A 121,596-nucleotide genomic window follows, 5' to 3' on the forward strand; every position below is an offset into this window, starting at 1 on the left:
CAATAAGTCTACTAGAGTCAAGACCAATAAGTCTAAAGTCAAGACCAACAAGTCCAGATTCAAGACCAACAAGTCCAGAGTCAAGACCAACAAGTCTACTAGAGTCAAGACCAACAAGTCCAGAGTCAAGACCAACAAGTCTAGAATCAAGACCAACAAGTCTAGAGTCAAGACCAACAAGTCCAGAGTCAAGACCAACAAGTCCAGAGTCAAGACCAACAAGTCTACTAGAGTCAAGACCAACAAGTCCAGAGTCAAGACCAACAAGTCCAGAGTCAAGGCAAGGCAAGTTTATTTGTATAGCACATTTCAACAACAAGGTAATTCAAAGTGCTTCACATCAAACCAGTAAAAACATAAGGCAAAAGAAAAGGAGATTTAAAAACAAGAACATTCATTGAAACAATAAAAACAGTGTAAGAAATAAAATACAGTAGTAAAATGCAGAAATGCAGGAAATTGATTAATATATTAATTGAATGTGGTTCAATTAAAGGCAGCAGCAAACAGAAAAGTCTTCAATCTTGATTTAAAGGAGCTGAGGGTCTCAGCAGACCTGCAGCTTTCTGGGACTTTGTTCCAGATATGTGGAGCAGAAAAACTGAACGCTGCTTCTCCATGTTTAGTTCTGACTCTGGGAACAGAAAGTAGACCGGTCCCAGACGACCTAAGGGGTCGGGATGGTTCATGAGGTAGCAGTAGATCAGAGATGTATTTTGGCCCTAAACCATTCAGTGCTTTATAAACCAACAGCAGGATTTTAAAGTCAAGTCTTTGTTTGACAGGAAGCCAGTGCAAAGACCTCAGAACTGGAGTGATGTGATCCACCCTCCTGGTCTTAGTGAGGACTCGAGCTGCAGCGTTCTGAATCAGCTGCAGCTTTCTGACAGACTTTTTACAGAGACCTGGAAACACACCGTTACAGTAGTCCAGTCTGCTGAAGATAAATGCATGGACAAGTTTTTCCAAATCCTGTTGAGACATAAATCCTCTAATCCTTGATATATTCTTCAGGTGATAGGAGGCTGATTTTGTAATTGTCTTGATATGGCTGTTCAGGTTGAGGTCTGAATCCATAACTACACCTAGATTTCTGGCTTGGTTTGTGGGTTTTAACATCAGTGATTGAAGCTGAGCGGTGATTTTCAATCGTTCGTCCTTGGTACCAAAACCAATTACTTCTGTTTTAAATTTGTTTAATTGAAGAAAATTCTGGCACATCCAGTTGTTGATTCAATGCAGTTACCCAGCCCTTGTATGGGATTATAGTCCCCTGGTGACATAGTTATGTAGATTTGTGTGTCGTCTGCATAGTTATGATAACACACTTTGTTGTTTTCCATAATCTGAGCTAGTGGAAGCATGTAGATGTTGAACAGAAGAGGCCCCAGTATTGAACCTTGGGGAACACCACATATCATTTTAGTCAGCTCTGATGTGTAATTAGCTACAGACACAAAGTATTCTCGGTCCTTCAAGTAGGATTCAAACCAGTTAAGTGCTGTGCCAGAAAGTCCCACCCAGATTTTTAGTCTTTCTAGGAGTATGGCATGGTCGACCGTGTCGAATGCAGCACTGAGATCCAGTAATACTAAGACTGAACTTCTGCCATTGTCTGTGTTTAAGTGGATGTCGTTGAAAACCTTAACAAGAGCAGTTTCAGTGCTGTGGTGCTGTCGAAAGCCTGACTGGAAAACATCAAAGCAGTTATTTACGGCCAAGAAGTTGATGTCAAGACCAACAAGTCTACTAGAGTCAAGACCAACAAGTCCAGAGTCAAGACCAACAAGTCTAGAGTCAAGACCAACAAGTCTAGAGTCAAGACCAAGAAGTCCAGAGTCAAGACCAACAAGTCAAATGAAGATAAAACAGAAACCCTCGTCTAACCTGTGCAGCGTGTGAGGAATTTAAGTATTAGAAGCATTCTTAGTATGATTATTGGCGCCCCTAGTGGTGAATATAAAGGTCACAATGTATTAAAGGTCAAAATATGTTAGACGTCACAGTTTATTTACTTATGGAATGTATTATATGTTTATAGTATGTTTACTTATGGAATGTATTATATGTTTACAGTATGTTTACTTATGGAATGTATTATATGTTTACAGTATATTTACCTACAGAGGATATTATATGTCTGCAATAGGATTACTTGTAGAGGTCTTAAAACATAATCATTGAATGTATTAAACTAAAAGTATAGTTACTAAATGTTCTGAGCCATGAGGCAGAGACAGGGAGAGAGAGGAATTCTTGAGAACAGGCCCTACAGGAATGGCCACGACCATATATGGTGATAAGATGAGTAAGCAGAGAGGCAGCAACCAGAGGAAACAGGAGGTGGTCCGCTGGACAGATGACCAAGCGGGTCAGGAGGGCGTAGGAGGAGTCCAGAGGATTCCAGCCACACACTGAGCGAATACTGTCCGAAGCGCGGAGGGGAAGTACGATTACAGCCAATCGCTGAGCTGATGCTGGACTTTGAATCTTTTGGACACATAAAGGACATTGTTTTTGAGTGTAAACCGGATCCAGCTGCTTTTTGGTACGACTCTGCTGTCGAAAGATAGCTGGTAGCGGGAGATATGCGGCCTTCCACAGTTCTGCGAGAGGTTTTGAACTCAACAAGCGCCGACAGTCTCTGTGTCCCCGTTCACCCAGTTTACTCCTGGTTCATGTCTCCCAGTACGTCACCTGTCCATCAAGGACCGGTGTTATGGAACCATAAGGGATCTCATTGATCTCATGCGGCTCCTCTGGGTTTGTCAGATTTAAATATGGACTTTAGTGCAGCATGTTAGCTTCCTGACTTCTTAACCAACAGGTCTCACAGGGTCCGGATTAATGGAACCCTCAGGACTCCTTAAACTCACCTCTTTTATTCATAGGACCAAATACTGTAAAGTGGCCAAGACCGCGTGGGATTACGGCTGATCCAGTATCTGGATTTACATTTAAAAACATAAATCAACAGTTGTTTTTAAGGAAGCTGCAAAGTGTTGTTTTTACTCTTCTTTCAGTGAGTCTCTTTTCTTCTTCTATGATTTGTGATTTGGTAGTCATAGTCGGTAAGATTACTGGAGCTCCCTTCAGACCTCCAGAGACTTATTTATAATATAATACTATAATATAAGATGATGTAATAATATGATAATATATATAATGTGTATTCTGTGTTTTACACAACAACAACCAGAGGGAGAGGAGGAAGGATGTGAAGAAACAACTGTTTCAACTTCCTCTTGTTTGTCACACAAACTCTTCAAGGCTTCAGACACGCTTTGATGTTTGTCATGAAACAAAACACTTACATTCACTTCAGTCTGAGACACAGAGACGCTCAGGTTTATATACAGGAACATGATGTACACCATCTGTTAGCAGTGCTGTTCTTCACATTATACGACCAGCGAACTGAGAGATGAATCACTTTGATGTCACATATGTTCTGACTCACTTTTACTTCCTGTTCAAACAGGATGATGCAACATCTGAGAGGTCACATGACCAATATGTCTCCAACAACAGTAGCAAAACTCACATTCACATTCAATATACAGGCAAGTGGAAAAAAGTCCTGGAAGTCTGATGATGACACACTGAAGGACTTAAATGTTCTTGATCAGCTGTTTGGACTGCTGACAAACTTCACTGACACAAAAAATAACCTTTTATTTCCCTGAAAACACACCAACATCTTAAGATGAAACGGTGTGTTTGTAGCCAGTAAAATGTAACAATGTTACAATGTAACCCTTATTGAACACACAGGGCCAGTGTGTAGCGTCTGGTGACATCTAGTGGTGAGTGTAGGAGGTCTAGTTTGTCCGTTCTGGGCTCCTGTAGAAACATAACGTGGAGATAAACGACTCATAACGGAAACACAGTGGTTCTTATTTTCAGGTGATTATACTATTAAGAAAACTTTCTTTGTGATATTTTATTCCATTTCTGCCAATAGATCCCCCAGAATGCTACACACTGTTCCTTTAAGGGCTTCATGAATGTCATCTGTCCAGAAACAGGAAGTCGTCAGCGTCTCTACAGCGACAGCGCCTGTGAGGTGTCGCTGTCGGACATCACGGAGGCTCTGGTCAAGCCCAGCGGACTCCTGCAGGACTTACTGATCGGACTCTTGTTGGACGGCCGGCGGCGGCAGCAGCCCACCTGGAGCAGCTGCAGCAGGTCACGGCGGAAACGCACGCCCACGAAGGCGTAGAGGAACGGGTTGAGGCAGGCGTGCATGTAGGCCAGACTCTTCAACATCTGCTCTGCCTTGTTGAAGCGCTTCAGTTCCTCGCAGTCCGTCATGGTCATTTTGGAGGCCTGCACGGCCTCCGTCACCAGCACGCCAGTGTACGGCAGCTGGGACCCGACGAACGCCGCCACTACGGCCAGGATGACCCGCATGGCCTTGTGCTTCTGGAAGTTGCGGGTCTTCAGCAGCTTGGCGATGATGACGCTGTAGCAGAAGGCCATGACGACGAAGGGCAGGCAGAAGCCCATGCTCACCTGCAGTGACAGCACGAGGATCTTGGTGCGGTTCCCCAGGTGAGCCGGGTACACCATCCCGCAGTACTCCTGCTGGTCCGGCTCGGATGTAGTGGCGAACACGAGCTCGGGCGTGGCGAGCAGCAGGGCCAGCAGCCACACCCCCAGGCACACCAGCCGGGTGCAGCGACGGCGCTCCGCCTGCGAGTTCTGTGCCTTGGTGGTCTGAACGATGACCACGTAGCGGTCGACGCTGATGCAGGTGAGCAGCAGCATACTGCTGAACAGATTCACCTTGTAGAGGGCGGAGTTTAACTTGCAGAGGACGGAGCCAAAGCTCCAGTAGCCGTGCGATGCCTCGGCCGCCCACAGAGGCAGAGTAACGAGGAACAGCAGGTCGGCCACCGCCAGGTTCAGCAGGTACACGTCACTCATGGTCTTCAGACGCCGCCGGAAGTTCAGGTAGATCCACACCACGGCCAGGTTCCCGGCTCCACCCACCACGGCAATCATCCAGAAGAACGGTGGCTCGAAGCGACTCCTGAACTCTCGCACTGACGAGCGGTCGCAGAACAGGTCGGGGTAGTCATTGTAGTCGTAGTCACCGTCAGTGGTTGGTGAGAGGCTGATGTAGGACGGGTCCTGACAAGCACAGATGACAAACCTGACACACCTGACAAACCTGACACACCTCAACACAACTGAAAACACTTGACAAACCTGAACACACCTGACAAACCTGAACACACCTAAATACAGCTGAAAACACTAGACACGCCTGAACAAACCTGAACACACCTGAACACAACTGACACGCTTGAACACACCTGAACAAACATGAACACACCTGACACACCTGAACACAACTGACACGCCTGAACACACCTGACACACCTGAACACAACTGACACGCTTGAACACACCTGAACAAACATGAACACACCTGACACACCTGAACACAACTGACACGCTTGAACACACCTGAACAAACATGAACACACCTGACACACCTGAACACACCTGACACACCTGAACACAACTGACACACCTGAACACACCTGACACACCTGAACACACCCGACACACCTGAACATACCTGACACCTGACATCTGAACTCACCTGAACCCACCTGAACGTACCTGATTGTTCTATCTTGTGTTTCTATTCTGACTTCATGGACAGCAACAAATCTTGTATCTAATTAACGGTTCCTATTAATCAGTCAAATCATTACTTATAAAATGAGCAGATAGATCAATAACTGATGATTATTATCTGTGTGGGGGAGGGGTTTGTTACCTCGGTGGTGGACACCATCATGATGTCATCCATGGAAGTCATGTGATCAGTCTTTGTTTATGGTGATGAGGTCATTCAGTGAGCTTTTCAAGAAACAGAAAGACAAACCAGTTCAGATAAACAGCAGCTGTGACATCACACTGTGAAGAAGGTTACATCTTAGTTGTTAATTAGTCCTGACATGAACTTTTTCTTTTAACGTTTTTACCTCCTTGTTACCAAAGTAAAGGTATAGAAGTATTATCAGGTAGATGTACTGAAGTATTAAAGTAAAAGTACTCATCGGGTAGAATGTTAAAATCAAATTTGTATACTATTATTAGACTATTATTAAGATTTTACTATTACTCATCTGTCTGCGTTGATACAAGGACTCGTGTACTGTACTGAAATAACATTTTGAGGTACTTGTACTTTATGTGAGTATTTCCCTTTTCTGCTAATTTATACTTATAATCTACTACATCTCGGTGTCATAGTGTACTTTTTACTGCAATGCATTTATTTTAAAGTTTCAGTTACTCTACAGATTCAGATTATTGATCAACTAATAAAAGAAGATGTATTATTATAGATTAAACTACCAGCAGTATTTAAAGTCAATAAAATGACCTGCACCTTTAAGTGAACACATTAAATGTACTTTAGAAAATAAGTACATATGTACATAAAACATATACTAATAAATTCAAATGTACATAAAACAAACACTAACAAGTACATATGTACGTACATATTTCCTCCGCTTCTAATAAGTACATATGTACATAAAATAAACAGTAGCAAGTACATATGTACATAAAACTAACATTAATAAGTACATATGTGCATAAAGCAAACAGTAATAAGTACATATGTGCATAAAACAAACAGTAATAAGTACATATGTACATAATACAAACAGTAATAAGTACATATGTACATAAAACACTAATATGTACATATGTACATAATACAAACACTAATAAGTACATTTATACATAAAACAAACACTAATAAGTACATTTATACATAAAACAATCACTAATAAGTACGTGTGTACATAATACAAACAGTAATAAGTACATATGCACATAATACAAACAGTAATAAGTACATATGTACATAAAACAAACACTAAGAAGTACATATGTACTTATACAAACAGTAATAAGTACATATGTGCATAAAACAAACAGTAATAAGTGCATATGTGCATAAAACAAACAGTAATAAGTACATATGTACACAAAACAAACACTAATAAGTACATATGTACATAAAACAAACAGTAATAAGTACATATGTACACAAAACAAACACTAATAAGTACGTATATGCATAAAGCAAACAGTAATAAGTACATATGTGCATAATACAAACACTAATAAGTACATATGTACATAATACAAATACAAAGAAGTACATATGTACATAAAACAAACAGTAATAAGTACATATGTACACAAAACAAACACTAATAAGTACGTATGTGCATAAAGCAAACAGTAATAAGTACATATGTGCATAATACAAACACTAATAAGAACATATGTACATAATACAAACACTAAGAAGTACATATGTACATTATACAAACATTAATAAGTACATATGTGCATAAAACAAACAGTAATAAGTGCATATGTGCATAAAACAAACAGTAATAAGTACATATGTACACAAAACAAACAGTAATAAGTACGTATGTACATAATACAAACAGTAATAAGTACAGATTTGCATAAAACAAACACTAATAAGTACATATGTACATAAAACAAACAGTAATAAGTACATATGTACATAATACAAAACAGTAATAAGTACATATGTACATAAAACACTAATAAGTACATATGTACATAATACAAACACTAATAAGTACATATGTGCATAAAACAAACAGTAATAAGTACATATGTACATAAAACAAACACTAATAAGTACGTATGTACATAATACAAACAGTAATAAGTACATATGTGCATAATACAAACACTAATAAGTACATATGTACATAATACAAACAGTAATAAGTACATATGTACATAAAACAAACACTAATAAGTACGTATGTACATAATACAAACAGTAATAAGTACATATGTACATAATACAAACAGTAATAAGTACGTATGTACATAATACAAACAGTAATAAGTACATATGTACACAAAACAAACACTAATAAGTACGTATGTACATAATACAAACAGTAATAAGTACATATGTATATAATACAAACAGTAATAAGTACGTATGTACATAATACAAACAGTAATAAGTACATATGTACACAAAACAAACACTAATAAGTACGTATGTACATAATACAAACAGTAATAAGTACATAAAAGAGACGTGTGGACTCACAGCTGATGTGTCTTCGTCTGACAGTGAAGTGTTTTGACTTTCTGTCCGTTAAACCACAAAGTGACGTTCAGAGAGACGAGTCAAAGCAGAAGTTCCTCCAGAGGGAGGAGCTAACTGATGCATTTACCCTTAATTTACTCTTAATTTACCCTTAACTAACCCTTAATTCATCCTTCATTTACCCTTTATTCATCCTTGATTAAACCTTAATTTACCCTTTATTCATCCTTAATTAAACCTTAATTTGTCTTTTAATTTGAAAGACTAAAAAGGGAGCATTTCAATGACCTCTATAAGGCTCTCAACATGTTGACGGTGGCTAGCAGCTAATGTTGTTTACCTGAGCTGTAGAGCAGACCAGTGGGGCACGCTCACGTGCACTAACGTGGACTAACAGGCACTAACATGCACTAACGTGACTAAAAGACAACGAGGAGAAGCTTTAATATTCATTCTCTCATCAGGTTGATATAACTACTTTATATATTTATGTAGATGATAGTTATTGATCAGATATTATTTTTTTATGATTATTGTTATTGATCTGGATGTTAAATACAGATTATTTAAGGTTCAGCTGCAAATTAATGAGATTTGATAAAGTTCTTCAGATATTTAGCAGGTTGGGACATATTAATGTGAACATTCATGGACAGATTATAATCATTTTAATACTGCAGGATATGAAGAAACAATAAATTAAATGTATAAACTAGTAGTACTATCAGTAGTAGTGTAGTTATTAGATGTCTGTTGTCAAACACACTGAACATGTTCTCTGTTCTGTTTTTGTTTGCTTCCTGTTAGTGAGACAGAAAAACACACACACCTACACATATACACTCTCACTTACATACACACACACACACATACACAGCTGTCTGACACCTACTGAACTTAAAGAGAAGTTTCACATTTAAACTAGCTGTAAACTATAAAACTACTTAAATTTGAATCTATTATATATAGATCTATGTTGTTTTACCATCACACACCTTCACTGTGTGTGAGAGTGAGAGTGTGTGTGTGTGTGTGTGTGTGACGACATCGAAACAGGAATCAGCCACATAGCGTGACAGCAGCTTCACACTGCACAGTGTTGCATGACAAGCTTTAACCACACACACACACACACACACACACACACACAGCTTCCTGTCTTGTCAACAATAAAAAAATTGCTTTAACAGTTTGATGTCCAGATTAATGGAGGACGTCTCAGCAGAGGGTTAGGGTTCTAAACAATGCTAAACAAAGAGCTAATGCTAACGTAGTTTATTAAAGAACAAAGTAAGAACGTTATTAAATATCATAAACAGGCGGTTAGTTATCGATAAAGATCCTCACATGTAGAATACTACGAAGTCGTTCTGCAGTGTGACATGAAACACAGTTTTTGTTCTTCAAAAGGTTCCTCACTGAGTGACCTGAAGTCTCCAAGGTTCCTCACTGAGTGACCTAAAGTCTCTAAGGTTCCTCACTGAGTGACCTGAAGTATTTAAGGTTCCTCACTGAGTGACCTGAAGTCTCTAAGGTTCCTCACTGAGTGACCTGAAGTCTCTAAGGTTCCTCACTGAGTGACCTGAAGTCTCTAAGGTTCCTCACTGAGTGACCTAAAGTCTCTAAGGTTCCTCACTGAGTGACCTGAAGTCTCTAAGGTTCCTCACTAAGTGACCTAAAGTCTCTAAGGTTCCTCATTGAGTGACCTGAAGTCTCTAAGGTTCCTCACTGAGTGTTTTATTATTATTATTATATTATTATTATTGTTATATTATTATTATTATTATATTATTATTCTTTTTATTTTTATTATTGTTATCCATCCATTTTCCTCGTCTTCGGGTCGGGTCGCGGTGGCAGCAGGCCAAGCAGGCTGACCCAGACCTTCCTCTCCCCGGCAACATGTTCCAGCTCATTCTGGGGGATCCCGAGGCGTTCCCAGGCCAGCTGGGAGATGTAATCCCTCCAGCGTGTTCTGGGTCTTCCCCGGGGTGTCTTCCCAGTTGGACGTGCCTGGAAAACCTCCAGTGGGAGGCGTCCAGGAGGCATCCTAATTAGATGCCCGAACCACCTCAGCTGACTCCTTTCGACGCGAAGGAGTAGCGGCTCGACTCCAAGCTCCCTCCTGATGACCGAGCTCCTTACCCTATCTCTAAGGCTGAGCCCGGCCACCCTACGGAGGAAACTCATTTCGGCCGCTTGTAGCTGCGACCTTGTCCTTTCGGTCACGACCCAGAGTTCGTGGCCATAGGTGAGGGTAGGAACGTAGACCGAGTGGTAAATTGAGAGCTTTGCCTTCCGGCTCAGCTCCCTCTTCACCAAGACGGTCCGGTGCAGCGCCTGCTTTACTGCTGCAGCCGCACCGATCCGCCTGTCGATCTCCCGCTCCATCTTACCCTCACTCGTGAACAAGACCCCGAGATACTTGAACTCCTTCGCTTGCGGTCAGCACTCCGTCCCCACCTGGAGGGAGCACCATGGCCTCAGATTTGGAGGTGCTAACTCTCATCCCCGCCGCTTCACACTCGGCTGCAAACCGCCCCAGTGAATGCTGGAGGTCACGATCCGAGGAGGCTAACAGGACCACATCATCTGCAAATAGCAGAGAGGCGAAACTGACGTTCTCCGCCCCCAGGCTGCGCCTAGATATCCTGTCCATGAAAGTCACGAACAGGACCGGTGACAAAGGGCAGCCCTGGCGGAGGCCAACACCCACCGGGAACGTGTCTGACTTATTGCAGAGAATACGGACACAGCTCCTACTGCAGTCGTACAGAGACCGGATCGCCTGTTGTAACGGGTCCGGCACCCCGTACTCCCGCAGCACCCCCCACAAGAACCTCCAAGGGACCCGGTCGAAAGCCTTCTCCAAGTCCACTAAGCACATGTAGACTGGTTGGGCAAACTCCCAGAACCCCTCCAGTAGTTTTGCGAGGGTAAAGAGCTGGTCCACTGTTCCACGGTCGGGACGGAATCCGCACTGCTCCTCTTGAATCCGAGGTTCGATAAACGGTCGGAGCCTCCTTTCCAGCACCCAGGCATAAGCCTTCCCCGGGAGGCTGAGTAGTGTGGTACCCCGGTAATTGGTAATTATTGTTATATTATTATTATTTTTAGGATTATTGTGATTATTAAACTCAAGAGTTCTGGGAAATGTTTCAAAATGTGTTTTCAAAGATTTATTATTATTTTATGAACATGTTATATTTGGATTCTTTACCAAAAGGACGTATTTCATAAATCTATTGAAATATAAATCTATCAATAAAGTTTACAAACCAAAGATCTATTTTAGAGTTTAAACAGTTTAAAGTCTGTGATACATGTTCGTATTTAGATATTCTCTTTTTATTCATATTATTTATTTACGTTTCTCTATTTTTATTCATATTTGTTTATATTTCCCTGTTTTGTTAGTTTGAATGTATTTCTGTTGTTTCTTATTGACTGGACTTGGGAAGTACCCGGATACCCGGTTTCCAGAGACTGAAGTGACCGGATGTGACGTTGAGTCCGGCTCGGAGGAAAAGCGGAAGTAAACATCACGGTGTGTTTAAAGCAGCACGAGCAGCAGGTGAGAGTTACAGTTCACCTGTAATCACCTGAACCTTACGCGGCCTCGCGCGGTGACAACATGACGCAGAGATGAAGCTGAAGACCCGGATGGTTAGCTTCTGCTAACACTGTTAGCTTCGGGTGAAAAGCTCCGGTTAGTTCGCTGCTAGCACCGTGTTAGCATTGAATTAGCATAATGTTAGCATTGAATTAGCATCATCTCAGCATCATCTTAGCCTCGTTAGCTTTCTGTGATGCTACCTTCATGACGTGTTGTTGTTTTTCTGGGTTTATTGGGTTTGTTTTGTTTATTTGTTTTTGAGTTTGCACATTGATTAAATCAATTTAAAGAAAGGAAATATTGTTCTATAAGATTCAATTAATAAACCATCTATCTATCTAACACTTTAAAATCTTTAAAATCTAATTTAAATTTTAATTTGGTACTCAGTTACTCTGTTACTCAGCTACTCAGGTACTTTGGTACTCAGTTACTCTGTTACTCAGCTACTCAGGTACTTTGGTACTCAGTTACTCTGTTACTCAGTTAATCAGCTACTTTGGTACTCAGTTACTCTGTTACTCAGCTACTTTGGTACTCTGTTACTTAGTTAATCAGCTACTTTGGTTCTCAGTTACTCTGTTACTCAGGTACTTTGGTACTCTGTTACTCAATTACTCTGTTACTCAGATACTCAGTTACTCAGCTACTCAGTTACTCAGTTACTTTGGTACTCAGTTACTGTTACTCAGCCACTCAGCTACTTTGGTACTCAGCTACTCTGTTACTCAGTTACTCAGCTACTCAGTTACTTTGGTACTCAGTTACTGTTACTCAGCCACTCAGCTACTTTGGTACTCAGCTACTCAGTTACTCAGCTACTCAGTTACTCAGCTACTTTGGTACTCTGTTACTCGGGTACTCAGGTACTCAGGTTACTCAGGTACTCGGGTTACTCAGTTACTCAGGTATTCAGGGTACTCAGGTTACTCAGGTACTCGGGTTACTCAGGTACTCGGGTTACTCAGGTACTAAGTTACTCAGGTACTCGGGTTACTCAGGTACTCAGGTTACTCAGCTACTCAGTTACTCAAGTTACTCAAGTTACTCAGCTACTTTGGTACTCAGGTTACTCAGGTACTCAGGTTACTCAGCTACTTTGGTACTCAGTTACTCAGCTACTTTGGTACTCAGCTACTCAGTTACTCAGCTACTTTGGTACTCAGTTACTCAGTTACTCAGCTACTCAGTTACTCAGTTACTTTGGTACTCAGTTACTGTTACTCAGCCACTCAGCTACTTTGGTACTCAGCTACTCAGCTACTCAGTTACTCAGCTACTTTGGTACTCAGTTACTCTGTTACTCGGGTACTCAGGTACTCAGGTTACTCAGGTTACTCAGGTACTCAGGTTACTCAGTTACTCAGGGTACTCAGGTTACTCAGGTACTTGGGTTACTCAGGTACTCGGGTTACTCAGGTACTAAGTTACTCAGGTACTCGGGTTACTCAGGTACTCGGGTTACTCAGGTACTCGGGTTACTCAGGTACTCGGGTTACTCAGGTACTCAGGTTACTCAGCTACTCAGTTACTCAAGTTACTCAGCTTCTTTGGTACTCAGGTTACTCAGGTTACTCAGCTACTTTGGTACTCAGTTACTCAGCTACTTTGGTACTCAGTTACTCTGATACTCAGGTACTCAAGTTACTCAGTTACTCAGTTACTCAGGTACTCAGTTATTCAGGTACTCAAGTTACTCAGTTACTCAGCTACTTTGGTACTCTGTTACTCAGGTACTCAGGTACTCGAGTTACTCAGGTACTCTGTTACTCAGGTACTCTGTTACTCAGGTTACTCAGGTACTCAGTTACTCAGTTACTCAGTTACTCAGTTACTCAGCTACTCAGTTACTCAGCTACTCAGTTACTCTGTTACTCAGCTACTTTGGTACTCAGTTACTCTGTTACTCAGTTACTCAGGTACTCTGTTACTCAGGTTACTCAGGTACTCTGTTACTCAGGTTACTCAGGTACTCAGGTTACTCAGGTACTCAGGTACTGAGTATTGCAGTGAGGAAAAACAACAGGAAAGTGAGAGCTATGAAGAGACGAACACCACATTAAGTTGAGAAAGTATCAAAAAGAACAAAGATCAAAAAGAGTGTTTGCGTTAAACACGGTCCGTGTCTTATTAAAGCTGTGCCTCTAACGTTCTGTTTAAAGTGAGAGATTTGAAATGTTCATGTGTCAGATATAGAGCCACAGGTCGTTGTGAAAAGGGAGGTTGGATTTGGGTCGAGGGACTTAGAGGACTTCCAGAGAGTTCCGTGTCAATCAGGTCAAACATTCAAACTCGTTTACAAGGTGTGGTTAAAGTTCAAGTTTTTAAGTTTAAGGTTAAAAGTGCAGCTTATTCTGATCACACTGGTTACAATCAAACTTTATATAAACTGGTATCTGTCACGATGTCTTCTGCTTTCAGTGATGTCGTGGTGATGTCGTCTGTGAAGCAGCGGTACCGGGACATCAGTCCTGTGACTCTGCAACTGGCGGGCGGGGCTGTGTGCTCCAGTCTGTACTGTGGGGAGGTGGAGGGTCTGTCGGGGGGGCTGGTGGAGTCCTTTATGGTGGAGCTTTATCGCTGTAAACTCTGTCAGTTCACCTGCGGCCTGAAGGCCTCCATCGGCAGCCACCTGCAGGTCAGGCACCGTTCCCCCACGCTCACGTACCTGGGGGAGGGCAACGGAGGGGGCGGGGCTGTGGACAGAGAGGAGGCGGGGCTCCGGCAGGGGGCGTCGCCCTATCAGTTTGTTTTGAATGGAGAGTCGAAGCAGTGCGACGAGGACGAAGACTTCCTGCTCTACAACATGCTGGACAACATGAGCCCGCCCACCTGTGACATCAGCAGCGAGGGGGGGCTTCAGGTTGCACACACCTGTGAGGTGACACACCTGAAATGCACACACACGTGAACACAAGGACTTAGTACAGACTCATTTAGACAAGAGAACATGTTATATGTTAACATTTAGACATGAGAACGTGTTATATGTTAACATTTAGACATGAGAACATGTTATATGTTAACATTGAGACATGAGAACGTGTTAACATTTAGACATGAGAACGTGTTATATGTTAACATTTAGACAAGAGAACAAGTTATATGTTAACATTTAGACATGAGAACGTGTTATATGTTAACATTTAGACATGAGAACGTGTTATATGTTAACATTTAGACATGAGAACGTGTTATATGTTAACATTGAGACATGAGAACGTGTTAACATTTAGACATGAGAACGTGTTATATGTTAACATTTAGACATGAGAACAAGTTATATGTTAACATTTAGACATGAGAACGTGTTATATGTTAACATTTAGACATGAGCACGTGTTATATGTTAACATTTAGACATGATAACGTGTTATATGTTAACATTTAGACATGAGAACGTGTTATATGTTAACATTTAGACATGAGAACGTGTTATATGTTAACATTTAGACATGAGAACGTGTTATATGTTAACATTTAGACATGACAACGTGTTATATGTTAACAAGGCCGCCTAGCAGCCATCAAACCAAAGTGACGAGTTATATCCATTAATAATTAGCTAATTTACTCTGTATATATATATAAAGTTATACATCTTTCTGTCTGCAGGTCAGCACTCTTTTCGAGGAGTCCTCCATGTTCCCTCTAAAGGGGGCTTCAGTGGATCTGTCTCCTCCAGTCGACCCCCCCGCCACCCAGGAGGAGATGGCACAGTCCGCTCACCTCATGACTTTGGGGCTGTGTCGCATCTCAGCTGCCAAACCTCCTCCTCCTAATCTTCCTCCTCCTCCTCTTCCTCTTCCTCCTCCTCCTCCCACCTCCTCCAGACCCCCCCTGGAGCCTCACTGGAGGAGGAGGAGGAGGAGGAGGGAGGAACAGAAACAGGAGAAGAAGAAGAAGAAGGCATCAGCGTCTCTTCAGTTCATCTGTCCGGTCTGTCTGAGGAGGTTCAGGAGCTCAGCCTCACGAAGAGCTCACCAACAAACAGACGGAGGCCACTCAGGTCTGAATGCCTTCAACTTGACCGACTGGTTAATGACTGGTTACTGACTGGTTACTGATAATCAAAGCAGTGATCAATAACGATTGATTTGTTTTCCTCCAGACGGATGGAGGAGCCGCCTGATTGGACGAACAGGAGGGACGGAGGCAGATCGTCCAGACAGGTAGACGACTGAAACTATCTTCATCTGACAGTCAGAAGGTCACATGACCTCCAGCCAATGACAAACCAGTATGTGTGTGTGTTGGTTCCCAGTCAGACCAGCAGACACCTCACGGATTCACCGCTGAGTGTCACAGAGAAGAAGAAGAAGAAGAAAAGCAGAAGTAAGAAAGGAGAAGAGAAGCAGAGCAACCCGACGGGCTTCTGTTGCTCTCTGTGCCACAGGTAACTACATTACCCACAATCCACCACTCATAAACTGACCAATCATAGAAGAGGACTGGTAACCCACTGACACTTCAACATCAGTTGAACCAGGTGCATTACATGTTGCAGGGTGATGATTGGGTGCTTTAGCTGTGATGTTTTTTATCAACAGGAAGTTCTCCACCAAGTTGACTCTGAGGCGTCACCTGGGAACTCATGGAGACGACAAACCCTTCACCTGTCCTACCTGTTCCTACAGCAGCAGACTGAAGGCCTCACTGCTGCAACACCTGAGGACGCACACAGGTAACACACAAGCACACACACACACACAGGTAACACACACACCTGAGGACGCACACAGGTAACACACAAACACACACACAGGTAACACACACACCTGAGGACTCACACAGGTAACACACACACCTCAGGACACACACAGGTAACACACACACACACACCTGAGGACTCACACAGGTAACACACAAACACACACACACAGGTAGCACACACACCTGAGGACTCACACAGGTAACACACACACCTGAGGACTCACACAGGTAACACACACACCTGAGGACTCACACAGGTAACACACACCTCAGGACACACACAGGTAACACACACACACACACACCTGAGGACTCACACAGGTAACACACACACACACAGGTAGCACACACACCTGAGGACTCACACAGGTAACACACACACCTGAGGACACACACAGGTAACACACAAACACACACACCTGAGGACTCACACAGGTAACACACACACCTGAGGACTCACACAGGTAACACACACACCTGAGGACTCACACAGGTAACACACAAACACACACAACACACAAACACACACACACAGGTAGCACACACACCTGAGGACTCACACAGGTAACACACACACCTGAGGACTCACACAGGTAACACACACACCTGAGGACACACACAGGTAACACACAAACACACACACACACAAGTAACACACACACCTGAGGACACACACAGGTAACACACACACCTCAGGACACACACAGGTAACACACACACACACACCTGAGGACTCACACAGGTAACACACAAACACACACACACAGGTAGCACACACACCTGAGGACTCACACAGGTAACACACACACCTGAGGACACACACAGGTAACACACAAACACACACACACAAGTAACACACACACCTGAGGACTCACACAGGTAACACACACACCTGAGGACTCACACAGGTAACACACACACCTGAGGACTCACACAGGTAACACACACACCTGAGGACACACAGAGGTAACACACACACCTGACGACTCACACAGGTAACACACACACACACAAGTAACACACACACCTGAGGGGACACACAGGTAACACACACCTTTAGCGAGCTGTCAGCTGACTGTAGTGTGTGTGTTTCTTTCTTTCTCCAGGTGAGAAGCCGTACAGGTGTACAGAGTGTCCGTATGCTTCGATAGATCGCAGCTCTCTGCTCAGACACAGTAGAACTCACAGTCGGGAGAAACCGTACAGGTGTCAACACTGTGACTACAGCAGGTAACCCCACCTGTGATTGGTTCATCATGTGTCTCTGCTGTCATTGGTTCATAATATCCGTACTCTGCTGTGATTGGTTCACAATATCCGTACTCTGCTGTGATTGGTTCATAATATCCGTACTCTGCTCTGATTGGTCCCAGTATCCAGAAGAAGAGTTTGGATCTTCACGCTCGGCGTCATCACACCGGCGAGGCGTTTCCATGCCAACAGTGTGAATACTCGAGTCCGGACCGTCAGCTGCTGCTGAGACATGTCAGGAGACTCCACGCCTGTGACCTTACAGCTGATGGGACACTTTGATTTGATGTTTTTTATCTGCTGGATTTTTACATTAAAGTAAAACATCTAACGGAACATAAAAACTAAACTCTGTTGTTTATAAAATCAAAATGTTTCCACTCTGACACATCTGAACGTTAATTAACCCTTAATTAACCCATAACTATCCCTTAATTCAGTCTTAATTACCCCATAACTATCCCTTAATTAACCCATAACTATCCCCTAATTAAGCCTTAATTACCCCATAACTATCCCATAATTAACCCATAACTATCCCCTAATTAAGCCTTAATTAACCCTTCATTATCCCTTAATTGTCCCTTGATTAATCGTTAACGAACATGTAGTTATCGCTTGTTGATCCCTTTCTGATTGGCTGTGATTATAACTGGACTCTGGTTGAGGTTTCTTTCACACCTTCACCTTCATCATGACCAACGTTAACGCTTTCATGTCCAGATTTATAGAGGACATCTCAATAGAGACAATACTGGCTAATGCTAACATAGTTTATTAAAGAACAAAGTATGAAGGTCCAGATTTATAATGTAAAATCAGTTTATTAGTGAATCCTCTTGACAATGAGAGAAACCTTATGGAGAGAACTGATGATCTAAATCTGTGTTTTTTTAGCCAGAAATGCTTCATTGGTCCTTTCATTTGAAAACTTAACCCCTTGAATTCACTTTCATGCAGCTGTTGACCTTTTGTTACACTAGCTGATTCCTGGAGTGAACTTTTTAAATCTGCATCATATTTAGAAAGCTGCAGTTCGTCTGATGATGATGATTAATAATAATAATAATAATAATAATAATTGAATTCACCATAAACAGACTCTGATCCAGATATCAGAGACATGGATGAATCCTGTTTTTGGGTGGATGGTCATCACGGTGACATTTGTCACCTTTCTGCTGATCAATTGTTTGTTGACAGAAGGTTCTTCAGGCTGATAGACTCCTGGTGCATGGGGGCTGGTATGCAAATTGCAGAGGGTCCATTGAGGATTCCTCCTGCGGTCCTGCCTCTCCAGCACCTTCATCACATGAGATGTGAGGGCAACTGGTCGGTAGTCATTGAGGCCAGATGGTGTCGTCTTCTTAGGTACAGGAACCAGGCACGACGTCTTCCACAGCACCGGGACTTCCTCCTGCTTCAGGCTCAGGTTGAAGAGGTGTTGCAGGACATCAGACAGCTGGATGGCGCAGGTCTGATGTCTGATGTCAGGTCTGATGTATATTTCTATATATAGATCTATGGATATATATATCAGTGTTTGTTCTCTCTTTGTACCGTCTGTTCACCTCCTCTCCTACCTCCTTGTTTCCTTTCTCACTTCCTCTTTCCTTCCTTTCATCCTTCATTTCCTTTTTATATTTAATTTCCTTCCTCGCGTCATTTCCTGTTTTACCTTCCTTTCCTCCCCTTTTCGTTCCTTACCTCCTCGTTTCCTTCTTCATACCTGTCAGTCTTCTTGGATCAGAAACATTAGAATATAACAATATAAACTATTGTGCAGACTTCCTGTTGTCACGGGGCGTGAGTGTGGACCCAAATGTAGGCACAGGCCAGGGATTATAGGTGAAAGGTTTATTGACAGGAAACCAAGGGGGGGGGGAATGACCAGAGCACCGCGGGAAAATCCAGGGAGGGTGAGGGTGGAATCCAGGCAGGAGGAGGTAGGGCAGGGCAGGCAGACTGGGGAACCTGGAGGATGAAAAAACTGCAGGAACAGAGAGACAGGGTTAAAGCACTGAAAAACCACTTGGGAGAAAACTCTGAATTATCTTCAAACAGAGCGGCCAAGAACTACTAGCTACCACGTGAGCTGTAAACAACGATCTGGCGAAGAGTAGATGATGAACCGGGGTAGATATACTGTTGGGTTGATGAGTTGATGGAGTGCAGCTGGTTTGACTGGCCAGGTGAGGTGAGTTGTAATTAGGAAGCCGGGAGGAGCCCAGGTCGGAGCCCTGCCCATATGATACACACACACACAGGACAAGCAGGAGGCACGGCCTGGCCGTGACAGTTGTCTCTCTAACATCCTCAGTTGACTGTGTGTTGTTGCTGATGTCAATAAAGCTTCAGTGGATTGAATGTAACCTGTTAATCCCTCAGATTAGTGCTCTGTCAGCAGTTAGCAGATTAGCTGTGTGCTGTTAATCTCTTTGTGCTGCAGTTTCTCCATCAGTCGACATGTGGAACAGAAGGAACACGGTCCTGCTCTCAGGTACGTCCTCCACCAAACTACACTCATATTTACACTGAATCTAAAAACCCTCACAGGCTCCTCCCACAAGCTCAGAGGAACCAGGAAGTGCAGGTTAACGAGGTTTAAGGAGATTTAAAGTCTCAGACTGAAGGATGATTTAATCTCAGAGCTGCAGAGAAATGAATCAGATGTGTTTAAACCTGAAGACCTCCAGTGAGTTCATCTCACAGAACCACCAGATTCATTATGGGACTTCTGAATGGATTACTTTCAGGTTATGTTGATGCTGTTGCTTTAACAGGTCCTTTATTCTGAAAGTCCAGTGAGCAGCTTCCTGTGGCTTTAACAGGTCCTTTATTCTGAAAGTCCAGTGAGCAGCTTCCTGTTGCTTCAACATGTCCTTTAACAGGTCCTTTATTCTGAAAGTCCAGTGAGCAGCTTCCTGTTGCTTCAACATGTCCTTTATTCTGAAAGTCCAGTGAGCAGCCTCCTGCTGCATTAACAGCGTCCTTTATTCTGAAAGTTCAGTGAGCAGCTTCCTGCTGCATTAACCGGTCCTTTATTCTGAAAGTCCAGTGAGCAGCCTCCTGCTCCATTAACAGGTCCTTTTATTCTGACAGTCCAGTGAGCAGCTTCCTGTCTCTCATCACATTTAATCAGATATGAACAGAACAGTTAGCTGAGATCAATCAACCAATCACAGCTCTATTTGGTGTCAACAGAAAGAGATGACTCTAAATGTGTTGTTTACTGTTTGTTTGTTTGTTTGTTTGTTTGCAGTGCTGCTGGCTCTGTCAGCGTCGGCCTTCGTGGAGGAGCTCGATGATTCGTGAGTACAAAGTTTTATTCCATTACTAAGAAGAGAAGAAACCAGAACTCATTGGTCAAAGGAACAGGAAGCTGAGATTTAGCTTCCTGTTTCAGTGTCAGAGTTTCACAATAAAAGCATCCTAGAACAAGCTTGAGTTAACTTTATCAAAGAAACAGAAGGTTTGTTTAGAGTTAGAACTAATCACAGTTTAATCCTCTTCTGTCAATATTTATAGAATATATAATCTTTATTTCACCAGGAAATTTAAATAAAACTTATTTTACAAGTGAAGCAGAAAATATATATATATATATATCTATCTATCTATCTATCTATCTATCTATCTATATATATATATATATATATATATATATATATATATATATATATATATATATATATATATCTATCTCATATCCTCCGGTGTTTTAACGAGGCAACAATATTTAGTTTGAACATGTGGAGTTTATAACAGTTATTACTGAACAGCTGTTTGTTAATAACATGTGAACATTAACATAATTTTAACAGATTCATGGAGAGGAGAGGAGCCGACGACATCTGGCTCATTAAGGTACGTAAAACAAACTCACCTGACGCCAACACTATTTATTTATTATATATATATATATGTATGTAATATATATGTGATATTTATTATATATATATTTCTTTTAATTAGTGCTGGGCAAGTTAACGCGTTATTATCGCGTTAATGCATTAATTAATTAACGGCAACAATTCTATTATCGCGCGTTAACGCAGTTTTTCTTATTATTAGGCGGACAGACTCCAGGTTCCATGTGTTTGCAAACCAAATGTTATTGACCTTTTGTTCATATAGCAGTACTTTTAAAATAAAAGTGCGCAATACACTACTTTTGAATTCATTGTTGAACTTTGTGCATAACAATGCGATTAATCGCAATTAAAAAATTTAAACGTTGCCCAGCACTAATTTTTATATATACATATGTGTCGTGTTCGTCTCTGTGCAGTTCTACGCCCCCTGGTGTTTGTTCTGTAAACAGCTGGATCCGGTTTGGCATCAGATCGGATCAGAACTCAGGAGTCTCGGCTCTCCGGTCAACGTCGGGAAATCAGACGCCACGGCCAGCACCGGTCAGTAACACTACCAAAATAAAAGCATCAAAATAAAACCATCATCACAATGCTGTTTGTATATAACACGTTGAACATGATGATCAGAATGAAAGACTTGAAACTAGAGATTGAGACCATAAACTCATGTTTAAATCAAGAGAGAAGTAGTCATTTTCTCATAGACTTCTATACAACCAGAGGAGTCACCCCCTGGTGGACACTAGAGAGAATGCAACTTTAACACTTTACAGAACTGGAGGTTGACTCCTGGTAGAAACTGATTCTCACTCTTCACTCCCACCATGTGATCAGGTTGTGTTTCTCTCTGCAGGTTTGGCAAAAGAGTTTAAGGTCCGAGGTTATCCAGCCATCCTCATGTAAGTCCTCAGAACAACTATTAATACATTAATACTAGTGCTGGGCAATGATTACAATTTTTAATCATGATTAATCGCATGATTTTCTGCGATTAATCTCATTGTTATGGCAAAATTCAATAATGAATTCAAAAGTAGTGTATTGTGCACTAGAATTTTTTTATTGTGTAGCTAGAAATAGTTGGACTCACCTCCACACACAGCGTTGGCTCTGGAACCAAGCTCCTGGAGAGGGGTTGGACTTTGTCCTTTTCCGGAGTTGCCCAGGGTGAGAGGCGCCGGGCGGGAGTGGGGATACTCACGAGCCCCCAGCTGAGCGCCGCTGTGTTGGAGTTCTCCCCGGAGAGCGAGAGGGTCGCCTCCATGTGCCTACGGGTTGCGGGGAGCAAGGCTCTGACTGGGGTTTGTGCTTATGCACCAAACAGCAGTTCGGAGTATCCGGCCTTCTTGGAGTCGGTGGGAGGGGTCCTGGAAAGGGCGCCGCCTACCAACTCCATAGTTCTCCTGGGGGACTTCAACGCTCACGTGGGCAATGACGGAGAAACCTGGCGGGGGGTGATTGGGAGGAACGGCTTGCCCGATCTGAACCCGAATGGTGTTTCGTTATTGGACTTCTGTGCTTGCCACGGTTTGGCCATAACGAACACTATGTTCGAACATAAGGTGGCTCATAAGTGTACCTGGTACCAGAACACCTTAGGCCGGAGATCAATGATCGACTTTGTAATCGTATCATTTGATTTGCGGCCGTATGTCTTGGACACTCGGGTGAAGAGAGGAGCAGAGCTGTCAACTGATCACCACCTGGTGGTGAGTTGGATCAGATGGCAGGGGAACCGGTTGGAAAGACCCGGCAAACCCAAACGTGTAGTGAGGGTAAACTGGGAACGTCTGGCGGAGGACCCTGTCCGGGAGGTCTTTAACTCCCACCTCCGGAAGAACTTCTCACACATCCCGAGGGAGGTTGGGGACACGGAATCCGAGTGGACCATGTTCAAAGCCTCTATTGTGGACGCGGCCGCTAGGAGCTGTGGCCGGAAGGTCATCGGTGCCTGTCGTGGCGGCAACCCGAGAACCTGGTGGTGGACACCGGAGGTGAGGGAAGCCGTCAAGCTGAAGAAGGAGACCTTCAAGGCCTGGTTGGCCCAGGGGTCTCCTGAAGCAGCTGACAGGTATCGGCAGGCCAGAAGGGCTGCAGCTGCGGTGGTCGCGAATGCTAAAACTCGGGCATGGGAGGAGTTCGGGGAGGCCATGGAGAAGGACTTTCGGTTGGCCTCAAGGAGGTTCTGGCAAACCATCCGACGGCTCAGGAAGGGAAAGCAGGGCTTACCCCAGGCTGTTCTCAGCAGGGGGGGGGAACTGCTAACCCGGACGGAGGACATCGTCGGGCGGTGGAAAGAGCACTTTGAGGAACTCCTAAACCCGACCAACATGTCCTCTGCAGAGGAGGCAGCTCCTGAGGACCTAGGGGGAGGCTCACCCATATCCCTGGCAGAGGTCACTGAGGTAGTTAAAAAGCTCCTTGGTGGCAAGGCGCCGGGGGTGGATGAGATCCGCCCTGAGATGCTGAAGGCGCTGGACATAGTTGGGCTGTCCTGGCTGACACGCCTCTTCAATGTTGCATGGGGGTCGGGATCAGTGCCCATGGAATGGCAGACCGGGGTGGTGGTTCCCATCTTCAAAAAGGGGGACCGGAGAGTGTTCTCGAATTACCGGGGTATTACACTACTCAGCCTCCCGGGGAAGGCTTATGCCAGGGTGCTGGAAAGGAGGCTCCGACCGCTTGTCGAACCTCAGATTCAAGAGGAGCAGTGCGGATTCCGTCCCGGCCGTGGAACAGTGGACCAGCTCTTTACCCTTGCAAGACTACTGGAGGGGCTCTGGGAGTTTGCCCAACCAGTCTACATGTGCTTTGTGGACTTGGAGAAGGCTTTCGACCGGGTCCCTCGGGGGGTCTTGTGGGGGGTGCTGCGGGAGTATGGGGTGCCGGTCCCGTTACAACGGGCGATCCGGTCTCTGTACGACTGCAGTAGGAGCTGTGTCCGCATTCTCGGCAATAAGTCAGACACGTTCCCGGTGGGTGTTGGCCTCCGCCAGGGCTGCCCTTTGTCACCGGTCCTGTTCGTGATTTTCATGGACAGGATATCTAGGCGCAGCCTGGGGGCGGAGAACGTCAGTTTCGGGGGTCTCGGGATCGCCTCTCTGCTATTTGCAGATGATGTGGTCCTGTTGGCCTCCTCGGATCGTGACCTCCAGCATTCACTGGGGCGGTTTGCAGCCGAGTGTGAAGCGGCGGGGATGAGAGTTAGCACCTCCAAATCTGAGGCCATGGTTCTCTGCCGGAAACCGGTGGATTGCTCCCTCCAGGTGGGGACGGAGTGCCTACCTCAAGCGAAGGAGTTCAAGTATCTCGGGGTCTTGTTCACGAGTGAGGGTAAGATGGAGCGGGAGAGCGACAGACAGATCGGTGCAGCTGCAGCAGTAAAGCAGGCACTGCACCGGACCGTCTTGGTGAAGAGGGAGCTGAGCCGGAAGGCAAAGCTCTCAATTTACCACTCGATCTACGTTCCTACCCTCACCTATGGTCACGAACTCTGGGTCGTGACCGAAAGGACAAGGTCGCGGCTACAAGCGGCCAAAATGAGTTTCCTCCGTAGGGTGGCCGGGCTCAGCCTTAGAGATAGGGTAAGGAGCTCGGTCATCAGGAGGGAACTTGGAGTCGAGCCGCTACTCCTTCGCGTCGAAAGGAGTCAGCTGAGGTGGTTCGGGCATCTAATTAGGATGCCTCCTGGACGCCTCCCACTGGAGGTTTTCCAGGCACGTCCAACTGGGAAGAGACCCCGGGGAAGACCCAGAACACGCTGGAGAGATTACATCTCCCAGCTGGCCTGGGAACGCCTCGGGATCCCCCAGAATGAGCTGGAACATGTTGCCGGTGAGAGGGAGGTCTGGGTCGGCCTGCTTGACCTGCTGCCACCGCGACCCGACCCCGGATAAGTGGTGGAAAATGGATGGATGGATGGATGTATTGTGCACTTTTATTTTGAAAGTACTGCTATATGAACAAAAGGTCAATAACATTTGGTTTGTAAACACTTTAAACACATCAGGTTGTTGTTAGCAGCAGTATTCCCTTTACATAGTAGCAGTTATAACACAGTTAGAATGATTTTGATCATAGATATTCAGCCGGTGTTCACAACTTTATCTTCATGTGTGTAAGAGATGATATTTAAATATACTTCTTGAAAACTGCAAACCTATCTACGTCATGTTTCTATGTTTGTTAAATTCTCAGTAGTGATCACTAAATGATGCTTATTATACATATTACAAACAAAACACTTTAAAAACTCTAAAATAATAACTTAAATGAATCCTTTCTTTTTGTTGGTATTTAGGTCAGACACATATGTAACGCTGATTACCGTAATATGTGTGGTATTTGTTATAAATGTATGTTGGTACATAGAGGGTGATAAGAAGCTGTACATGGAGGGCCTTAGGACCCAGGGGAATGTAGGTGAAGGAAACTGGAAGAGGAGGAAGAGACGCCACACAAACAGCTGTTCACCGCTCGCTGTTGGTTCTTGTGTTAAAAATGTCCGCTGAATAATAATTTTTAAAAACTGCGTTAATGTGCGATAAAATAATTGTCGCCGTTAATTAATTAATGCGTTAACATGATAATAACGCGTTGCCCAGCCCTAAATATATAGCCACAAATATATATGTATATATTATAATATATAAAGCGTAAATAAACGTCTGTTCTCTATTTTCAGGTTGAAGAAAGATGTGAAATATAATTATTCAGGACCAAGAACCAAAGATGGAATCCTGGACTTTGCTAATCGAGTTGGAGGGTAAGAACCTGTAACCAGTGTGGAACTAGCATGCAAACATTAGCTAGCTAGCATGCTAACGTTACACTGGTTACAGTAAATGACCGAGTCAAGTCAATTAATGCAGATTGTTGTCATGACCTTTAGTATAGATCTGATATTAAACATCACAGCAGTCAGTGTGACGTCACAGCAGTCAGTGTGACATCACAGGTCTGACCGTCTATGTTGTGTCGTTCAGGCCGCTGGTTCGATCTCTCAGCAGTCTGCAGCTCTTCCAACACGCCATGAACCGCCATGATGTCATGTTTGTTTATGTTGGAGCCACATCACAGCTGAAGGTACACACACACACACACACACACACACACACGCACGCACATCTATACATTACATTACAGTCTGTAAGCCACTGGGGGGGCGAATGGGAGAACTTGTTCGGACGCGTGTTCCACAAACATTTCACTGTCCAGTCTTTCTTTCGATCCGTCGATCCATTTATTCCGTTTGACACCATCACAGAATACCACAGGATAATATAAGACCTTGAAACTCCACGCTGACACGCCACATTGACACGGTCAAAAACTGTTAGCTTCCCGTCCACACACACACACACACACCTGATTCTCATCACCAGGCACTTACCTATAATATGCACTTTCTGCCAATGTGTCACTCTGTGTTCAATGTCCGAACTGCATATATAAATTCACCTCGTGTTACCCTCAAAAGAAAACAACAAAACCACGTTATGGCTCCAACACAGTCATTCAGCAGACTCTTTTATCCAAAGCGACTTACAATAAGTGTATTCAACATCAGTATTCAAGAGAACTACTAGTCACCAGAAGTCATGAGTGCATCTCCTTTAAACAAGCATCTAAGGGCATAAACCAGAGCAGAAGTACAGAAACAAACTAATATGAATACAGTAAGTGGTGAGTGGAAGGCTCAGGGTAGTACTTCTTGAAGAGGTGAGTCTTCAGCCTGATGAAAGATGGGCAGCGACTCTGCTGTCCTGACGTCAGTGGGGAGTTCATTCCACCACTGTGGGGCCAGGACAGAAAACAGTCGCGACCGGGTTGATCGGCCGCAGGGACCTCTGAGCAACGGGGCAGAGCGAAGTGGTCGGGCGGGGGTGTAGGGCTTGATCATGGCCTGGAGATAGGAAGGAGCTGTTCCTTTCACTGCCCTGTAGGCTAGCACCAGAGTCTTACACTGAATGAGAGCTCTTACAGGGAGCCAGTGTAGAGAACGGAGAAGGGAAGTTGTGTGAGAGAACTTGGGGCGATTGAACACCAGACGAGCTGCAGCTTTCTGGACAAGCTCCAGAGGTCTGATGGCCGGGGCTCTGGCAAGTAGAGAGTTGCAGTAGTCCAGGCGGGAGATGACAAGAGCCTGGATGAGCACCTGCGCCGTCTCATCAGTGAGGAAGGGGCGAATCCTCCTGATGTTGTAGAGCAGGAATCTGCAGGAGCGTGTAACCGATGCAATGTTTGCTGAGAACGACAGTTGGTCGTCCAGGGTCACACCCAGGTTCCTCGCAGTCTGAGTTGGCATCACCACGGTATCATCAATGGTGATGACAGGTCTCGGTGCAGGCAACCCTTCCCCGGGAGGAACAGTAGCTCAGTTTTGTCCAGGTTAAGCTTGAGGTAGTGTGTCGTCATCCACTTCGAGATGTCAGCCAAGCACGCAGCGATGCGTGCCTCCATTTGAGTGTCATCGGGGGGAAATGACAAGACCAGCTGGGTGTCATCGGCATAACAATGGTAAGAGAAGTCAAGCGAGCGAATAACAGAACCCAGAGATGTTGTGTAGAGCGAGAAGAGTAGGGGGCCCAGAACTGAACCTTGTGGAACCCCCGTAGTCAGCATGCGTGGTTCCGACACGGCCCCCCTCCATGTCACCTGGTAGGCATCCTACCTGACAGGATCGACCTGTCAGGTAGGATGCAAACAGGGAGAGTGCAGAGCCTGAGATGCCCATCCCCTCGAGGGTGGAGAGGAGGATCTGGTGGTTCACGGTGTCAAATGCCGCAGACAGTTCCAGGATAATCAGGACAGAGAAGAGAGAGTTCGCTCTCGCTGCGTGAAGCGACTCCGTCACCGCAAGGAGGGCTGTCTCTGTTGAGTGACCCACCTTGAACCGGGACTGGTGGGGGTTCAAGAGGCTGTTCCGGTGGATATAGGAAGACAGTTGGTTGGAGACAGCACGTTCAAGTGTTTTGGATAGAAAGGGTAGAAGAGAAACCGGTCTGAAGTTCTTGACATCAGAGGGGTCAAGTGATGGTTTCTTCAGAAGGGGGGTGACTCTGGAAGTCTTGAAAGCAGTGGGAAAGCATCCTGAAACAAGAGATGTGTTGATGAGGTGGGTGAGGAAAGGAAGGAGTTCAGTCACAATAGACTGAAGAAGAGGGGAGGGGATCGGGTCAAGGGAGCACATGGTGGGGCGGTTAGATATAACAAGGTTGAGGACCTCGTTAGGGGAGAGGGGAGCAAGATAGGGTAAGATGGGGCATGAAGAGGGGAGGGAGAGCTGAGGGGGAAGAGCTGGAGAGGGAGAGGGTAGAGAGGGAGAGGGTGGACAGTGTGTGTATGTATACACACACACACACACACACACACAGCACTAGTTTCTAAACACTAAAAACACACAGCTGACCTCTGGTGTGTTTTTAGGGAAACTACACGTCAGCAGCAGAAGAACTGATCGTTCACACGTTCTTCTTCTCTTCATCCAGAGACGTCCTGCCAAAGGTTTGACTGAGGGGACGGGAGAGGACGATAGAGGACAATAGAGGACAATAGAGGACGGTAGAGAAGCGGACAAGAGAGGACGGTAGAGAGGACGGTAGAGAGGACGGTAGAGGACGGTAGAGAAGTGGATAAGAGAGGATGGTAGAGAGGACGGTAGAGGACAAGAGAGGACGGTAGAGGACATTACAGGACAGTACCTACATACAGAAGATGTAAAATGTCTCTCGACCTGAATTGGTTTGTCAGTGTTTCTGGTTAAACCTGGTCCATGTGTCCAGGTGGTGTCCCTCTCAACTCTGCCGGCTGTGGTTGTTTTTAAAGATGGAACCTACTTCACCTTTGACGGTAAGACACTGACCTCTGAGTGGCCTCCTGTTACACAACTGATTACTGATGTTCATTATGTTCTATCTCAGATACAAAGTAGGTTTGTCTGTGGCTCAGTGGACAGAGAAGGTTTAACCTCGAGACACTGTGGTTGTCCTTTAACCAAGAGACACCGTGGTTGTTCTTTATCCTCGAGACACCGTGGTTGTCCTTTATCCTCGAGACACCGTGTGTTACGTTCCCTGTTCTGGCATCTAAGGGATGCGGGGAGTAACGGTGTTATTTTCCTGGGGAAAAAGAGGCTGAGCAACGATGACGGTTAACAAAAAGGGTATTTATTATAAAAGGGCTAGCTGCTTGCACGTCAGCAAAAGAAAACTACTAAAAAGAAAGCGACACTGGACATACAACAGCCCACACAGCTGGAATAAAGGTGCAACAATGGTCCACAGCAACACACACACGCAGCTCCACCACTACGCGTTGCCCAAGGGTTGTCAGCTCACGCACACAGCCTCACTACTGTGGTCTGCCCAAGAGAGATCGTCCTTCAGGAGATCCTCTCCTTTTAGCCACCAGCCACAGCTAATCGCGATTGGACGCGGCTGCGTTCAATCAGCCGCTGCAGCTGGCATCCGGGACAGAGGGTGGCACTCAAGAAGACTGAGGGAAAACAGAGGGAGAGCACAAACACAACACGGCACGTAACACCGTGGTTTTCCTTTAACCAAGAGACATCGTGGTTTTCCTTTAACCTCGAGACACCGTGGTTGGTGGTAAACTCTGAGAACTTCTTTTGTGCTTCAGAGGAACTTGACGGTGATCTGAAGTCGTGGATCAACAGAGAACGTTTCCCAAACTACCTGAGGATCGACAGCTACACTCTGTACGCTATGGGAGAGTCAGGTAATGTTTCACCCACAGGGAAACACGCATTCACTGGACTTTTATTGTGAAAACCTCATGATCTTCCTGTTGTCTGGCCTCTCCTCACACAAACTTATGTCCATAAAAGCATCAATATCTTAAATATATAGAGCGAAATGATGCTTATGACATCAACCTGGTCAGGTGCTCAGTAGCGCCCACATGTGACCACTTATAAAACACAGCCATATTTCTTCAATCACTAAATATTAATATTAATAGCCGCACATAAAGCATTTCACCTATAAGTGGTGCCACTGTACAAAGACAACTTTAAATGACAGAATTTATAATATTGAGTGACTGTGGCGGTTGAAATCATCTCCAGTTGGTTCGTGTTTCTCCAACAAATGCACAGTCTAGTTGAATTTTAAGATTTTACACTAACATATTAAATAAATATATTTGAAATGTTTAATCCTGCTATTGGAAAATTTAAGATTTCACAGATTGTAAATGTACATTTTGAATGGTCGCCCCTCATCAGGTTAATTATTTTTAATTGTAAACGGATATTTATTGGATAAAACTGAATATTGTGTTGTAATTTTGGGCCGGACATTAATGGGTCAATTTTACAAACACAAAGCAAACTTTTCTAGTTTTGTTTTTTAATAGAAGCACAAACAAAAGGAGTTTGTGTAGAGCAGTAACTATCTTCTAACTATCTTCTATTAAACAGTTGTAAATGGTTTATTAATATTTCTTTAATTTTAGCATTATTTATGTTTTATTCTGATATGTAACGTAAATGTCTGTGTTTGTTACTATATGGTATTTATATTATTTGTAGAAGTTTCTCATTCACGTGACTACAGTCAGATCACAGCAGCATCTAGTGGACATCAGAGGAACTGCAGCTCCGAGGCTGCTGATTGGTTCATGTGAAGTGACTCCGCCTCTGTCCGACAGGTAAACTGGTGGTGTTGGCGCTGGTGGAGGAGAAGACACCGTGTGAGGAGAGCGTGAGGTAAGACCACAAGACTTAACCATGACATCATCCGTCCTCCGACCTCACTGTGATGTGTTTCCTGTTTCTTGTTCAGGTACAAAGGTCTTGTGGAGAAAGTGTCTGCAGACTACAGAGAGTTCTACAGCAGGTCAGAGTCTCATTGGACACTAAGACACAAAGACATAAGAGGACAAGGTACTGAGACACAAACCTGAATCTGTCTTTCTCTCTGTCCAGAAACTTCTACTTTGGTTTCATGGAAGGAAGTGACTACATCAATGGACTCGTGATGGGGTAAGGTAGTGTTTAAGTCTTTAACGTCTCTAGTCCTTAACGTCTCCAGTCCTTAAGGTCTTTAGTCCTTAACGTCTCCAGCCAAATGACATTTGACAAATGACATTTGTCAGTGGACACTGGGACTTGGGCAACTAAGAGTTGTTGCTGTGTATTAAAGTCTAGTCTCACATGTCCATGTAGAGACATAAAGGACTAGAGATGTTTCAGTAAACTCAAGTATACTTCCATTCCCTTGATGTTTGTCGTTGTCAGTGAGGTGGTGGTGCCCTCCTTCATCGTGGTGAATCTGTCCAGCGACGGCTACTTCCTGCCTCCGGTCGCTGTAAAGACGGAGCGCCACCTACTGGACTTCCTGAACGGGGTTCTGGACGGCAGCATCCAGGTCAGGACTCCAGACTCACCTGGAGGACGATAAAGAAGATCTAACAGCCGGGTTTGATTATTTCTGAAATCTGATTCTTTGTCTGACTTCTCAGTTTCAGGGAGGAAACGGCGTCTATCAGCGCGCCAGACGTTTCGTCTATGACATCAAAGTCACACTGACTGTAAGTCCTGTTCCTCATCAGTTCTGTTCTCTGGTTTCATGGACCTCTTAACTCTCCGTCCTCTGTTCTCTGGTCTCAGAGACCTCTTACCTCTCCAGTCTCATGGACCTCTTACCTCTCTAGCCTCTCTTCTCCGGTCTCATGGACCTCTTACCTCTCTGTTCTCTGTTCTCCGGTCTCATGGACCTCTTACCTCTTCGTCCTCTGTTCTCTGTTCTCATGTCTCATAGACCTCTTACCTCTCCGTCCTCTGTTCTCATGTCTCATGGACCTCTTACCTTTCTGTCCTCTGTTCTCCAGTCTCATGGACCTCTGACCTCTCCGTCCTCTGTTCTCTGGTCTCAGAGACCTCTGACCTTTCTGTCCTCTGTTCTCTCATGGACCTCTTACCTCTCCGTCCTCTGTTCTCTGGTCTCAGAGACCTCTGACCTTTCTGTCCTCTGTTCTCTCATGGACCTCTTACCTCTCCGTCCTCTGTTCTCATGTCTCAGAGACCTCTTACCTCTCTGTCCTCTGTTCTCTGGTCTCAGAGACCTCTTACCTCTCTGTCCTCTGTTCTCTGGTCTCAGAGACCTCTTACCCCTCTGTTCTCCGGTCTCATGGACCTCTTACCTCTCCGTCCTCTGTTCTCATGTCTCATGGACCTCTTACCTCTCCGTCCTCTGTTCTCATGTCTCATAGACCTCTTACCTCTCCGTCCTCTGTTCTCATGTCTCATGGACCTCTTACCTTTCCGTCCTCTGTTCTCATGTCTCATGGACCTCTAACCTCTCCGTCCTCTGTTCTCATGTCTCATGGACCTCTGACCTCTCTGTTCTCATGTCTCATAGACCTCTTACCTTTCTGTCCTCTGTTCTCCAGTCTCATGGACCTCTGACCTCTCCGTCCTCTGTTCTCTGGTCTCAGAGACCTCTGACCTTTCTGTCCTCTGTTCTCTCATGGACCTCTTACCTCTCTGTCCTCTGTTCTCCTGTCTCATGGACCTCTGACCTCTCTGTTCTCATGTCTCATAGACCTCTTACCTCTCCGTCCTCTGTCTGGTCTCAGAGACCTCTTACCTCTCCGTCCTCTGTTCTCTGGTCACAGAGACCTCTTACCTTTCTGTCCTCTGTTCTCTCATGGACCTCTTACCTCTCCGTCCTCTGTCCTCTGTTCTCTCATGGACCTCTTACCTCTCCGTCCTCTGTTCTCATGTCTCATAGACCTCTTACCTCTCCGTCCTCTGTTCTCCGGTCTCACGGACCTCTTACCTCTCCGTCCTCTGTTGTCTGGTCTCAGAGACCTCTTACCTCTCCGTCCTCTGTTCTCTGGTCACAGAGACCTCTCCGTCCTCTGTTCTCATGTCTCAGAGACCTCTTACCTCTGTCCTCTGTTCTCTGGTGTCAGAGACCTCTTACCCCTCTGTTCTCTGGTCTCAGAGACCTCTTACCTCTCCGTCCTCTGTTCTCCTGTCTCATGGACCTCTGACCTCTCCGTCCTCTGTTCTCCTGTCTCATGGACCTCTTACCTCTTCGTCCTCTGTTCTCCGGTCTCATGGACCTCTTACCTCTCCGTCCTCTGTTCTCATGTCTCATGGACCTCTTACCCCTCTGTTCTCATGTCTCATGGACCTCTGACCTCTCCGTCCTCTGTTCTCATGTCTCATGGACCTCTTACCTCTCCGTCCTCTGTTCTCCTGTCTCATGGACCTCTTACCTCTCCGTCCTCTGTTCTCATGTCTCATGGACCTCTTACCCCTCTGTTCTCATGTCTCATGGACCTCTGACCTCTCCGTCCTCTGTTGTCTGGTCTCAGAGACCTCTTACCTCTCCGTCCTCTGTTCTCTGGTCACAGAGACCTCTCCGTCCTCTGTTCTCATGTCTCAGAGACCTCTTACCTCTGTCCTCTGTTCTCTGGTGTCAGAGACCTCTTACCCCTCTGTTCTCTGGTCTCAGAGACCTCTTACCTCTCTGTCCTCTGTTCTCCTGTCTCATGGACCTCTGACCTCTCCGTCCTCTGTTCTCCTGTCTCATGGACCTCTTACCTCTTCGTCCTCTGTTCTCCGGTCTCATGGACCTCTTACCTCTCCGTCCTCTGTTCTCATGTCTCATGGACCTCTTACCCCTCTGTTCTCATGTCTCATGGACCTCTGACCTCTCCGTCCTCTGTTCTCATGTCTCATGGACCTCTTACCTCTCCGTCCTCTGTTCTCCTGTCTCATGGACCTCTTACCTCTCCGTCCTCTGTTCTCATGTCTCATGGACCTCTTACCCCTCTGTTCTCATGTCTCATGGACCTCTGACCTCTCCGTCCTCTGTTGTCTGGTCTCAGAGACCTCTTACCTCTCCGTCCTCTGTTCTCTGGTCACAGAGACCTCTCCGTCCTCTGTTCTCATGTCTCAGAGACCTCTTACCTCTGTCCTCTGTTCTCTGGTGTCAGAGACCTCTTACCCCTCTGTTCTCTGGTCTCAGAGACCTCTTACCTCTCTGTCCTCTGTTCTCCTGTCTCATGGACCTCTGACCTCTCCGTCCTCTGTTCTCCTGTCTCATGGACCTCTTACCTCTTCGTCCTCTGTTCTCCGGTCTCATGGACCTCTTACCTCTCCGTCCTCTGTTCTCATGTCTCATGGACCTCTTACCCCTCTGTTCTCATGTCTCATGGACCTCTGACCTCTCCGTCCTCTGTTCTCATGTCTCATGGACCTCTTACCTCTCCGTCCTCTGTTCTCCGGTCTCATGGACCTCTTACCTCTCCGTCCTCTGTCCTCATGTCTCATGGACCTCCCCCCCAAATAATTTGGCATTATTGGATTTTTTTTTTTGGTGATGTCATTAAATTAAACTATTGTTTCTCACATGGGCAAGTTATTTGTAACTCTAACATTCTACATACTGTATGTGCGTGCGTTCTGGTTTGTATGTTTTCTCCCCCTTCAAATTACAATCCAATAGCCTATCATCATACTGAACGATATAAAGTTGACATTGTCAGGTCCATTCTCCATCCATTGTGTGCGGTCCCTTTAAGAATTAGGATTTGGGAGTGACGCGGATATGAAAGCTAGTTTATCCGTCTTTCCTTTACAAGCAGGAAAATTATTTCTCTCTTTATTTGAGAAAAGTTCATATTTGTGTTGTCAAATTTCACTATGACCCTGAAATTCTGTCTCTTGTGTTATCATATACTGAATGCAAGCAAAACTACAGAGCAAAATCACACTCTTTCTGATTGAACCAATCTATGAACTGTCTGAAACAATGGATATCCACGACCCCAAACGGGCCCCAAAAAAAACACGCCACTCCCCTTGGGGCTAAGCCCCCCTTTCTTTGAATCCTAGAAACGCCCCTGCCTCTTACCTCTCCGTCCTCTGTTCTCATGTCTCAGAGACCTCTTACCTCTCCGTCCTCTGTTCTCTGGTCTCGGTGACCTCTTACCTCTCCGTACTCTGTGTTTCTGTCCTTCCAGCCCGTGTTCAGCCAGACTCCGCTGCTCGGCTGCTTCCTGGTTGGCTTCCCGATCGCCATCGTTGCCGTCTTCTTCTACTTCTGCTGTAGGAACCGACCCACCGTGTCTGACGACGACGGCGATGACCACACGAAACGGTCCAACAAAAAGTCAGACTGATGAGGCGGATCAGGAGGAGGACCGTCGACTAAAAGGGATGCAGACTTTAGACCCAGAATAGTTTACCATCATCTCTTTTGTCTTTGACGTGAGATCAAATAAAACACTTCAACCCAGTCTGTCTGCAAGTAAAACCGTTTTTTCAATGTCAACTTAATGTTTTACGTTGAATGTTCAGAATTACCTGGATGCACCTGGAGGGCTTATGACATCACAACTAGTGTGGAGCCAATCAGGACTTTACAGCAAAGGAGCCATCTTGTTGTCATTGTAAGAATTTTAAATTAGGTAAATAAAGTTGCGATCTTGAAGGTCTCTGCTTCGTTTATCTTTGGCTGCTCTCGTGGCAATAAGCCATAAAGACGTTCACTTAACCAGAGATCCAAGCAGTCTCCCAGTCCGATCCTGGGGGGGGAGGGTTAGGGGTTAGGGTTAGGCTAACCCTAACCCTAAAAATATTCACGCCTTCATTGTCATATTGATCCTGGTTTACTCTCCAGTGAAGAAGTACTTTGATTAGGACCATGATGGTTGTAAATGGCTGCAACAAGTTATAGTTGACTGCTGTACTTGCTGACCAGCCCTCACTTCTCTTTCTTTCTTCCATTTTTTTTTACAAATAACATCCAGTAATCTGCCTTTTATTTTGTACATAGTGTTTATTATTTTATCTAGGTTGTTTTTAGTCATTTTTCCATTGTTTGTCATACTGTATTGTATCTGTGTTGTTTGTGTAACTTGCATGGACTGTGCTACTGCCTCTTGGCCAGGTCATCATTGAAAATGAGAATTGGTTCTCAATTGATTTTACCTAGTTAAATAAAGGTTAAATAAAAATAAATAAATATATTTGAGTTTATTAATGGTTCATGTCAGAGCGCTGAGATATCTGGGACAAATTAATGGAAACATTAATGGACTAGTTTAGATGTTTTAATGGGTTTACTGTATAAACAAAGGACTGTTGTGAACAATGATTACGGTTTAAATTACGGGATGGTTGATCCTAATGTGGTTTTCAAGACATCGTCATTACGTCATCGTTAATGGGTTTTTACGTTGAAAGAAATAATGAAATATTCAGCTTTTATTTTGAAGGTCAGCGAGTCAGACCGGATGTCGCGTCACGCTGCCGTGCTAACCCTGGCATCTAGTTAACGGAGCTAAACAGTCTTCAGCCTCCTCTCACGTGAAGAAGAAGCTTCTGGAAGCTGCTCGTGCACGCGCACAGTCTCCATGGCTACGGAAGAGTTCTACGAGGTGACGCGAGCTAATGCTAAAATGCTAACAATAGCTAGGTCGGAGTTGAGAGTTAAACTTTGTGAACTTTTCGAGCTGAGGAGCAGCTGAACCTCAGAACTGGTTAGTTAACCGGCTAGTTAACTGATTAGTTAACAGCTTTACGACTCAGTGAGTCAGAGTCTGAGTCTGGTACTAACTAGCTTCTGTAACTAGCCTGTAGAGTTAGCTCAGAGTTAGCTCAGTGCTAACTCAGTGTTAGCTCAGTGCTAGCTCGATGCTAACAGATGTCTGTCACACAATTTATAAAAGTGAACGTGTTCAGACTGTTGTGATTAATGAATGAACTCTGAGGTTATTAATACTATATAACTATCATCAGTTAACCAATGAATGTATCGACAAAGAAAATCAATCAGCAAGTTTCAGTTGTAATATAAGAATAAACTAGTTAGTTACTCTATAAGTTAAAGGGTTAATGTGAGAATAAACTAGTGCTAGTTTAGTTACTCTATAAGTTAAAGGGTTACGTGAGAATAAACTAGTGCTAGTTTAGTTACTCTATAAGTTAAAGCGTTAACGTGAGAATAAACTAGTGCTAGTTTAGTTAAAGGGTTAATACTAGTTTAGTTAAAGGGTTAGTACTAGTAAAGTTAAAGGGTTTGTACTAGATAAGTTAAAGGGTTTGTACTAGATAAGTTAAAGGGTTTGTACTAGATAAGTTAAAGGGTTTGTACTGGATAAGTTAAAGGGTTTGTACTGGATAAGTTAAAGGGTTTGTACTAGATAAGTTAAAGGGTTAGTACTAGTTAAGTTAAAGGGTTAGTACTAGTTAAGTTAAAGGGTTTGTACTAGTTTAAAGGGTTTGTACTAGTTTAGTTAAAGGGTTTGTACTAGATAAGTTAAAGGGTTTGTACTAGTTTAAAGGGTTTGTACTAGTTTAAAGGGTTTGTACTAGTTTAGTTAAAGGGTTTGTACTAGTCAAGTTAAAGGGTTAACATGTTAATAAACTAGTACTAGTTAAGTTACTAGTTAAGTTAAAATGTTAACTCGTCTCCACCAGGTGGAGAGGATCGTGGACAGGAGGAAGAGTAAGAAGGGTAAAGTGGAGTACCTGGTCCGGTGGAGAGGTTACGGTTCAGAAGGAGACACCTGGGAGCCAGAGACTCACCTGTCCACCTGTATGATCTACGTCCACGACTTCAACCGTCGGTACGCCGAGTGGCAGAGAGACGGCACGTTGCTGCGCTCCACCCGCAGCTTCCCCAGCCGCCGCTTTAGCCCCGCCCACAGACCGCCCTGCAGGCCGCCGCCCACGGCTCACGGTGACATCGCCGGAGGTGACATCATCGGAGGTGACATCGTCGGAGGTCTACCTGGAGGATGTGATCAGGTGAAACTCGCCCTCGGACCGATCCGCCCAGCCTCCGTCAGCTCGCAGCAGCACTTGCCGGTCGGCCGGTTCGGCAGCCTTCTGATGTCGGCGTCTCCGGCTGGCTCGGCCCGCCGCAGCGTGGACCTGTCCAAAACCGGCATCAAGATCCTGGTCCCCAAGAGTCCGATGAACAGCCGTCTGGACGAGGCGGCTCACGGTCTGGAGGCCGGAGCTCAGGAGGCTCACCTGGTCCCACCTGAGGTCGCTCTGCTGGAGAAACCTGCAGGGGTCCAGCTGGGGCCCGGAGAGGAGAGGGCCCGCATGGGGACCAGACCACGAGTACCTGTCACACCTGGCGCCATGTGCTCCCTCAGCAGCATAGGTAAGCTCAAACAGAGGGCCTTTCTCAACTTATATTAAAGATGGCGGCATGAAGACCTGATGTAACATATAAACTGATGTAAACTCCTCCAGGTAACTCATTGATGGAGGTTGTAGCTGCCAATGGGACGTCTGGTGTGCAGAGTGCTGTTACCGGAGCGACGAGTGCGACGGGGAAGCGTCGTCTGGAGGAACGCTCGGCGTTCGACAAACGTTTGAGGTTCAGTGTTCGACAGACAGAGAGCGCCTACCGGTACCGGGACATCGTGGTGAAGAAACAAGATGGCTTCACTCACATCCTGCTGTCAACCAAGAGCTCCGAGAACAACACGCTCAATCCGGAGGTGAGACCACGCCCCCATCGTATAGACCACACCCCCACCATATAGACCACACCCTAACATACACTATAAAACCTGAAGTGAAGCCACGCCCCCACGGTATAGACCACACCCTAAGGTGAAGCCACGCCCCCACGGTATAGACCACACTAACTTCCCTATAAATTGTTCCCTGCTCCTCGTCTTCAGGTGATGAAGGAGATCCAGAGTGCCATGGCTACAGCAGCATCTGATGACAGTAAGCTGGTGCTACTCGGCGCCGTTGGAAGCGTATTCTGCTGCGGTTTGGACTTCCTGTACTTCATCAGACGGCTGACGGAGGACAGGAAGAAGGAGAGCATCAAGATGGCCGAGACAATCAGGTAACGCCTGCTGGAAGAAGCCCCGTGTGATGTCATCAGTGAGCGTTCACCTCTGACATCTGACCTCCTCTTCCTCAGGACCTTCGTCAACACCTTCATCCAGTTCAGGAAGCCGATCGTGGCGGCGGTCAACGGGCCGGCTCACGGCCTTGGGGCCGCCATCCTTCCTCTGTGTGACGTGGTGTGGGCCAATGAGAAGGCCTGGTTCCAGACGCCCTATGCCTCCTACGGACAGACGCCTGACGCATGCTCCTCCTTCACCTTCCCCCGCGTCATGGGCCTGGCCTCGGTCAGTCCACCTTTACCTTACCTTACTCATTAACATCAGCCTCATTAGCATAAGCACCATCAGCCTCATTAACAGCAGCCTCATTCGCCTAACCACCATCAGCCTCCTTAACATAACCACCATCAGCGCCATTAGCATAACCACCATCAGCTCCATTAGCATAACCAGCATCAGCCTCATTAACATAACCACCATCAGCCTCATTAACATAACCACCATCAGCTCCATTAGCATAACCACCATCAGCCTCATTAGCATAACCACTGGTGTTCTAAGGTAACGGGTTCTGTTTCAGGCTAACGAGCTGCTGCTGAGCGGCAGGAAGCTGACGGCTCAGGAGGCGTGTTCTAAAGGATTAGTGTCTCAGGTTCTGTGGCCGGGAACCTTCACACAGGAAGTGATGCTGCGAGTCAAAGAACTGGTCACGGTCGACTCACAGGTCAGTCAACACACTACAGTATATGAATATATATTAGGGGTGTAACGGTTCACAAAATTCTCGGTTCGGTTCAATACGATACAGTGGTGCCACGGTTCGGTACGTTTCGGTACGTTTTCAATGCAGCAAAAAAGCAGAAATGCCAAATCCTCTGAGACTCAATGGGGCGTGTCTGAGTTGATTCTCTGTTTGGGCTTTTGTTTTCTTTTACAAAGCAGGAATTATGGTCTGGAGAAATGGGCTGGTGAAGGAGTAGTGTCACGGGGCTCAATAGCATTCAGCATGTTGGTGCAGCCTGGTTTATCACTAGAGGAGGGATGAACCTTTAGCCTGTTTGAGTCAGGAGGGAACAGATACCGAGACGCTGCGGGGAGAGTTTGTAACGAATATTACGTGACTATTCACGTACACTGGGCGTGATGGTGCCGGTGTAAACAGGAAGTAGATTGGTTGCTTAGTTTAAAATAATACGACAGAGTAATAAAGTCTTTAATAATGAAAGGTTGTGTTTGATACTTAAGATCTTCTCTAAAATCTTCCTCTATGAACTCAAACAGATACATTTCGTGGAAAGTTTTATTTTTCAGACTTCGTTACAGCGCTGGGGGTCTTGCTCGATATCTCTCACCTCATATTTACATTAAAATCAACACTTACACACAAAGGTTTACTAGATTATGGTCCATAAATGTGGTCAACACAAGTCTCTCACTCGTTTCCTCGTTGTTGTCTGTTCTCACTCGTAGCTCTGCTGAAGGCTTAGCCATCTGTCCTACTGGAGAGCATTTACTGCTAACCGTGGCTTCAGACGTCCGCTCCATAGGGCTGGTCACGCCGCTGGTCACGTCGCTCACTAATCGCTCCATTAACAGCTGCTTCCTCCACAGAAATGCAGACTTTAACTGAACAACAGCTGCTAGTAAAGACAACACGGTCAACAACGCCTGTAATCAGTTGTTGAATTAACCTGGTAGTCGATCGGTAATCAAGACTGTTGTTTGTGAACATCCGGGAACGGTCACGTGATAGGAGCGTGGCGAATCAGGGAAGGACAGCACGTTACGTCGGGTGTGTTGCCATGTTTGAGCGCAGCGGCTCCACCAATTTTAGCTATATTTTATGTTTCAAAAGCAATTTAATATTATTCAAACGTATTGTTCGGTTCATAATGCGTACCGAACCGTGAGCCCCGTACCGAACGGTTCAATATGAATACGTGTACCGTTACACCCCTAATGTATATACAGTGGGTACGGAAAGTATTCAGACCCCTTTAAATTTTTCACTTTGTTTCATTGCAGCCATTTGCTAAAATCAAAAAAGTTAATTTTATTTCTCAATGTACACTCAGCACCCCATCTTGACAGAAAAAAACAGAAATGTAGAAATTTTTGCAAATTTATTAAAAAAGAAACTGAAATATCACATGGTCATAAGTATTCAGTATTGAGTAGAAGCACCCTTTTGAGTTAGTACAGCCATGAGTCTTCTTGGGAATGATGCAACAAATTTTTCACACCTGGATTTGGGGATCCTCTGCCATTCTTCCTTGCAGATCCTCTCCAGTTCCGTCAGGTTGGATGGTGAACGTTGGTGGACAGCCATTTTCAGGTCTCTCCAGAGATGCTAAATTGGGTTTAGGTCAGGGCTCTGGCTGGGCCAGTCAAGAATGGTCACAGAGTTGTTCCGAAGCCACTCCTTTGTTATTTTAGCTGTGTGCTTAGGGTCATTGTCTTGTTGGAAGGTGAACCTTCGGCCCAGTCTGAGGTCCAGAGCACTCTGGAAGAGGTTTTCTTCCAGGATATCTCTGTACTTGGCCGCATTCATCTTTCCTTCAATTGCAACCAGTTGTCCTGTCCCTGCAGCTGAAAAACACCCCCATAGCATGATGCTGCCACCACCATGTTTCACTGTTGGGATTGTATTGGGCAGGTGATGAGCAGTGCCTGGTTTTCTCCACACATACCGCTTAGAATTAACACCAAATAGTTCAATCTTGGTCTCATCAGACCAGAGAATCTTATTTCTCATAGTCTGGGAGTCCTTCATGTGTTTTTTGACAAACTCTATGCGGGCTTTCATATGTCTTGCACTGAGGAGAGGCTTCCGTCGGGCCACTCTGCCATAAAGCCCCGACTGGTGGAGGGCTGCAGTGATAGTTGACTTTGTGGAACTTTCTCCCATCTCCCTACTGCATCTCTGGAGCTCAGCCACAGTGATCTTTGGGTTCTTCTTTACCTCTCTCACCAAGGCTCTTTTTCCACGATTGCTCAGTTTGGCTGGACGGCCAGGTCTAGGAAGAGTTCTGGTCGTCTCAAACTTCTTCCATTTAAGGATTATGGAGGCCGCTGTGCTCTTAGGAACCTTGAGTGCTGCAGAAATTATTTTGTAACCTTGGCCAGATCTGTGCCTTGCCACAATTCTGTCTCTGAGCTTCTTGGGCAGTTCCTTCGACCTCATGATTCTCATTTGCTCTGACATGCACTGTGAGCTGTAAGGTCTTATATAGACAGGTGTGTGCCTTTCCTAATCAAGTCCAATCAGTTTAATTAAACACAGCTGGACTCCAATGAAGGAGTAGAACCATCTCAAGGAGGATCAGAAGAAATGGACAGCATGTGAGTTAAATATGAGTGTCACAGCAAAGGGTCTGAATACTTATGACCATGTGATGTTTCAGTTTTTCTTTTTTAATAAATTTGCACAAATTTCTACATTTGTTTTTTTCTGTCAAGATGGGGTGCTGAGTGTACATTAATGAGAAATAAAATGAACTTTTTTGATTTTAGCAAATGGCTGCAATGAAACAAAGAGTGAAAAATTTAAAGGGGTCTGAATACTTTCCGTACCCACTGTATATATTAAGTATCGTTGTTCCTCATCTCTTCTTCTTCATCATCTGTATATATGTGATTAGAGTAGATGATAGAACCCATCATGTGGTGATGGTGGTTCCACTGGTTGCACTTCCTGTCCTGCAGGTTCTAAAGGAGTCTAAAGCTCTGATGAGGAACACCAGCCGCGGTGCTCTGGAACAAGCTAACGAGAGAGAGTGTGAAGCCCTGAAGAGGGTCTGGGGCTCATCAGAGGGAACAGACTCCATCCTGCAGTACCTGCAGAGGAGCACCGAGCTCTGCTAGGACCGGGACCTCGATCTGGACCGGGACCTGAACCGGGAACAGTTCCTCTGACTCAGCAGATTCTGAGCTGGACAGGAAACACTGAACGTTTCCTCCTTTTGTTATAAACATTTAAGTTATAATTTCAGCAGAATTCTGTATCCTCTGGTTCTCCTCCAGTCAGATGTTGACTCACCTGTGAGGTTCCACATGGATCCTCAGGGTTCCATCCTGGGTCCTCTGCTGTTCAGCTTTAAATGCTTTTTACTGGGTGGTACCATCTGGACACACGGGGCTGACCATGAATAAAATTACCTGTGCTAAGCTAGGCTAGCAGTTCCCCCCTGCTTCCAGTCTTTGTGCTAAGCTAGGCTAACGGTCCCGGACCTTCGTCTGTACTGGATACAGACATGAAACTGAAACCAGAGAACTTATCAAATGGATGTGATCTTTGACAGGAACATAAACTGGAAGTGGATGCTGATGTTTCCTCTGGTGGGCTTGGTTCCTCCTCTAGCGCCCCCTTCAGGACAAACTGTTCAGACATCCAGACGCCTGTAGGGGGCGCTGAGTTCAGTCTCATCAAAGGAGTTTGATCAAAACTGATGAATTGTGGGTAAATATGGACACCTGAGAGGAGACTGTGATGCTGGGTGTGGCTTGTGATTCATGTGAACTGACTGAACTGTGATCCGGACCAGAGTCCAGGACCTGATCTGAGGAGGTTATTAATCATCCAGTTATCATGTGTAAAATTAAACACACTCAGTAAATCTGTGTTCTTTCATTTCAAATGAATTAAATGATTTTGTCTGTAAAGTGACTTCACTGATGCATCAGTGATGTCACTGTTGAAGCAGAGACGGTCATGATGTCATCGTTATGAGATATGTGAATAATTAACCATTTAGAAATCCGCTGATGAAAAAAACTTTTATTTTAGGAGAAATTAGAGAAACACAGGTTCATAAAAGACAATCGAGGAATAAAAGTTTGTTATTTACAAAACAACAAATTAAATATTGTTTTCAGATCAGGAACAAAAATACAGTCTGCAGTGGTTCTCATCCTGAGGCCCAGGGCCCAAAAAGGGTCTCCAGAATATTAACAGGGACCAGAAAAACATTTCACTCTTTGGTTGAACTCAACTCTCACATTCAGAAATATTTACTACAAATGTATTTGTATTATTATTTTTGTTTGATTTGAATCCAAAACGGATGTGAAACTGGTTTCTACAACAAAACCTGATCACGGAGGACAGGTGTCACAGGACAGGTGTCACAGAGGACAGGTGTAGTCACGGAGGACAGGTGTCACAGAGGACAGGTGTAGCCACGGTGGACAGGTGGACAGGTGTAGTCACGGTGGACAGGTGTCGTGGGCTCCTGTCCCCAGGTGTAGGTGGTAGGTGTGGTCGTGGAACATCAGCAGACTGTAGAAGTTCTCTCCTCCTCTCAGGACTCCGTGTTCGTCTCCCCCCCAAGATACTGGACTATCAACGAAACCATGAACCGTCAGAGACGCCCAGGACTCCAACCGAGGCTGATCCAGGTAACACCTGCAGGATAGGAGAGGACACCATTACTCTCACAGTGTGGAGAGAGTAGTACTAGTACTACTATCACTGCTATAAGTAGTACTAGTAGTACTATCACTGCTATAAGTAGTACTATCACTGCTATAAGTAGTACTAGTACTACTATCACTATAGTAGTACTAGAAATACTAGAAACATGTTTGAGGATTAACATCCATAAATTGAACCTAAGTTCCTCTGATCAGTACTACTATCACTGCTATAAGTAGTACTATTAGTACTGTCACTGCTATTAGTAGTACTGTCACTGCTATTAGTAGTACTGTCACTGCTATTAGTAGTACTGTCACTGCTATTAGTAGTACTGTCACTGCTATTAGTAGTACTGTCACTGCTATAAGTAGTACTGTCACTGCTATAAGTAGTACTAGTAGTACTGACCTGATCTGCTGGATGAGTCGGTGGACGTCTTGAGGACTCAGCAGTCCACAGACGGAGACGCTCAGAGCTCGACTCATCGTCGTCTTCGGCTCGGGACAGACCAGCGAGGACAGGAAGCTGCTAGACGAGTTCTCACTGAAACCACAGAAGAAGAGTCAGCGGGTCACATGACACTCACAGGTTAATATAACAACGACCACCGTCTCACCAGCTGACGTCGGCGTCCACTGCACCGAGCCACTCCAGGAGGTGGTGAGGGTCACATGACTGCAGGTCAGAGGTCAGCAGGGGACAGAACAGGTCTGTGAGGGCATGGCTTCTGACCTCAGGTCTGTGCTCTGACCAATCACAGCGAGACAGGAGGGCCTGCAGAGAGGCCCCGCCCCCTATGGGACAGAAAGCATCATGGGTAATAACTTCTCATTTCATGTTTGTGGGATCTATCGGAGCTGAACGCTGGTCACAAATGTGTTGCATCATGGGTAACACAGGTGTGTCTCACCTGGATGGTGTGACAGCAAGAAGTCGGTCTTCAGTTGAAGTCGTGACCTCAGACCTGTGACGAGTCTCTGGTAGCCCCGCCCACCAGGAGCCAAGCTGCTGTCAGTCAAATCTACAGATACCACTGTAATATATATATATATATACACATATATATATATATATACATATATATATATACACATATATAGTTTATTATGTGGTACTTTAGTGTTTATTCAATGTTACATCAGTACATATATATTTATAAATATTTATAGGTGAGTAATAGTTTTTATTCATACATGGCTGTACTTTTATGACATTTATGACATTTTAATTTAATAACAAACCGTATCTGCTGTTTGTTCGCTGGTTGAATTTCGACAGTTTCCCTTCAACTCCCAACAACTCAAAGGAGTCTTTATCCAGAGAGAGAGACAGGTGACCTGCAGACAGACAGACAGGTGACAATGAGACACCTGAACGCGAGACACCCGTACATGAAGAGAGTTTTTACCGTTTGGCATCAGAGCGACACAGTTGTCTTCATCGATCCTGGTCCTGTAGGACAGACCTGAGACCAGCCCTGTAGCACACAAACAAACAGCTGGTTCATATTAAATAAATACTAGTGCTGGGAAATGATTACAATGTTTAATCACGATTAATCTCATTGTTATGGCAAAGTTCAATAATGAATTATAAAGTAGTGTATTGTGCACTTATATTTTGAAAGTACTGCTATATGAACAAAAGGTCTAACATTTGGTGTAAACACTTTAAACACATCAGGTTGTTGTTAGCAGCAGTATTCCCTTTACACAGCAGCAGTTATAACACAGTTATAATGATTCTGATCATAGATATTCAGCCGGTGTTCATAACTTTATCTTCATGTGTGTAAGAGATGATATTGTATGGAAGCCCATTTCAGCAAAAAAAACAAAAAACAGATGTTTCCAGTTGCTGTTTATTGAAGGTCTTCACCTCAGCCACATTGGTTTTATTCTTTATACTCCAGAGCTGCTTCTTGCTTAAAAGTCTATTCAAGGGTGCGTTTGCTCAGTAATCCATGTGAAACATCAACAATGAAGTATTTCATGTGTTGTAAAGCCACGTTTAAAGAAGTCTTCAATGTACTCACAATCCATGTACATGTCAAACATAGGGTAACTATGAAGAGCTGCTTCTATGACTGCTGTGTTAAAGTATCTCATCATTTTGACTTTCTATAGCAACTGGAAACATCTGGTCAGTGTTATGGTTACAGATGGATGCACCCAAAGTGTTGGTGCATTTGTTTTCTGGGGTGGATTTTTTTTGCTGCGGAAATGGGCTTCCATAAATATGAAATATACACTTTGAGAACTGCAAACCTATCTACGTCATGTTTTTATGTTTGTTAAATTCTCAGTAGTGATACTAAATGATGCCTAATATACATATTACAAACAAAACACTAAAAACTCTAAAACAATAATTTAAATGAATCATTAATTTTTTTCTTTCTTTGGTATTTAGGTCAGACACATAATAACACTGATTACCGTAATATGTGTGGTATTTATTATAAATGTACGTTGGTACATAGAGGGTGATAAGAAGCTGTACATGGAGGGACTTAGGACCCAGGGGAATGTAGGTGAAGCATGGAACCTGTAGTCTGTACCGTGGCAGTAACCTGCATGAGGAAGTTATGCTAATAAAGAGTTGAGTTAAGAGCAGTTTGTTCTCACGTGCTTATATGTTCATTTAAAAACACCACAATATGTGTTTTAATATTGTCACGATCCTGTAACGAGACATGTGTGTGTGAGACGGGGGGGGGGCAGCAGCAGCAGGAAGTGACGCCACACAAACACAGCTGTTCACCGCTCGCTGCCCGGTTCTTGTGTTAAAAATGTCCGCTTAATAATTTAAAAAACAACTGCGTTAACACGCGATAAAATAATTGTCAGCGTTAATTAATTAATGCGTTAACGCGATAACGCGTTAAGTTGCCCAGCCCTAATATATACATGTACAGGTGTGTGTACAGGTGTGTGTACAGGTGTTACCCTGGTGTACAGAGGTCTCCAGGAAGTGTTTGTCTAACAGCTCGTGTATCGGCAGCTTCCTGATCAGGTAGAAACTGTTAAAACTGTTTAATACAGCTTCTAGGTGAGAGGGGGCGGAGCTACACTCAGGTAGCAGCATGGACACCTGCACAGGTAAAACAACAGGTCAGTACAGAAATTAAACTAATTCCACAGGTGTTGTTTACATATTTTCATTTCAATACTTCACATTGAACAGTAAAGATGTACAGAGCTCAGGTTACCTGTAATATATTAGTGCTGGGCAACGATTACAGTTTTTAATCATGATTTTTTTGCGAATCATTCACGCCGCCGGTCTCGCCGGGGACTATTTGTGTTTATTCGCGCTGGACGCGCCGGAGAGGGGGCGGGGCTTATCGCCCTGAAAGCCGTTCAACTGTCCGCCATTAACCATGGAAAAAATAACCTCTATTTCTGCTTAGTACGTGTTGTGGAAGTCACAGATATCACGGGAAACTAAACGCCGTCATGTCTGGTTCATAACATTGTCCAGAGGAGCTCCGTGGATTTTATCGAGCTGTATTCACTGTGTCTAGCAAGCCACACGTCGCTGTTTACTACAGCTGTATGAACACAAAACAAACTGATTTGGCTGTGATTTAACGGCAATAAACCGACAAAAAGGGACTCCGAAATAACTACGTAATGATGCCGATTTGTACTTGTCTTTTCAATGGAGCTCGGATATGCTAGGGCAGTGGTTCTGAAACTTTTTCTGTCGCGCCCCACTTTGGAGGAAGAAAAATGTTGCCCCACCGCCCCAACAAAATTGTAACAAAATGGTCCATGTGGAACTTTTATTGAAATAACATTTTGTGACTCCTCCGTCTGTGCTTTTTCAAATAATAGAATAAGGAAAATTGCAATTACTTTCAAGTAAACCAGATTGCTCCATTAGACAAAAACAAATAAAATGTGCAATCACTTTGTTAGAACAATGCAAATAAAGTTATATCTGTGCAAAAAATAACTATAATTTGGCAAAAAATAGCTTATTGCAATTGGCTGCAATTAACCTGTTTTGCACTAAACATCTTTTCAAGATAACAATAAAGTGCAACCTGTGAAAAACTAAACAAAACAAGTTTCATACTATCCGCAGCTAGAGTTTTCAGACATAAAACACAGACTGGTCTCTCCTCATCTCCTACCGCGTTCACTGTGAAACCCAGAGCAAGATAGGCGTCATCCTATTTTCTTCTTGGCTGCTTGCTGTTCGTCTCAGATGCATCGCTTGCGGTTGCTTTTCTGTTCCCGCCTGCCAAATGTCTCTTCATTTGGAACACTAAGCCACACATGTGAGTCGCCAAGGATCATGGCCGTCGCGCATGCGCAAGCGTAACCTGTTAATGGCGTAACGTAAACATTTACATGAAAGTACAGGCATTTCGCCATGTATTTATTAATTACTTTAAAATTTTTTTTAAAAAAATCTGCATTTCCCAATGCGCCAAACCTGTAATACCACCGCGCCCCACTAGAGGGGCGCGCCCCACAGTTTGAGAACCGCTGGGCTAGGGTATGCTAACATTGTAGCAGCTACACCAACAGTCAGAATAACGTCATCTAGACGTAAATACGGCAGCGTCTATTCATTGTTTGTACCATATGATTTACACACACGCACGTATACACATAGTTTGGTCCGGTCTCTATTGATATGAGGTATCGTAGAGCAGTGGGTGAACACAGACGGCTACAGTATTTATTTCCTGATTCAACAACGGCAGGACGTCAGTGATGACAGGAGAAACATCTGAACGCTGACAGGCTATCACGCTGGGGCGTAACGCGAATATTTCGCCGAAGTTGAAAATTTTCAACTCACGCATTTGGGGCGAATTCGCGTCAATCGCGCCGCGCCATCGCAAATTCGCGTCACTCTAGTCTCATCGTGTCTGTGCATAGACTTTGTATGTAAACTACTCGCGTGAATAATTCACGCCGCGTTTGGTGTGAACGCACCTTGAGACAGGAGGGACCGACGGTTCCGGACCTGGCGTGTCACCCTGTGGGGGGAGAGAGCGGCAGCAGAAGGAATTGACTCCACACAAACACAGCTGTTCACCGCCCGCTGCCCGGTTCTTGTGTTAAAAATGGCTTAATAATAAAAAGCGTGATAATATAATTGTCGGCGTTAAATAATGAATGTGTTAACGCGTTATTATCGCGTTAACTTGCCCAGCACTATATAATATATATAATACTTAAAATCACCTTTAACAGTAGAAAGTATAACATTCAGTTTATTTAATTATGAATCAGAATGACTACAAACTGATTTACTAGTTCTATAAACCAATAAATAAATCTGATCATTACAGGAACAGGAAGCTATTTGTTTTTAAACGCTTTTACTAACCTTGTAGTTGAAGTGCAGCTGAAGCTAATATGCTAACCTTGTAGTTGAAGTGCAGCTGAAGCTAATATGCTAACCTTGTAGTTGAAGTGCAGCTGAAGCTAACATGCTAACCTTGTAGTTGAAGTGCAGCTGAAGCTAACATGCTAACCTTGTAGTTGAAGTGCAGCTGAAGCTAACATGCTAATCTTGTAGTTGAAATACAGCTGAAGCTAACATGCTAACTTTGTAGTTGAAGTGCAGCTGAAGCTAACATGCTAATCTTGTAGTTGAAGTGCAGCTGAAGCTAACATGCTAATCTTGTAGTTGAAGTGCAGCTAAAGCTAATATGCTAACCTTGTAGTTTAAGTGCAGCTAAAGCTAATATGCTAACCTTGTAGTTGAAGTGCAGCTGAAGCTAACATGCTAATCTTGTAGTTGAAGTGCAGCTGAAGCTAACATGCTAATCTTGTAGTTGAAGTGCAGCTGAAGCTAACATGCTAATCTTGTAGTTGAAGTGCAGCTGAAGCTAATATGCTAACCTTGTAGTTGAAGTGCAGCTGAAGCTAACATGCTAATCTTGTAGTTGAAGTGCAGCTGAAGCTAACATGCTAATCTTGTAGTTGAAGTGCAGCTGAAGCTAACATGCTAATCTTGTAGTTGAAGTGCAGCTGAAGCTAACATGCTAACCTTGTAGTTGAAGTGCAGCTGAAGCTAACATGCTAACCTTGTAGTTGAAATACAGCTGAAGCTAACATGCTAACTTTGTAGTTGAAGTGCAGCTGAAGCTAACATGCTAATCTTGTAGTTGAAGTGCAGCTGAAGCTAACATGCTAACCTTGTAGTTGAAATACAGCTGAAGCTAACATGCTAACTTTGTAGTTGAAGTGCAGCTGAAGCTAACATGCTAATCTTGTAGTTGAAGTGCAGCTGAAGCTAATATGCTAACCTTGTAGTTGAAGTGCAGCTGAAGCTAACATGCTAATCTTGTAGTTGAAATACAGCTGAAGCTAACATGCTAATCTTGTAGTTGAAGTGCAGCTGAAGCTAATATGCTAACCTTGTAGTTGAAGTGCAGCTGAAGCTAACATGCTAATCTTGTAGTTGAAATACAGCTGAAGCTAACATGCTAATCTTGTAGTTGAAGTGCAGCTGAAGCTAACATGCTAATCTTGTAGTTGAAGTGCAGCTAAAGCTAATATGCTAACCTTGTAGTTGAAGTGCAGCTGAAGCTAACATGCTAACCTTGTAGTTGAAATACAGCTGAAGCTAACATGCTAACTTTGTAGTTGAAGTGCAGCTGAAGCTAACATGCTAATCTTGTAGTTGAAGTGCAGCTGAAGCTAACATGCTAACCTTGTAGTTGAAATACAGCTGAAGCTAACATGCTAACTTTGTAGTTGAAGTGCAGCTGAAGCTAACATGCTAATCTTGTAGTTGAAGTGCAGCTGAAGCTAATATGCTAACCTTGTAGTTGAAGTGCAGCTGAAGCTAACATGCTAATCTTGTAGTTGAAGTGCAGCTGAAGCTAATATGCTAACCTTGTAGTTGAAGTGCAGCTGAAGCTAACATGCTAATCTTGTAGTTGAAATACAGCTGAAGCTAACATGCTAATCTTGTAGTTGAAGTGCAGCTGAAGCTAACATGCTAACTTTGTAGTTGAAATACAGCTGAAGCTAACATGCTAACCTTGTAGTTGAAATACAGCTGAAGCTAACATGCTAACTTTGTAGTTGAAATACAGCTGAAGCTAACATGCTAACCTTGTAGTTGAAGTGAAGCTGCTCCACCTGAGAGCTCAGCCGGTTCTTCTCATCCAGGAAACTGGACCGGTCACAGACCAGCAGGGTCCGGGGAGTCCGCTCCAGATCTCCGAACATATTAAAGAGAACTTTATTATAACTTTATAACTTAATAACTCGTTTCACGGAGCTGTAACCAGGGAGCTAACACGCTACAAGATACTTCCGGTATGGGGTTTTCAACATAAAAGCTTTGGCAGACTCGATGCTCCAGCGGCGGATTACCGCACTCTAGCGGCCGTTAGATCACCTCCCAGTGCTCCCAGCAGAGCTGAAGCGCTGACTTCATTCAGGTGGTGTGTTGTCACTATAAGATATTATGGGATGTCTACAGCAGACAGCTTTTACTGCAGTGATCCAGTGAGACACATTCAGAAGGTTTATGTTTTATTGTTATACTATTTCACACCATTGTGGACCGTTATTATTATAATGATTATAAGGATTATAATAATAATAATGATATTATGATCGAGCTCTTGAAGACCAAACCTGCTATAGAATATGAATTATTATATTATTTACACATATCTATATTTAATTCTTAATTGTTAGATCATGTTGTGTAAATCAAAGAGCAGATTCATAAAAGTTTTGAATAATGTTTTATTGATTATATATAAATGTTTCTGTGGTATTATGGTAGTAGTACTTTTACTGCGGTCAGAGATGAAGTACTTCTTCTACCGATAACGCAATATGTAGTTTTACCCTCGAGGGGGCAGCACTGAGCACAGTTCTCTTTCCGTAGTCACATGTTCAGACCCGGAAGTGAACATAACGCGCTGCCGTGTGAGGAGAGCTGCTCGACGAGGTTTGGACTAGTTTCGGTCAGTTTGGTTGGGGTTCGGATCGGGTTCGGTTCTGGATCAGTTTTGGTTCAGAGTCTCTGTTGGTGTGTGACGTCATGTCGGTGCTCAGCTGTGTACCTGGACAGTTCGATGACGTAGAGGAGGACAGGTGAGACTGTTTGTTTATACAGAGATTAATGAGAGTTGATGTGTTCTTCTTCCTCTTCGACTCCTTCTCCTTCTTCTTCTTCTTCTTCTTAATGTTCACATTGTTTTGGTGATATTATGGTCAGCAGCAGGTTGGTTGTCATTAATGGTATATATATATATATCTGACACACTCTGACCACTCTGACCATTCTGACACTACACATCATATATATATATATATATATATATATATATATATATATATATATATATATATATATATATATATATATATATATATATATATATATATATATATATATATATATATATATATATATATATATATCTTTGTGCACTCGATAACAACATATTTTGGAGGTAGTGAAGCAATTCTAAAAGCAGAAATAAAAACAAAGTAAGTTTTCTTTGATTCATAATAAACAGCTGATGTTTGTGACCTCACGGTTTTCTCTTTGCAGCGTCCGATCAGAGCTGTTTGCTGCTACGCATCAGACCAGTGATGTCACTCAGCAGCCTCCATCAGACCGACAGGAGGAAGAAGATGATGAAGATTATGAAGATTATGATGAAGATGAGGAGGAGGAGTGGGCGTGGCGTTCATCTGGAGGAGATCTGACCAAACGATACAACAGGACAACCGTCAGCTGTCAGGTGTGACACACTCTGACCACTCTGACCATTCTGACACACTCTGACCACTCTGACCATTCTGACACACTCTGACACACTCTGACCATTATGACACACTCTGACCATTCTGACACACTCTGACCATTCTGACACTCTGACACACTCTGACCATTCTGACACTCTGACACACTCTGACACACTCTGACCATTCTGACACACTCTGACCACTCTGACACACTCTGACACACTCTGACCATTCTGACCATTCTGACACACTCTGACACACTCTGACCACTCTGACACACTCTGACACACTCTGACCACTCTGACACACTCTGACCATTCTGACACACTGACCACTCTGACACACTCTGTCCATTCTGACACACTCTGATCACACTCTGATCACTCTGATTGGTTATTCATGATTCTGAAGTGTCAGCTGACTGTTGATGTTTGTTTCTATTGGTCAGTCCAACAGACAGAATCCGTCCAATATGACGCTGCGATCGACTCCGTCTGATAAAGCTCTGAGGAAATATGAACACAAGATCAACCTGGGTATGTAAATATATATATACAGTATATATATATATATATATATATATATATATATATATATATATTAGTGCTGGGCAGCGATTACAATTTTTAGTCGCGATTAATCGCATGATTTTTCTGAGATTAATCTCATTGTTATGGCAAAATTCAATAATGAATTCAAAATTAGTGTATTGCGCACTTTTATTTTTAAAAGTACTGCTATATGAACAAAGTGCAATAACATTTGGTTTAAACACTTTAAACACATCAGGTTCTTGTTAACAGCAGTATTCCCTTTACACAGTAGCAGTTATAACACAGATTCTGATCATAGATATTCAGCCGGTGTTCATAACTTTATCTTCATGTGTGTAAGAGATGATATTTAAATATACTTCTTGAAAACTGCAAACCTGTCTACGTCATGTTTTTATGTTTGTTAAATTCTCAGTAGTGACAACTAAATGATGCTTATTATACATATTACAAACAAAACACTTTAAAAACTCTAAAACAATAATTTAAATGAATCATTTCTTTTTTGGTATTTTGGTCACACACATATGCAATGCTGATTACCGTAATATGTGGTATTTGTTATAAATGTACGTTGGTACATAGAGGGTGATAAGAAGCTGTACATGGAGGGACTTGGGACCCAGGGGAATGTAGATGAAGGAAACAGGAAGAGACGGAAGAGACGCCACACAAACAGCTGTTCACCGCTCGCTGCCGGTTCTTGTGTTAAATATGTCCGCTAAATAATAAAAAAAACTGCGTTAACGCACAATAAAATAATTGTCGGCGTTAATTAATTAATGTATTAACGCGATAATAACGCGTTAATACATTAATTAATTAACGCCGACAATTATTTTATTGAGCGTTAACGCAGTTTTTTTTAAATTATTATTTGTAAAGTGCGTTGCTCACTGGCAGCGGTGGAGGAAGTCTTCAGACTACATTGATGCAGCGTGTGGGAGAAGTTTAGATAAACTAAAGCAAGACAAGCTAACAGATGCTACAGAGAAGTGGATACAAACTGCATTTTAGTGTTGTGGAAGATGTCGGTCTGAGGAACGTTCTCAAGGTGCGTTCGCGTCTCGTTTGGTGTGAACGCAGCTTTAGGATCTCAACGAATGACGTCACGTATGAGCCTCAAGACGCACCGTCACCAGAAGAACACACGAGTTGTATTAAAGGAGAGGACGACTAAAGCGACGGCGTTACAACGTGCAGCAGCTGTTGCTCTCACTGGAGACTACTGGACATCACTGGGTCACCATCATCACCTCACATACAGTCACACACTGAGCACAGATAGTGAAGAGATAGAACTGCTACTGTGTAAATATAAATGTCAAATGTAAACATGTAAAATGTAAACATGCTCTTCGTCTGATTGCAGAATGCATAACTCATGTCTTCAACTTGGCATGAATCACATGAATAATTACCCTACAATACTTATACTTATTTCTGTTACTAAGAACAATACTTAGTTTTCTGTTACTAAGAACAATACTTTGTATCCGTTACTAAGAACAATACTTAGTTTTCTGTTACGAAGAACAATACTTAGTTTTCTGTTACTAAGGACAATACTTTGTATCTGTTACTAAGAACAATACTTTGTATCCGTTACTAAGAACAATACTTTGTATCCGTTACTAAGAGCAATACTTTGTATCCGTTACTAAGAGCAATACTTTGTATCCATTACTAAGAACAATACTTAGTTTTCTGTTACTAAGAACAATACTTTGTATCCGTTACTAAGAACAATACTTTGTATCCGTTACTAAGAACAATACTTAGTTTTCTGTTACCAAGAACAATACTTAGTTTTCTGTTACTAAGAACAATACTTAGTTTTCTGTTACTAAGAACAATACTTTGTATCCGTTACTAAGAACAATACTTTGTATCCGTTACTAAGAACAATACTTAGTTTTCTGTTACTAAGAACAATACTTTGTATCCGTTACTAAGAACAATACTTTGTATCCGTTACTAAGAACAATACTTTGTATCTGTTACTAAGAACAATATGTTGTATCCGTTACTAAGAATACTTTGTATCCGTTACTAAGAACAATACTTTGTATCCGTTACTAAGAACAATACTTTGTATCCGTTACTAAGAACAATACTTTGTATCCATTACTAAGAACAATACTTTGTATCCGTTACTAAGAACAATACTTTGTATCCGTTACGAAGAACAATACTTTGTATCCGTTACGAAGAACAATACTTTGTATCCGTTACGAAGAACAATACTTTGTATCCGTTACGAAGAACAATACTTTGTATCCGTTACGAAGAACAATACTTTGTATCCGTTACTAAGAACAATACTTAGTTTTCTGTTACTAAGAACAATAGTTCGTTTTCCGTTACTAAGAACAATACTTAGTTTTCTGTTACTAAGAACAATAGTTCGTTTTCCGTTACTAAGAACAATACTTAGTTTTCTGTTACTAAGAACAATACTAAGTTTTCTGTTACTAAGAACAATACTTAGTTTTCTGTTACTAAGAACAATAGTTTGTTTTCCGTTACTAAGAACAATACTTAGTTTTCTGTTACTAAGAACAATAGTTTGTTTTCCGTTACTAAGAACAATACTTAGTTTTCCTCCCTGTTCACCAGAGACACAATTGTAGAATGTTTTATATGCAGACACCATCATGAAAGAGGAAACCTCAATGGTCCATCAGGTTAAACAGAAGAGTATTATGAGTCACAAAGGAGAGAACACTGAGAATGAGCTACGTTTACAAGAACACCGTGTAAAGGCCTTCATTTTATTAAGATATTCACCAATTTACAACTCGCCTGTTGATTCACTTTTATATGCTCAGCAACAAAAGCTTTGCTCCTGCTTGAAGCTCTAAAACAGTATTTTATCTTTGACAGAATGAAAGTCAATCATCAATACTATTGATTTTGTTCCTCATCAGTTTGTTTGTTATTGTTTCAGATAAACTGAATTACGCCGACTCTGTGATCAATAAAGTGACGACGATGCAGAAACAGAAAGAAGCCGACACGTAGGTCTGAACTCACCTGTTATGTGACATCACAGGTGAGTTACTGATGTGACTAACGATCTGATTGGCTGCTGTCTGCAGGTACAGAGTGAAGGACAAATCAGATCGAGCCACAGTGGAACAGGTGAGATTATCAATTCATCTGAGTGGTAGTTTATTGATTACTTGACGAATCAAACACAAAGGAAGGTGAACAGTTTTGGACTTTTAGTGGTAAAGCAGGTTGTGTTATGAACACTGGGTCGAGGGTTGTGTACATGTGTCACGTCCTCATGTACACTTGTCTTTGAGCAACACTGAACAACTTGTGTTTAGAGAAAATTAATGTGAGTTAAAGTTTATCTTCTCTTTCCTCATTATGTCATAACTTAAACTCTGATCAAACACATTTCATGATTGTTCCTCTCTCCCTTGTTATGATCAGCTGATTGATGGTCTTTTTCTTCTGCAGGTTTTAGATCCTCGGACTCGAATGATTCTCTTTAAGATGTTGAGTCGAGGAGTCATCTGTGAAATCAATGGCTGCATCAGTACAGGGAAGGAGGTCAGAAATCACAGATCAACACACTGATTTATACTCAATACACTGATTTATACTCAATACACTGATTTATATTGATCAATACACTGATTAGAACAGATGCTGAACAGTCTGACGTTACTTATAAACAGATGTGTGTGTGTGTGTTTGTTTGTGTGTTCCAGGCTAATGTTTATCACGCCATCACGTCAGCAGGAGAAAGCAGAGCCATTAAGATCTACAAGACGTCCATCCTGCTGTTCAAAGACCGAGACAAATACGTCAGTGGAGAGTTCAGGTCGGTCACACATCCATCATCTCATGAGGGGGCGGAGCTTATCCCAGCTGACACTGATAGAGACACACAACAAACTCCACACTAACCCTTCCGGCCCGAGAATCAAACCCGGGCCCGTCTGCTCGCTGTGAGGCGACTGTGCTAACATGTTAGCTAACATGACAGTCAGCTGTCGTTAACTCCAAACACCAATCAGCAGCAGGAGAACACACAGGCTCCTCCCCCTCAGTACAGATATGAACTTCCTGTCGTCTTCAAAATAAAACAGGCATCCGTCAACTAGTGTCATAATCAATAATCAGCAGTTTATTAGCTGTTCTCAGTCATCATGACGTTCTAACAGGTCCAGTAACTGTTTCAAGTTCTTCTTCTGTTGTTCTGCAGGTTCCGTCACGGTTACTGTAAAGGAAACCCCAGGAAGATGGTGAGAACCTGGGCAGAGAAGGAGATGAGAAACCTCATCAGGTCAGAACCTTTCTACTGACAAATAGAACCAAGTAGAACCTGAGCTGACCAGCTGATAGAACCCGGTAGAACCTGTTCCAACCAGCTGATAGAACCCAATAGAACCTGAGCCGACCAGCAGATAGAACCCAATAGAACCTGGTTGAACCAACTGACAGAACCCAGTTGAACCTGATCCAACCAGCTGATGGAACCCGATATAACCTGTTCCGACCAGCGGATAGAACCCAGTAGAACCTGATCTGACCAGCTCATAGTACCCAGTAGAACCTGATCTGACCAGCTCATAGTACCCATTAGAACCTGATCCTACCAGCTTATAGTACCCAGTAGAACCTGATCCAACCAGCGGATAGAACCCAGTAGAACCTGTGCCGACCAGCTGATAGAACCCAGTAGAACCTTATAGTGTTTGTGTTTCAGGCTGCAGACGGCAGGAATCCCGAGTCCAGAACCAAAGCTGCTCAGAAGTCACGTTCTGCTGATGAGCTTCATCGGAAAAGACAACATGTAAGAACCAATCATGCCGATAGATCAGAGACGTTGTGTTGATCCCTCATGTGTTGATCTCTCATGTGTTGATCCCTCGTGTTGATCCCTCATGTGTTGATCCCTCATGTGTTGATCCCTCATGTGTTGATCCCTCCTGTGTTGATCCCTCATGTGTTGATCCCTCATGTGTTGATCCCTCATGTGTTGATCCCTCCTGTGTTGATGCCTCATGTGTTGATCTCTCATGTGTTGATGCCTCATGTGTTGATGCCTCGTGTGTTGATCCCTCGTGTGTTGATCCCTCGTGTGTTGATCCCTCGTGTGTTGATCCCTCGTGTGTTGATCCCTCGTGTGTTGATCTCTCATGTGTTGATCCCTCATGTGTTGATCCCTCATGTGTTGATCTCTCTTGTGTTGATCCCTCGTGTGTTGATCTCTCATGTGTTGATCCCTCATGTGTTGATCCCTCATGTGTTGATCTCTCGTGTGTTGATCCCTCATGTGTTGATCTCTCATGTGTTGATGCCTCGTGTGTTGATCCCTCGTGTGTTGATCCCTCGTGTGTTGATCCCTCGTGTGTTGATCCCTCGTGTGTTGATCCCTCGTGTGTTGATCTCTCATGTGTTGATCTCTCATGTGTTGATCCCTCATGTGTTGATCTCTCATGTGTTGATCCCTCATGTGTTGATCTCTCATGTGTTGATCCCTCATGTTTTGATCCCTCCTGGGTTGATCCCTTCTGTATTAACGGTCCTGTGGTTTATTGATCGTTAGGCCGGCTCCTCTGTTGAAGAATGCGGCGTTGTCGGAGTCGAAGGCCCGTGAGCTCTACCTGCAGGTTCTACAGAACATGAGGACGATGTTCCAGGAGGCTCGACTCGTCCACGCTGACCTCAGCGAGTTCAACATGCTGTAAGAGCCACGACACCATGACTCACACAACCCCTTCAAAATAAGAGCCTCTAAAACTCACTGACCTGTCTGTAGATATCACAACGGAGACGCTTACATCATTGACGTGTCCCAGTCGGTGGAGCACGATCATCCTCACGCTCTGGAGTTCCTCAGGAAGGATTGCAGCAACGTCAATGGTGAGCCGGTGTTCTACTGTTCATACGATGTCTTTCAATCACTGTGTAGCCCCGCCCCTAAAGCATAACCTGCTTTATGGTCTGTTAGAGACATGACAATCACTGTGTAGTCCCGCCCCTAAAGCATAACCTGCTTTATGGTCTGTTAGAGACATGACAATCACTGTGTAGCCCCGCCCTAAAGCATCCCCTGCTTTATGGTCTGTTTGACTCTAAATGGACCATAATGTACTAAATGAACATCATGCTGTATTGAAGAAGACTAGAGATTGAGACCATAAACTCATGTTTACTGAGGTAATAAATCAAGAGAGAAGTAGAGTCATTTTCTCATAGACTTCTATACAACCAGAGGAGTCGCCCCCTGGTGGACACTAGAGAGGATGCAGCTTTAACACATGAACATTGACTTCAGGTTGCTGTGTGATAGGAACACATTCTCTGTGGATGAATTCTGATTGTGTGTTTTTTTCCCAGAGTTCTTTGTGAAGCGCGGCGTCGCGGTGATGACGGTCAGAGAGCTGTTTGACTTCATCACCGACCCGTCGATCACCTGCCACAACATGGACCAGTACCTGGAGAAGGTCTCAACACCTCCTGGACTAAACTATATTCATGAAAACACAAACAAGTAGAGAAACAGTTTTTATCTTTGTGTTATTTTATGTGTTATTATTTTAGGTGATGGTGATCGCAGCTGAGCGGACGTCGGAGCAGCGGTCGGATCAGGACCGAGTGGACGAGGAGGTGACAGGAAACACAACCGCCCTTATGTTCAATACATAACATGTGTTACAATAGTAAACCTCCCCCTCCTCCACCCTCAGGTGTTTAAGAAGGCCTACATCCCCCGCACTCTGACGGAGGTGAGTCACTACGAGAGAGACGTCGACATGATGAGGACGAAGGAGGAGGAGTCGGCCATCTGTGGACACGACGACAACGTAAGAAACACGAGCAGTAAAGAGAAATACGTTAGATGTTTAGAATGGAAACATTGTTTTCATTATCAATTTATCTCCCAAAGAAATGGAAAATGACATAAAAGCATCAAATCACAGCCATTCGATTGACTAATTGATTTTGACTGATTTACTTATTGATTACGTTAGCTAGTCAACAAACTGACAACTAAAATTAGCTAGTCAACAAACTAATGTTAGCTAGTCAACAAACTAACAAACTATCATTAGCTAGTCAACAAACTGACAACTAACATTAGCTAGTCAACAAACTAACATTAGTAGCTAATGTTAGTTTGTTGACTAGCTAATGATTAGCTAGTCAACAAACTAATGTTAACTAGTCAACGAACTAACAATAGCTAGTCAACAAACTGACAAACTAAAGTTAGTTAGTCAACAAACTAACTTATTAATTCCTTTATTAATGAACACGTTCAGAAATTTTATTTCACTTTTTGTTTCAGTTTTATGCTGAAATCATTTCAATCATTCTGAACTCAACATCCCATAATGACTAAGTGAAGATACACTTTATTGAAATAAAGAAAAGTGATATATCACATTGACATAACTATTCACACTTTTATTTAGCTCAGGTGCGTCCCGTTTCTCTCTCTTTGAGTTGTTTACACACCTTGATTAGATTCACCTGTGGTACCTGTGTCACTTGTGGTACCAGTGGTACCTGTGTCATTTGTTTCACCTGTGTCACCAGTGTAACCTTTGGTAACTGTGTCACCAGTGGTACCTGTGGAACCAGTGTCACCTGTGGTAACTGTGTCACCTGTGGTACCTGTGGAACCAGTGTTACCTGTGGTAACTGTGTCACCTGTGGTAACTGTGTCACCTGTGGTACCTGTGGAACCAGTGTCACCTGTGGTAACTGTGTCACCTGTGGTACCTGTGTCACCTGTGGAACCTGTTAACAACATGAGTGTTGTGTTTTTCAGGTTCTGTACCAGACGCTGACTGGACTGAGGAAGGATCTGTCTGGAGTTCAAACGGTACGATCACCTCTCACTCTGACTGATGCTAGTGTTAGCTCAGCTTAGCTTAGCCGACAGTGACATACTGTAACTTTAGATCAGGGGTCACCAACCTTTTTTAAACTGAGAGCTACTTCAAGGGTACCGAGTAGTACGAAGGGCTACTTATTTGATACAAACTTCCTGAATAACAAAATTGCACAGATCACCTTAATAATAATAATATATGTGAAGAGACTGTTTGATCACATATCAGTTAATTATTCCTCACTATAATTATTAATAATGATTTCCACAACTATGATGGTATAGCTACACATACGTATTTAAACATGCAACTTTTATTTCTGTTAATCTGTTTCAACATTTGAAAGTCAGAGGTATCACATCTCTGATATTTTTGTATCATCACATGATTAAAGCCGGTTACTTTTGCACATAGCGCCTGCTGGTGAATGATGCAGTGGTAATGTATAAATTTTGCGAAGTCTGGGTCACATTTGCATTGCGCAATGAAGCCTGCATGCCGGCCCGTCATCGCGGGAGCCCCGTTTGTTGTCACCGACACCAGCTTTTCCAATGGTACCTTTTTCTCCACGAAGAAACCAGTAAAAAGTCTCGTCTCTAGCCGAGCGGGGGATCCAACCCACCGAGGCACGCGAGCGTCTTCAGGCGCCCGCGTTCAAACCTCTAGTCTGGGCCTTTTCGGTCGGATTGCGTTGCCTTGCCTGAGTTGTTGCCCCGCGGCCTGTTCCGAGGATTTACGGACCTGACGACGGGGTGCGCTCGCGGCTCGCGTCTGGCACCAGCGGGATGCGTCCGCCATTCAGAACCTGAAAACCTAGTGCGGTGCGGCGGCCTCGTCCTGGCTGTCAGCCGTGCACCAACTCTCTTCTGACAAGAAATATTGTCATTTTAAAATCTACACTAATGCAAGCGTTTTTGATTAAAAAAGAACAGCAACTACAATTTTAGACGGAGCTCCATGATGACTAGTGCTATTTTTAGAACATGTCTTGCGGGCGACTCACGTGGTCCCTGCGGGCAACAGGGTGCCCGCGGGCACCGTGTTGGCTACCTCTGCTTTAGATATTGTCTTATTTACCTCACCTGCAGAGTGAACCATACAGGTAACAAAAATAAAATCACAATATAATGAAACAAGAAAAACGCATCGGTAATGACTCATCCTCTACATCTCACATTACCTCTGGTGTACCACCATGTTTGATTTTAGGTCCAAGTTTATTTTACATATACATGCTCCCACATGGTCAAAAGATTCACTCCCATTGAAAGGGCCCTTTGTCTGTTAACATAAAGTCCACTGCCAGAAACTCAGGACTATTGAATACTTACTATTTGATTCAGATTTAACTTCAAACCACAAATCACAAAAGTTGTTCAGCCCTGTTTTTTTCACCCTGATCTGTATAAAGTCATTCATCTTCTTAAGACCCGACTACTGTAACTCACTCCTCTGGCATCAACCTAACCTTCTTCTTCCTCTTCTCTGTTTACTACAAAGTTTATTCGCTCCAAACCAGTTGATTGAAATTCAATAATTGTTGGAATGCTGTTAAGCATTCCAACTATTGTTCTTCGAATCTTTATTATTGAATTATTAAGCTTTTTGCAACTTTCTTTTTGTATGGGATGTCTATGGAGAACATTTTCAAATCCTCTTAAACTTTTTCAACTTTCAAATCAATCCTTCTACTTCCTCATACTTTCAGCTACAGACACTATTTCAACTTTCAAATGTTGAGAAAACCCTGAGCTATTGCAGAATGATTCAGCTTTTTGATATATTTTAAGCTTTTTGCAATTTTTTTTTGAATGGGATGTCTATGGAGAACATTTTCAAATCCTCTTAAACTTTTTCAACTTTCAAATCCTTCTACTTCCTCATACTTTCAGCTACAGACACCATTTCAACTTTCAAATGTTGAGAAAACCACTGTCACTGCCACTGTCTCCACAATCTTCACTCTTCATGCATCATTTTTGATGGAGAAGTAGCTAATCTTGTCCTTGTCGTAGACAAATGACTGTGGAATCCCACAGACTTACACATTTGGCTCAAGGAGCCGCAGAGCAACATGAACTCCAACAAACTGCTCCATTAGACTCCATGTTAAATCTGACCACTCATTTCTCAAAGAAAGCAGACGGTACCAGTTTTGTCTATTGCTCTGGAGCTCACATTTTTAACACCACAAACATAAAAAACACATCAGCGCGTTCGGCAGAGTCTGCTTTTTGTTAAAAGGAGGTTTTGTTCAAAATCACTGTTTACTGTAACGTTTCTTAATGAGCCTGCCCCTAACACCAGGTGCGTCGTCACCATGGCAACCAGTTACACAAAGGCACGCAGGCTCTCTCTCTCTCGCTCTCTCTCTCTCTCTCATATACAGTCATTCAGGTCTTAGAGATTTTAAGAGGACTTTCCACCCCCCCACCCCATTTCAAAATAAAAGCCCCAGAGAGTGAACTCTAACTGAAATGCTTGTGATGAAGCCTGTCATTTAATAACCTCTGTTTATGTGTGTCAAACATTATGATTATGTCTCTTCTCCCCCACCCAGTCCCACCCTTTCAAAATAAAAGCCCCACAGAGTGAAATCTAACTGGAATGCTTTTGATGAAGACTGTCATTTAATAACCTCTGTTTCATACATTCTGATTCTGTCTCCTCTCCTTTCTCCCCCACCCAGCCCCACTCTTTCAAAATAAAAGCCTCATGGATTAACTGTATTTAAACGTTAAGCTCAAAATTAGGCTTTTTTGTTGAAAAACTTAATGCTCTGACTAATACTGCGACAACTACTACTGCTGCTGCTAATATAGTATTACTACTACTACTACTGCTACTACTTCTACTATAACTTTTGCTGTTGCTACTATTACTACTACTACTGCTACTGCTATTACTGCTACCATCAATATTATTACTACCACCACTGCTATTACTACCACTACTACTATTACTTATACTACAACTGCTACTACTACTACTGCTATTCCTGCTACTACCAGTACTAATACTACTACAGCTATTAGTACGACTGCTACTAGTACTACTACTACTGCTACTTCAAAACTGACTTTACTATTACTACTACTTCTACTACTACTACTGTTATATTAAATACTACGACCACTACTACAGCTATTACTACGACTACTGATAATACTACTTCTACTACTAATAATACTTCTACTACAACTACAACTTCTACTACTACTACTACTACAAATATCACTACTGTTACTACTAGTACTTATTCTAATGCTACTAATACTTCTACTACTAATAATACTTTTACTAGAACTACAACTTCTACTACTACTACTACTACAAATATCACTACTGCTGACATTTTTTAAGCTACAGAAACCGTACGAATATCAAAATGTTCAGCTCTTTCAGGAGAGGGGTGATATGACTTCATATTTGTAATCTTTCAACTTTTTGAATTATTAAGCTTTTTGCAATTTTTTTAAAAATTGGATATCTATTTTCAGCAATGTTTTTGCGATTCATTTCAGCTTTCAGCATTCCAACGCATTTTCAGCAGGAAATGCATTTTCTAGTTTGCTCTTCTTTTTATGACTCATTTTGCTTAAAATTCACATTTGAATGGAAACACGACTAGATGCTAATTTGTTTCCACTGTTAGCTGAAGAGATGAAGAGCTTTACTGTGTTTGATCCTCTCAGGTTCCTGCTCTCCTGGAGAATGACCAGTCTGCATCCTCTGAGGAGGAGGAGGAGGAGGAGGAGGATGAAGAAGAGGAGGAGGAAGATCAGCAGGAGCAGAGTGAGGAAGGCCAGGTTGACAAAAAGGTATTTAACGCTCTTTCTATAGTAGAAGCAGTCTGTCCTCCAGCTGAGACAGGAAGGCATAAAAATAACGATGTTTTTTTAATTTTATTCTTTCAGGAGAAGAAGAAGATTGTGAAAGAAGCTCAGAGAGAAAAAAGAAAGAATAAAGTACCAAAACATGTGAAGAAGAGGAAAGAGAAAGTGTCCAAGATGAAGAAAGGCAAATGATGACTTCCTGTTTGTCTGTATGGACTTCCTGTGTATCACTCCTCCATTGATCCGGTACTTCAGCACCACAACAAAGAAGATCAATTACATTAAACATTAGAAGAAACAGTTTGCTGTGAAACTTGTAATAAAACGTTTAATCAGACATGTTTCTATCATGTCATATTTTTACTTTTGTTTGTGAAATCTGTTTTTCAGTGTGGCTTTGTGGCAAAGCACACTGATTGTAATCCTGCGGGTTTATTGTTGGAATGCAGATTCAGCATTCCAAGTATTGTTCTTCAAATCTTTCTTCAACTTCTATTTCTTTACGTACGTATTTTGCTACTTATCTTCTTCCACATTTTTTAAGCCGTTCAAATATCAAAATGTTCAGCTCATTAAGGACACGTGTGCTATGACTTTTAATATTTCTAATCTTTAAACGTTTTGAAATATTAAGTTTTTTGCAATTTATTTTGAATGGGATCTCTATGGAGAAAATCTTCAAATCCTCTTAAACTTCAACTTTCAAAGCCTTCTTCCTCATACTTTCAGCTACAGACACCATAGTTAGACATTTCAACTAGAAGGGTTTTCAGCAGTGCAGTTAAATGCTTTCGGGCTTCAACATTTTTCAGACGGGTAGTCTCCCATTTCTGTATTTTCAGCAATTTTTTTGCGATTCATTTCAGCTTTCAGCATTCCAACGCATTTTCAGCAGGAAATGCATTTTCTAGTTCTTATTCTCCATCTTCCGCCAAAAGTTTGGCATGCTTCTCCTCACAGTGTTGCAACACCTGCGCAAAAAATACATCAAAATGTGCGGCCTGATCGGGAATAGTGTGCTAAGTATTTTTTAGAGAGATTCGCCCAGCGGTTTTCCCGAAAATCGCGAACAACGGAGCAAAATCACCCCATTGACTTGAATGGGGTTTCAGTGTGAAGAGAGCAAAAAAAACACTTAACTTTGGACCCATAGTGACTACTTGTACTTAAAGAAAAATAATTTTAAGTTTAAAACGTAGACAAAACGCTGGTCGTTATTGAGCCAAATGGACATTTTGATAGCTAGCACAGTTTTCATGAAGTCACAGATTAAGTTTCAGGAACATTTTGGGTCCATTACAGATTTTATAATGGGTGCAATACACACCCACGCCTGTTCAGGTACTCTGTTCACTACCTGCTCGGGTACTCTGTTCACTACCTGTTCAGTGTTGGGAACGTAAAGGAGCGTGTTTGGTTATCAGCAAATATGAAACTAAACTATCAACATCAATGGAGTTATTAACATCATTAAGTTAATTAGTAATTACTAATAAGAACGGGGCACCACCCTGCGGACAGGGACCAATAACCAAACTATAAACTAAGTCTCATAATTAGTGTTCACCTACGATATTAACAGTCTGAATACTATTACACGTTTGGAGTGAGGGTGAAGGTTTAAGTTCGAGCACAGGCCACTACATCCAGTTATTATTACACACATATGCACAAGTAATCACAGAAGACTGCTCTTTAAAATATAACAGTTTATCGAATTAAAATAATAAATGATCAAATCAGATAATATCAAACCAACAAACACTATCATACAATTATGTGTCTAATACCTAAAGTCAAATGAATAAAGTGGGGTAAGGATATGTATATATATATATGTGTGTGTGTGTGTGTGTGTGGAAAAGGAGGGAGCCACTCAGACAGTGGTGGGGGTAATCTCAAACGGGGCGTGGACCTACAAGCAAAGATGGCGGAGTCTAGAGACTACGACAAAATGGCTGAGAGGGGGCTACGTCTGTAACCACGTGGGACGACGCACACTGTGGGTTGGGACAATAGATGACTAACCACGGGTCTGAGATGGTCAACAAAAATCAGTGAATCTAACCATGTGTGTGTGTGCGGGTTAGTAGGGAGAGAGAGAGAGAGAGAGAGAGAGGGGGAGAAAGAGAAGGAAAACCGAGCTCTGACCGCGGTGCTCGGTGCCGCAGTGAGATGTGAGAACAGCTGATCTATCCGTAAAACTCTGCGGTCGGGTTCTGAACCGACCAGTCACGCTTATACGGTGATAGTTACGGTTCTAAATCTCACTCACAGAGCCGATTTAAAGAAGAGAGAATAAAACCGAAACAAAATAAAAGAATCCCCAAAACAAAACAGATCTTTATCGCTGCGGTGGAATAGAAGTATTGCTTTCCTATCACCCCAAAACTCGGTCGGCGAAACGAGGGTCGGCCACCGTGGTTTTAGTTTAAATCACAAACTCCACATCCACTAGCAGCGACGGATCTAATGCAAACAGTTACGGCAGGAAATACACAATATAACGGGACTCCGTGGTCCGCGATGCTTGCAATAACACGTTTTAACACGACAGTAACTTAACACAACAAGATACAGGAATAACAATTAAATGAACTAAGCTAAGCTAAGCTACGCCCAGATACCAAGATACTCTTACTGTGAGAAGCTTATTTTCGATGGGACAGGTCCTCGAGTAGTAGGAGACCCTCGGTGGCGCTCTGCTACGGAGCTTGGCGCAGACTCAATCTCCTTGCTGCAGAGAGGAGAGGAACTTCGGCTGAGTGAAACGGGAATTAGTCGTCCTTTTGCAGACAATGTGTACACTAAAGGGTGGGAGAACGGGTCGTAGAAGTTATCCGTTCTTGCACTACAGGACCCAAACAAAAATATAAAACACAGTCTGTTGTTCGACCAGCGAATGTAACATGTGACCTGGCAGGATTTGGTGAGGCAAGCGCTTCCTGGTGAATCTTCTTGTCCCAGGACGAGTCCGGAGGGAAGAGGCCGATTTGAGCTTCTTGCTGGCTTATAAACCAGATAGTACACCCAGTGGGGGGCCCTTTCTTGGCCAATGAGGGGCCAGCATCAGGTTTCGGCTGGAGCTGGGAGGTGTGGTCATCCTGCATGGAGTTTCTATCAGACCCCAGATCAGGCCTTTGTTAAAAGGAAGGAAAACATGGATGCTCCTTTGTTTGAAAAACACCTGTGAGGGTCTTAGTCTAACATGAGACCAGAGTCAGATTCCAACATCAGGTACTCTGTTCTCTACCTGTTCAGGTACTCTGTTCACCTCCTGCTCAAGTACTCTGTTCTCTACCTGTTCAGGTACTCTGTTTACTACCTGCTCAGGTACTCTGTTCTCTACCTGTTCAGGTACTCTGTTCTCTATCTGTTCACTACCTGCTCAGGTACTCTGTTCTTACCTGTTCAGGTACTCTGTTCTCTACCTGTTCGGGTACTCTGTTCTTTACCTGCTCAGGTACTCTGTTCACCTCCTGCTCAGGTACTATGTACTCTACCTGTTCAGGTATGCTGTTCACCTATTGTTCAGGTACTCTGTTCTCTACCTGTTCATGTACTCTGTTCTCTACTTGTTCAGGTACTCTGTTCTCTACCTGTTCAGGTACTCTGTTCACCTACTGTTCAGGTACTCTGTTCTCTACCTGTTCAGGTACTCTGTTCACTACCTGCTCAGGTACTCTGTTCTCTACCTGTTCAGGTACTCTGTTCACTACCTGTTCACTACCTGTTCAGGTACTCTGTTCTCTACCTGTTCAGGTACTCTGTTCTCTACCTGTTCACTACCTGTTCACTACCTGTTCAGGTACTCTGTTCACTACCTGCTCAGGTACTCTGTTCTCTACCTGTTCAGGTACTCTGTTATCTACCTGTTCACTACCTGTTCAGGTACTCTGTTCTCTACCTGTTCAGGTACTCTGTTCACCTCCTGTTCAGGTACTCTGTTCACTACCTGCTCAGGTACTCTGTTCTCTACCTGTTCAGGTACTCTATTCTCTACCTCTTCACTACCTGTTCAGGTACTCTGTTCTCTACCTGTTCAGGTACTCTGTTCACTACCTGCTCAGGTACTCTGTTCTCTACCTGTTCAGGTACTCTGTTCTCTACCTGTTCAGGTACTCTGTTCACTACCTGCTCAGGTACTCTGTTCTCTACCTGTTCAGGTACTCTGTTCTCTACCTGTTCACTACCTGCTCAGGTACTCTGTTCTCTACCTGTTCAGGTACTCTGTTCTCTACTTGTTCAGGTACTCTGTTCTCTACCTGTTCAGGTACTCTGTTCACCTACTGTTCAGGTACTCTGTTCTCTACCTGTTCAGGTACTCTGTTCACTACCTGTTCAGGTACTCTGTTCTCTACCTGTTCAGGTACTCTGTTCTCTACCTGTTCACTACCTGTTCAGGTACTCTGTTCTCTACCTGTTCAGGTACTCTGTTCACCTCCTGTTCAGGTACTCTGTTCACTACCTGCTCAGGTACTCTGTTCTCTACCTGTTCAGGTACTCTATTCTCTACCTCTTCACTACCTGTTCAGGTACTCTGTTCTCTACCTGTTCAGGTACTCTGTTCACTACCTGCTCAGGTACTCTGTTCTCTACCTGGTCAGGTACTCTGTTCACTACCTGTTCAGGTACTCTGTTCTCTACCTGGTCAGGTACTCTGTTCACTACCTGTTCAGGTACTCTGTTCTCTACCTGTTCGGGTACTATGTACTCTACCTGTTCAGGTATGCTGTTCACCTACTGTTCAGGTACTCTGTTCTCTACCTGTTCATGTACTCTGTTCTCTACTTGTTCAGGTACTCTGTTCTCTACCTGTTCAGGTACTCTGTTCACCTACTGTTCAGGTACTCTGTTCTCTACCTGTTCATGTACTCTGTTCTCTACTTGTTCAGGTACTCTGTTCTCTACCTGTTCAGGTACTCTGTTCACCTACTGTTCAGGTACTCTGTTCTCTACCTGTTCAGGTACTCTGTTCACCTCCTGTTCAGGTACTCTGTTCTCTACCTGTTCAGGTACTCTGTTCACTACCTGCTAAGGTACTCTGTTCTCTACCTGTTCAGGTACTCTGTTCTCTACCTGTTCACTACCTGTTCAGGTACTCTGTTCTCTACCTGTTCAGGTACTCTGTTCTCTACCTGTTCACTACCTGTTCAGGTACTCTGTTCACCTCCTGTTCAGGTACTCTGTTCACTACCTGTTCAGGTACTCTGTTCTCTACCTGTTCACTACCTGTTCAGGTACTCTGTTCTCTACCTGTTCAGGTACTCTGTTCACTACCTGCTCAGGTACTCTGTTCTCTACCTGTTCAGGTACTCTGTTCTCTACCTGTTCACTACCTGTTCAGGTACTCTGTTCACTACCTGTTCACTACCTGTTCAGGTACTCTGTTCTCTACCTGTTCAGGTACTCTGTTCTCTACCTGTTCACTACCTGTTCAGGTACTCTGTTCACTACCTGCTCAGGTACTCTGTTCTCTACCTGTTCAGGTACTCTATTCTCTACCTCTTCACTACCTGTTCAGGTACTCTGTTCTCTACCTGTTCAGGTACTCTGTTCACTACCTGCTCAGGTACTCTGTTCTCTACCTGGTCAGGTACTCTGTTCACTACCTGTTCAGGTACTCTGTTCTCTACCTGGTCAGGTACTCTGTTCACTACCTGTTCAGGTACTCTGTTCTCTACCTGTTCGGGTACTATGCACTCTACCTGTTCAGGTATGCTGTTCACCTACTGTTCAGGTATTCTGTTCTCTACCTGTTCATGTACTCTGTTCTCTACCTGTTCAGGTACTCTGTTCACCTACTGTTCAGGTACTCTGTTCTCTACCTGTTCAGGTACTCTGTTCACCTCCTGTTCAGGTACTCTGTTCTCTACCTATTCAGGTACTCTGTTCTCTACCTGTTCAGGTACTCTGTTCACTACCTGCTCAGGTACTCTGTTCTCTACCTGTTCAGGTACTCTGTTCACTACCTGCTCAGGTACTCTGTTCTCTACCTGTTCAGGTACTCTGTTCTCTACCTGTTCAGGTACTCTGTTCACTACCTGCTCAGGTACTCTGTTCTCTACCTGTTCAGGTACTCTGTTCTCTACCTGTTCACTACCTGTTCAGGTACTCTGTTCTCTACCTGTTCAGGTACTCTGTTCTCTACCTGTTCACTACCTGTTCAGGTACTCTGTTCACCTCCTGTTCAGGTACTCTGTTCAGGTACTCTGTTCTCTACCTGTTCACTACCTGTTCAGGTACTCTGTTCTCTACCTGTTCAGGTACTCTGTTCACTACCTGCTCAGGTACTCTGTTCTCTACCTGGTCAGGTACTCTGTTCACTACCTGTTCACTACCTGTTCAGGTACTCTGTTCTCTACCTGTTCAGGTACTCTGTTCTCTACCTGTTCACTACCTGTTCAGGTACTCTGTTCACTACCTGTTCAGGTACTCTGTTCTTTACCTGCTCAGGTACTCTGTTCTCTACCTGTTCACTACCTGTTCAGGTACTCTGTTCACTACCTGTTCAGGTACTCTGTTCTTTACCTGCTCAGGTACTCTGTTCACTACCTGCTCAGGTACTCTGTTCTTACCTGTTCAGGTACTCTGTTCTCTACCTGTTCGGGTACTCTGTTCTTTACCTGCTCAGGTACTCTGTTCACCTCCTGCGCAGGTACTATGTACTCTACCTGTTCAGGTATGCTGTTCACCTACTGTTCAGGTACTCCGTTCTCTACCTGTTCAGGTACTCTGTTCTCTACCTGTTCACTACCTGTTCAGGTACTCTGTTCACTACCTGCTCAGATACTCTGTTCTCTACCTGTTCAGGTACTCTGTTCACCTCCTGTTCAGGTACTCTGTTCTCTACCTGTTCAGGTACTCTGTTCACCTCCTGTTCAGGTACTCTGTTCTCTACCTGTTCAGGTACTCTGTTCACTACCTGCTCAGGTACTCTGTTCTCTACCTGTTCAGGTACTCTGTTCACTACCTGCTCAGGTACTTTGTTCTCTACCTGTTCAGGTACTCTGTTCTCGACCTGTTCACTACCTGTTCAGGTACTCTGTTCACTACCTGCTCAGGTACTCTGTTCTCTACCTGTTCAGGTACTCTGTTCACTACCTGTTCACTACCTGTTCAGGTACTCTGTTCTCTACCTATTCAGGTACTCTGTTCACCTACTGTTCAGGTACTCTGTTCTCTACCTGTTCAGGTACTCTGTTCACTACCTGTTCACCTACTGTTCAGGTACTCTGTTCTCTACCTGCTCAGGTACTCTGTTCACCTCCTGCTCAGGTACTCTGTACTCTACCTGTTCAGGTACTCTGTTCTCTACCTGTTCAGGTACTCTGTTCACCTCCTGTTCAGGAATCTGTTCACTACCTGCTCAGGTACTCTGTTCTCTACCCGTTCAGGTACTCTGTTCTCTACCTGTTCACTACCTGTTCAGGTACTCTGTTCTCTACCTGTTCAGGTACTCTGTTCACCTACTGCTCGGGTACTCTGTACTCTACCTGTTCAGGTACTCTGTTCACCTACTGTTCAGGTACTCTGTTCTCTACCTGTTCAGGTACTCTGTCCACTACCTGCTCAGGTACTCTGTTCTCTACTTGTTCAGGTACTCTGTTCACTACCTGTTCACTACCTGTTCAGGTACTCTGTTCTCTACCTGTTCAGGTACTCTGTTCACTTCCTGTTCAGGTACTCTGTTCTTACATGTTCAGGTACTCTGTTCTCTACCTGTTCGGGTACTCTGTTCTTTACCTTCTCAGGTACTCTGTTCACCTCCTGCTCAGGTACTCTGTACTCTACCTGTTCATGTACGCTGTTAACCTATTGTTCAGGTACTCTGTTCTCTACCTGTTCATGTACTCTGTTCTCTACCTGTTCAGGTACTATGTTCACCTCCTGTTCAGGTACTCTGTTCATTACCTGCTCAGGTACTCTGTTCTCTATCTGTTCAGGTACTCTGTTCACCTACTGTTCAGGTACTCTGTTCTCTACCTGTTCAGGTACTCTGTTCACTACCTGCTCAGGTACTCTGTTCTCTACCTGCTCAGGTACTCTGTTCTCTACCTGTTCAGGTACTCTGTTCTCTACCTGTTCAGGTACTCTGTTCTCTACCTGTTCACTACCTGTTCAGGTACTCTGTTCACCTCCTGTTCAGGTACTCTGTTCACTACCTGTTCAGGTACTCTGTTCTCTACCTGTTCACTACCTGTTCAGGTACTCTGTTCTCTACCTGTTCAGGTACTCTGTTCACTACCTGCTCAGGTACTCTGTTCTTCTACCTGTTCAGGTACTCTGTTCTCTACCTGTTCACTACCTGTTCAGGTACTCTGTTCACTACCTGTTCAGGTACTCTGTTCTTTACCTGCTCAGGTACTCTGTTCTCTACCTGTTCACTACCTGTTCAGGTACTCTGTTCACTACCTGTTCAGGTACTCTGTTCACTACCTGCTCAGGTACTCTGTTCACTACCTGCTCAGGTACTCTGTTCTTACCTGCTCAGGTACTCTGTTCTTACCTGTTCAGGTACTCTGTTCTCTACCTGTTCGGGTACTCTGTTCTTTACCTGCTCAGGTACTCTGTTCACTACCTGCTCAGGTACTCTGTTCTTACCTGCTCAGGTACTCTGTTCTTACCTGTTCAGGTACTCTGTTCTCTACCTGTTCAGGTACTCTGTTCTCTACCTGTTCACTACCTGTTCAGGTACTCTGTTCTTTACCTGCTCAGGTACTCTGTTCACTACCTGCTCAGGTACTCTGTTCACTACCTGCTCAGGTACTCTGTTCTCTACCTGTTCAGGTACTCTGTTATCTACCTGTTCACTACCTGTTCAGGTACTCTGTTCTCTACCTGTTCAGGTACTCTGTTCACCTCCTGTTCAGGTACTCTGTTCACTACCTGCTCAGGTACTCTGTTCTCTACCTGTTCAGGTACTCTATTCTCTACCTCTTCACTACCTGTTCAGGTACTCTGTTCTCAACCTGTTCAGGTACTCTGTTCTCTACCTGTTCAGGTACTCTGTTCACTACCTGCTCAGGTACTCTGTTCTCTACCTGGTCAGATACTCTGTTCACTACCTGTTCACTACCTGTTCAGGTACTCTGTTCACTACCTGCTCAGGTACTCTGTTCTCTACCTGTTCAGGTACTCTGTTATCTACCTGTTCACTACCTGTTCAGGTACTCTGTTCTTTACCTGCTCAGGTACTCTGTTCACTACCTGCTCAGGTACTCTGTTCACTACCTGCTCAGGTACTCTGTTCTTTACCTGCTCATGTACTCTGTTCTCTACCTGTTCAGGTACTCTGTTCACTACCTGTTCATTACCTGTTCAGGTACTCTGTTCTCTACCTGTTCAGGTACTCTGTTCTCTACCTGTTCACTACCTGTTCAGGTACTCTGTTCACCTCCTGCTCAGGTACTCTGTACTCTACCTGTTCATGTACGCTGTTAACCTATTGTTCAGGTACTCTGTTCTCTACCTGTTCATGTACTCTGTTCTCTACCTGTTCAGGTACTATGTTCACCTCCTGTTCAGGTACTCTGTTCATTACCTGCTCAGGTACTCTGTTCTCTATCTGTTCAGGTACTCTGTTCACCTACTGTTCAGGTACTCTGTTCTCTACCTGTTCAGGTACTCTGTTCACTACCTGCTCAGGTACTCTGTTCTCTACCTGCTCAGGTACTCTGTTCTCTACCTGTTCAGGTACTCTGTTCTCTACCTGTTCAGGTACTCTGTTCTCTACCTGTTCACTACCTGTTCAGGCACTCTGTTCACCTCCTGTTCAGGTACTCTGTTCACTACCTGTTCAGGTACTCTGTTCTCTACCTGTTCACTACCTGTTCAGGTACTCTGTTCTCTACCTGTTCAGGTACTCTGTTCACTACCTGCTCAGGTACTCTGTTCTTCTACCTGGTCAGGTACTCTGTTCACTACCTGTTCACTACCTGTTCAGGTACTCTGTTCTCTACCTGTTCAGGTACTCTGTTCTCTACCTGTTCACTACCTGTTCAGGTACTCTGTTCACTACCTGTTCAGGTACTCTGTTCTTTACCTGCTCAGGTACTCTGTTCTCTACCTGTTCACTACCTGTTCAGGTACTCTGTTCACTACCTGTTCAGGTACTCTGTTCTTTACCTGCTCAGGTACTCTGTTCACTACCTGCTCAGGTACTCTGTTCTTACCTGTTCAGGTACTCTGTTCTCTACCTGTTCGGGTACTCTGTTCTTTACCTGCTCAGGTACTCTGTTCACCTCCTGCTCAGGTACTCTGTTCTCTACCTGTTCATGTACTCTGTTCTCTACTTGTTCAGGTACTCTGTTCTCTACCTGTTCAGGTACTCTGTTCACTACCTGCTCAGGTACTCTGTTCTCTACCTGGTCAGGTACTCTGTTCACTACCTGTTCACTACCTGTTCAGGTACTCTGTTCTCTATCTGTTCAGGTACTCTGTTCTCTACCTGTTCACTACCTGTTCAGGTACTCTGTTCACTACCTGCTCAGGTACTCTGTTCTCTACCTGTTCAGGTACTCTGTTCACTACCTGCTCAGATACTCCGTTCTCTACCTGTTCAGGTACTCTGTTCACCTCCTGTTCAGGTACTCTGTTCTCTACCTGTTCAGGTACTCTGTTCACCTCCTGTTCAGGTACTCTGTACTCTACCTGTTCACTACCTGTTCAGGTACTCTGTTCTTTACCTGCTCAGGTACTCTGTTCACTACCTGCTCAGGTACTCTGTTCTCTACCTGTTCAGGTACTCTGTTCACCTCCTGTTCAGGTACTCTGTTCTCTACCTGTTCAGGTACTCTGTTCTCTACCTGTTCACTACCTGTTCAGGTACTCTGTTCTTTACCTGCTCAGGTACTCTGTTCACTACCTGCTCAGGTAATCTGTTCACTACCTGCTCAGGTACTCTGTTCTCTACCTGTTCAGGTACTCTGTTATCTACCTGTTCACTACCTGTTCAGGTACTCTGTTCTCTACCTGTTCAGGTACTCTGTTCACCTCCTGTTCAGGTACTCTGTTCACTACCTGCTCAGGTACTCTGTTCTCTACCTGTTCAGGTACTCTATTCTCTACCTCTTCACTACCTGTTCAGGTACTCTGTTCTCAACCTGTTCAGGTACTCTGTTCTCTACCTGTTCAGGTACTCTGTTCACTACCTGCTCAGGTACTCTGTTCTCTACCTGGTCAGGTACTCTGTTCTCTACCTGTTCAGGTACTCTGTTATCTACCTGTTCACTACCTGTTCAGGTACTCTGTTCTTTACCTGCTCAGGTACTCTGTTCACTACCTGCTCAGGTACTCTGTTCACTACCTGCTCAGGTACTCTGTTCTTTACCTGCTCATGTACTCTGTTCTCTACCTGTTCAGGTACTCTGTTCACTACCTGTTCATTACCTGTTCAGGTACTCTGTTCTCTACCTGTTCAGGTACTCTGTTCTCTACCTGTTCACTACCTGTTCAGGTACTCTGTTCACTACCTGCTCAGGTACTCTGTTCTCTACCTGTTCAGGTACTCTGTTATCTACCTGTTCACTACCTGTTCAGGTACTCTGTTCTCTACCTGTTCAGGTACTCTGTTCACCTACTGTTCAGGTACTCTGTTCTCTACCTGTTCAGGTACTCTGTTCACTACCTGCTCAGATACTCTGTTCTCTACCTGTTCAGGTACTCTGTTCTCTACCTGTTCACCTACTGTTCAGGTACTCTGTTCTCTACCTGTTCAGGTACTCTGTTCACCTCCAGCTCAGGTACTCTGTACTCTACCTGTTCAGGTACGCTGTTCACCTACTGTTCAGGTACTCTGTTCTCTACCTGTTCAGGTACTCTGTTCTCTACCTGTCCACTACCTGTTCAGGTACTCTGTTCTCTACCTGTTCAGGTACTCTGTTCACCTACTGTTCAGGTACTCTGTTCTCTACCTGTTCATGTACTCTGTTCTCTACCTGTTCACCTACTGTTCAGGTACTCTGTTCACTACCTGTTCACTACCTGTTCAGGTACTCTGTTCACTACCTGTTCAGGTACTCTGTTCTCTACCTGTTCACTACCTGTTCAGGTACTCTGTTCTCTACCTGTTCAGGTACTCTGTTCACTACCTGCTCAGGTACTCTGTTCTTCTACCTGGTCAGGTACTCTGTTCACTACCTGTTCACTACCTGTTCAGGTACTCTGTTCTCTACCTGTTCAGGTACTCTGTTCTCTACCTGTTCACTACCTGTTCAGGTACTCTGTTCACTACCTGTTCAGGTACTCTGTTCTTTACCTGCTCAGGTACTCTGTTCTCTATCTGTTCACTACCTGTTCAGGTACTCTGTTCACTACCTGTTCAGGTACTCTGTTCTTTACCTGCTCAGGTACTCTGTTCACTACCTGCTCAGGTACTCTGTTCTTACCTGTTCAGGTACTCTGTTCTCTACCTGTTCGGGTACTCTGTTCTTTACCTGCTCAGGTACTCTGTTCACCTCCTGCTCAGGTACTCTGTTCTCTACCTGTTCATGTACTCTGTTCTCTACTTGTTCAGGTACTCTGTTCTCTACCTGTTCAGGTACTCTGTTCACTACCTGCTCAGGTACTCTGTTCTCTACCTGGTCAGGTACTCTGTTCACTACCTGTTCACTACCTGTTCAGGTACTCTGTTCTCTATCTGTTCAGGTACTCTGTTCTCTACCTGTTCACTACCTGTTCAGGTACTCTGTTCACTACCTGCTCAGGTACTCTGTTCTCTACCTGTTCAGGTACTCTGTTCACTACCTGCTCAGATACTCCGTTCTCTACCTGTTCAGGTACTCTGTTCTCTACCTGTTCAGGTACTCTGTTCACCTCCTGTTCAGGTACTCTGTACTCTACCTGTTCACTACCTGTTCAGGTACTCTGTTCTTTACCTGCTCAGGTACTCTGTTCACTACCTGCTCAGGTACTCTGTTCTCTACCTGTTCAGGTACTCTGTTCACCTCCTGTTCAGGTACTCTGTTCTCTACCTGTTCAGGTACTCTGTTCTCTACCTGTTCACTACCTGTTCAGGTACTCTGTTCTTTACCTGCTCAGGTACTCTGTTCACTACCTGCTCAGGTACTCTGTTCACTACCTGCTCAGGTACTCTGTTCTCTACCTGTTCACTACCTGTTCAGGTACTCTGTTCTCTACCTGTTCAGGTACTCTGTTCACCTCCTGTTCAGGTACTCTGTTCACTACCTGCTCAGGTACTCTGTTCTCTACCTGTTCAGGTACTCTATTCTCTACCTCTTCACTACCTGTTCAGGTACTCTGTTCTCAACCTGTTCAGGTACTCTGTTCTCTACCTGTTCAGGTACTCTGTTCACTACCTGCTCAGGTACTCTGTTCTCTACCTGGTCAGGTACTCTGTTCACTACCTGTTCACTACCTGTTCAGGTACTCTGTTCACTACCTGCTCAGGTACTCTGTTCTCTACCTGTTCAGGTACTCTGTTATCTACCTGTTCACTACCTGTTCAGGTACTCTGTTCTTTACCTGCTCAGGTACTCTGTTCACTACCTGCTCAGGTACTCTGTTCACTACCTGCTCAGGTACTCTGTTCTTTACCTGCTCATGTACTCTGTTCTCTACCTGTTCAGGTACTCTGTTCACTACCTGTTCATTACCTGTTCAGGTACTCTGTTCTCTACCTGTTCAGGTACTCTGTTCTCTACCTGTTCACTACCTGTTCAGGTACTCTGTTCACTACCTGCTCAGGTACTCTGTTCTCTACCTGTTCAGGTACTCTGTTATCTACCTGTTCACTACCTGTTCAGGTACTCTGTTCTCTACCTGTTCAGGTACTCTGTTCACCTACTGTTCAGGTACTCTGTTCTCTACCTGTTCAGGTACTCTGTTCACTACCTGCTCAGATACTCTGTTCTCTACCTGTTCAGGTACTCTGTTCTCTACCTGTTCACCTACTGTTCAGGTACTCTGTTCTCTACCTGTTCAGGTACTCTGTTCACCTCCAGCTCAGGTACTCTGTACTCTACCTGTTCAGGTACGCTGTTCACCTACTGTTCAGGTACTCTGTTCTCTACCTGTTCAGGTACTCTGTTCTCTACCTGTCCACTACCTGTTCAGGTACTCTGTTCTCTACCTGTTCAGGTACTCTGTTCACCTACTGTTCAGGTACTCTGTTCTCTACCTGTTCACCTACTGTTCAGGTACTCTGTTCACTACCTGTTCACTACCTGTTCAGGTACTCTGTTCACTACCTGTTCAGGTACTCTGTTCTCTACCTGTTCACTACCTGTTCAGGTACTCTGTTCTCTACCTGTTCAGGTACTCTGTTCACTACCTGCTCAGGTACTCTGTTCTTCTACCTGGTCAGGTACTCTGTTCACTACCTGTTCACTACCTGTTCAGGTACTCTGTTCTCTACCTGTTCAGGTACTCTGTTCTCTACCTGTTCACTACCTGTTCAGGTACTCTGTTCACTACCTGTTCAGGTACTCTGTTCTTTACCTGCTCAGGTACTCTGTTCTCTATCTGTTCACTACCTGTTCAGGTACTCTGTTCACTACCTGTTCAGGTACTCTGTTCTTTACCTGCTCAGGTACTCTGTTCACTACCTGCTCAGGTACTCTGTTCTTACCTGTTCAGGTACTCTGTTCTCTACCTGTTCGGGTACTCTGTTCTTTACCTGCTCAGGTACTCTGTTCACCTCCTGCTCAGGTACTCTGTTCTCTACCTGTTCATGTACTCTGTTCTCTACTTGTTCAGGTACTCTGTTCTCTACCTGTTCAGGTACTCTGTTCACTACCTGCTCAGGTACTCTGTTCTCTACCTGGTCAGGTACTCTGTTCACTACCTGTTCACTACCTGTTCAGGTACTCTGTTCTCTATCTGTTCAGGTACTCTGTTCTCTACCTGTTCACTACCTGTTCAGGTACTCTGTTCACTACCTGCTCAGGTACTCTGTTCTCTACCTGTTCAGGTACTCTGTTCACTACCTGCTCAGATACTCCGTTCTCTACCTGTTCAGGTACTCTGTTCACCTCCTGTTCAGGTACTCTGTTCTCTACCTGTTCAGGTACTCTGTTCACCTCCTGTTCAGGTACTCTGTACTCTACCTGTTCACTACCTGTTCAGGTACTCTGTTCTTTACCTGCTCAGGTACTCTGTTCACTACCTGCTCAGGTACTCTGTTCTCTACCTGTTCAGGTACTCTGTTCACCTCCTGTTCAGGTACTCTGTTCTCTACCTGTTCAGGTACTCTGTTCTCTACCTGTTCACTACCTGTTCAGGTACTCTGTTCTTTACCTGCTCAGGTACTCTGTTCACTACCTGCTCAGGTACTCTGTTCACTACCTGCTCAGGTACTCTGTTCTCTACCTGTTCAGGTACTCTGTTATCTACCTGTTCACTACCTGTTCAGGTACTCTGTTCTCTACCTGTTCAGGTACTCTGTTCACCTCCTGTTCAGGTACTCTGTTCACTACCTGCTCAGGTACTCTGTTCTCTACCTGTTCAGGTACTCTATTCTCTACCTCTTCACTACCTGTTCAGGTACTCTGTTCTCAACCTGTTCAGGTACTCTGTTCTCTACCTGTTCAGGTACTCTGTTCACTACCTGCTCAGGTACTCTGTTCTCTACCTGGTCAGGTACTCTGTTCACTACCTGTTCACTACCTGTTCAGGTACTCTGTTCACTACCTGCTCAGGTACTCTGTTCTCTACCTGTTCAGGTACTCTGTTATCTACCTGTTCACTACCTGTTCAGGTACTCTGTTCTTTACCTGCTCAGGTACTCTGTTCACTACCTGCTCAGGTACTCTGTTCACTACCTGCTCAGGTACTCTGTTCTTTACCTGCTCATGTACTCTGTTCTCTACCTGTTCAGGTACTCTGTTCACTACCTGTTCATTACCTGTTCAGGTACTCTGTTCTCTACCTGTTCAGGTACTCTGTTCTCTACCTGTTCACTACCTGTTCAGGTACTCTGTTCACTACCTGCTCAGGTACTCTGTTCTCTACCTGTTCAGGTACTCTGTTATCTACCTGTTCACTACCTGTTCAGGTACTCTGTTCTCTACCTGTTCAGGTACTCTGTTCACCTACTGTTCAGGTACTCTGTTCTCTACCTGTTCAGGTACTCTGTTCACTACCTGCTCAGATACTCTGTTCTCTACCTGTTCAGGTACTCTGTTCTCTACCTGTTCACCTACTGTTCAGGTACTCTGTTCTCTACCTGTTCAGGTACTCTGTTCACCTCCAGCTCAGGTACTCTGTACTCTACCTGTTCAGGTACGCTGTTCACCTACTGTTCAGGTACTCTGTTCTCTACCTGTTCAGGTACTCTGTTCTCTACCTGTCCACTACCTGTTCAGGTACTCTGTTCTCTACCTGTTCAGGTACTCTGTTCACCTACTGTTCAGGTACTCTGTTCTCTACCTGTTCATGTACTCTGTTCTCTACCTGTTCACCTACTGTTCAGGTACTCTGTTCACTACCTGTTCACTACCTGTTCAGGTACTCTGTTCACTACCTGTTCAGGTACTCTGTTCTCTACCTGTTCACTACCTGTTCAGGTACTCTGTTCTCTACCTGTTCAGGTACTCTGTTCACTACCTGCTCAGGTACTCTGTTCTTCTACCTGGTCAGGTACTCTGTTCACTACCTGTTCACTACCTGTTCAGGTACTCTGTTCTCTACCTGTTCAGGTACTCTGTTCTCTACCTGTTCACTACCTGTTCAGGTACTCTGTTCACTACCTGTTCAGGTACTCTGTTCTTTACCTGCTCAGGTACTCTGTTCTCTATCTGTTCACTACCTGTTCAGGTACTCTGTTCACTACCTGTTCAGGTACTCTGTTCTTTACCTGCTCAGGTACTCTGTTCACTACCTGCTCAGGTACTCTGTTCTTACCTGTTCAGGTACTCTGTTCTCTACCTGTTCGGGTACTCTGTTCTTTACCTGCTCAGGTACTCTGTTCACCTCCTGCTCAGGTACTCTGTTCTCTACCTGTTCATGTACTCTGTTCTCTACTTGTTCAGGTACTCTGTTCTCTACCTGTTCAGGTACTCTGTTCACTACCTGCTCAGGTACTCTGTTCTCTACCTGGACAGGTACTCTGTTCACTACCTGTTCACTACCTGTTCAGGTACTCTGTTCTCTATCTGTTCAGGTACTCTGTTCTCTACCTGTTCACTACCTGTTCAGGTACTCTGTTCACTACCTGCTCAGGTACTCTGTTCTCTACCTGTTCAGGTACTCTGTTCACCTCCTGTTCAGGTACTCTGTACTCTACCTGTTCACTACCTGTTCAGGTACTCTGTTCTTTACCTGCTCAGGTACTCTGTTCACTACCTGCTCAGGTACTCTGTTCTCTACCTGTTCAGGTACTCTGTTCACCTCCTGTTCAGGTACTCTGTTCTCTACCTGTTCAGGTACTCTGTTCTCTACCTGTTCACTACCTGTTCAGGTACTCTGTTCTTTACCTGCTCAGGTACTCTGTTCACTACCTGCTCAGGTACTCTGTTCACTACCTGCTCAGGTACTCTGTTCTCTACCTGTTCAGGTACTCTGTTATCTACCTGTTCACTACCTGTTCAGGTACTCTGTTCTCTACCTGTTCAGGTACTCTGTTCACCTCCTGTTCAGGTACTCTGTTCACTACCTGCTCAGGTACTCTGTTCTCTACCTGTTCAGGTACTCTATTCTCTACCTCTTCACTACCTGTTCAGGTACTCTGTTCTCAACCTGTTCAGGTACTCTGTTCTCTACCTGTTCAGGTACTCTGTTCACTACCTGCTCAGGTACTCTGTTCTCTACCTGGTCAGGTACTCTGTTCACTACCTGTTCACTACCTGTTCAGGTACTCTGTTCACTACCTGCTCAGGTACTCTGTTCTCTACCTGTTCAGGTACTCTGTTATCTACCTGTTCACTACCTGTTCAGGTACTCTGTTCTTTACCTGCTCAGGTACTCTGTTCACTACCTGCTCAGGTACTCTGTTCACTACCTGCTCAGGTACTCTGTTCTTTACCTGCTCATGTACTCTGTTCTCTACCTGTTCAGGTACTCTGTTCACTACCTGTTCATTACCTGTTCAGGTACTCTGTTCTGTACCTGTTCAGGTACTCTGTTCTCTACCTGTTCACTACCTGTTCAGGTACTCTGTTCACTACCTGCTCAGGTACTCTGTTCTCTACCTGTTCAGGTACTCTGTTATCTACCTGTTCACTACCTGTTCAGGTACTCTGTTCTCTACCTGTTCAGGTACTCTGTTCACCTACTGTTCAGGTACTCTGTTCTCTACCTGTTCAGGTACTCTGTTCACTACCTGCTCAGATACTCTGTTCTCTACCTGTTCAGGTACTCTGTTCTCTACCTGTTCACCTACTGTTCAGGTACTCTGTTCTCTACCTGTTCAGGTACTCTGTTCACCTCCAGCTGAGGTACTCTGTACTCTACCTGTTCAGGTACGCTGTTCACCTACTGTTCAGGTACTCTGTTCTCTACCTGTTCAGGTACTCTGTTCTCTACCTGTCCACTACCTGTTCAGGTACTCTGTTCTCTACCTGTTCAGGTACTCTGTTCACCTACTGTTCAGGTACTCTGTTCTCTACCTGTTCATGTACTCTGTTCTCTACCTGGACAGGTACTCTGTTCACTACCTGTTCACTACCTGTTCAGGTACTCTGTTCTCTATCTGTTCAGGTACTCTGTTCTCTACCTGTTCACTACCTGTTCAGGTACTCTGTTCACTACCTGCTCAGGTACTCTGTTCTCTACCTGTTCAGGTACTCTGTTCACCTCCTGTTCAGGTACTCTGTACTCTACCTGTTCACTACCTGTTCAGGTACTCTGTTCTTTACCTGCTCAGGTACTCTGTTCACTACCTGCTCAGGTACTCTGTTCTCTACCTGTTCAGGTACTCTGTTCACCTCCTGTTCAGGTACTCTGTTCTCTACCTGTTCAGGTACTCTGTTCTCTACCTGTTCACTACCTGTTCAGGTACTCTGTTCTTTACCTGCTCAGGTACTCTGTTCACTACCTGCTCAGGTACTCTGTTCACTACCTGCTCAGGTACTCTGTTCTCTACCTGTTCAGGTACTCTGTTATCTACCTGTTCACTACCTGTTCAGGTACTCTGTTCTCTACCTGTTCAGGTACTCTGTTCACCTCCTGTTCAGGTACTCTGTTCACTACCTGCTCAGGTACTCTGTTCTCTACCTGTTCAGGTACTCTATTCTCTACCTCTTCACTACCTGTTCAGGTACTCTGTTCTCAACCTGTTCAGGTACTCTGTTCTCTACCTGTTCAGGTACTCTGTTCACTACCTGCTCAGGTACTCTGTTCTCTACCTGGTCAGGTACTCTGTTCACTACCTGTTCACTACCTGTTCAGGTACTCTGTTCACTACCTGTTCATGTACTCTGTTCTTCTACCTGGTCAGGTACTCTGTTCACTACCTGTTCACTACCTGTTCAGGTACTCTGTTCTCTACCTGTTCAGGTACTCTGTTCTCTACCTGTTCACTACCTGTTCAGGTACTCTGTTCACTACCTGTTCAGGTACTCTGTTCTCTACCTGTTCACTACCTGTTCAGGTACTCTGTTCTCTACCTGTTCAGGTACTCTGTTCACTACCTGCTCAGGTACTCTGTTCTTCTACCTGGTCAGGTACTCTGTTCACTACCTGTTCACTACCTGTTCAGGTACTCTGTTCTCTACCTGTTCAGGTACTCTGTTCTCTACCTGTTCACTACCTGTTCAGGTACTCTGTTCACTACCTGTTCAGGTACTCTGTTCTTTACCTGCTCAGGTACTCTGTTCTCTATCTGTTCACTACCTGTTCAGGTACTCTGTTCACTACCTGTTCAGGTACTCTGTTCTTTACCTGCTCAGGTACTCTGTTCACTACCTGCTCAGGTACTCTGTTCTTACCTGTTCAGGTACTCTGTTCTCTACCTGTTCGGGTACTCTGTTCTTTACCTGCTCATGTACTCTGTTCTCTACCTGTTCAGGTACTCTGTTCACTACCTGTTCATTACCTGTTCAGGTACTCTGTTCTCTACCTGTTCAGGTACTCTGTTCTCTACCTGTTCACTACCTGTTCAGGTACTCTGTTCACTACCTGCTCAGGTACTCTGTTCTCTACCTGTTCAGGTACTCTGTTATCTACCTGTTCACTACCTGTTCAGGTACTCTGTTCTCTACCTGTTCAGGTACTCTGTTCACCTACTGTTCAGGTACTCTGTTCTCTACCTGTTCAGGTACTCTGTTCACTACCTGCTCAGATACTCTGTTCTCTACCTGTTCAGGTACTCTGTTCTCTACCTGTTCACCTACTGTTCAGGTACTCTGTTCTCTACCTGTTCAGGTACTCTGTTCACCTCCAGCTCAGGTACTCTGTACTCTACCTGTTCAGGTACGCTGTTCACCTACTGTTCAGGTACTCTGTTCTCTACCTGTTCAGGTACTCTGTTCTCTACCTGTCCACTACCTGTTCAGGTACTCTGTTCTCTACCTGTTCAGGTACTCTGTTCACCTACTGTTCAGGTACTCTGTTCTCTACCTGTTCATGTACTCTGTTCTCTACCTGTTCACCTACTGTTCAGGTACTCTGTTCACTACCTGTTCACTACCTGTTCAGGTACTCTGTTCACTACCTGTTCAGGTACTCTGTTCTCTACCTGTTCACTACCTGTTCAGGTACTCTGTTCTCTACCTGTTCAGGTACTCTGTTCACTACCTGCTCAGGTACTCTGTTCTTCTACCTGGTCAGGTACTCTGTTCACTACCTGTTCACTACCTGTTCAGGTACTCTGTTCTCTACCTGTTCAGGTACTCTGTTCTCTACCTGTTCACTACCTGTTCAGGTACTCTGTTCACTACCTGTTCAGGTACTCTGTTCTTTACCTGCTCAGGTACTCTGTTCTCTATCTGTTCACTACCTGTTCAGGTACTCTGTTCACTACCTGTTCAGGTACTCTGTTCTTTACCTGCTCAGGTACTCTGTTCACTACCTGCTCAGGTACTCTGTTCTTACCTGTTCAGGTACTCTGTTCTCTACCTGTTCGGGTACTCTGTTCTTTACCTGCTCAGGTACTCTGTTCACCTCCTGCTCAGGTACTCTGTTCTCTACCTGTTCATGTACTCTGTTCTCTACTTGTTCAGGTACTCTGTTCTCTACCTGTTCAGGTACTCTGTTCACTACCTGCTCAGGTACTCTGTTCTCTACCTGGACAGGTACTCTGTTCACTACCTGTTCACTACCTGTTCAGGTACTCTGTTCTCTATCTGTTCAGGTACTCTGTTCTCTACCTGTTCACTACCTGTTCAGGTACTCTGTTCACTACCTGCTCAGGTACTCTGTTCTCTACCTGTTCAGGTACTCTGTTCACCTCCTGTTCAGGTACTCTGTACTCTACCTGTTCACTACCTGTTCAGGTACTCTGTTCTTTACCTGCTCAGGTACTCTGTTCACTACCTGCTCAGGTACTCTGTTCTCTACCTGTTCAGGTACTCTGTTCACCTCCTGTTCAGGTACTCTGTTCTCTACCTGTTCAGGTACTCTGTTCTCTACCTGTTCACTACCTGTTCAGGTACTCTGTTCTTTACCTGCTCAGGTACTCTGTTCACTACCTGCTCAGGTACTCTGTTCACTACCTGCTCAGGTACTCTGTTCTCTACCTGTTCAGGTACTCTGTTATCTACCTGTTCACTACCTGTTCAGGTACTCTGTTCTCTACCTGTTCAGGTACTCTGTTCACCTCCTGTTCAGGTACTCTGTTCACTACCTGCTCAGGTACTCTGTTCTCTACCTGTTCAGGTACTCTATTCTCTACCTCTTCACTACCTGTTCAGGTACTCTGTTCTCAACCTGTTCAGGTACTCTATTCTCTACCTGTTCAGGTACTCTGTTCACTACCTGCTCAGGTACTCTGTTCTCTACCTGGTCAGGTACTCTGTTCACTACCTGTTCACTACCTGTTCAGGTACTCTGTTCACTACCTGCTCAGGTACTCTGTTCTCTACCTGTTCAGGTACTCTGTTATCTACCTGTTCACTACCTGTTCAGGTACTCTGTTCTTTACCTGCTCAGGTACTCTGTTCACTACCTGCTCAGGTACTCTGTTCACTACCTGCTCAGGTACTCTGTTCTTTACCTGCTCATGTACTCTGTTCTCTACCTGTTCAGGTACTCTGTTCACTACCTGTTCATTACCTGTTCAGGTACTCTGTTCTGTACCTGTTCAGGTACTCTGTTCTCTACCTGTTCACTACCTGTTCAGGTACTCTGTTCACTACCTGCTCAGGTACTCTGTTCTCTACCTGTTCAGGTACTCTGTTATCTACCTGTTCACTACCTGTTCAGGTACTCTGTTCTCTACCTGTTCAGGTACTCTGTTCACCTACTGTTCAGGTACTCTGTTCTCTACCTGTTCAGGTACTCTGTTCACTACCTGCTCAGATACTCTGTTCTCTACCTGTTCAGGTACTCTGTTCTCTACCTGTTCACCTACTGTTCAGGTACTCTGTTCTCTACCTGTTCAGGTACTCTGTTCACCTCCAGCTGAGGTACTCTGTACTCTACCTGTTCAGGTACGCTGTTCACCTACTGTTCAGGTACTCTGTTCTCTACCTGTTCAGGTACTCTGTTCTCTACCTGTCCACTACCTGTTCAGGTACTCTGTTCTCTACCTGTTCAGGTACTCTGTTCACCTACTGTTCAGGTACTCTGTTCTCTACCTGTTCATGTACTCTGTTCTCTACCTGGACAGGTACTCTGTTCACTACCTGTTCACTACCTGTTCAGGTACTCTGTTCTCTATCTGTTCAGGTACTCTGTTCTCTACCTGTTCACTACCTGTTCAGGTACTCTGTTCACTACCTGCTCAGGTACTCTGTTCTCTACCTGTTCAGGTACTCTGTTCACCTCCTGTTCAGGTACTCTGTACTCTACCTGTTCACTACCTGTTCAGGTACTCTGTTCTTTACCTGCTCAGGTACTCTGTTCACTACCTGCTCAGGTACTCTGTTCTCTACCTGTTCAGGTACTCTGTTCACCTCCTGTTCAGGTACTCTGTTCTCTACCTGTTCAGGTACTCTGTTCTCTACCTGTTCACTACCTGTTCAGGTACTCTGTTCTTTACCTGCTCAGGTACTCTGTTCACTACCTGCTCAGGTACTCTGTTCACTACCTGCTCAGGTACTCTGTTCTCTACCTGTTCAGGTACTCTGTTATCTACCTGTTCACTACCTGTTCAGGTACTCTGTTCTCTACCTGTTCAGGTACTCTGTTCACCTCCTGTTCAGGTACTCTGTTCACTACCTGCTCAGGTACTCTGTTCTCTACCTGTTCAGGTACTCTATTCTCTACCTCTTCACTACCTGTTCAGGTACTCTGTTCTCAACCTGTTCAGGTACTCTGTTCTCTACCTGTTCAGGTACTCTGTTCACTACCTGCTCAGGTACTCTGTTCTCTACCTGGTCAGGTACTCTGTTCACTACCTGTTCACTACCTGTTCAGGTACTCTGTTCACTACCTGTTCATGTACTCTGTTCTTCTACCTGGTCAGGTACTCTGTTCACTACCTGTTCACTACCTGTTCAGGTACTCTGTTCTCTACCTGTTCAGGTACTCTGTTCTCTACCTGTTCACTACCTGTTCAGGTACTCTGTTCACTACCTGTTCAGGTACTCTGTTCTCTACCTGTTCACTACCTGTTCAGGTACTCTGTTCTCTACCTGTTCAGGTACTCTGTTCACTACCTGCTCAGGTACTCTGTTCTTCTACCTGGTCAGGTACTCTGTTCACTACCTGTTCACTACCTGTTCAGGTACTCTGTTCTCTACCTGTTCAGGTACTCTGTTCTCTACCTGTTCACTACCTGTTCAGGTACTCTGTTCACTACCTGTTCAGGTACTCTGTTCTTTACCTGCTCAGGTACTCTGTTCTCTATCTGTTCACTACCTGTTCAGGTACTCTGTTCACTACCTGTTCAGGTACTCTGTTCTTTACCTGCTCAGGTACTCTGTTCACTACCTGCTCAGGTACTCTGTTCTTACCTGTTCAGGTACTCTGTTCTCTACCTGTTCGGGTACTCTGTTCTTTACCTGCTCAGGTACTCTGTTCACCTCCTGCTCAGGTACTCTGTTCTCTACCTGTTCATGTACTCTGTTCTCTACTTGTTCAGGTACTCTGTTCTCTACCTGTTCAGGTACTCTGTTCACTACCTGCTCAGGTACTCTGTTCTCTACCTGGACAGGTACTCTGTTCACTACCTGTTCACTACCTGTTCAGGTACTCTGTTCTCTATCTGTTCAGGTACTCTGTTCTCTACCTGTTCACTACCTGTTCAGGTACTCTGTTCACTACCTGCTCAGGTACTCTGTTCTCTACCTGTTCAGGTACTCTGTTCACCTCCTGTTCAGGTACTCTGTACTCTACCTGTTCACTACCTGTTCAGGTACTCTGTTCTTTACCTGCTCAGGTACTCTGTTCACTACCTGCTCAGGTACTCTGTTCTCTACCTGTTCAGGTACTCTGTTCACCTCCTGTTCAGGTACTCTGTTCTCTACCTGTTCAGGTACTCTGTTCTCTACCTGTTCACTACCTGTTCAGGTACTCTGTTCTTTACCTGCTCAGGTACTCTGTTCACTACCTGCTCAGGTACTCTGTTCACTACCTGCTCAGGTACTCTGTTCTCTACCTGTTCAGGTACTCTGTTATCTACCTGTTCACTACCTGTTCAGGTACTCTGTTCTCTACCTGTTCAGGTACTCTGTTCACCTCCTGTTCAGGTACTCTGTTCACTACCTGCTCAGGTACTCTGTTCTCTACCTGTTCAGGTACTCTATTCTCTACCTCTTCACTACCTGTTCAGGTACTCTGTTCTCAACCTGTTCAGGTACTCTGTTCTCTACCTGTTCAGGTACTCTGTTCACTACCTGCTCAGGTACTCTGTTCTCTACCTGGTCAGGTACTCTGTTCACTACCTGTTCACTACCTGTTCAGGTACTCTGTTCACTACCTGCTCAGGTACTCTGTTCTCTACCTGTTCAGGTACTCTGTTATCTACCTGTTCACTACCTGTTCAGGTACTCTGTTCTTTACCTGCTCAGGTACTCTGTTCACTACCTGCTCAGGTACTCTGTTCACTACCTGCTCAGGTACTCTGTTCTTTACCTGCTCATGTACTCTGTTCTCTACCTGTTCAGGTACTCTGTTCACTACCTGTTCATTACCTGTTCAGGTACTCTGTTCTGTACCTGTTCAGGTACTCTGTTCTCTACCTGTTCACTACCTGTTCAGGTACTCTGTTCACTACCTGCTCAGGTACTCTGTTCTCTACCTGTTCAGGTACTCTGTTATCTACCTGTTCACTACCTGTTCAGGTACTCTGTTCTCTACCTGTTCAGGTACTCTGTTCACCTACTGTTCAGGTACTCTGTTCTCTACCTGTTCAGGTACTCTGTTCACTACCTGCTCAGATACTCTGTTCTCTACCTGTTCAGGTACTCTGTTCTCTACCTGTTCACCTACTGTTCAGGTACTCTGTTCTCTACCTGTTCAGGTACTCTGTTCACCTCCAGCTGAGGTACTCTGTACTCTACCTGTTCAGGTACGCTGTTCACCTACTGTTCAGGTACTCTGTTCTCTACCTGTTCAGGTACTCTGTTCTCTACCTGTCCACTACCTGTTCAGGTACTCTGTTCTCTACCTGTTCAGGTACTCTGTTCACCTACTGTTCAGGTACTCTGTTCTCTACCTGTTCATGTACTCTGTTCTCTACCTGGACAGGTACTCTGTTCACTACCTGTTCACTACCTGTTCAGGTACTCTGTTCTCTATCTGTTCAGGTACTCTGTTCTCTACCTGTTCACTACCTGTTCAGGTACTCTGTTCACTACCTGCTCAGGTACTCTGTTCTCTACCTGTTCAGGTACTCTGTTCACCTCCTGTTCAGGTACTCTGTACTCTACCTGTTCACTACCTGTTCAGGTACTCTGTTCTTTACCTGCTCAGGTACTCTGTTCACTACCTGCTCAGGTACTCTGTTCTCTACCTGTTCAGGTACTCTGTTCACCTCCTGTTCAGGTACTCTGTTCTCTACCTGTTCAGGTACTCTGTTCTCTACCTGTTCACTACCTGTTCAGGTACTCTGTTCTTTACCTGCTCAGGTACTCTGTTCACTACCTGCTCAGGTACTCTGTTCACTACCTGCTCAGGTACTCTGTTCTCTACCTGTTCAGGTACTCTGTTATCTACCTGTTCACTACCTGTTCAGGTACTCTGTTCTCTACCTGTTCAGGTACTCTGTTCACCTCCTGTTCAGGTACTCTGTTCACTACCTGCTCAGGTACTCTGTTCTCTACCTGTTCAGGTACTCTATTCTCTACCTCTTCACTACCTGTTCAGGTACTCTGTTCTCAACCTGTTCAGGTACTCTGTTCTCTACCTGTTCAGGTACTCTGTTCACTACCTGCTCAGGTACTCTGTTCTCTACCTGGTCAGGTACTCTGTTCACTACCTGTTCACTACCTGTTCAGGTACTCTGTTCACTACCTGCTCAGGTACTCTGTTCTCTACCTGTTCAGGTACTCTGTTATCTACCTGTTCACTACCTGTTCAGGTACTCTGTTCTTTACCTGCTCAGGTACTCTGTTCACTACCTGCTCAGGTACTCTGTTCACTACCTGCTCAGGTACTCTGTTCTTTACCTGCTCATGTACTCTGTTCTCTACCTGTTCAGGTACTCTGTTCACTACCTGTTCATTACCTGTTCAGGTACTCTGTTCTGTACCTGTTCAGGTACTCTGTTCTCTACCTGTTCACTACCTGTTCAGGTACTCTGTTCACTACCTGCTCAGGTACTCTGTTCTCTACCTGTTCAGGTACTCTGTTATCTACCTGTTCACTACCTGTTCAGGTACTCTGTTCTCTACCTGTTCAGGTACTCTGTTCACCTACTGTTCAGGTACTCTGTTCTCTACCTGTTCAGGTACTCTGTTCACTACCTGCTCAGATACTCTGTTCTCTACCTGTTCAGGTACTCTGTTCTCTACCTGTTCACCTACTGTTCAGGTACTCTGTTCTCTACCTGTTCAGGTACTCTGTTCACCTCCAGCTGAGGTACTCTGTACTCTACCTGTTCAGGTACGCTGTTCACCTACTGTTCAGGTACTCTGTTCTCTACCTGTTCAGGTACTCTGTTCTCTACCTGTCCACTACCTGTTCAGGTACTCTGTTCTCTACCTGTTCAGGTACTCTGTTCACCTACTGTTCAGGTACTCTGTTCTCTACCTGTTCATGTACTCTGTTCTCTACCTGTTCACCTACTGTTCAGGTACTCTGTTCACTACCTGTTCACTACCTGTTCAGGTACTCTGTTCACTACCTGTTCAGGTACTCTGTTCTCTACCTGTTCACTACCTGTTCAGGTACTCTGTTCTCTACCTGTTCAGGTACTCTGTTCACTACCTGCTCAGGTACTCTGTTCTTCTACCTGGTCAGGTACTCTGTTCACTACCTGTTCACTACCTGTTCAGGTACTCTGTTCTCTACCTGTTCAGGTACTCTGTTCTCTACCTGTTCACTACCTGTTCAGGTACTCTGTTCACTACCTGTTCAGGTACTCTGTTCTTTACCTGCTCAGGTACTCTGTTCTCTATCTGTTCACTACCTGTTCAGGTACTCTGTTCACTACCTGTTCAGGTACTCTGTTCTTTACCTGCTCAGGTACTCTGTTCACTACCTGCTCAGGTACTCTGTTCTTACCTGTTCAGGTACTCTGTTCTCTACCTGTTCGGGTACTCTGTTCTTTACCTGCTCAGGTACTCTGTTCACCTCCTGCTCAGGTACTCTGTTCTCTACCTGTTCATGTACTCTGTTCTCTACTTGTTCAGGTACTCTGTTCTCTACCTGTTCAGGTACTCTGTTCACTACCTGCTCAGGTACTCTGTTCTCTACCTGGTCAGGTACTCTGTTCACTACCTGTTCACTACCTGTTCAGGTACTCTGTTCTCTATCTGTTCAGGTACTCTGTTCTCTACCTGTTCACTACCTGTTCAGGTACTCTGTTCACTACCTGCTCAGGTACTCTGTTCTCTACCTGTTCAGGTACTCTGTTCACCTCCTGTTCAGGTACTCTGTTCTCTACCTGTTCAGGTACTCTGTTCACCTCCTGTTCAGGTACTCTGTACTCTACCTGTTCACTACCTGTTCAGGTACTCTGTTCTTTACCTGCTCAGGTACTCTGTTCACTACCTGCTCAGGTACTCTGTTCTCTACCTGTTCAGGTACTCTGTTCACCTCCTGTTCAGGTACTCTGTTCTCTACCTGTTCAGGTACTCTGTTCTCTACCTGTTCACTACCTGTTCAGGTACTCTGTTCTTTACCTGCTCAGGTACTCTGTTCACTACCTGCTCAGGTACTCTGTTCACTACCTGCTCAGGTACTCTGTTCTCTACCTTTTCAGGTACTCTGTTATCTACCCGTTCACTACCTGTTCAGGTACTCTGTTCTCTACCTGTTCAGGTACTCTGTTCACCTCCTGTTCAGGTACTCTGTTCACTACCTGCTCAGGTACTCTGTTCTCTACCTGTTCAGGTACTCTATTCTCTACCTCTTCACTACCTGTTCAGGTACTCTGTTCTCAACCTGTTCAGGTACTCTGTTCTCTACCTGTTCAGGTACTCTGTTCACTACCTGCTCAGGTACTCTGTTCTCTACCTGGTCAGGTACTCTGTTCACTACCTGTTCACTACCTGTTCAGGTACTCTGTTCACTACCTGCTCAGGTACTCTGTTCTCTACCTGTTCAGGTACTCTGTTATCTACCTGTTCACTACCTGTTCAGGTACTCTGTTCTTTACCTGCTCAGGTACTCTGTTCACTACCTGCTCAGGTACTCTGTTCACTACCTGCTCAGGTACTCTGTTCTTTACCTGCTCATGTACTCTGTTCTCTACCTGTTCAGGTACTCTGTTCACTACCTGTTCATTACCTGTTCAGGTACTCTGTTCTCTACCTGTTCAGGTACTCTGTTCTCTACCTGTTCACTACCTGTTCAGGTACTCTGTTCACTACCTGCTCAGGTACTCTGTTCTCTACCTGTTCAGGTACTCTGTTATCTACCTGTTCACTACCTGTTCAGGTACTCTGTTCTCTACCTGTTCAGGTACTCTGTTCACCTACTGTTCAGGTACTCTGTTCTCTACCTGTTCAGGTACTCTGTTCACTACCTGCTCAGATACTCTGTTCTCTACCTGTTCAGGTACTCTGTTCTCTACCTGTTCACCTACTGTTCAGGTACTCTGTTCTCTACCTGTTCAGGTACTCTGTTCACCTCCAGCTCAGGTACTCTGTACTCTACCTGTTCAGGTACGCTGTTCACCTACTGTTCAGGTACTCTGTTCTCTACCTGTTCAGGTACTCTGTTCTCTACCTGTCCACTACCTGTTCAGGTACTCTGTTCTCTACCTGTTCAGGTACTCTGTTCACCTACTGTTCAGGTACTCTGTTCTCTACCTGTTCATGTACTCTGTTCTCTACCTGTTCACCTACTGTTCAGGTACTCTGTTCTCTACCTGTTCGGGTACTCTGTTCTCTACCTGCTCAGGTACTCTGTTCACCTCCTGCTCAGGTACTCTGTACTCTACCTGTTCAGGTACGCTGTTCACCTACTGTTCAGGTACTCTGTTCTCTACCTGTTCATGTACTCTGTTCTCTACCTGTTCAGGTACTATGTTCACCTCCTGTTCAGGTACTCTGTTCTCTACCTGTTCATGTACTCTGTTCTCTATCTGTTCAGGTACTCTGTTCACCTACTGTTCAGGTACTCTGTTCTCGACCTGTTCAGGTACTCTGTTCACTACCTGCTCAGGTACTCTGTTCTCTACCTGCTCAGGTACTCTGTTCTCTACCTGTTCAGGTACTCTGTTCTCTACCTGTTCACCTACTGTTCAGGTACTCTGTTCACTACCTGTTCACTACCTGTTCAGGTACTCTGTTCACTACCTGTTCAGGTACTCTGTTCTCTACCTGTTCACTACCTGTTCAGGTACTCTGTTCTCTACCTGTTCAGGTACTCTGTTCACTACCTGCTCAGGTACTCTGTTCTTCTACCTGGTCAGGTACTCTGTTCACTACCTGTTCAGGTACTCTGTTCTCTACCTGTTCAGGTACTCTGTTCTCTACCTGTTCACTACCTGTTCAGGTACTCTGTTCACTACCTGTTCAGGTACTCTGTTCTTTACCTGCTCAGGTACTCTGTTCTCTATCTGTTCACTACCTGTTCAGGTACTCTGTTCACTACCTGTTCAGGTACTCTGTTCTTTACCTGCTCAGGTACTCTGTTCACTACCTGCTCAGGTACTCTGTTCTTACCTGTTCAGGTACTCTGTTCTCTACCTGTTCGGGTACTCTGTTCTTTACCTGCTCAGGTACTCTGTTCACCTCCTGCTCAGGTACTCTGTTCTCTACCTGTTCATGTACTCTGTTCTCTACTTGTTCAGGTACTCTGTTCTCTACCTGTTCAGGTACTCTGTTCACTACCTGCTCAGGTACTCTGTTCTCTACCTGGTCAGGTACTCTGTTCACTACCTGTTCACTACCTGTTCAGGTACTCTGTTCTCTATCTGTTCAGGTACTCTGTTCTCTACCTGTTCACTACCTGTTCAGGTACTCTGTTCACTACCTGCTCAGGTACTCTGTTCTCTACCTGTTCAGGTACTCTGTTCACTACCTGCTCAGATACTCCGTTCTCTACCTGTTCAGGTACTCTGTTCACCTCCTGTTCAGGTACTCTGTTCTCTACCTGTTCAGGTACTCTGTTCACCTCCTGTTCAGGTACTCTGTACTCTACCTGTTCACTACCTGTTCAGGTACTCTGTTCTTTACCTGCTCAGGTACTCTGTTCACTACCTGCTCAGGTACTCTGTTCTCTACCTGTTCAGGTACTCTGTTCACCTCCTGTTCAGGTACTCTGTTCTCTACCTGTTCAGGTACTCTGTTCTCTACCTGTTCACTACCTGTTCAGGTACTCTGTTCTTTACCTGCTCAGGTACTCTGTTCACTACCTGCTCAGGTACTCTGTTCACTACCTGCTCAGGTACTCTGTTCTCTACCTTTTCAGGTACTCTGTTATCTACCCGTTCACTACCTGTTCAGGTACTCTGTTCTCTACCTGTTCAGGTACTCTGTTCACCTCCTGTTCAGGTACTCTGTTCACTACCTGCTCAGGTACTCTGTTCTCTACCTGTTCAGGTACTCTATTCTCTACCTCTTCACTACCTGTTCAGGTACTCTGTTCTCAACCTGTTCAGGTACTCTGTTCTCTACCTGTTCAGGTACTCTGTTCACTACCTGCTCAGGTACTCTGTTCTCTACCTGGTCAGGTACTCTGTTCACTACCTGTTCACTACCTGTTCAGGTACTCTGTTCACTACCTGCTCAGGTACTCTGTTCTCTACCTGTTCAGGTACTCTGTTATCTACCTGTTCACTACCTGTTCAGGTACTCTGTTCTTTACCTGCTCAGGTACTCTGTTCACTACCTGCTCAGGTACTCTGTTCACTACCTGCTCAGGTACTCTGTTCTTTACCTGCTCATGTACTCTGTTCTCTACCTGTTCAGGTACTCTGTTCACTACCTGTTCATTACCTGTTCAGGTACTCTGTTCTCTACCTGTTCAGGTACTCTGTTCTCTACCTGTTCACTACCTGTTCAGGTACTCTGTTCACTACCTGCTCAGGTACTCTGTTCTCTACCTGTTCAGGTACTCTGTTATCTACCTGTTCACTACCTGTTCAGGTACTCTGTTCTCTACCTGTTCAGGTACTCTGTTCACCTACTGTTCAGGTACTCTGTTCTCTACCTGTTCAGGTACTCTGTTCACTACCTGCTCAGATACTCTGTTCTCTACCTGTTCAGGTACTCTGTTCTCTACCTGTTCACCTACTGTTCAGGTACTCTGTTCTCTACCTGTTCAGGTACTCTGTTCACCTCCAGCTCAGGTACTCTGTACTCTACCTGTTCAGGTACGCTGTTCACCTACTGTTCAGGTACTCTGTTCTCTACCTGTTCAGGTACTCTGTTCTCTACCTGTCCACTACCTGTTCAGGTACTCTGTTCTCTACCTGTTCAGGTACTCTGTTCACCTACTGTTCAGGTACTCTGTTCTCTACCTGTTCATGTACTCTGTTCTCTACCTGTTCACCTACTGTTCAGGTACTCTGTTCTCTACCTGTTCGGGTACTCTGTTCTCTACCTGCTCAGGTACTCTGTTCACCTCCTGCTCAGGTACTCTGTACTCTACCTGTTCAGGTACGCTGTTTACCTACTGTTCAGGTACTCTGTTCTCTACCTGTTCATGTACTCTGTTCTCTACCTGTTCAGGTACTATGTTCACCTCCTGTTCAGGTACTCTGTTCTCTACCTGTTCATGTACTCTGTTCTCTATCTGTTCAGGTACTCTGTTCACCTACTGTTCAGGTACTCTGTTCTCGACCTGTTCAGGTACTCTGTTCACTACCTGCTCAGGTACTCTGTTCTCTACCTGCTCAGGTACTCTGTTCTCTACCTGTTCAGGTACTCTGTCCCTACCTGTTCACTACCTGTTCAGGTACTCTGTTCACCTCCTGTTCAGGTACTCTGTTCTCTACCTGTTCAGGTACTCTGTTCTCTACCTGTCCACTACCTGTTCAGGTACTCTGTTCACTACCTGCTCAGGTACTCTGTTCTTACCTGTTCAGGTACTCTGTTCTCTACCTGTTCAGGTACTCTGTTCTTTACCTGCTCAGGTACTCTGTACTCTACCTGTTCATGTAGTCTGTTCTCTACCTGTTCAGGTACTCTGTTCACTACCTGCTCAGGTACTCTTTTCACTACCTGCTCAGGTACTCTGTTCTCTACCTGTTCAGGTACTCTGTTCTCTACCTGTTCAGGTACTCTGTTCACCTCCTGCTCAGGTACTCTGTACTCTACCTGTTCAGGTACTCTGTTCACCTACTGTTCAGGTACTCTGTTCACCTCCTGCTCAGGTACTCTGCTCTCTACCTTTTCAGGTACTCTGTGCTCTATCTGTTCTTAAATGTGGTCACTACGATGGCTTCAAACTGAATCGAGTCCTCGTGAAGATACAATACAAGTTAATGAGACATCTGAAGTCTCTGAACAGACACAAAGTTCACGCGATGAGTTGAGACATATTTGACTCAGGACTGTGATCATCTGTAGTGTGTGTACGTCACCAGCAGGAGGCAGCAGCACTCCGCTGCACGAGGAAGAAGAAAAAGAAGAAAACCGGAAGTAAGCGGTGCCGCAGCAGCAGCAGCGGATCAACAGCAGATTGTCGTCAGGTTTGACTTTAATGATGTTTATAGGATGTTTTCATGTTTACTCCTTCACGTTACAATCGTAAATCACCGTCTTTAACTCTCCTTGTTCTCTTCTGGTTCTGTGTCTCCGTCTCACCAGACTCACTAACTTGTGTTTTTAAGCCGCTTGTGTGTAAAGACACGGACAGCTTCCGGTGTGCGAGTTTAACTGGTTTTGAATTAACTGGTTTATGTGGGAGTGCCTGAGGCAGATGTGTGGTAGGAGTGGCATTTCAGGACCCACGTAGAATAAACAGGAAATAAATATTTCGATCGTTTCGCCTCTGTCTTTCACGTAGTTTCTACGGTTTCTTTTGATAGAATATAAACGGAACACTTTGCTGGAAAATGTACTACTCGTTCGCGAGGCTGTGGTTGAGATTCCGAGGACGCATAACGAGGACCAGAGTGAATGACAAAGTTGGTGGTAGGTGTCGATGCCTGTTCAAAATACTTACGTCAATACAAAATACTTACGTCAATAAATCCTTTAAGAAACGCTCTGTTGTCCGTCTTATATTTGTATCATATATCGTTATTAATCTCATGTCAAGTCGATTTGAGACCGATGTACCTGTCTGTGCATCCATACAGCCTGTGAGTTAAACATATGAGCTCAAACACCGCGTACAGATGACTGTCAACTGTGGGAAGCTGTGATCCACCCAGATTAACTTGTGATTCAACTTCTGTAGGCTCTCACATCGCTTATGTTTTATATTAAAGACTACGGACATGCATCTTATGTTAACGATATTCTACACTGTGCAGCACACATTCATCCAGATTAGACATGACTGGTAACTCTCGTTTTGTTACTAGAGGGTTTAATAACTACACGCAGGGGTTAGGGTGTCTGTTGAAACATTACGATGGAGAGGCTTGTTGGAGTATTAATTTAGGATTTCGACAGCATTACCACGACCAATTATCCATCTTCATTACGAAAATAAGATTTATTGTCTGGTGACATAAAAATAGTCGAAATATGCATCATACAAGAATCGAACCGTTGACCGACCCATGATGTCTAAGTGTCATCTGAACTACCACTGAGCCACGGAGCAAAGATAAATGTCGAAGTACTCATCGTGTAACATTCACATCATCACACAGTATCGCCATTCATGATGAACTGTGTTTCCTGTCACATTAACGTTAGTGCACGTAGCTCACCATAGGGAAATCTTAATTAAGTATTTGATTTGGGTCGGTCTAAATGATGATTTGGGTCGGTCTAAATGATACAAGAAGAAAAGACAGCGAGTAGACTATATTGTAGATATATTACTATTTCCAAAGGTTACTATATTATATACGTAATCTGCTCAAGTTACAATTTTGTTATTGTGAAGCATTTACTAACTTTACACGATGAATACTTTGTCACGTATCTTTGCTCCGCTATTTTTATGTCACCAGACAACAAATCTTATTTTCGTAATGAAGATGGATAATTGGTCGTGGTAATGCTGTCGAAATCCTAAATTAATACTCCAACAAGCCTCTCCATCGTAATGTTTCAACAGACACCCTAACCCCTGCGTGTAGTTATTAAACCCTCTAGTAACAAAACGAGAGTTACCAGTCATGTCTAATCTGGATGAATGTGTGCTGCACAGTGTAGAATATCGTTAACATAAGATGCATGTCCGTAGTCTTTAATATAAAACATAAGCGATGTGAGAGCCTACAGAAGTTGAATCACAAGTTAATCTGGGTGGATCACAGCTTCCCACAGTTGACAGTCATCTGTACGCGGTGTTTGAGCTCATATGTTTAACTCACAGGCTGTATGGATGCACAGACAGGTACATCGGTCTCAAATCGACTTGACATGAGATTAATAACGATATATGATACAAATATAAGACGGACAACAGAGCGTTTCTTAAAGGATTTATTGACATAAGTATTTTGTATTGACGTAAGTATTTTGAACAGGCATCGACACCTACCACCAACTTTGTCATTCACTCTGGTCCTCGTTATGCGTCCTCGGAATCTCAACCACAGCCTCGCGAACGAGTAGTACATTTTCCAGCAAAGTGTTCCGTTTATATTCTATCAAAAGAAACCGTAGAAACTACGTGAAAGACAGAGGCGAAACGATCGAAATATTTATTTCCTGTTTATTCTACGTGGGTCCTTAAATGCCACTCCTACCACACATCTGCCTCAGGCACTCCCACATAAACCAGTTAATTCAAAACCAGTTAAACTCGCACACCGGTGTTGCACCACAGCTTGTTATCTTAGAAAGTATATTATCATGCTTTTCAAATGTATAATGTCCACGCCCACGTTTTCTAAATTATGTTCGGATTATATTAATGAAAATAATAATAATGACGATAAACTTGTAAAATTAGTTTAAGAAAGTGCTTCAAAGGCTAAAAACAGAAAATACAAAAAGGTACCTGAACAGAGCCAGCGACTCAGGATAAATCAATCACGTAACGTTAACCAATAACATCAGGATCAATCAATCACGTAACGTTAACCAATAACATCAGGATCAATCAATCACGTAACGTTAACCAACAACATCAGGATTAATCAATCACGTAACGTTAACCAATAACATCAGGATCAATCAATCACATAACGTTAACCAATAACATCAGGATATTTAACAGGTTCTATTGGTTCTTTAAGGCCACCATGGAATATATAACAGGTTCTATTGGTTCTTTAAGGCCACCATGGAATACATAACAGGTTATATTGGTTCTTTAAGTTCACCATGGAATATTTAACAGGTTCTATTGGTTCTTTAAGGCCACCATGGAATATTTAACAGGTGATATTTGTTCTTTAAGTTCACCATGGAATATATAACAGGTTATATTGGTTCTTTAAGGCCACCATGGAATACATAACAGGTTATATTGGTTCTTTAAGGCCACCATGGAATATTTAACAGGTTATATTGGTTCTTTAAGGCCACCATGGAATACATAACAGGTTATATTGGTTCTTTAAGTTCACCATGGAATATTTACAGGTTCTATTGGTTCTTTAAGGCCACCATGGAATACATAACATGTTCTATTGGTTCTTTAAGGCCAACCATGATGATGATGCCATTTTTGTCCTTGAAGGAGTTCTTCCTCTAAGGAGTTCTTCTTCTAAGATGGCCGACCTCTGGCAGAACGCCATGGATCACGCTGTCGCCATCGCAAGAAGAGCCGGAGAGGTGTGTGTGTGTGTGTGTGTGTGTGTGTGTGTGTGTGTGTGTGTGTGTGTGTGTGTGTGTGTGTGTGTGTGTGTGTGTGTGTGTGTGTGTGTGTGTGTGTGTGTGTGTGTGTGTGTGTGTGTGTGTGTGTGTGTGTGTGTGTCATAGTCAGATAATTCAGTGTCATCCTCCTCCAAAGTAACAGATACAGGTCTGTATTGATCAGCTCTGTATTGATCAGCTCTGTGCTCTGTATTGATCAGCTCTGTACTCTGTATTGATCAGCTCTGTGCTCTGTATTGATCAGCTCTGTGCTCTGTATTGATCAGCTCTGTACTCTGTATTGATCAGCTCTGTGCTCTGTATTGATCAGCTCTGTATTGATCAGCTCTGTGCTCTGTATTGATCAGCTCTGTACTCTGTATTGATCAGCTCTGTGCTCTGTATTGATCAGCTCTGTGCTCTGTATTGATCAGCTCTGTGCTCTGTATTGATCAGCTCTGTGCTCTGCATTGATCAGCTCTGTATTGATCAGCTCTGTGCTCTGTATTGATCAGCTCTGTACTCTGTATTGATCAGCTCTGTGCTCTGTATTGATCAGCTCTGTGCTCTGTATTGATCAGCTCTGTGCACTGTATTGATCAGCTCTGTGCTCTGTATTGATCAGCTCTGTATTGATGTGCTCTGTATTGATCAGCTCTGTACTCTGTATTGATCAGCTCTGTACTCTGTATTGATCAGCTCTGTACTCTGTATTGATCAGCTCTGTACTCTGTATTGATCAGCTCTGTATTGAACAGCTCTATGCTCTGTATTGATCAGCTCTGTACTCTGTATTGATCAGCTCTGTACTCTGTATTGATCAGCTCTGTACTCTGTATTGATCAGCTCTGTATTGAACAGCTCTATGCTCTGTATTGATCAGCTCTGTGCTCTGTATTGATCAGCTCTGTGCTCTATTGATCAGCTCTGTATTGATCAGCTCTGTTCTCTGTATTTATCAGCTCTATACTCTGTATTGATCAGCTCTGTACTCTGTATTGATCAGCTCTGTGCTCTGTATTGATCAGCTCTGTGCTCTGTATTGATCAGCTCTATGCTCTGTATTGATCAGCTCTGTGCTCTGTATTGATCAGCTCTGTGCTCTGTATTGATCAGCTCTATGCTCTGTATTGATCAGCTCTGTGCTCTGTATTGATCAGCTCTGTGCTCTGTATTGATCAGCTCTGTATTGATGTGCTCTGTATTGATCAGCTCTGTGCTCTGTATTGATCAGCTCTGTATTGATCAGCTCTGTGCTCTGTATTGATCAGCTCTGTACTCTGTATTGATCAGCTCTGTGCTCTGTATTGATCAGCTCTGTGCTCTGTATTGATCAGCTCTGTATTGATCAGCTCTGTATTGATGTGCTCTGTATTGATCAGCTCTGTGCTCTGTATTGATCAGCTCTGTACTCTGTATTGATCAGCTCTGTGCTCTGTATTGATCAGCTCTGTATTGATGTGCTCTGTATTGATCAGCTCTGTACTCTGTATTGATCAGCTCTGTACTCTGTATTGATCAGCTCTGTATTGAACAGCTCTATGCTCTGTATTGATCAGCTCTGTACTCTGTATTGATCAGCTCTGTACTCTGTATTGATCAGCTCTGTACTCTGTATTGATCAGCTCTGTATTGAACAGCTCTATGCTCTGTATTGATCAGCTCTGTGCTCTGTATTGATCAGCTCTGTGCTCTATTGATCAGCTCTGTATTGATCAGCTCTGTTCTCTGTATTTATCAGCTCTATACTCTGTATTGATCAGCTCTGTACTCTGTATTGATCAGCTCTGTGCTCTGTATTGATCAGCTCTGTGCTCTGTATTGATCAGCTCTATGCTCTGTATTGATCAGCTCTGTGCTCTGTATTGATCAGCTCTGTGCTCTGTATTGATCAGCTCTATGCTCTGTATTGATCAGCTCTGTGCTCTGTATTGATCAGCTCTGTGCTCTGTATTGATCAGCTCTGTATTGATGTGCTCTGTATTGATCAGCTCTGTGCTCTGTATTGATCAGCTCTGTATTGATCAGCTCTGTGCTCTGTATTGATCAGCTCTGTACTCTGTATTGATCAGCTCTGTGCTCTGTATTGATCAGCTCTGTGCTCTGTATTGATCAGCTCTGTATTGATCAGCTCTGTATTGATGTGCTCTGTATTGATCAGCTCTGTGCTCTGTATTGATCAGCTCTGTACTCTGTATTGATCAGCTCTGTACTCTGTATTGATCAGCTCTGTATTGATCAGCTCTATGCTCTGTATTGATCAGCTCTGTGCTCTGTATTGATCAGCTCTGTATTGATCAGCTCTGTTCTCTGTATTTATCAGCTCTATACTCTGTATTGATCAGCTCTGTACTCTGTATTGATCAGCTCTGTATTGATCAGCTCTGTGCTCTGTATTGATCAGCTCTGTGCTCTGTATTGATCAGCTCTGTGCTCTGTATTGATCAGCTCTATGCTCTGTATTGATCAGCTCTGTGCTCTGTATTGATCAGCTCTGTGCTCTGTATTGATCAGCTCTATGCTCTGTATTGATCAGCTCTGTGCTCTGTATTGATCGGCTCTGTGCTCTGTATTGATCGGCTCTGTTCTCTGTATTGATCGGCTCTGTGCTCTGTATTGATCGGCTCTGTGCTCTGCATTGATCGGCTCTGTGCTCTGTATTGATCGGCTCTGTTCTCTGCATTGATCGGCTCTGTGCTCTCTATTGATCGGCTCTGTTCTCTGCATTGATCGGCTCTGTGCTCTCTATTGATCGGCTCTGTGCTCTGTATTGATCGGCTCTGTGCTCTGTATTGATCAGGTGGTGCATGAGGCTCTGCAGGATGACAGGAAGGTGATGACAAAGAGTTCGTCGGTTGATCTGGTGACACAAACCGACCAGAAGGTGGAGCAACTCATCATCCAATCAGTGAAGTACAAATTCCCCACTCACAGGTAAGAACACCTGCTTGTGTTAATGATCAGATCCATCTTTCAATCACTGAAGGGATGTCGAGTTCCTGTTGAGACTTTCTTTATTCTCATAAACTAAACAGTTCAATCAAAACTCCAATCTCACACACACACACATATATACATATGCTTATATACAACATGCTTTATTTACAGTAACAATGAGAGAAAAAAATCTTAAGTTGAAAGTGTGTGTGTGTGTGTTTGTGTGTGTGTGTGTCAGCTTCATAGGGGAAGAGTCTGTAGCTGCAGGTGAACCTTGTGTCCTCACTGACCGTCCCACCTGGATCATCGACCCCATCGATGGGACGACCAACTTTGTTCACGCGTGAGTTTTATAAAAAAATCAAACATAGTCTAAAAGCATAACATGATGAAGTGATGACATTTTGAACATAGATGGATGTAATTTCTAACTTGACTGGTTGGTGGAGGCGTTTACTTTGATTTCTGGTTACTACTATTATTATTATTATTATTAATAATTTATTATCTCCAATAAATACATAATTGTCTCTTTAACAGATTTCCTTTTGTTGCTATTTCCATCGGATTTTCTGTCAACAAACAGGTGAGTTGAACTTCTAGTCCAAGTCGTGGCATACTATACTGTGGCCTACTATACTGTGGCCTACTATACTGTGACCTATACTGTGGCCTACTATGTTGTGGCCTACTATGCTGTGACTTACTATACTGTGACCTACTATACTGTGACCTACCTTACTGTGACCTACTATACTGTGACCTACTATATACTGTGACCTACTATACTGTGACCTACTATACTGTGACCTACTATATACAGACCTACTATACTGTGACCTACTATACTGTGACCTACTATACTGTGACTTACTATACTGTGACCTACTATACTGTGACCTACTATACCAGTAGGTCACAGTATAGTAGGTCACTAGTAAGGAAATTAGTGTTTGGTAGATTATTTTTTTGTTGTAACAATGCTTCTTGGCAATAAGTCTTATACCGTTGGAAAGCCTGTTTAATGTGGGTTGCGCCCATGAAAAATTAGACAAATCTTCTCCCTAGTGACTGACTTTATTATGACTTACTATGACCTATGTTTTAAAACCTAGTGTACTATAACCTACTATACTATAGCATACTATATTATCACCTACTATACTATGACTTACAATACTCTGACCTACTGTACTATGACCATCCATCCATCCATTTTCCATCGCTTATCCGGGGTCGGGTCGCGGTGGCAGCAGGCCAAGCAGGCCGACTCAGACCTCCCTCTCACCGGCAACATGTTCCAGCTCATTCTGGGGGATCCCGAGGCGTTCCCAGGCCAGCTGGGAGATGTAATCTCTCCTGGGACTTCCCCGGGGTCTCTTCCCAGTTGGATGTGCCTGGAAAACCTCCAGTGGGAGGCGTCCAGGAGGCATCCTAATTAGATGCCCGAACCACCTCAGCTGACTCCTTTCGACGCGAAGGAGTAGCGGCTCGACTCCAAGTTCCCTCCTGATGACCGAGCTCCTTACCCTATCTCTAAGGCTGAGCCCGGCCACCCTACGGAGGAAACTCATTTCGGCCGCTTGTAGCCGCGACCTTGTCCTTTCGGTCACGACCCAGAGTTCGTGACCATAGGCGAGGGTATGAACGTAGACCGAGTGGTAAATTGAGAGCTTTGCCTTCCGGCTCAGCTCCCTCTTCACCAAGACGGTCCGGTGCAGCGCCTGCTTTACTGCTGCAGCCGCACCGATCCGCCTGTCGATCTCCTGCTCCATCTTACCCTCACTCGTGAACAAGACCCTGAGATACTTAAACTCCTTCACTTGAGGTAGGCACTCCGTCCCCACCTGGAGGGAGCAAACCACCGGTTTCCGGCAGAGAACCATGGCCTCAGATTTGGAGGTGCTAACTCTCATCCCCGCCGCTTCACACTCTGCTGCAAACTCGGCTAACAGGACCACATCATCTGCAAATAGCAGAGAGGCGATCCCGAGACCCCCGAAACTAACGTTCTCCGCCCCCAGGCTGCGCCTAGATATCCTGTCCATGAAAATCACGAACAGGACCGGTGACAAAGGGCAGCCCTGGCGGAGGCCAACACCCACCGGGAACGTGTCTGACTTATTGCCGAGAATGCGGACACAGCTCCTACTGCAGTCATACAGAGACCGGATCGCCCGTTGTAACGGGACCGGCACCCCATACTCCCGCAGCACCCCCCACAAGACCCCCCCGAGGGACCCGGTCGAAAGCCTTCTCCAGGTCCACAAAGCACATGTAGACTGGTTGGGCAAACTCCCAGAGCCCCTCCAGTAGTCTTGCGAGGGTAAAGAGCTGGTCCACTGTTCCACGGCCGGGACGGAATCCGCACTGCTCCTCTTGAATGCGATTGGGGCGGTTGTGGCTAAGTGGATAGCAGGGCCGTCTTTCAATCAGAGGGTCGGCGGTTCGAACCCCGGCTCCGGCTCCGCTAGTTGCATGTTGATGTGTCCTTGAGCAAGACATTTAACCCCAAAATTGCTCCCGTAGCTGTGCCTACGGTGTAGAAATGTGGTAGACTCTGAATTGTAAGTCGCTTTGGATAAAAGCGTCTGCTAAATGACTGTAATGTAATGTAATGTAATGAATCTGAGGTTCGACAAGCGGTCGGAGCCTCCTTTCCAGCACCCTGGCATAAGCCTTCCTCGGGAGGCTGAGTAGTGTGATACCCCGGTAATTCGAGCACACTCTCCGGTCCCCCTTTTTGAAGATGGGAACCACCACCCCTGTCTGCCATTCCATGGGCACTGATCCCGACCCCCATGCGACATTGAAGAGGCGTGTCAACCAGGACAGCCTAACTATGTCCAGCGCCTTAAGCATCTCAGGGCGGATCTCATCCACCCCCGGCGCCTTGCCACCAAGGAGCTTTTTAACTACCTCAGCGACCTCTGCCAGGGATATGGGTGAGCCTCCCCCTAGGTCCTCAGGCGCTGCCTCCACAATAGAGGCTTTGAACATGGTCTACTCGGATTCCGTGTCCCCAACCTCCCTCGGGATGTGTGAGAAGTTCTTCCGGAGGTGGGAGTTAAAGACCTCCCGGACAGGGTCCTCCGCCAGACGTTCCCAGTTTACCCTCACTACACGTTTGGGTTTGCCGGGTCTTTCCAACCGGTTCCCCTGCCATCTGATCCAACTCACCACCAGGTGGTGATCAGTTGACAGCTCTGCTCCTCTCTTCACCCGAGTGTCCAAGACATACGGCCGCAAATCAAATGATACGATTACAAAGTCGATCATTGATCTCCGGCCTAAGGTGTTCTGGTACCAGGTACACTTATGAGCCACCTTATGTTCGAACATAGTGTTCGTTATGGCCAAACCGTGGCAAGCACAGAAGTCCAATAACGAAACACCATTCGGGTTCAGATCGGGCAAGCCGTTCCTCCCAATCACCCCCCGCCAGGTTTCTCCGTCATTGCCCACGTGAGCGTTGAAGTCCCCCAGGAGAACTATGGAGTCGGTAGGCGGCATCCTTTCCAGGACCCCTCCCACCGACTCCAAGAAGGCCGGATACTCCGAACTGCTGTTTGGTGCATAAGCACAAACCACAGTCAGAGCCTTGCTCCCCGCAACCCATAGGCGCATGGAGGCGACCCTCTCGCTCTCCGGGGAGAACTCCAACACAGCGGTGCTCAGCCGGGGCCTCGTGAGTATCCCCACTCCTGCCCGGCGCCTCTCACCCTGGGCAACTCCGGAAAAGGACAAAGTCCAACCCCTCTCCAGGAGCTTGGTTCCAGAGCCAACGCTGTGTGTGGAGGTGAGTCCAACTATTTCTAGCTGGTATCGCTCCACCTCCTGCACCAGCTCCGGCTCTTTCCCCGCTAGCGAGGTGACGTTCCATGTCCCTAGAGCTAGTCTATGCCGCCGGCGATCGGCATGCCCGGGCCTCCCGCCCGACCCGCCGCCCAGTCTGCATAGCACCCGACCCCGATGCTTGTCCCTGCGAGTGGTGGGTCCACAGGGTGGCTGCTCCATGGTGTTTATTCGGGCTGAGCCCGACCGGGCCCCATGGGCAAAGGCCCGGCCACCAGACGCTCGCCTACGAGCTCCCCTCCTGGGTCTGGCTCCGGGAGGGTACCCCGGTTTCCCTGGTCCGGGCGAGGTGGCTATAGTCCGTGGGCTAACTATCATAGGGGTCGTTTTGAACCGCTCTTAGTCTGGGCTCTCCCCTGAAACCTGTTTGCCTTGGGAGACCCTACCAGGGGCTAATGCCCAGGACAACATAGCTCCCAGGATCACTGAGCCACTCAAACTCCTCCACCACGATAAGGTGGCGATTCGCGGAGGAGTGTACTATGACCTACTTATTAAAACTTACAATACTATGACTTACATTACTATGACCTGTTTCACTCTGACTTACTCTAGTATGACCTGCAGCTCTACAGCTGTCCTTCCTCTTTCAGATGGAGTTCGGTGTGATCTACAGTTGTTTGGAAGATAAGATGTACACAGCGAGGAGGGGGAAGGGAGCGTTTTGTAACGGAGAGCCACTGCAGGTTTCTGATCGGGAAGGTCAGTAATCAATAACACACGTCTCTTCATCACTAGATGTATCTGAGGACAACCAAAAACGTACAGGAACAGGATGTGATGTCATGATGCTCTGATCTAGACTGAGGCCACAATCTGACCCGTTTCTTTTTTACTGTCAGACATTAAACAGTCGATCATTGCCACAGAGTTTGGATCCAGCAGAGACCCTGAAGCTGTAGAGAAAATCTTCTCGAGCCTGAGGAGTGTTCTCTGCATCCCTGTACACGGGTAATACTACCGATACTGCAGTAATTTACTGATATTGTAATTGGTGTGTATTTTTGACAGTATATGCATGTTTCCAGGGTGCGCGGTGCAGGAACTGCAGCAATCAACATGTGTCATGTGGCGTCCGGTTGTGTTGAAGCGTATTATGAGATCGGGATCCACGTTTGGGACGTCGCTGCAGGATCTCTGGTCGTCTCAGAGGCTGGAGGAGTCCTCATGGACGTGGAGGGTAAAGATACTCAAAGAGAACTTCAGTGTTTCTGTTGATTTCAATGGAGGAGATAGGCATTAAAACATTGTGTGTTCAGGAGGAGCAGTGGACCTGATGTCCAGAAGAATTGTTGCTGCCAACAGCAGAAACATCGCTGAGAGGATTGTCAAACAGATTGACAGCTTCAGTCCACTCAGGGACGACGCTCCACCACCACAAACACTGTGAAGAAACGCAGCGAGTTGTGGATTCAACAGATTTCTTGTGTGAGACAGATGTTCAGTTTGTTAAGATGAATAAAGTTTGTCATGAGAACAAATACAATATCACTTTTTTTGATATGCTATACTATGACTTCTTTGGGGAGAGAGAGTCCGGTTTAAGGACCTCAGAATTGCGTCTCGTTTTTTTGCAGATGATGTGGTTCTGTGGATCCTTCAGAACGTGACCTTCAGCAGTGCTGAGGCGGTTTGTAGAAGAGTGTGAAGCGGTTCGGATGAGAGTCAGAACCTCCAAGTCTGAGGTCCTGGTTTGGGATTGAGTCTCAGCTCAAAGAGAGGGAGGAAGTTCAAGGATCTCGGTCTGGTTCACCTGTGAGGGTCAAAGGGAGCGTGAGATGGAGGTTCGGTTCGGCGTCAGCAGTGATGAATACGTTGTATTGGACTGTTGTGAAGACGGAGCTGAGCCAGAAGACAAAGTTCTAGAAATAGCAGTCCGTCTCCGTTCAGATCCTCACCTGTGGTCATGAGCTTTGGTTCGAGACAGAAAGAATAAGATCGGCGATACAAGCGGCCTCCAGGACGCCTCCCTATAGAGGCCCAGTAGACCCAGACCACGTTGGGGAGATTCTATATCTGGCCTAGGAACACATGGGGGGTAGTGGGTCCAACCCCAGATAAGCAGAGAAGATAATGAACGGATAATATGTTGATATGTTAAACTTATTTAGGAGTCTTTGTGTCACCATATCCTCTCTTTTGGGTTTATCTATCGCCTCATTATCCACAAATTTGAGGTGAACCCCTGAATTTGTGCTTCAATCAAAAATATATATTTTTTAACATTACAAGTTAGAGGGTACCTGTAATATAAGTTGAACATTTGACCCATAAATAAAATAATTAGGGCCCGAGCAACCGACGTCGGGCCTGCGAAGGCCCTATTGAAACTGTAAGGATTATATATATTATTCTTATTTTTGTGGGGATGGAGCTTGTAGGAGTACTTGCCATGCATGAAAACTCACCAATTTTGCACCCTTGTTAGGTCTGGTGTAGAAACTCTGCTGCCAAAATTTGCATATTTGTGTGTAACAAAATGGCTCTCTAGCGCCCCCTACAGGTTGGACCTGCGGCAACCCTCGGCCAGTTTGTCCGATTGACTTGAAATTTGACACACATGTCCACTTGAGTTAGATCTACATAAAAACGAATCAGACCCCTAAGCTCCGCCTTCTTAGATTTTCCGCCATATTGAATTTAGTGTAAAACATATTTTTGCAAGCTGCTCCTACATGCTGCGTCCATTTGCTACCAAATTTCCTGTGGATAATTACTGGATCTACATCATCAAAGAGTATCAAAAGCTTTATGATAGCTCTTAGCGTTTACAAGATATGGACCAATAAACTTCTTAGGGGCGTGGCTTAATATCAATACACATAACTTCTCAACCGTTTGTCCTAAAATTCTAAACTTTGTAGCATATGTGCACATCGCATGCTGTAACATAAACTGTGATTTGTTTTACATTCAACTGCTAGGGGGCGCTACAGTAAACCCACGAAGTTGTGCTTTTTGTCACTTTTTGCAGCTTTCAGCCTTCGTATTTTAACGAACTCCTCCTAGAGAATTAATGCGATCAACTTCTACTTTGGTCAGGATGCTCTTAAGACCTTTGTGATTAAAAGTGATCAAAATCGAGAGTTTTCATCGAAGAACCTTGACGTGGCGTGGCGGCCATTTTGCCTCATTGTTTATCAAAAAATAAGTTGTTATAAGTTGTTATAACTCCAACGTACATTATCCAATCCGCACAAAACGTCTTATGCATGATGATACTTCAAGCTTGAACATACTTCAATTGAAAAAAATTAAATATCTCATAGCGCCGCCTACTGGCTAAAGGAAATGTCATATTTTATACTTTTATTTATACCTCCTAGCCAGGTGACCTGATGAGTCTCAAATTTGGTAAGGAGAGCCTTAAGACATTGATGATGCATGATCATGAATATTGTGCGTTTTCATTGAACGCTGTTGCCGTGGCGACGCATCGTTCGCCATGAAAAAGGAAGCTGATGGTTTAGTGGGTTGGGATGCTCAAAAACTCATGGAACTTTGTACATGCGTCATAGGTCATAGGCAGACATAGTGTATATGGGTTTTGGGCTTGGCCGTTTTAAATTGCCTCTATAGCGCCCCCTACAATATTTCAGAACAGCAGCCCCAGTGCTACGTTTGAGCTACATGTATAAAACCTAGTAGGCACATGTATCCTATAGAGACTTAAATATAAGTCTCTTGGGACCATGCTCTAAACCCTACCGGAAGTTGTCCAGTTTCATTTATGTCATTTTTCAATAGATTTTGGCCTATTTCTAGTCGCTATACTTTAACGAACTCCTCCTAGGGACTTCATCAGATCCACTTTAAATTTTGTCAGTACCATGTCAAGACCGTTGTGATTAAAAGTTATCAAAAGCTTTATGTTTGACGGAATCGTTTAACCGTAGCGGGCGGCTACTTTACGTGATTCCCCATGAAAAAAGCTGATGTAACTCTGCTGGACATGTTCCAAACAGTCTCAAACTTCACATGCTTGATAACACTCATGGCCTGAGGATGTCTACAAGCTTATTTTCACTAGTACTCACAGCGCCACCTGCTGGCCAAAGGAAATCTGCGTTTTGTGACAAACTCCTCCAATTTACATTACTTTTACACCATGTGGTTTACACTTGACACAGACAGAGCAACATTATGCATGTTTGCACGTGTTCTGTAGCGCCAGGCAGCGGATACAGGAAGCATCGGCCTATTTGCAAAGCATCATTTCCAGCATCAGGCGGTCCACGCGGGATTAAAAACGTCTCGCTCGCGGACGCGCCCTCCGACGGTCGCGGACGTTCTCTGACGCGCAGGCCGGAGTCTCGCCGGCACCCCCGACCCGCTGCAGATTGCGAGGGCCCGTTCATCGCTGCTCGCAGCTTTAATTATTTTTATCTCCCGACAGCAAAAAATGCTCTGACAAAAACAAATAAGAAATCAGGTATCTGTGGCTGTCGTAGTCCGTAATGATTGTAAAGTAATTTCATTTGGGAAGAATAAACATGTAAAGTGACTTTTTACAGCTTTTCTTCTGAAAACGAAGCTTTGAGAGTGAAAATGTCCCTGAAACCATTTAAAGTCATCTGTGAACTAAACATTCGAAGTGGTGAAGTGGTGACCAGGTGTTAAGGAAACAGAAGAGGGGAATGTAAAGTAGATTAAGATTTATTTATTTAATCGGTTAAAGTGCAGAAATGATTAAAGTAGAAGAAGACGTTTCTAACTGGTCTAACTGATCTCACTGGTCTAACTGATCTCACTGGTCTAACTGATCTCACTGGTCTAACTGATCTCACTGGTCTCACTGGTCTAACTGATCTCACTGGTCTAACTGGTCTAACTGATCTAACTGGTCTAACTGATCTCACTGGTCTAACTGGTCTAACTGATCTAACTGATCTCACTGGTCTAACTGATCTCACTGGTCTAACTGGTGTAACTGATCTCACTGGTCTAACTGGTCTCACTGGTCTAACTGATCTCACTGGTCTCACTGGTCTAACTGGTCTCACTGGTCTAACTGATCTCACTGGTCTAACTGGTCGAACTGATCTCACTGGTCGAACTGATCTCACTGGTCTAACTGGTCGTACTGATCTCACTGGTCTAACTGATCTCACCGGTCTAACTGGTCTCACCGGTCTAACTGGTCTAACTGATCTCACTGGTCTCACTGGTCTCACTGGTCTAACTGATCTCACTGGTCTAACTGATCTCACTGGTCTAACTGATCTAACTGGTCTAACTGATCTCACTGGTCTAACTGATCTCACTGGTCTAACTGGTGTAACTGATCTCACTGGTCTAACTGATCTCACTGGTCTAACTGATCTCACTGGTCTAACTGGTCTCACTGGTCTAACTGATCTCACTGGTCTAACTGGTCTAACTGATCTCACTGGTCTAACTGGTCGAACTGATCTCACTGGTCTAACTGATCTCACCGGTCTAACTGATCTCACTGGTCTAACTGATCTCACTGGTCTCACTGGTCTAACTGATCTCACTGGTCTAACTGGTCTAACTGATGTTGGGATCTGGCCCTAGTCTAGAAGCACCCATGCTCCTTCCTGTCATACAACGTCTGATGGAAAACTCCAAGATGAATGACTACACCTCCCAGCACAGCAGAAACCTGATGCTGGTCCCTCATTGGCCAAGAAAGGGCCCCCCACTGGTTGTGCCACCTGGTTTATAAGCCTGAGCACAGCTAGAATTCTTTCTCTTCCGTCCAGACACCGCTGGTGTAAGGAGATCCACAAGGCTCTCTTCACCCCGGACTCGTCCAGGGGACAAGAAGATCCACGAGGAACCGCGGCCTCCTCAAATCCTATCAGGTCACATGCAACATTCGCTGGTCGAACAGACTGTTTTATTTTGAGTTTTGGATCCTGTAGTGCGAGAACGGATAACTTCTATGCCCCGTTCTCCCACCCTTTTTGTGTACACACCGCCGGCAGAAGGTAACAATCGTTCCTCGCCGAAGATTTCCGGGAAGGACGACCCAAACCTCGTCCCTCAGCCGAAGTTAAAAAGCCCCTCTCTGCAGCGAGGAGGCCGAGTCTGCGCCAGCCAGCCCCGAGGCCGCGCCACCGAGAGCCAGCAGCTACTCGAGGACCGAGTGATCCCCACCACGGGAAACGTACCCCACCGAACAAAGCTTCTACAAGTAAGAGTTACTGGTATCTGGGCCTAGCTTAGCTTAGCTTAGCATTAGCTTAATTTAGCCTATTCGTTATGTCGTTGTTATTCCTGTATCTTGTTACGTTAAGTTACTGTCGTGTTATAACGTGTTATTGCGCAAGCATCGCGGACCACGGAGTCCCGTTATATTGTGTATTTCCTGATGTAACTGTTTGCATTAGATCCGTCGCTGCTAGTGGATGTGGAGGTTGTGATTTTATCACTTCAAAGACCAAAACCACGGTGGCGGGGCCTCGTCTCGCCGACCGAGTTTCGGGGTGATAAGAGAGCAATACTCGCATCTCACCGCAGTGATAAAGATCTGTTTGTTTTGGGGATTATTTTATTTTGTTTTTGGTTTTATTCTCTCTTCTTTAAATCGGCTCTGTGAGTGAGATCTAGAACCGCTATCACCGTACAAGCGTGACCGGTCGGTTCAGAATCCGACCGCAGAGTTTACGAGTGATCAGCTGTTCCTCACATTCTCACTGCAGCGCCGACCACCGCACTCGGAGCTCTAGCTCTCTCTCCCTCTCTCTCTCTCTCTTCCTACTAACCCGCACACACATAGTTAGATTCACTGATTTTGGGTGAACCTCTCAGACACGTGGTCGCGTAATCTATTGTCTCAACCCACATTGTGCGCCGTCCCACGTGGTTACACGTAGCCACCTCTCAGCTATCTTGTCGCGGGTCAATAGACTCCGCCATCTTTGCTTGTAGGCTCACACGCCCCTTTTTAGGTTACGTACCATCACTGTTTGAGTAGGCCCCCCCCCCCTTTTGTTTCCACACACACACACTCACACCTGTACATATATCTATATACATATCCTCACCCCACTTTATTCATTTGACTTTAGGTATTAGACATATAATTGTATGATAGTGTTTGTTGATTTTGATATTACTTGATTTGATCATTTATTATTTTATTTAATAAACTCTGTTATATTTTAAAGAGCAGTCGTCTGTGATTACTTGTGTATATGTGTGTAATAATAACTGGATGTAGTGGCCTGTGCTCGAACTTAAACCTTCACTTTTACTCTGAACGTGTAATAGTACTCAGACTATTGACATTATGAGTGAACGCTAATTATGAGACTTAGTTTTATTGTTTGGTTATTGGTCCCTGTTCGCAGGGTGGTGCCCCGTTATTATTAATAATCATTAATAATTGTTACTGACATTAATATTTCTATTGATGTCAAGAATTAAATTTCTTAGATGCTGATAAACCAAACACGCTCCTCTACGTTCCCAACATATTGGTGCCCCGTGTGAGGGTACGTTATTCCAGTTTTATTGCAGTATGTATGCACACTAATCCATAGTATACCTTCGAATCATTTTGAATCATTTTTGAATAATTAATTTTCCTTAGAAAGTTTAATTATTAATTTTTTTTTTGAATAATCCAAATTTCTGAAAATTATTTTCCAAAATAGTTTGATTTTTGATATTCAAAACATTTTCCTATTTTCATTTAGTTTTAATTTTGATTTTAATCTTAATTTTAATTCAATTTTCAATTTTAATTTCCTTTCGGAAATTTGTTACTTCTTTTCATTTCCAGGTTAGATCATTCGTTACATTTCCTAAACTAACAGTCAGCTGTGTTTAGTAGATTTGATCGTTTATTTGTAAAACCAACACTTTGTTTTGTTTTTCTTAATCCCTCAAAGAAAAGTTACACACAGCTGTCACAGGCCAGAAGTGCTGAAACCACATTAGCATTTTCTACCTTTGAGTTGAAAAGCAGTAGTTAATACCTCAGAGCAACAGTAGAAATTGTAAGTCATAGAACTAGGCATTTCACTGTGCGCCTGCATTAACCGTAAACACTAACCGTTTTTCTTACTAACAGTAGGGAATTCTAACCACTGTTGCCATTTACAAAGAAGTAAAATGGGCAGTCAAAAACCGTACAGGTTAGGAGCAGAAGCTCACCAGGAGCCAGACAACCCTGCACCACAAGATGCAGCTGCTGGTCTCCTCAAACTCGCCCTCTCTGATGACAGGAGAAGGGGGGAGTACTCCCAGGTCCTGAGTGACCTAAGTGGGTCCGAGCCCACTTCCACAGGCGAGCGAGACATTCCGCATATGTCAAGTGTACGCCTAGAACGAACGCCCTCTCCCACGCGGGGAGAGGTAGATCACCCTCCCCTTGATTTGAATAATTATGGCGATTCAGACGGCTTAGGCCCTCTCCGCGCGCAGGGCCTGCGCACCTATCACATAGAGTCCCGCACGAAGGACGGAGAGCGCTTCGATCCAAATATTCGCTACTCAAGTATTGATGACTGTCTCAGGGTCCAAATCAGGTAATGCCACCGCACTCGCCAGAAAACCCGACACCGACTCGCAGCCCACCCGACTAAGCCAAGTGACCTTCCCCTCTGCTGCTCAAGTCTACTTAGTAGGGTGGGGAAGAGAACTCAGCACACTCCCTGAAACGACCACTCCCAATTGCGCGCCCCCCCTGTTCTTTAACCTCCTTGGGCGACCTTGCTCACAAAGACAATGCCCGTTGTGTATATATATATTTCAGTCATACTGGGGGGCCATAACACACTTGCTCTACTCGATTCCAGGTCAGAAACGAACCTAATGTGTCCCCCCCACCTTTCGCATACACCTCTAGGGTACCACAACCTTAGAGGCCCTTCCAGCACCCTAGTTCGGAAAATCCTTTGTCAGCTAAGCCTTGTTTATCCTGCTCTGTCAGCGTGATCCACCTCCAGTTTGTTCAACGAAGCCACCGCCTTCTTTCGGCCGAGTCATCGCCCGGGCGTGTCAAGTCGCCAGTGCTGCAGGGGACAGAAGATGCCTAGTGCACGAGGTTTTTCTTCCAGCTCCTGCCCCGCTTTAGGGAACTGAACTTGATTTGCGCGGGGGACCTGTCTCCATCTCTAATTAGGGGGGAGGGGCGGGGGAAATGTCACCATTGCCCGCCACGACACACCACAGAATGAAGCCGTTCGCGACGCTTCCCTGAGTGCTGGCGGTGACGTGGTGATATGAGCCCTCGCCACTTGAACAGCTCGAGGGGTGAAGGCTCTGACAACAGAAACTTAGAGAGATGCACTTCGCAGGGAGTGCAACTCGCCAATCTAGCCAGTGTTGAAACCAACCAGAAAATCCGGCTTACCATTGACTACTAACGTTTAACTGCATGCTGCAACTCGCCCTGTAGGCATGCACCAACCGCTAACAAATCCAACTTCAACCAGAACATTTACAAGACCTGAAAAACTTTCATTGTGACTGTAAACTTACGCTTCACTCTCATAAATAACCCTTTGCATGCTTTAGAGACTCTACCAGAAGTGACCAAGGAAGACATAACCTATGCCGTAGCAGTCAGATTTAATGCAGGACCTTATCAAAGAACAGCTCATCTGTCAACAGCTTGAGCCACTCTAAACCCCAGCCTAGCTGGTCACCCTAGACTGTGTTAACAAAATCCGTAAATCTGCTACCACTACTGTTATGCAACCCTCACAGGTACCTCTGGCCCATAGTCTTGGCAGCGCAATTCCAATAGCGATAGATCCTAAAACTTAGACATAGAACTCGCTCTAATTGTACCGACCAGAGAGAGATAAACGCACATATTATGTACAAATACATCCAGAAGCTACAGACCAGACTGGATTCCCTCCTATTCGTAACACCACGTTTTAACCAAACTGCGACGGCTCCGCCGACGGACTCCAGTCCCGACTAGGAGTAGAACCAGTAACCACTGTTTCCCCCCTCACCTGCTTCTATTCTTTCTACTCTTCTCTCTTTTGTGTTTTGTTTTGTTTTATTTGGGTTGTTACTTTCTTTGACACTATACCGCAATGCTAGGATTATCACAAAATCATGATTAGCGATTGAATTATTTGGGAATAATGTTTTTGCTCACCTATGATTTGAATTGTGTATGATAGTAGAGGTAGTTAAAGTCATCTGCCCAGATGCCACCCTAGTCATCAGCCCAGATACCAATGAACTCTGAATTCCAATGAACTCTGAACTCCAATGAACTCTGAACTCTATGAACACTGAACACTGACTGTTTTAACCACTGCTTTTGGTTCCCGGAATACTTGGACTGTCTAACCTCTTCAGGTTCTCAGGAATACCTGGACAGTGTTTCCCACCACATGGATGCACGTGCCAGCCCTTGGTTTGCTCTAAAGACCGTGGTCATCACCCCGCTCTTCAGACCAAAGGGGGGATGTTGGGATCTGGCCCTAGTCTAGAAGCACCCATGCTCCTTCCTGTCATACAACGTCTGATGGAAAACTCCAAGATGAATGACTACACCTCCCAGCACAGCAGAAACCTGATGCTGGTCCCTCATTGGCCAAGAAAGGGCCCCCCACTGGTTGTGCCACCTGGTTTATAAGCCTGAGCACAGCTAGAATTCTTTCTCTTCCGTCCAGACACCGCTGGTGTAAGGAGATCCACAAGGCTCTCTTCACCCCGGACTCGTCCAGGGGACAAGAAGATCCACGAGGAACCGCGGCCTCCTCAAATCCTATCAGGTCACATGCAACATTCGCTGGTCGAACAGACTGTTTTATTTTGAGTTTTGGATCCTGTAGTGCGAGAACGGATAACTTCTATGCCCCGTTCTCCCACCCTTTTTGTGTACACACCGCCGGCAGAAGGTAACAATCGTTCCTCGCCGAAGATTTCCGGGAAGGACGACCCAAACCTCGTCCCTCAGCCGAAGTTAAAAAGCCCCTCTCTGCAGCGAGGAGGCCGAGTCTGCGCCAGCCAGCCCCGAGGCCGCGCCACCGAGAGCCAGCAGCTACTCGAGGACCGAGTGATCCCCACCACGGGAAACGTACCCCACCGAACAAAGCTTCTACAAGTAAGAGTTACTGGTATCTGGGCCTAGCTTAGCTTAGCTTAGCATTAGCTTAATTTAGCCTATTCGTTATGTCGTTGTTATTCCTGTATCTTGTTACGTTAAGTTACTGTCGTGTTATAACGTGTTATTGCGCAAGCATCGCGGACCACGGAGTCCCGTTATATTGTGTATTTCCTGATGTAACTGTTTGCATTAGATCCGTCGCTGCTAGTGGATGTGGAGGTTGTGATTTTATCACTTCAAAGACCAAAACCACGGTGGCGGGGCCTCGTCTCGCCGACCGAGTTTCGGGGTGATAAGAGAGCAATACTCGCATCTCACCGCAGTGATAAAGATCTGTTTGTTTTGGGGATTATTTTATTTTGTTTTTGGTTTTATTCTCTCTTCTTTAAATCGGCTCTGTGAGTGAGATCTAGAACCGCTATCACCGTACAAGCGTGACCGGTCGGTTCAGAATCCGACCGCAGAGTTTACGAGTGATCAGCTGTTCCTCACATTCTCACTGCAGCGCCGACCACCGCACTCGGAGCTCTAGCTCTCTCTCCCTCTCTCTCTCTCTCTTCCTACTAACCCGCACACACATAGTTAGATTCACTGATTTTGGGTGAACCTCTCAGACACGTGGTCGCGTAATCTATTGTCTCAACCCACATTGTGCGCCGTCCCACGTGGTTACACGTAGCCACCTCTCAGCTATCTTGTCGCGGGTCAATAGACTCCGCCATCTTTGCTTGTAGGCTCACACGCCCCTTTTTAGGTTACGTACCATCACTGTTTGAGTAGGCCCCCCCCCCCTTTTGTTTCCACACACACACACTCACACCTGTACATATATCTATATACATATCCTCACCCCACTTTATTCATTTGACTTTAGGTATTAGACATATAATTGTATGATAGTGTTTGTTGATTTTGATATTACTTGATTTGATCATTTATTATTTTATTTAATAAACTGTTATATTTTAAAGAGCAGTCGTCTGTGATTACTTGTGTATATGTGTGTAATAATAACTGGATGTAGTGGCCTGTGCTCGAACTTAAACCTTCACTTTTACTCTGAACGTGTAATAGTACTCAGACTATTGACATTATGAGTGAACGCTAATTATGAGACTTAGTTTTATTGTTTGGTTATTGGTCCCTGTTCGCAGGGTGGTGCCCCGTTATTATTAATAATCATTAATAATTGTTACTGACATTAATATTTCTATTGATGTCAAGAATTAAATTTCTTAGATGCTGATAAACCAAACACGCTCCTCTACGTTCCCAACACTGATCTAACTGGTCTAACTGATCTCACTGGTCTAACTGGTCTA

General features: G+C 44.5%; 8 protein-coding genes across 19 annotated transcripts; 6 read left to right on the forward strand and 2 right to left on the reverse strand.

The window, feature by feature from the left end:
* Positions 1–275: 275 nt before the first annotated feature.
* On the reverse strand, positions 276–8,218 carry ccr9a (chemokine (C-C motif) receptor 9a). The gene is made up of 3 exons (XM_076077440.1): positions 8,150–8,218; positions 5,795–5,877; positions 276–5,136 (listed from the first exon to the last, which is right to left on the reverse strand). The coding sequence occupies exons 2-3, from the start codon at positions 5,834–5,836 to the stop codon at positions 4,045–4,047; spliced, it is 1,134 nt and encodes a 377-aa protein (XP_075933555.1). The 5' UTR covers positions 5,837–5,877; positions 8,150–8,218; the 3' UTR covers positions 276–4,044.
* A 3,388-nt stretch (positions 8,219–11,606) lies between these two features.
* LOC142933356 (uncharacterized) lies at positions 11,607–18,115 on the forward strand. Of its 4 annotated transcripts, none has more exons than XM_076077437.1 (8): positions 11,607–11,723; positions 14,187–14,646; positions 15,381–15,774; positions 15,877–15,937; positions 16,030–16,161; positions 16,316–16,449; positions 17,585–17,708; positions 17,852–18,115. In XM_076077437.1, exons 2-8 carry the CDS (start codon positions 14,200–14,202, stop codon positions 18,009–18,011), a joined length of 1,452 nt encoding a protein of 483 aa, XP_075933552.1. In that variant the 5' UTR covers positions 11,607–11,723; positions 14,187–14,199; the 3' UTR covers positions 18,012–18,115. The 4 variants fall into 4 exon arrangements, with proteins under 4 accessions (XP_075933552.1, XP_075933551.1, XP_075933550.1 ...); XM_076077436.1 differs by having other exon boundaries at positions 11,658–11,858; XM_076077435.1 differs by lacking the exon at positions 11,607–11,723 and having other exon boundaries at positions 13,951–14,628.
* LOC142933376 (uncharacterized) lies at positions 11,795–13,766 on the forward strand. The gene is made up of 3 exons (XM_076077467.1): positions 11,795–11,815; positions 12,750–13,167; positions 13,201–13,766. Exons 1-3 carry the CDS (start codon positions 11,795–11,797, stop codon positions 13,764–13,766), a joined length of 1,005 nt encoding a protein of 334 aa, XP_075933582.1.
* Positions 18,116–18,254: 139 nt separating the features above from the next.
* LOC142933358 (protein disulfide-isomerase tmx3a-like) lies at positions 18,255–36,075 on the forward strand. 2 transcript variants are annotated; one of them, XM_076077438.1, is made up of 16 exons: positions 18,255–20,229; positions 20,992–21,040; positions 21,554–21,596; positions 22,021–22,144; positions 22,458–22,503; positions 26,289–26,369; positions 26,590–26,689; positions 29,033–29,110; positions 29,389–29,455; positions 30,245–30,343; positions 31,277–31,334; positions 31,411–31,464; positions 31,554–31,610; positions 31,866–31,995; positions 32,090–32,158; positions 35,606–36,075. In XM_076077438.1, the coding sequence occupies exons 1-16, from the start codon at positions 20,196–20,198 to the stop codon at positions 35,762–35,764; spliced, it is 1,248 nt and encodes a 415-aa protein (XP_075933553.1). In that variant the 5' UTR covers positions 18,255–20,195; the 3' UTR covers positions 35,765–36,075. The 2 variants fall into 2 exon arrangements, with proteins under 2 accessions (XP_075933553.1, XP_075933554.1); XM_076077439.1 differs by lacking the exon at positions 29,033–29,110.
* Positions 36,076–36,895: 820 nt separating this feature from the next.
* Positions 36,896–44,082, forward strand: cdyl (chromodomain protein, Y-like). Of its 3 annotated transcripts, XR_012947576.1 has the most exons (8): positions 36,896–37,024; positions 38,067–38,760; positions 38,853–39,103; positions 39,290–39,462; positions 39,541–39,751; positions 40,047–40,190; positions 41,746–42,808; positions 43,172–43,307. XR_012947576.1 is itself a non-coding variant. In XM_076077453.1 (7 exons), exons 1-7 carry the CDS (start codon positions 37,001–37,003, stop codon positions 43,328–43,330), a joined length of 1,656 nt encoding a protein of 551 aa, XP_075933568.1. In that variant the 5' UTR covers positions 36,896–37,000; the 3' UTR covers positions 43,331–44,082. The 3 variants fall into 3 exon arrangements, 2 of the variants coding, with proteins under 2 accessions (XP_075933568.1, XP_075933569.1); XM_076077453.1 differs by lacking the exon at positions 41,746–42,808 and having other exon boundaries at positions 43,172–44,082; XM_076077454.1 differs by lacking the exon at positions 41,746–42,808 and having other exon boundaries at positions 37,003–37,126; positions 43,172–44,082.
* A 146-nt stretch (positions 44,083–44,228) lies between these two features.
* On the reverse strand, positions 44,229–52,201 carry rpp40 (ribonuclease P/MRP 40 subunit). 5 transcript variants are annotated; one of them, XM_076077456.1, is made up of 9 exons: positions 51,974–52,201; positions 49,838–49,881; positions 47,321–47,472; positions 46,291–46,359; positions 46,124–46,219; positions 45,793–45,903; positions 45,499–45,676; positions 45,291–45,425; positions 44,229–44,870 (listed from the first exon to the last, which is right to left on the reverse strand). In XM_076077456.1, exons 1-9 carry the CDS (start codon positions 52,088–52,090, stop codon positions 44,672–44,674), a joined length of 1,101 nt encoding a protein of 366 aa, XP_075933571.1. In that variant the 5' UTR covers positions 52,091–52,201; the 3' UTR covers positions 44,229–44,671. The 5 variants fall into 5 exon arrangements, with proteins under 5 accessions (XP_075933571.1, XP_075933570.1, XP_075933573.1 ...); XM_076077455.1 differs by having other exon boundaries at positions 45,793–45,915; positions 51,974–52,200; XM_076077458.1 differs by lacking the exon at positions 47,321–47,472 and adding an exon at positions 47,831–47,975 and having other exon boundaries at positions 45,793–45,915; positions 49,838–49,972; positions 51,974–52,101.
* Positions 52,202–52,783: 582 nt separating this feature from the next.
* On the forward strand, positions 52,784–66,250 carry riok1 (RIO kinase 1 (yeast)). 2 transcript variants are annotated; one of them, XM_076077471.1, is made up of 18 exons: positions 52,784–52,972; positions 53,436–53,628; positions 54,081–54,168; positions 55,273–55,497; positions 57,137–57,206; positions 57,288–57,330; positions 57,658–57,750; positions 57,912–58,024; positions 58,409–58,489; positions 58,913–58,999; positions 59,756–59,893; positions 59,969–60,072; positions 60,550–60,656; positions 60,754–60,819; positions 60,900–61,016; positions 61,988–62,041; positions 65,747–65,872; positions 65,969–66,250. In XM_076077471.1, exons 1-18 carry the CDS (start codon positions 52,920–52,922, stop codon positions 66,077–66,079), a joined length of 1,869 nt encoding a protein of 622 aa, XP_075933586.1. In that variant the 5' UTR covers positions 52,784–52,919; the 3' UTR covers positions 66,080–66,250. The 2 variants fall into 2 exon arrangements, with proteins under 2 accessions (XP_075933586.1, XP_075933587.1); XM_076077472.1 differs by lacking the exon at positions 55,273–55,497.
* A 32,883-nt stretch (positions 66,251–99,133) lies between these two features.
* impa1 (inositol monophosphatase 1) lies at positions 99,134–110,710 on the forward strand. Its single transcript, XM_076077478.1, has 9 exons — positions 99,134–99,194; positions 102,317–102,411; positions 105,233–105,366; positions 105,608–105,712; positions 105,910–105,955; positions 109,818–109,926; positions 110,067–110,175; positions 110,253–110,404; positions 110,484–110,710. Exons 2-9 carry the CDS (start codon positions 102,349–102,351, stop codon positions 110,612–110,614), a joined length of 849 nt encoding a protein of 282 aa, XP_075933593.1. The 5' UTR covers positions 99,134–99,194; positions 102,317–102,348; the 3' UTR covers positions 110,615–110,710.
* The last annotated feature ends 10,886 nt before the right edge of the window (positions 110,711–121,596 follow it).

Source organism: Anarhichas minor, unplaced genomic scaffold, assembly GCF_050575085.1.
Source record: "Anarhichas minor isolate MPS153535 unplaced genomic scaffold, ASM5057508v1 ptg000059l, whole genome shotgun sequence".
NCBI lineage: Eukaryota > Metazoa > Chordata > Actinopteri > Perciformes > Anarhichadidae > Anarhichas > Anarhichas minor.

Excerpts from the sequence above, each read along its gene's own strand:
- cdyl (XM_076077453.1), top strand. The coding sequence starts at position 37,001 with ATGGCTACGGAAGAGTTCTACGAG. Across the intron at positions 39,104-39,289 it reads ACAACACGCTCAATCCGGAG|GTGATGAAGGAGATCCAGAG; the intron begins GTGAGACCACGC and ends CCTCGTCTTCAG. Across the intron at positions 40,191-43,171 it reads TGGTCACGGTCGACTCACAG|GTTCTAAAGGAGTCTAAAGC; the intron begins GTCAGTCAACAC and ends CCTGTCCTGCAG.
- LOC142933376 (XM_076077467.1), top strand. The coding sequence starts at position 11,795 with ATGAAGCTGAAGACCCGGATG. Across the intron at positions 11,816-12,749 it reads TGAAGCTGAAGACCCGGATG|GTACTCGGGTTACTCAGGTA; the intron begins GTTAGCTTCTGC and ends TAAGTTACTCAG. Across the intron at positions 13,168-13,200 it reads CAGGTACTTGGGTTACTCAG|GTACTCGGGTTACTCAGGTA; the intron begins GTACTCGGGTTA and ends TAAGTTACTCAG.
- riok1 (XM_076077471.1), top strand. The coding sequence starts at position 52,920 with ATGTCGGTGCTCAGCTGTGTACCTGGACAGTTCGATGACGTAGAGGAG. Across the intron at positions 53,629-54,080 it reads GGACAACCGTCAGCTGTCAG|TCCAACAGACAGAATCCGTC; the intron begins GTGTGACACACT and ends TCTATTGGTCAG. Across the intron at positions 55,498-57,136 it reads AGAGATAGAACTGCTACTGT|ATAAACTGAATTACGCCGAC; the intron begins GTAAATATAAAT and ends TTATTGTTTCAG.
- impa1 (XM_076077478.1), top strand. The coding sequence starts at position 102,349 with ATGGCCGACCTCTGGCAGAACGCCATGGATCACGCTGTCGCCATCGCA. Across the intron at positions 105,713-105,909 it reads ACGACCAACTTTGTTCACGC|ATTTCCTTTTGTTGCTATTT; the intron begins GTGAGTTTTATA and ends TCTCTTTAACAG. Across the intron at positions 109,927-110,066 it reads GCAGGTTTCTGATCGGGAAG|ACATTAAACAGTCGATCATT; the intron begins GTCAGTAATCAA and ends TTTTACTGTCAG.
- LOC142933358 (XM_076077438.1), top strand. The coding sequence starts at position 20,196 with ATGTGGAACAGAAGGAACACGGTCCTGCTCTCAG. Across the intron at positions 21,597-22,020 it reads ACGACATCTGGCTCATTAAG|TTCTACGCCCCCTGGTGTTT; the intron begins GTACGTAAAACA and ends GTCTCTGTGCAG. Across the intron at positions 31,335-31,410 it reads CCGTGTGAGGAGAGCGTGAG|GTACAAAGGTCTTGTGGAGA; the intron begins GTAAGACCACAA and ends TTTCTTGTTCAG.
- LOC142933356 (XM_076077434.1), top strand. The coding sequence starts at position 14,170 with ATGTCTTCTGCTTTCAGTGATGTCGTGGTGATGTCGTCTGTGAAGCAG. Across the intron at positions 15,775-15,876 it reads AACAGACGGAGGCCACTCAG|ACGGATGGAGGAGCCGCCTG; the intron begins GTCTGAATGCCT and ends GTTTTCCTCCAG. Across the intron at positions 16,162-16,315 it reads TGTTGCTCTCTGTGCCACAG|GAAGTTCTCCACCAAGTTGA; the intron begins GTAACTACATTA and ends TTTTATCAACAG.
- rpp40 (XM_076077455.1), bottom strand. The coding sequence starts at position 52,090 with ATGTTCGGAGATCTGGAGCGGACTCCCCGGACCCTGCTGGTCTGTGAC. Across the intron at positions 46,220-46,290 it reads TGTCGCTCTGATGCCAAACG|GTCACCTGTCTCTCTCTCTG; the intron begins GTAAAAACTCTC and ends GTCTGTCTGCAG. Across the intron at positions 45,916-46,123 it reads GCGAACAAACAGCAGATACG|TGGTATCTGTAGATTTGACT; the intron begins GTTTGTTATTAA and ends TATATATTACAG.
- ccr9a (XM_076077440.1), bottom strand. The coding sequence starts at position 5,836 with ATGACTTCCATGGATGACATCATGATGGTGTCCACCACCGAG. Across the intron at positions 5,137-5,794 it reads TGATGGTGTCCACCACCGAG|GACCCGTCCTACATCAGCCT; the intron begins GTAACAAACCCC and ends TGTGCTTGTCAG.